The following is a 141,821-nucleotide window of genomic DNA, read 5'->3' on the forward strand; positions in this document are numbered from 1 at the left end:
ACCGATCCCTACAAGAACGAAACGTTCTACCCTATCGGACTCGGGGGTCTCACTAATGTAAGTCAGTTTGTTATCCACTACCATTCACTGACATTTTAGAATGGCAAGTTGATGATGTTTAAACTGGGCGAAATCTTGAGATACATGTATGGTGGATTGCTGGGTGACGTCTACAACGATGGAATAGTGTACGTGCGAAGCAGGTACGTCCCCAGAACACAAATGAGTGCCCTCTTGGTGCTGGCTGGCATGTGGCCACCGAATGTGGACCAAAAATGGCACCCGTCTCTGAACTGGCAACCGATTCCTGTCCAATACGAACGTGCTGAACACGAGCAGGTGGGAGCCTCTAATTGACACATCTAACTGTCAATTAGCACGAATTGGTCCCGGGTAATTAGCGTTGATTGGGTCAATTAGTACTGATTGACATTTATTTGTGTCATTTAGGAAATAAAAGTTTGCAGAACTTCAATAGACATAATTTTAGTTGTTGGATCCGGTTTGTAAGAATCTTCAAGGAGAGCTGAATGCATACTATGAAAAACCAGAAATAGAGGAAAAGTACATTAGGCCATATCGCGAGTTCTTCAACTTTATAGAGAATCATACGGGATTAAAAATTAACGACTTTAGAGACATAAGTCGATTCTACTTCACATTGAAGACAGAGGTAAGGTTTCAGGTTTTGATTTTTTTGCTCTCTTTCTACTTTCTCACCGACCACTCTGTCTAGACTCTCGTCGAATGAAAACCATTCTAAAAAATCCCACGAGCCCAATGAAGTCCAAGAAATGCCAGGAACTTTTTAAAATTTCTTCTCGTACATTTACGGTATCTGCCACAATGAAAAATCCCGATATTGACTTAAAATTTCAATTTTGAAAGCTCAGCAGCCTCGATTAACTTCCGAAAATTCCAAAGGATTAACTACACAAATTTTAGTTAGCACCTAACACAATTCTTGGACACGGGAAGAAAAATTTGACACGAAAACTCTATCCGGGTTCCATGATGGGTTCGAATAAACACTGAATTAATTTATTGACAATAACAAAAATTTAATCTAAAACACGTGATATGAAGAATAAAACAACATTTATGAAATAAAGAAAGCTTGTTTCCTTCTTTATATCCAAATGTTCTGGTCGGTTTTCCCTCTTAAATTAAAAAGTAAATCAAAATTACATCAATTGTGACCATGTGACGGTGACCGGAGGTATTATTTGAATGCCTGTTGGCATCCTGGAATTTTCTGGCTCTTTGCATTACTTTATAGGATCTCGAGTGTATTGAATTCTTCTTGATTATCACCTGTCTTAGCCATAGTCTTTTTCTAAACACGTCTAATTTTCAGGAGGATAATGGTCTTATCCTGCCAGAATGGACTAGGAGCATTTATCCGGAGCCGTTACATAAATTCGCCGCATTCCACTACGCCTACAAGAACTTGGAGAAGAAATACAGAGTGATCAATTCCGGATTTCTGGTGAAACAAATCTTGAAGGACTCTCTGGCCAAAGTCGACGGAACTCTGAAACCGGCCAACCGCAAGATCTTCTTATACTCCGCGCACGAGACTACGTTAGGGTACCTTTTGTTTAATTTGAGGGTATTTCCCATGGAGGTGCCCGATTACGGTAACGCAATACTCGTCGAGTTGCACAAACGGCACCGAGAGTATTTTCTGAAGGTGGGTATTTTGGACATGCTTTTACTTTTTTCTAAAGTGTAGATATGCAGATAAGGTATTTGAGGACACCTCTAGCGCCGACTGTTGAGGAGTTGACGATTCCCGACTGCAAAACGCTGTGCCCGATTGAGCGATTCGAAGAGCTGCAACGTGCGAGTGATTTTTTGCCGGGTGATACTTTTCACGAAGACTGTTACTAACTATACATTGTGTTGTAGGAGAAAATATAACTATACTATAGCTGAAAGACTTCATCTACTCTATGATCCCCTCTTAATTACCAACGCCGACAATTGCGAATTAACTTAAAAGATGGCGATGTCTAAATTTTCTATTGGTCAGTGTCCTTTTTCTCACCAATCCCAAACGGCAGTTAATTTCGAAATCAAAGCAATCAGCATTTTCCACGATGAGTTTATCTTTATGATGAGCTAACTCGTTTAAGGTAAATTGAAGGCTAATTGAACACTCCTGCGTAAAACGGACACATATTCCGTTGACTTGTCATCCGGCTAAATTCTTTACAGCATCATGAACAATATTTGTCTGGGAAGACACATAAGAACCTCGTTGACGTCCGGCTCCTGTGTCAATGAAAAGTCTCAAATTATAATTTGATCATTCGATTAACTTCCGAAAACTCCAAAGAATCAACTACACACATCTTTATTAACACCTGACGCGGGCACAAATAGAAAAATCTAACATGAAAACTTTATCTGGCTCGCACAGTGGATTCAAATGAACACACAATTAATTGATGGGCAATGAAAAATGCCCGAAACATAAAAAATTAAATGACAACACAACACAAAGCTTGTTTGGGCATATTACTCCGTAGGCAGACGGGGGATAATTAGAATAAGAAGTTTTAAAATTAGTTACATCTTTTTTAAATAATCTTTTGCGATACTGGGTGCAATTAACTCACACGCAAACGCTGATATCTTTCGAACATCACTTGATAACACTGGACTTGTGACAAACAAAACTGACTTGATGAATAAAATGACAAATTTTCGGTAGCTGTTCGGACGGTAGAAACTTTTAACTTTTAATAAAAAGAGAACCTTAGCAATTGGAAATAGGCTACTCCAAAATTCTTAACGATTTTTTATTATGTGATTTTATTCTGTGCAATATGAAAAGTTCTTAAGAACTAAAAATTATCCATGGATTTCTTGAAGATTTCTAAAGTGGTTTTTAAGAAAGACTTTTGGTTAGCACTAACAGCCATTCGCACATTTCCTCAAAATTTCTAACCAAACTTTTAAGAAAGACTTGGAAAGAGGATTTTACTGAAATTCTCGAGGATTTTTCAAGTGAGTTTTTAAAAAAAACCGTGGAAAGCTATTTTTTCAAAAATTCTCTAAGACGTTTTAATTAAACTAAAGTCTATAAAACTTCCAAAGTATTTTTCATTAACTGATTTTCGAGACCTTGTAAAAAGGTTTTAAAAAAATTCTCTAGGACTGTTTAATTAAATGATTTTTTTTAAATATTCCAAGAAAATTCCCTGTAAACTAAGAACCATCAAGTAAGTTCCTTAAGATTCCTAAGCAGGTTTTCAAGAAAGACTTGAAAAGAGGTATCTATTAAATATTCTCGAACATTTTTCATTAAAGGACCATTCAACAGGTTTTCAAAAAAGACTCGAAAAGATATTTTTGCAAACATTCTTTACGCTTTTTCATTAAATGATTTCGATTTCGAATATTTACAAGAAAATTTCTTAAAAACTAAGAATCTCGAACAGATTTCTTGAAACTTCCTAACAGGATTTCAAGTAAAGCTTAAAGTGAGGTTTCTACTAACACTTTGGGAGGGTAAATAATATCGATGACTTATTTGTTCAATGAATTTCTTGAAATATTCGATGAAAATTCCTTAAAAACTAAGAACCATCCACAAATTTCCGGAAAATTCCTAAACAAAATCCAAAAATTCAAAATACTTGGAAAGTTTCTTAAAGATTTTTCATTAAATGATTTTTCCTCTGAAAGATATCCAAGAAAAGTCCTTAAAACTTATTTATACGATTTCTGAACGGCTTTTCAAGAAAGACCTTGAAAAGGACTTTTTACAAAAATTCTCTAGGTTTTTGTTATTAAATTAAAATCTATTAAAATTTTCCAAGGATTTTTCATTAAGTGATTTTTTAGCAGGTTCTCAAGAAAACCTTGGATAGGGGTTTTTCCAAAATTCCAGGTTTTTTCAGATTTTTTGAAGAGGTTTAAACAGGATTCTTACTTGGAAAGAGGCTTCCACAAAAGATTTCTTACTAAATGAATTTATCTGTGCAATATTCTGAAGAAACATCCTTAAGAACTAAAAATTATTAACTGATTTATTGAAGATTCCTGGTTTTCAAGGAAAACTTAGAAAGAGGTTTCTATTAAATTTCTCGAGGATTTTTTATTAAGAGATTTTATTTTTTAAGGCCTGGATGATGTTTTACCAAATATTGTCGAGGATTGTTTAATGAAATGATTTTTTTTAATATTCGAAGAAAATTCCTTAAAAACTAAGAACCATCCACAAGTTTCCGTTCAGTGATTTTTAGAGGTTTTCAATTAACGACCGCTGAAAGAAGTTTTTACAAAAAATCTCTAGGATTTTTTATTAAAATTAAATTCTATTAAGATCAACGGATTTTTCTCTAGGTGATTTTTAGCAGGTTTTCAAGAAAACCTTGGAGAGAATTTTCTATAAAAATTCCAGTTTTTTCATAAGATATTTTAAGAATCTACAGAGTCTACAGAGGTTTTCCAAAAATACTTGGAAAGAGGTTTCGACAAAAGGTTTTTCACTAGAATTTTTCCGAAGAAAAGAACTAAAAATCATCCAACGATTTCACGAAAATTTCTAAAATGGTTTTCAAGAAATACTTGGAAAAAACTAAAACAACTAAAATTCTGGTGGAGTTTCATTAAGTGATTTTTTCCAGGTTTTCAAGACCTTGGAAAGATGTGTTTACAAAAATTCTCTAGGATTTTTTAATTAAATTAAATTCCATTAAAATTCACAAGGAATGTTCATTAAGTGATTTTTTAACAGGTTTTCAAGAAAGACCTTGGAAAAGCTCTAAGATTTTTTTGGAATATTCGAAGAAAAGGACCATCAAGGTTTTCAGGAAAGGCATCGCTGTACACTTCAACCTGCAGGCGGCTAATTAGCTGTAATAATTATAGTTATTCAATATAGCCACAGATTCTGATCAAGGCTACTGGACTGAGGTAAATATGGGAATTACAGGAAGCTTTTTCCTCGACCTAATTTCTATTCTACACAATATACTTAAACGGAATAGAACATTGCCTCTCTGGTTCCCAAATAAGGTTGGCAACGATTTACCTGGCGGCGGCCTTTAAGGAAACTTTTCAAACTCTTAAAAGTCAGTTGAATCGGACGGCAAGCACGGAGATGATGATATTGGGTTCAAATCGGACCTATCAATCGAATGCACGAACATAAGATACCAGCGACGGATTAACGACGGTAAAATAAAACTAGCTACCAAACTAATAGGTCTGGGCAACAATCGTGAAATAAAAAGGAAAGCTTTCTGTGAATGAAAACAAACGAAAATGAATTACATGGAATTCTGGGTTTCTAATTTGGAATATAATAGTGTGGAATCTGGTGGGTGAGAGGAGCAGAAATTAATTTCTCGAACACTTTTATAGGGAGACACAAGCAGAAGCACAACACAGGTGAGGGATTGAGAAGGGATTTAATTTTAAAGAATGAGGACAACAGGCGACATCTAACGGAGGAATTTTACAACACATGCTACAGGATGTTTCTAAATAAAATTTCTACCTTCTGCAAAAATAAATAATATATTATCAAAAATAGTTATTATGTTATGTGAAGTATACTTTTGGTGTGAGCAAGCTGTATTTCACTTGCACATATGGCAATAAGCAGTATGAGGTAGCCTACGTACGAGATGGCGTACAAGAATTCCCACAGTTTATTACAGAAGATGGCCAGAAGCAGCAAGTTGATAATACTTTGGAAGTTAAGCAAACGCCAAACCCACGTGGTGCTCAAGAAGAAGAATGATTTGATCACTCCCTCTTGAAGGACCATTTGCTCCTGGGAGGGATGTCCACCTTCCAATATATCCTGATAGGCAGCCACGTAGCGGTTCCACATGGCCGATGCGATAAGTACTTGCACACTAAACAACAGTAACACCTTGAAGACCTCCTTCAAGGGCGAGTTGATTCGGAACGGCTTATCATCACTCTCCTTGGTATCGATCTGTTGCAGAGGAAGTTGCAGGTACCCGCGGCGTGGAGGATTGTTCTGCAAAAACAGGAAGCACCCCACCAGCAGGGCAATGCAACCGAGGCCGTCGCACAAACCGTCGATGTAATAACCGGCGGTGCCGACTTCAGACTTTTCGCCTTTGATGTGCTTCCGTGCGCGCGCGACGTGCCCATCCAGGTCGTCCAGCATGGTCCGAAATTGGAACAGAAGGACGCCCACCCTTCGGTACCCCAAACTGTCACTCGACACACACTTCGCGCTGACAATCGCGACGAAGATGTGGAAAAAGCTTATCATGTTAGGCGTAATCCACAACGTTTCGGTGATGTTGAAGGTCTTATCGAATACTACGGCTAACGGCCCGAAGATGTACAGATCGAAATGATCCACCAGCATCCCCTTACAGGTCACCTCGCAGAAAGGCGATAGATCACATCCGATCCAGGTCGTGTTAAACTTCGCCGCCTCCTCGTAGCTTCTCGGGTACTTCAGGATGCGGTTGTAAAAGAACCCGTCCATCACGATGCAGTAAACCAGCAAGAAGACCAGAACGCAAACCACGATCCTCTGGAAGGTTAGGGAGGGCCTCAGCATCTTGGACACCTAGAAAAATTGGACGATTAATTTACTTACACCGAGCACTTACACGTTGTACCTATTCTAGCGTTCGGCGATTTCATTCCGTAAAACACATTACCGCATTGATAGCGCATAATCTAATCAGTTCGTGAGTCAATGTGCGCAACGAGCGAGCCCAAAATCGGACGATTCTAAAAAGGAGGAGCATCGAAAGTTGTGTTTTCGTGTTTGTATAATCTCAAACATGAGAGAATAGGCGCGAAGGTCGTCAAATAATCGTTACGCTGTCCTTTGGACCACGTACTCACCTACAATTACCTATTATAGTGTCATTACTTTGTTTGCACACGTTACACACGACATTCAATCACTGTATACGTAATCGCAAGGGAAAACACACCACGGGGGCTGTCGATAATTAACAGGGTTATCAAAGATTCGAGCCTATTAATAAAGTTCGCCTTGGTTCTGGTTCAATTAAACCACAGTAATTATATTCGAACGTACACCGAACTTTTGAATACTTATACAATGGTAATACTACTAAGACTAAGCATACGTGGAACGTTCCGAAGTTAATCTTGGAGGCTTCATAGAGACCCCCCGTGCTCTTTGAAGATGAATTTTACAAAATCCAATGATCCAAAATTCTACCTCTATCACTGTTGGGATAGTGGTAGAATTATACAAGAATGTTAATAAGAAGGATTAAATTAATATTTTTATTTTCCTTCAAAACATTAAATAGACAATACTTTTTCTTTATTATTGTTACTATGCCAACTAAAATTATAATCAGGTATAATGATTAGTAACATTCTCCCCCAGAAAAGATTCTCCCCCAGAAAAGATAATCAAACATTATACAATTTTAGAATTAAAATTAAAACTAAAATTATGTAACTAAATAAACTTATTCCGCATATCTAGGTAATGGGAGGTCGAGTAACTCTACCTTTACTTGCTACAACTAAACCATCTATTTTTGATGGTTCATTGTTCGTATTACGATTAAACTCGGGTTTTGGGTCATTTTTAGGAACATCTATATTTAATTCTAGAGGATATAGTTTTTGAACAGCCCTAATTATAAAACCGTTTTGGCATTTTAACTTTGCTGTACGAATCACACCATCCGAGGGGTAAACCGCGATGGGAAATCAGTGTACACGTTTGAGGAAATCTATGGGAAATCATAGGAATTCCGGAGGAACTCCTAGGAAAGCTAAGAATTCCAAGGAATTCCATGTGTATTCAGGAGGAATTCCAAGGAAATCACAGGAACTCCGAGGAAATCAAGGGAACTCTAAAGAAATCAAAGGAGTTCGTGCTGCATTTTATTATTTAATTTGGTCTTACTAATTTTTTTATTTGTTTATGGTATTTTTCTCATTTAATAATGAGTTTTTCTCATTGCAAATAGGTCTATTAAAATATAAAATAGTGTTTCGTCTAAGGTCGTGTCTTTATCCGTCCGTCCGTCCGTCCGTCCGTCCGTCCGTCCGCTAACTTTGCGACGCTACTAGTTCTTTATCTTAAGAGCTATTGTTCTACTTTTTTCGCTATTTGGTTCGTTAAGGTGTCGAGTCTTGTACCAAGGAAGGAATTTTTTCTGTACCGCTTACAAAAAAAGTTATTGTAAAAAAAACAAAAAAACCGTTTTTTACATGTTCCATAATTTTACACTTTTGCCGTTTATTAACGATCCTAGAGATAATTTTGCATTGCTATCTGTCGCCTGCCGGTTGGTCTGTCCGTCTGTTCCTTTGCCTGTCTGTCCATCTATCTGTCCGTGTGAACGATAACTTTGTTTAGAAATGTTCGATCGCTTTTACATCTCCGTTAGTTATGAACTGAATTGCATGAAATTAAATATGGGCATAGATTTAGCCATATAATACGCAATGCCAAAAGTTGGATCGAATCGATTCAAAATTCACAGTGCCCTTTTCGCATCTCGACCATTTATAAGCCGAATTGCAAACTTTTTTACTTATAAAAGTATTTGAATGAAATTTGATACATAGGCACTTGGAATAAAGGAAAATCAAACCCCAATTTCAAAATTTGGTTTTGCGCATGCGCAGTGCCAACTTTTTTATTTATGGAAGAATTTAAACGAAATTTGATACATAGGCACTTCGAATAAAGGAAAATCAAACGCCAATTTCAAAATTTGGTTTTGCGCATGCGCAGTGCCAACTTTTTTATTTTTGGAAGAATTTAAACGAAATTTGATACATAAGCACTTCGAATAAAGGAAAATCAAACGCCAATTTCAAAATTTGGTTTTGCGCATGCGCCGTGCCAACTTTTTTATCTATGGAACTATTTAAGTGAAATTTGATACTTAGGCGCTTGGAACAAAAGAAAATCTAACATTAGTTTTAAAATTTAGGTTTGCGCATGCGCAGTTCCAACTTTCTTATTTAGAAAAGCATTGAAATGAAATTCTTCTCATAAACTAAAATTGAAGTAGCACGTCAACCATGGATTGCCCATGTGCAACGCTATCTTTCATATTTGTGGCCGGATTTTTACGATTTTAACAGAAGTTGCATCTTAAATGGGAAATGGATGCAAGTGGAAATGCGCTTTATGTAAATCGTTTACGATTACTTTTTAACTCGACACTTGACACTTTTATATTTTTTTTATGGTTTTACCTCGGGTTTTACTTACCAGGAAATTGCTAAATCAACGGAATAACAATGAAATAATTAAAAAACTTTAAAAAATCAGAGGAACTCACAGGAACTCCAAAAGAAAATCGAGGGAACTCCAAGGAAATCAGAGGTATTTCGTGGAAGTCGGAGGAACTCGGAGGAAATCAGGGAAACTCCGAAGAAATCAAATGAACTCTGAGGAACTCGAAGGAACTCGGAGGAAATCTAATATTTATAGGAAATCAGTGTACAAAATTTGGGTTGCGGTTTACCCCTCGACACCATCTTTACTTGTAAATACTTCCACTATACGTGCGATAGGCCAATTCTGGCGTTTCTTATTCGAATCTTCACATAATACTAATTCACCTACTTGTAAAGGTCGTGTAGTTTTGCGACTCTTCTTTAATAGTAAAGTTAAATATTCTTCGGTGAAACGCTTCTTAAATTCCTGACGTAATTCACACAAATAAACCGCTCTCCCGGCCAAATTTTGAAATTCGGGAAGTTCCTGATTTCGTAATTCATGCAAAAATAAATCCGGTGTAATTGGACATAAATCATAAGGATCTTCGCTGATGTAAGTTAAAGGACGAGAGTTTACAAGTACTTCTACTTCACATAAAATGGTAGACAACTCATCTGTTGTAACTCTTGCCTTTCCCAGGGTTTTTCTTAAATTGTCTTTGCAACAACGAACCATTCGCTCGAAGAATCCACCGTATCAACTTGCTGCTGGTGGGTTCCGAATCCATTTAATTTTCGGAATTTTCTCTAAGTGATCTTCAAAAGCATTCAGTATATTGATAGTTCATCTAGGTAATGAAAGTTTCAGTAGACATGTCATGAACAAGTTCAAGATGTATTAAAACAGCACATGTAAATAATGTAACCCACACTTTACCATTGTATTTTGTATATAATGTTTGGCCGTATATCTGCGACAAATAATACATCTTTTGATGACCTTTTTGACATTTTGTAAAACTTTCGGAATCCAACATTTTTGTCTTAACAACGTCACAATTGTGGAAATGCCAACATGTAGATTTTTATCATGCTCATCCCAAATCAATTGACGAATAAGAAATTATCTCCAGGTAATAACAAGACTCGATTGACGGTGTTAAGATTTGGATTGTTTAGAACTCTGGTTTCGACGTACAATAAATCGTTCTTTTCAATAATACCCAAGTTCTTAATATGATCCGTAGTGAGACTTGTTTTTTGTATGTACCTGTATAAAATTTCTTCGACATTCCTCAATTCTGCGATACTCAATGGGCCTTTAATTCTGTTGTTTATATTCTTCTTTCTGGCATTATACGTGAATCGAAAAAACATTGCGATCATTCTTTTGCTTCGTACAAATGCAGTAAAATATTTCGTGCAGGTTTCATAAGGTACTCGATTTTCTAATGCAATAATTAAAAATATTAGTGATAGTTTGTTGATTTCTTTCAGAGTCCACTTCTAGCACATGTTCAATGTTGGATTTTGGCCATTGATCAATGGAACAACGTAACCAATCTGGTCCTTTCCACCACTGTGATTGAATCAATTGTCCAACATTGCATCCTCGACTTGGTAAATCAGCTGGATTCATTTCACTAGGAAGGTGTTGCCAGTTTTCAAGATTTGTGAGTTCTGCAATTTTACGCACTCGATTAGATACAAAATTTTTCCATAGTGTAGGTTGTTTTAACCAACATAAAACCACCATTGAATCAGAATAAAAATATGCCGGAAGATGTGCTCAAATTAAATCTCTAACAATATCATGATATTCGACTTCCAATTAATGCTGCCAATAATTCCATTCGCGGAATTGTATATACGATCTGTAGGTGTAATTCTATTCTTCGCTTGAATTAATTGTACTTCAACTGCACCTTGATATTCAGAACGTAGAAAAATACATGCTGCATAAATTGATTTTGATGCATCTACAAATATATGTAATGATCGTTTAGCTTCTTTAGGTAATGACCCACCCAAAGCCCTTGGGATACGACACCATATTAATTTTGGTAATTGTCGATGCCACTCTTGAAATTCAACAGTTAACTCAGACGGTAAAGGTTCGTCCCACGAAAGTTTGATTTTCCAAGCCTTTTGTGAGATTAATTTTATTATTACAAGTGTTGGACAGAGAAATCCAATTGGATCAAACACGCTTTGGGTTTTTGCAAGCAGTGTACGTTTTGTGTAACAAATATTGGGTTCAACTTCAATGTTTAGATACATATAAAAGATCATTTTTGGTATCCCATTGTAACCCTAAAATGGACGTAGGTTCACGTTCATCGCCCGTAGTCGCCCACGAATTAGGTTGGAATTTTGCGAATTCCATTATTTGCTGAGCTTCAATTTGGAATTTCTTTGCATCTTTAATATCATACATATAGAAACCGCCAGATCATCAGTGTAAAAGCTCTTTTTTGACAACGTAACAGTTGATTCGTTACCTTTAATTTCATTCAAGTGATGTTGAATTGTAGCAGTTAAATGGAAAGATGAAGACGTTAACCCGAATGGCACCCTTTGAAAGCGATATCCTGTTATGTTTCCACTGGTATCATACCATAAGAATCGTAATGCATCACGATCTTTATGATGTATTCCAACCATTAAAAATGCTTTGCGAATATCTGCTGTTATACCAAGGATATCCTTTTCGAAAACGAGTTAATACAGATTTCTTGAATACAGGTCGATGTGGTAGATAATGAAGAATTCCTTCGATCTCAGAGGGAGCGTTTTCGATGATGCCTTCTTTTTTCCAATCTACAAATACTTCATTGTAAAGATCAAAATTTTGTTGTTGATGTAATTGTGTGGTGATTCTGTGAAGACGAACTGTTGCCGCCTTTTTATTGTCCCCTAAAGGAGGATGACCTTTTCTCCAAGGTAACAACACATTATATCGACCGTCTTCTCCACGTGTAATTGATAATTCAAAGTTACGTTTCACATCTAATTGCCAAACGTCTGTGACATTGAGACATAAATGTACTTTTCGGAGTGACCGCTTGGTGCTCGATACTCGAGCGTTTACTTAAAGTGCTCGGCGCTCGAGCGCCTTATTTTCTGCCCATGAGCGGTTTTTCCGCTCATGAGCATTTTTTTCCGCTCGCAAGCTCTTTTTCCGCTTGCGAGTGCTTTTTCCGCTCCCTATCGCTTTTTCCGCTCCTGAGCGTTTTTTTCGCTCGTGAGCGCTTTTAACCGCCCTCAAGCGCTGAAGGATTAAGCGCCGCTCGCAAGCGTTTTTTCCGCTCCCGAGCGTTTTTTTCCGCTCCCGAGCGCTTTTTCCGCTCGAGATAAACCGCTCTAGCACTTTTAGGAGTGTTCGGAACTCGCAAGCGGTTTCGATTTGAAAAACAACTCGATGCTCGCGAGCATTTTTGAGACAATTAGAGCGCTCGTCGCTCGTCGCTCGAGCGGTTTTTTAGAACGCTTAACCTAGCTCTGATTGTACAGCCTGGGAAAGAAAGATTTTGTTGCGTACGATTCATGGTTAAGTAGAAAAATGATTTTTAGCGCGATATTGAAAATAAGCAGCGCTTAAACAGTGTTCTCAAGATAAGGCTGTTTATCATGCGAAACCATAGGAAATACGACGATGGTCAAATTAAAGGAAAGATGCGAATTATTATCATGTTTAAAGAAAACCTGAAAATTCCGATTACTTCCGAAGATATGTCAGAAAAACCGAAAATTGCCGATTTAACTTTTTCTGATGGTATCTGAACAGAAAAAAATTCTAACACTTTAATTGCCATTTTTTGAGCTCTACAAGACAGCGTTAACAGATTTTCAATACAATTTCCGAGAAATCATCATCAACTTTCTTTTTTTTTCAAAAGTTGGAAGATATTGGTTCCAACACGATGGTGCATCCGGGCACATCGCCCTAATTGTGCAAGAATACCTATCGGACATATTTTCCATTTTCCCGAAAATTGCCCGATAGGTATTCTCGCACGATTAGTCATTGAACCATTCTGTTGAAACCAAAAATTTCCAACTTTTGTTTTTTGTGTGCCCCGTAGGTACGTCGTTGTATTCGTAATAACAAATTCTACTCAATCAGTGGCGTAACTTCATTTTAGAGGCCCGTCTTCAAAAATATTTGGGGGCTCTTTCCTTATATCAGCAATTTTTAAATGATGTTAATATAATAATATTTAAATAATAATGTAATATGTAGAAAATAGGTCTTGATTTAGATTTACTGATTTTGCATTTTGTAATTCATTGGTTCACAGCCTCACAGGTCCATTGTAAAGTTTAGCGTCCCTGCTTTTTGCGTTCAGTCGATTTTGTTTTACTTTAATTGTAAAGATTTTTGCAATATTTGTGCCAAAATAAAAGGTAATAATTCATTTTTTAATTGTAACTCTTCGTTTTATTGTGACTTGTATTGACCTCAGGTATTTGTAACTAGGAGTAGGTAACCCTTGAATTTGTTGTTATTTAATTGTTTCACATTCTTATTTTGATGTGTTTAATATCAGCCAGTTCCTTCGATGTTTAAACTCGTTTAGTTTGATTAACGGCTTCAATTATTTGTGTAGGAATCTGCCCTTTTTAATGTCTGTAATCCGTGCAGAGGTAGAGTGTTAAAATTACTTAGCGGCATTCATCTCGAAGAAATAAAACTTCAGTCTAAGGTTACCGTATTCAGGGGCTCCTCTGGATTTGAGAATGTACCGCTAATTAACAAAGTAATTCATTTATTTTATGTAAGAAACTTCGGAATGTTATTTTTCACAAATAGGAAAGGAGTGAAGTTGCTTTTAAATCTATTTGAGTTGGCTACTTTTCAGCGTATCAAATTTTGTATCAAATTAAAGAAAGATTTAGATTATTCAAATCCAAGGGTTACGGATTGTTAATTTTTGTATATTGCAGATATTGCTCCATATTTTTCACCTATATTTAGCCTCCGTGAACAATGATTCAGAATTTTTTTTGGACTGTAATTTGTAAACCGTAAAAAAAGCAGGTTCGTAAATAAAACTACTAGTATTATCCAACATTTGCATTAAAATGCATCTGAACAAACATTAAGGTAGTCTTCCCCTCCAGCAGAGCAGTACCTTAATTGGTGCCCCAAAATTTGTCTCTTATAACTCCTAAACAACGTATCCTAGTGAAAACCTTATTTAGAGACAAATTAAGCAGTACTGAGCTTAACTTGTTCAATTTTCTTATGGTTGTCTCTGACTTTGCAGCAGAATAGAGGATTATACATTGCAGTTCATTCGTGGCATGCAATATGCCAATTGGCCCCTTTATACATGCGCATAGTCGCGAGAAAGAGAGAGAGAGTTCATTAGAGAGACCCTCTTTCTCGCATTGCTTACGCATTGTCCGATAGCGGATGATAAAAAAGAAACAGATACATAAAAAAATCGAACTGTATAAAGTTCTGTCTCCACGGTATAAATGGTTAATCAAAACATACAAGACAACATCATACGTGAACATATAAAAATAATAGTGTCTATTATCACAATATTTGGCGGCATAACCAATAACCATGTACACATCCAAACCAAGCTCAAAACATGACTCTTCTTACTGTACTAACACAACAATGACGTCAATCACCAGGTATAAAATCTAGAGCAAAATCGAGATCGTAACATATAAAATATAAAAATTGAATCTAATATCGCAGAAATAAAACACAAAATTAAAACGAGTGCTACCTTGATAACACTTGGAAAAATATCCATTCTCTTCCCGATTGTGTTTCACGTCGCAACACCAAGAAAGTACCGCCATAATAATGCAGGAGTCCTATCCAGTCCGAGCACACTGTTACCGAGATTGCAAGGCGGCGCGAAACATTCGACGTTTTGATGGAATTTGAAAACGGCTTGAGTGCAATTTGCAAACAATTCTTACAATACAATACAATACAAATTACAATAACTTGACAGGAAGATTGAGGTGTTTTTGCCAAAGAATTGAAGGATGTATGAATTCGAGCTTGAGGGAACCTGAGAAGAGAAATTCAGAAAACTTTACAAACACGTAAGAAGGTGTAACAAAATTCTGTAACGTAGAAATCTTATTTGTAAAAACAACTGTTGTAAAATTCCTCCGTTAGATGTCGCCTGCTGTCGTCCCTATCAGTTGAAGTCCGTTTTTAGTTTCACACTTGTTTGTGCTTCTCCTTACCCCTATAAAAGCTTGCATTTGTACTTCACGAAACCGACTTACCGACCAGAACCCATAACTTGATCAAAAACCGTATTCCCGTGAATTTCAGACCCGATTGTTAATTCATTATTCCCCGTATATTCCAGACCAGAAACCAGAATTTGTTTTTCATTGACCAGATAACTTTCCGTTTCCGACTTCCGTTACTGGAGTGATCTTTGGGTTCGTGCATTAAGTTGACAGATCTGACTCGAACACAATTGCCACCGTCTATTTTGGATCCAGAAGAACCAGAAGAGTCTCTGTTATACAAGCCTGCGTCGGGATTCGGTACCTTAAATTAGCCCACGTGGAAAGCAACTTTCACCTTCCATACCTCCGGACTGTACCTTTCGCTTTCCCAATAAAATCGGCTAGGTCTAACACTTACATCCCTTAAAAGGAATCTTCCGAGCGATTCAAACAACAGCCAGTCGAATCTATCGGCATTCACGGAGGACTATATTAACTTAATGCACGAGTCCAAAAGTAGATACTTAGTAGTAGATCTATACTGCTTTAGGCGTCAACTTTTGACTACTACTGAAATGTTCAAATTCTACGAAATTAGCTACCCCAGTTTTAAGCATCAACATTTGGGAACAACTGATGTATACATTAGCAGCCCCGCACACTCAAAAAATAAAGGCACATAAATAAATAAAATAAAATACATATCCGAACATTTAAAATGTACCTTGTATATCCACTATCTCTAAAATAGGCACGCGTAACTGCTTTTTTTATCTTTATTTTAGTAATAATCAATAAACCTTACGACCCTGTCATAATCGTTTGTATGTGTATTTCAAATGACGAGTCTCATTCTGAATCCGATGTTCTCCATCATGTCAGTATTTATAATTTTGCTTTGGTGGATATTGCGTAGTGACGGTGCGCGAATTTTGGCAATCATTCCAACGCCGTCGTTCAGCCACAACACTGCGCTTCAGCCACTATGGAGGGAGCTATCCTTGCGAGGGCATAGCGTGACCTTACTGACTGCGGAACCAATCGGCGACCCCCAGCTCGTGAACCTAACCGAGGTGGACTTGAGTTTCTCCTACAAAACCATGTTGAAGAATCTCCAAGAGAAGATTTACACAAACCGCTTGGAAATGTACAAGTTTGGATACCTACGGCACGCGGAGGTTTGCGACGAGCAACTGGGCCATCCCGCGCTGCAGGCGATTATCAGGAACGAGAGTGAATGGTTCGACTTGCTGATAACCGAATCATCTCGTCTGCCTGTTCTCGCCTTTGCGCATCGTTTCCGTTGTCCATCCATAGGGGTAACCGTTCTCGATGTTTACCCCACGATGCACTCACTACTAGGTGATCCCACCCATCCCCTAGTTTATCCCGATATCTGGTTGGGTTTGGGAGACTGCACGTCAATAGTCGGTCGAATTAGGTGCGTTCTCTACGATTTAGGAACCTCCCTCCTGCAAACGAGGGTCTTGTTCCCTCTCTATGACCAGATGATAGAAAAGCACTTCGGAGAAGGTTATCCTCCAATTGGAGAGTTGGTTAAAGGGATTAGTATTCAGTTTGTGAACACGGATCCCGTCCTTCACAAAGTTCGCCCGCTTGTTCCGGGTGTTATCCAAGTCGGTGGTACTCTGCATCGCCTATCCCGCGATCCGTTGCGTCAAGTAAGTACCTCATTCTTACCGCAACTCAGTGGGAAGCTTTCAGGATCTGCGATCGGTATTGGACAAAGCAACCAACGGTTTCATATATTTTAGTCTGGGTTCGTACGCCAAAAGCAGCTCGTTACCACCTAAGGTGCTGGAAGTTATCCTCGAAACCTTCGCCGAGATTCGCTACACTGTACTGTGGAAGTTTGAAGATGTGCTCAATAAAACCGAGAACGTCATAACGTTAAAATGGGTGCCGCAGGTGGATGTCTTAGGTGAGTCCTCACCCCCACAGTCGTGGCCTTTCACTTTATTTGCAAGGTCATCCGAACATCAAGCTCTTCATCACTCACGGAGGCTTGCAATCCATCAACGAGGCCATTCACTTCGGAGTGCCAATGGTCGGTATGCCAATTTTCGCCGACCAGCAGCAGAACGTCCATCTAATTGTATCTAGAGGCTGCGGCTTATCGGCGAACTACAGAAACTTAGACAGGGCCGGTTTCGAAAAGACCATCAACGAGGTCATAGACAACTCAAGGTAAAACACGCGACGGCAAACGCAAATCGTTCCAAATTCGCAGTTCAGGTACGCCACCGCAATCAAAACGCTGAGAGACCGTGTTAGGGATCAGCCAATGACAGGGTTGGAGCGAGCTGTTTGGTGGACGGAGTATGTGTTGAGACATAAGGGCGCGGGTCATCTGAAAAGTGGGGCCGTAGATGTCGCTTTCTATCAATATTATCTACTGGATGTTTTAACTATAGTAATTGCACTGTTTACATTGATTATTTTTGGTTTTTATTTTGTACTGGCGTCTTTTTTCAGGATTATTCGTTTATCGTGTTATTTTTTGTGTAAAAACTAACAATGATATCAGTGATTGTTGTGACGCTCGATCCAAAACTTGGTTTTACATGTCGATGCAAAACTTGTATTTTTTATTTTATTTTGTGGTCACTTACTAAATGCTCTAAGAGCATAGTTTTAGGTTCGTACAGTCACGAGTCAGTAGTGATCTTTACGAAATTTCACACGATTGCACAAAATTACGCAATCCGTCGGGAAACGAAAATGTGATTGGAAATAAGTTACCTGCGCACATATGGCCGCAGGCGTGCATCTGAATTTCGTGGTCTTTTTTAGTCCTCTCTCCTAAGCTCGAGGTCGAAGAGCTCGGTTTAACACGTACGTTATTCACGATTAGTATCTCACAGCGTATTGTCTCGAGGCTTCTGCGTAATTGCTCACGGTTTTCTTCGAACGAGCCCATTGCTACCACTTTAACTTTTTGAATCTACGCCCATCGACCATTTTAATCTGTTCAGTAGTAATCATTTCTTTTAGCCAATGATATTCCAGAAACCTAAAATGCCAGATACGTAGATTGGCGGTAAACGAGAACTATAGGAACGACAAGAACGAATCCACAAAGAAGAACGACACAAACCACATGGACGACACAGAAAAAAAGAAGGGCGAGACTGTAAGGAAACGAATGACAAGAACAACAACAAAGATTTCATTCTCTTAAACACGTCTTGAAAACGCTTTGTGTTGTTTTGTTAATATCCGAGGGGAAAAGGATACTTAAGATAGAGAATGGTATTTTGGATTTGTTATTTTTTGTACTTTGTACTGCTATATCTTTATAGTGTTTTGCCAAGTAAATATTTATAAAAAATGAATGGGAGGTATTACTGAACTTTTTGCAGTATTGCCACTTCTCATGAATTCAAACAAGGGGTGCTGAACGAAAGTTGAACCTGCTTTGTTCATTGTGAAGTGTTTAAAAATGGACCTTTCCGTGGGATACCTTTCCATCTACGAATTTTTTGACTCCTGGTTGAAGTTTTTTCGGACGTTAACTTTTAAAATGTTTAACTACCACAGAAGTGTAATACGAACTGTTCTTTGAAGGTTCTAAACTTCCGGTGTATTCAGTTTAGAGTTCCTTTCCCTTTTTTATTTGCACACATAATTCCTTTACGCTTAATTTCACTTTTAATTACCTGCCTACGGAGATTTTTCATTCGGCTAGACTCTGAACGGAGAACTCTCTTTTGCTTCCAATTGTTTTTATCCTTTTTTAAATGTAAGTCTCGCGAGACGCTAATTCACGAAGAAAATAGTAATCTACGCTGTAGCAAACTCGGAAGGTGGTTGCCTTTTGGTAATCTAGACCGAATGCTTTCAAAAACTTTCCGGACTAACCCCTTCCTATTTTTTCATTAATTAATTGACGCCTTTATCAAGATGACTTTGAGTGATTGATTGAAACACTTCTTCCCAAGAGTCAATTATGTTGGTGGTGCCCAAACTCTGCTTAACTACATCTTTAAAATAGGTACGATAGACTTGTATCTGATGACTTTTCTGGTCAGCTGTTTTTGCAGTAAAACCCGACTGACTTAAGATTACCCCTTATTATAAGAGACTTTCTGAAGTCTAGAATTTCCTAAAGATATGAGGAGGACAGCACGCTATAAAAATTAAATGATCATGATCATTAATTCCACCAACAGGTTTACGGATTGTTTCTGTTCCCCCAGTCGTTCTACTTATTAGAAAATTCAACTCTCTATTTTGACACCCTGTACAGTATGTACTGCACAAATTGTTCGAACCTTAATTCGGAACAATAGATCCAAATTAAAAGCTACCGTTACATTCGCTACCTTTGGCTGTACACGCCAAATATTGACCTCGAGCTCTTAAACAGAGTACCTTGATCCTCCACAATCATATATTACTATCATACCCATGTTCATCTGTAAACTTTGAAACTTATCGGCCAATATTGAACATAATGGCTTGAAACATCGACCTTAAGCTTTGTCCTTTAATCACTAAGCCTTAATTCAAAAAGCTTAGCTATTGAACCTTGAATACCGAATACTAAACTTGGACCATTGGACGAAAGTCGAATTACAGAAGTTTCGAATAATAACTGAGAGGTTCAATGTTGAACTTTGGATTTTTGTGCTAGAACATTGAACTTTGAACTGTAAATGAACTTCAAACTTAAAAATTCTGCTCAATTTGCAATACTGTATTTTGATATACATTACATCGCCATCTTTAAAGTTTGAACCTAAAACATTCAGTAACTGGAACACTAGTTGAGTAACCAAATTTAATGTCAGTTTCTTTGTTTATCACTTCGTAATATAAACACAAGACAGATTTGCAACAAAATTCCAAAGAAAATATTCATAAAGTAATTAGTCTAATTTAGTTTGCGTGTGTTTGGCGCACCCATGAAATAAAAAGTGAAGAATTGTTCTTGTAATACAAACAAGAACAAACATTGGCGCGACCAAAAATAATACTAAAAGAGAAAATACGTCTAAAAGATAATACTGATAGAAGGGCACGTTGGCCGCTGGACTTCTAAGGTGTTTCGCACCTCTGTGCCTCAAAACATACTCGATCCACCACACTGCACGTTCTAATCCAGTCATCGGCTGATCTTTCGCCAGTTCGGCTAATTCCGCGATCCTATCGCGATACTTTGAGTTTCCGATCACCTTCAAAATCGCCCTCTTAAACTCAGTCTTCTCCAGGCGTTCCCATTTGAGCGACAACGCGCAGCCGCGGGAAACCATCCGCTGCACGTTGTGGTGCTGGTCGGCGAAGATGGGCAGCCCGACCAATGGTACGTTGGCGTGGATCGCCTCGTTTACGGATTGCAATCCTCCGTGGCTTATAAACAGCTTCACGTTCCGATGACCTGAAACGGGCGGTTAGGGTGGCGGAAAGGCTGCCGGGAGACTTACTCAAAACGGATATCTGCGGCAGCCATTTCGCTATGACGACGTTGCTGGTTCTGTTCGGCAGCTGATCCGACTCGAACTTCCAGATGACGGTGTAGGGGAGCTCGGCGAACGTTTCCAAGATGATGCGCAGAGTCTTCGGGGCCAAGTGCTTGCTTTGGGCGTACGATCCCAGGCTGAAATAAATCACCCCTTGGTCCGCGACGTCTAATACCTCCTGAAGATCCTGAAAAGCGCCGTTACTGCGAGTGGTCTCGATGAGATCGTACTCACGTTTGGCAACGCTTGTTGTTGTAGGCGATGGAGGCCGTCTCCAATTTGAACCGTCGCAGGTCCCAGAGGACGAACTGTGTGGAAGATTGGGTCGGTGTGAGTCAACTGTATACTGATGTCCTTGGCCAGATCTGCAACTGGTGGGTAATCGTTTCCGAAGTGCTCTCGGACGATCGCGTCGTTAAATGGTAGTAGGGTTCGTGTTTGAAACCACGAGAGCTTCACGTCGGATAAAAACCACCACAGACGATCGAGTAGAGTTTGTGAACCCTCCAGGTTTACCCACGTGTCCGGATACAAGAGCGGATGAGTGGGGTTGCCCAGAAGCGAGTGCAAGGTAGGCGTAGCATCGACTACCGTTATTCCCACGGATGGGCACCTGAACCGGTGGGCGAAAGCTAAAGCGGCGTATCGACTGGATTCCACTATGACCAAGTCAAAGGTCTCGTTTTTGTTTTTGATGAGAGCTCTAACCGGAGGGTATCGCAGTTGCGCATTGAGCACGTTCGCCAGTAAGAGCTGTCCATTGTTGAATATTTCATCCTTGTCGACTGTGCGCACAATTTTAGACAGATATTTATAGGAGAAGCTCAAGTCTATCTCTGTCAGGTTGGTCAGCTGAGGATCGTTGATTGGATTCGACGTTAGCACGGTGATCTGATGGCCTCGCAACGATAATTCCTTCCAAATCGGCTGCACTACGATGTTGTGGCTGTACGATGGTGTCGGAATGAATCCCAAAATGCGTGCGCTCTCGCAACTTAGCACACACGCGAGCAAAACTGCTACTATCATAATAGTCACAAATAAACAACTATAAGTAAATACTTTTATAGATACTATTCCGATTAGATATATAGCGTATCTTTGGCCGATATATGATACTTGAAGAACGACAATGAACTGACTGGCTACGAAATGGGCTGAAGATGATGACGCGACTAATCGAAAGTAAGATCGAGTACAAGGTTCATCGGCGACAGGAACCAATTTCACGTAGCGAAATGCCATTCTGACACCACACTTAAAAATTTCCATTAGACATGGCTTTGTTCTAGGCCAAATACCTACACATCGTCAATCCAGACTGGGAAAACGTGGAAAAAAAGGCCGGCCAGTCGACCAAACAATTTTATTCTTCCCCAATTTTCTTGGTTCACTTTTGAGCATCTGAGTTTTTCGAGTTATGTAGCCCCCCCCCCCTCCCAGGAAGCTGGCTTAGTGGATAGAGTGTTTCATGGACAGCACGGACAGGAACTCGAGGGGCGACTTGCAAACAACTGATTTGAGTGTTTTAAATCAAGGAGCAGCCTCTATCGCAAAGGATGCGTTATCGATCTGAAGTTGGACTCCTTTTCAATAGCTCACCTGATCACGAGTTGGAGGGTGTTTGATGAGCCGCCCCTTTCGGACCACAGGCACGTAGATATATGTCTACCGTGGGTGAGGCTTTCATATGTTTCCTGGAATAGTTATTTACATATGAGTATGGTAAATCAAGGTTTACGTTAACGAGTGAGATGTTTACTGCCGAAGCGTAGCTGAGGCAGGAATTTCGAAACGAGTAACGTCAACTGATTTAACATACAAATAATGTAAAACATTTTATTTCATACTGCTCTTTTTTCTATTAAAATGCCATACAATTTTTGATTAGAACGTGTACGCGTTCAATTGAAAGCAAAAGTCGATCACTTGATTTGTTTGATCTGACAGTAGTTTGACACATTAATACATAGGTTTAGATGGATGTCAGTTGATGTTGCTAGGCAACATTTCCAGTCTGGTAAAAATTTTCAGTCTGGTAAAATACGATTTACCAGACTCAAATCAGTCTGGGAAAGCGGTGATTACTAGATAGTATGAAATAAACATACTTTCCAGGCTCTGGAGACTACGTAACTTCGGACCCAGCACAGGAACAACCCGGGTCGGTGTAAGGTCGATCGACTGGAAAGTAGCTACCCGGGTGGTTACCGAGGGATTTATAGGATGGGCGTTCTACAGGGGTGATCCTGGCTCAGTTCGCTCGCTCGCCAGCTGGTGGTGACCTTGGAAAGTAGGTCAAGGTCACGTGGCGCTTTAGGTCAATGTGAAAGTTGCGTGCCACGTGTGCGGTGACCTTGGAAATTAGGTCGCGGTCAAAAAAAGGGCGAACTGTAGTTATCATATTGCGTTTTTTTCGGGGTGTCGAATTACAATTACAAAGTCAATGAATGAGCTCAATTGATGTGGTTCTAATCCCACTTAAGAGTGTAGGATCGGACGGGATATTCCCTGCTCTTCTGGAGGGCCTGGATCCGCTGCTCCTACATTTGTTGCACCTCCTTAGAGCTTGGGTATGTCCCCGAAAGACGAGTCGTTCCAAATATAACATGGCGATATGACTCATCGTATCTTTTAAAAACGGTGGAGCAGATGGTGGATGCACACATAAGGACTGGGATACTGATCTTTAGACTACTACATCCATTCCAACATGCCTATAGGGCTGGACGCCTCTTCACAGTCTCGGGTGCAGGGAGAAGGAGCACAAAACTTAGTTCCTAGGCATCAAAGTAATATGTTCTGCAGTTCCCGGATGAAATTGGTCCTTAATTTTGCTCTGCCAGCTCGACGCAGACAGGAAGACTACAAGATCTAGTTCCTGTAATTCCAATGTGCTTTGCCATTGTCCCGACGAAATTAGTGCTCAATTAAAAAGTTTGTCTATATCTGGGCATCATCTCGAAGTGATTAAGCACAAAACCTGGGGGGCCTGTATCCATCAAAGGAGACAAACGAGCTTTCTAGGACTCAAGATCTCATCGGTCTCACTTGCGGGCGGACGAGAAACTCTCGTAATAGCGCATTTTATTTTTCGAAAAATGCTCTAAACACTCATGGAACTTTTTGCAATATGGTTCTTTTTTCTGCTAAATTGGTTTTGTATTGTTATTGTTACGCTTGCATTGTTAGTGGCGTCAATGAATTGGTACATAATAGAGGCAATCTTCCGAAGACCTCAAGAACTGCTCCGACTTTGATGATTTTTTTATTTTGTTTGTTTTTTGTTATTATATTACAAATCAGAAGCCTTGTCTGATGCTAGAAAGGGATTGGAGTAGTACGTTGAACGCTAAGTTTAAAAGCTTCATGAATTCCTCCCGATAAATACATTGCTGTTTCCCTATGGTGCGTCTTACCTGGGACACCCTGTATGTACAAAAAAGAAGGAAATTTAATTTTCATAGTTGCTTTGTGATTCCAAGATTCATTAACAGCCAACGTGTATTTATGTGTTAAATCCAACATATCTGTATAAATAAGAAAGATGACAATGCGTAGTGCATTAAACGTCAAGATTTTTCTTGGTACAGGTGCCCAAGCTATCGGCTCCAGAATACAAAAAAACGAACTAAATATATTGAAAACTGTAGGAGTAGTTAGGGCCTCGGACGGACAGGCGGACAGATGGAGAAAGTGACTGCAATAGCGCGCATAACTTCATTGGAAAATGCCCAAAAATTTACCGGTTGCACTTTTGTTTTAAAAAAATTAATAAAATAGTATGATGAGAAATTCGATACCAAAAAACTTTTATTTGAAACATTGTTCGATAAAATGGATATTTACTTACTTTTTGAACATCCTGTATACAATAAAATTTGTTAAAAAACTATAAGGCGCAAAGATATCTTTTACAGCGTATTTTACCGCATACCTAAGAGTACAATTTAGTATAGAAGCATGATAGAAAAAAGTAACGTTTCGGAACGATAAGTTGCCGCCCTCCCTCACCCGCTTTTTGAAAATTCATCATGACTGATTCGTGGTGGTGCTGGCTTTAAAGTGGCGTAATTAAGCGTATAACCAAGTGTACCGGATGGCATAGATACCAACTACAAAATACGTAGTGGGGGAGGGGGGCTACGGAAAGTTGCCCTTCTCCTCAAATGTATTTTCGGATTTCTGAAGGCGATAATGGCGCAAGAGTTATTATCGGTGACGCATGTGAGAGCATAACGAGCACATTACTTTCTAATAAAATAACTAACAAGTCTCATGATTGTGTGTGGGGGGGGGGGGGCAAGTTAACAGACCCTTAGCTTGTAATGTTTCCCATTTTTTATTGTGCCAGGTCGAAACACCTTACACTATTTGTGCTGATTTTGAGAACCTTCTATGTCTTTTTGTATATGAGGGAGAGATCTAGATAGTCTGAATACAGGGTGTTTTCATTTGAAAACTTCCCACCACGGATTTATCGAAAACCACTGATCAAAGGAAAAAACGCCGAGAAACGTCAAAAGATTTGTCAAGGGGGACAATTTTTTAACCAAAAACTACTTCACTCCTTTTCATCCTTTGCCCGCCAGGGTCATTCTCTTACCAATTTTAAATGACATGTGGTATCGAGAAATAATGGGAAATTACTTACCAAAAAACTTTTATAGGAAATATGTTTCGATAGAATGGATATTTACAAATTTAGCTACGACATTCCATACTTTTCGGACACCCTGTATACAATAAAGGGCTTGTTAAAAACCGACAAGGCGCAAAGATATCTTTTACAGCGCATTTTAGCGCATATGCAATTTAATATATAAACATGATAGAAAAAAGTGACTTTCCAAAACGTTAAGACGCATAACCAAGTGTACCGAGTGGCATAGATACCAGCTACAAAATACGTAGTGGGGGAGGGGGGCTATGGAAAGTTGCCCTTCTCCCCAAATGTATTTTCGGATTTATGAAAGGTGATAATGGCGCAAGAATTATTATCGGTGGCGCATGTGAGGCCATAACGACCACATTACTTTCTAATAAAATGACTAACAAATCTCAAGGTTGGGGGGGGGGGGGAGGCAACTTAACGGACCTTTAGCTTCTAGTTTTTCTCATTTTTATGGTGTTTGGTCGAAGCACCTTAAAGTCTTTGTATGGATTTTGAGAACCTTCTGTGCTTTTTTGTATATGCGGGAGAGATCTAGAAAGCCTGTATACAGGGTGTTCATTTGAAAACTTCCCACCACGGATTTCATCGAAAACCACCGATTTCAGGAGAAACGTCGCGACACGTCAAAAGATTTGTCAAGGGGTACAACTTTTTAACCAAAAACTACTTCACCCCTTTTCATCCTCTGCCCCCCAGGGTTATTCTCTTACCAATTTTAAATGACAAGTGGTATCGAGAAATGATGGGAAATTAAATACCAAAAAACTTTTATTGGAAACATTGTTCGATATAATGGATATTTGGATATTTACAAAGATATCTACGATATTCCAAACTTTTCGGACATCCCGTATACAATAAAGCGCTTGTTAAAAAACGATAATGCTCAAAAAGAGATCTTTGCAGCGCATCTTAACGCATATACAATTTAGTGAGCAATTTAGTATAGAAACATGATAGGAAAAAGGAACTTTTCAAAACGTTAAGGTGCCCCCCCTTCTCTTTTTTGAAAATCCATGATGCCCGAATCATGATGGTGCTAGCTTTAAATGAAGTGGCACAATTGAGGGCATAACCAAGTGTACCGGGTGGCATACCAGCTACAAAATACGTAGTGGGGGAGGGGGGCTACGGAAAGTTTCCCTTCTCCCCAAATGTATTTTCGGAATTCTGAAAGGCGATAATGGCGCAAGAGTTATTATCGGTGGCGCATGTGAGGCTATAACGACCACATTCAATTCTCAAGGTTGTTGGTGGGAGGGGGGGGGGGGGTTAACGGACCTTTAGCTTCTATTTTGTTCCATTTTCATTGTGTCTAGCCAAAACACCTTAGACTCTTTGTGCGGATTTTGAGAACCTTCTGTGCCTTTTTGTATATGCGGGGGAGATCTAGAAAGCCTGTATACAGGGTGTTAATTTGAAAAATTCCCACCATGGATTTATCGAAAACCACTGATTAAAGAAAAAAAACACCGAGACACGTCATAAGATTTGTCAAGGGGGTCAACTTTTTAACCAAAAACTCGTCATTCTCTTACCAATTTTAAAAGGCATGTGGTATCGAGGAATAATGGGAAATTAAATACCAAAAAACTTTTATTTGAAAGATGTTTTGGATATTTACAAAGATAACTAGGATATTCCCTACTTTTCGGACATCCTGTATACAATAAAGAGCTTGTTAAAAAAACGATAAGGCGCAAAGATATCTTTTACAGCGCATTTTAGCGCATATACAATTTAGTATAGCGACATGATAATAAAAGTGATAATGGCGCAAGAATTATTATCGATGGCGCATGTGAGGCCATAACGACCACATTACTTTCTAATAAAATGACTAACAAACCTCAAGGTTTTGAGGGGGGGGGGGGGGGCAACTTAACGGACCTTTACCTTCTAGTTTTTTCAATTTTTTATTGTCTTTGTACGGATTTTGAGAACCTTCTGTGCTTTTTTGTATATGCGGGAGAGATCTAGAAAACCTGTATACAGGGTGTAAATATGAAAACCTCCCATCACGGATTTATCGAAAACCATTGATTAAAGGAAAAAACGCCGAGACACGCCAAAAGATTTGTCAAGGGGTACAACTTTTTAACCAAAAACTACTTCACCCCCTTTCATCCTCTGCCCCCCAGGGTCATTCCCTTAAGACTTTTAAATGGTAAGTGGTATCGTGTAATAGCTCGTTTGAAAGGTCTTTCAAAGGGGCGCTTATTGCTTGGGCGGATTTCCAGAATTGGCGAGATGATCGATTTTACTTCCGGTCTCACTGCTTGCTTTAATTGCTATCGCTGTTGAAGGACGTCGACGTTCCAGTATGCAGATAAGGCAGTACCTCTCAAACAATTGTTATTAAAGCAGTCCGTGGAAATCTCGTGAATAATGAATACGAATCTCATAACTGCACTCAGTTAAGTTTCCCCAAAGGTTTCACGAAGAACTGCTGTTCGCCAGAGGTATGGGCCTTTTTCTATTTTTATCTAAAATTTACGGCATTATCTCAAATTTGTCCCTGATAAAAATGAATGCGTTGTCTAGCCTATCTGCAAAGTATTTCCTATCTTTTATATACGGGGTTAACCTTGCTCTTGATAATTTAAACATTAAAATGCAAGAAAACAATATTCTAATGCAGCCGCTTCGAATTAATTATTATTATTATGGTTGGAAACAGGTTAAAAATGTGTGAGGATTGTGTTAAATAATGTCAGATAGATTCTTATGCAGCCTTTTATTATAGTACAAGAAGAATAAATTATGACCTGGGAAATATGTCAAGTGATCCTTTCTGCATGTTCTGTGGGAAATCTCTATTCATATTCAAACTCCCCGTTAATCCCTGCCCAGGAAATTAGTCAAAATCCAAGATCGCAGCTACATTCTGTATATTTCATTTATAAAAGTTTGTTGTTTCATTGAAATTTCGCAAAGATTGTTCCGGAAATCCGTTTTCGAGATTAACGGGAAAATATCCGATCACGATAAGAGATCGAGGAGGGGGACTATGGTTGGTAGAAATTAATTCCTTTCATTAGAGTACCATGAAGGATAGAACCAGTTTCACTCCCCCACCCCGCCCCCCAACCCCCTCTTTTGATAAAGCGTCAGAAAGTTGGTAGAAAACGGTTCCTTTCGTCGAAACCTTTAATTAGAATACCATGAAAAACAATAGTATATTAAGATACAAGTGTATAATCAAGTCTTTAAAGCATGCGCAACGAGTTTAAAGGCACGACGCAAAGCGGAGTGCCTTTAACGTTGCAAGTGCTTTAAAGACCAATTATACACATGTATCTTATAGTATTTTTTATTATACCTGCAGTATAATTTAAAAATAGGAAATACAATGAAGTCATATTGACGTTATACTCGAATACATGTCTAATTAAGTGGGCTGGGTGTTCGTAATTTCACGATTGCCATGGAAATGTCACTTGACGTTTGCTTATAAAAATCATCGTCTTTGTGAAATAAACGATTTCCGTTGAAAAAGATAATACACCGTCCATTAAATCGATTGTTGTAAAATCTAAACAAACGTTGGTAGGTGTAAAATCCAACTCCAGTAAAGCCTATTATAAATAATATGAAAAGTTGTTTGCACGGATGAATAGGAAGTTACGAATACAGTCTTAAATGCATCCATAATGCTGGCATATATGAAGGAAATGTCAAAGGTATTTAAATCTTCTATATTTTGGTGCATTCATTCAAAACTTAAAGCAATGCTGCGATTAAAAAGTGGAACAGATTTGGAAGCATACCTTAAATTACGCGCGTTTGTGAAAGCTTCAACCAAAGGATAGGTACAAAAGCCAAAGAAATGTTCTGCATTTACAGAAAGCGACCTAAGATGATTTTTTATTTCATCCAGATGACAGTTTCAAATGTCATACTTGAAGTATCGTTACTTAGCAACTTTAAAGCACGTGTGTTTTAAAGGCCCTTTTTCGCACGCATTTGAGTGTTTAAAACGGAGATTGTGAATCAGGTATAATAAAAAATTAATTTCTGATTTCACGTTTTACATTCAAAAACAGCTTCTTAGGAAATAATTCATGCCCCCTCTAAGACAGCGAAATTTGATGGCCCTCTGCCACACCTTCGCGGTATAAGGTACCTATTCTAAAAAATTCCAGGACTGTTAGTAGGTATGTGTAGAGTGTATGAGACATAAGGGACAAGACGCCGTTGGGTTTCGAATTTTTCAAAAACAAGTAAAGTTAGTATTTTTGAGATTTCTTTAGTTTCGAACTGCTTTGGCATTACATATCATAGAGACGTCAAAATGTCAAGGTTAGAGGGTTGAATTTTCCAATAAACTTTATGTTCGGTGGAATTGTCTGTCTGTTCTGCGTCCTTTAAATTCTGTACGGTATTGCTTTCATAATGGGTTTCGGAAACCGTGGCGACTTCAAATCGGAAATAACAGGGTAAATCTTAATTAGGGTTTTCGTAACCAAAAGTGCTGAAATAAAATCACTCCACCGTGAGATTAATTCGCCTACATGGTAATAGCACGATTAAGCGCAATTCCCGTGCACGCGTTTTACTAAGCACAGACTAAAGCTCACGTATTCCGGGGGGTACCGCCAACCAAAATGGTTCATTTTATTTACGGGACGCCATGCTGAAAAGGATGTTAATTATTTAATAAACAATAAGAGGAATGCATCTGTGTGGTTCAAGTTCACACATCACAGTTTTGATTTTTACGGGTTAAGGCGCGAAAAAACCCGTGGCTAATTTACGGGCAGAAAGAAAATCGTAGGGATTTGATGAGCCCATCCCGAGAGGCACCTGTTATGGTATGGTATATTCCATGCACGAGAGGTCCATTGGTTGAACGTTTTAGTGAAGAACGTAGCAGCGGGGTGGCATACCACTCAGCAAAGGAGCACTTGATGACCTTATCCCGAGAGTAACTGTTATGGTAGTTTTCCGGAAAAGGCAGCCCCCCCCCCCAGACCTCCCGGTGCTACCCTTTTGCTCCAAATTATTACGATAATTAGTGTGGTTGTATTTGATTTGTAGGGAGTGTCACCAAAGTCTTCTTTTTTGAGACATTCCATACACGAGAGTTGTAAGGATTAAACGTTTCAGTGAAGAACGTAGCACTGGGGACTCTGGGAGTATGTTATGCGTTAATTACGTGGCGGCTATCGGCAATGGTGTCACGGATGGTTTTAAGTCCCTCTGTTCGTTGTTTGGATAACAGTAGACGCTTATTCTGGTAGAGATTCGTTAACAGTTGGCTTCACATACCGGTAGGTGGTGTTGGAGCAGTGAATTCATTAAATTCCACATCGCGTATCATTTACAATTTGAAAACTGAAAAGAAAACACTTGGACTCTCCGCGCCTTTTTCTATTTATATCAAACAAAAGGGAACCAACGCAATTTGGAGACTGGCGTCCTCTTTAAACCAATAGTAGGATCTTTTGTTTGTAGATACACTGAAACTTTAAGCGTTTGTTCTTCAGGTTGTGCATTTACATCAGACATTTGAGCTTAGGTTATATTACCTTGGACGCTAAGCGTTCATTGCATTATTTATCTTATAACAGGTAATGCTGAAAGACATTTAGGTCATTGTCAGGTACCTACCTAAAGCCTCAAAATACATCAACTTTTTTGAAATTTTAGGTCGTCAAAATGGAATACAATAATATCATAGTCAGCATTCCCAACGAGAGGTTTTCCTGCACTCATGGATTGGGAGAGGTCATTTACAAAGAAATGCTAGCCGCACCTTCCGACGCGATTATCCAGGTACATAAACCTTTAAGTTAGCTGTCGCTTTTTTTTTAGCTCTTTTCTAGGTGGATGATACAACTGATGAAGTGACACCTAGAGAGATCTCCTGAGACGCTGCATCCGAACGGCCAGAACCGAAAGTCTTACATTTTCAATCAAGCAGCAGACCTTGACATTTTGTCTACTAAACCCTGAATAATAGAGGAGCTGAAAACCTTGAACCTTGGGGTTTCAAAGTGGAGCCTTAAACTTTGAACGAGGTTGGATTTTAATTCCTACATCTTACGCCTTGAAAATGGGGTGTACAAGTATGAATCTTTAATCTCAGACTTCGGCCAGGGTGCAACCCTCACACATTAAGCAATTCATTAAACCATTGGAGTTTAAACATATTATTTGGAATATCTCCAAACTGGAGTTTTAGTTTACAATTTCAGGAGTCAAGGCCAATTACTCGATGCTCAGGGTTCAGGATGAGAATTGAAAACTCAGCATTAAAGGCTTATGATTTAAGGTCCAGATCTAGTGCCTCAGTATTCAAAAAACAAATGCGCGCGCACTAAGATTGAAGAACAGAAACAAGCAGCTGATAGTTAATGGGTTTTTAAAACGCGCGAGGTTTCTGGCAGCGGGTGTTAACATGGGATTGGTCAATTGGGTCCAAAGTTATAAGTTGAACGAGCAAATGTGGCCATTACAAATAATTAGCGACATTTTGAAGGCGTGTTTATAAAAATTGTAATAGTAGAGATGAAGCAGAGAAACATTTTTGTGGATTCGGCGATTCGTGGTCATTTTAGACAAAAGACATTCGGTTCCCTAGGGAGTAATTCATACCCATCAGATCCCCAGGTGTTAGATTCTCCCCAAAAACAATTAAATCCTTCCAAACTCTCGTGGTCATTTTTGACAAAGGACCATAATCTCTTCCTTATCTGGGTTACCCCAGACACCTCGGCCCTACATTCTCCCCAAAAACAACGAAAACCCTCCGAACTCTCTGTAACAAAAGACCTTCACTATTTTAATGTTTCTGAACGCTTTGAAACTTCCACAAAAGAAAAACTTTCACCAAGCAAAATCAGACAACCTACTTTTGTTGATATTTTGGCAAATGCAAGCGTTTAAACATTTTATTTGTAGCGAGTCAAGCCCTCTTTGTTCCGTTTCCCGCGTAAAAACAGTAAACTAATCCTTTGTGGCACGTTTATTTAATTTGTCCTTCACCGAAATTGCCTGTCTTAATTTATGCGACGGACCGCATGTATGACGTTCATTTTTTATTTTTGTCTTACTTGCACAATTTGACTTGAATACCTCCGACACGTTTAATTAATTTGTTCTCTGGTTTTGTGCTCCCGAGTGAACTTTTTTGTGTCGTTTCTTAGTCTCTTTGTGGCTAAAACTCGAATTTCGTTACCGCTTGTTTGATCGCAAAATAGTTGCGAGCTTTAACGCGGCTCGAGCCGTAGACCCTTCAGAAAATCTCTCCAGATTAATCCCTACCTATCCCCACGCTTGTATGCCGGCTACGTTTTTTTGGGTTAGGGCGTATACCTTTCTCGTTATAACACGACTCAGGTACATAACTTCCTTGCAGCAGAACTGACATTTGGTTCGATTGGCACGAAGTTCCTGGAGAGCCTTGAGGACAATCTCTACGGCTTTGATGTGTTCTTCAAGCTTTGGCGACAGTGGGATTAGATCGTCCAAGCAAACTACTAGGTGAATATTGCGCAGAACAAGTGTCGCCTGTCCATGTCTCTGGAAGTTTGCAGGCGCGTTGCTTAACCCGAAAGGCATCCGTGGAAACCGGTACATTCCAGAGGGGATAACGAATGATGTCTTGTCTTGATTTTTTTCGTGGACTTTGATCTGCCGGTATCGTCCATATTTTCCCAGAGACGGTCGAACTCGATTTGTTGGTACCGCTTAGATGCTCAGGAGGAGGTCGGGAGGCTGGTTTTCTTAGCTGATGCCAAACCTGCCCAGATTACTTCGGCTTCCTCAATGATTGGAGTCTTTTTGGTGGTGGAATGTGTTCGTTCTCTCCAAGTGGAGTGTAGCATGAGAAGCCGGTACTCATCGGGCGTGCAGTGCACCTCCTCGTTTGTTTTTCGTAGCTGTATCTAGCAAGCGGGTTGTGGTGAGTGAGGTTCTTGGAGACATTTTCTTTTTATATAAAAGAAATCCTTTGCGCCAGCCGGTCATGTTGGTGACGATTCCGGCCTCTTCAATGGCATCTACCGGCAGCATATTCTCATCAACCAGGGTAACGTCCGTGTCTGTATTGGTGCACTGTGGTGGCTGTGTTTTTCCAATAGCCGTTCTAGTTCGTGACTTCTGATACTGACTCTGGCGCCGGGGTCCTGAAACACTGTACTATTATGCCCTAATATGAATAGGAGGACGGCTGGGCGAGAGCGGGCCATACATTCCACATTCAGAGCGCAGAAACTGACATCTTTGCGCCTCGGAGTTTTTAATTCCAGCTCCTTCTTCTTTCGACATAGTTTGATATCGTGGCCTCGAAAATTGCAGAAGAAACATCGTTACTTCTTCTTGCCGTTTCCGAATTTCCTCTTGGTTCCGTTTGAGTCTGTGTACCCCATGGTCAATGCGGCGGTTCGGGTATCATCGAGGAGTTGTTTCCCCATCAGAACTTTTATTCTGGTCAAAAAAGGGCAAGGGTAGTAACAGCGCAATGTAATTAGAACACGTTCTTCTTATCCAGCGACATTTACAATGCAAACGGCTCTAGTACAAACTTTCGTGACTTTTGTTTAATTTATAACGTAGATAAATACGTGGAGCAAGTGTGTGCATCTCATTCGTGTTCAGTATGGCGCAAGCACATCTCGTTATTGCCTTCATCGTGGCCTTCTCCATTTTAAAGGTAATTTCGATCTTGACCTTCCGATGTAACCTTTTTTTTTGTAATTTAGATCCAATCCCTCGTCGATCAGAAAATCGCCGAGCGCGATTAGGGCGTAGAGCCTTTCATGACCGAATGCATCTGTGCCTCAAACGCAAATCCGGATGAGTCGTACAGCTGGTTCAGGAACCGAACGTTTTTCAAATCTTCGTGTTTCAAGTGTTTACTTCGGTGCGTAACCACAAAGATGGGCCATTTCAAAACGGACGGTACCGTGGACATTGATGGTACTGTTGCACAGTACCGTGGCGTGCTAACCAAGGATCAGGTCACCAAGTGCGTCACACCCCAGCAGAATAATCTGGATCTCTGCGACAAGGCCTACCAAATTTTGCTGTGTAACGAGAAAACGATACGTGGCACCGTGGTGGTCTATTAATGGCTATGCACAAGGATTTGTACTGAGTTGGTGTGAGTCCATTTGATGAAAATAAATGTAAATAATAATGTAAATGGAATGCAACCGAACCCTTTTCCAGTCTTCATCACAATCTTCTTGGTCATATGCAACGCCTCCTTTCCTTTTAGCAAAACCGCCAATCTCTAATTGCTGCAAGTTTCCACCAGACCCCATTTGCAACTTGCTTTGCAACCAAGGCCTTTTGTTTCATTGTTTAACTGTTACGATGCACATTACTCCAAGGTTCTGTAGTTTCTTTACTTCAGCACCAGAACGTTCCTAAAGAAAAAAATCCCAATTTTTCATCAAAACTCTTTTCGTGGCACCAGTCCCTTTTAAAACCACTATCTGGTGCGTCGCCTAGTGTTGAGTTTATTTAACCTTATCGGCAGAACGTCAGTACCTGTTGCCAAACTCTTCAATTTTGAGACATAGGTCGCTGGTTTTATTAGCCATTTTTTTCTACTAAGATTGTTTTATCAATCACATCGGTGGTTTAGTATCACCAGGGCTTTTTGTACTCACCATTTGTCGCTTAGCCACCCAGTTTAGTTTTAAATTTTGCTAAAGAAAGAAGCTTTTTGGTTTTATAGTCGGGCCCAATTTGGTGGCCCAGATTCCTCTTCTTTACCACCTAAAACCACTTCGGTTTGATAACTTATGTATTGCCGGGAACGCTTTTACTGTATTGTCGCCACAAGGATGGGTTTGTTGACTCGATGGGTGTCAACTTCAAAACCTTGAATAATGTTGTTTTTGTCTTTTTTGTACATCAGATTGCATTTGGAGTATTTCTTTGACTGTAAGCTTCTTTTTTTCGCTTAATTTCTCTAGCTCACCATGAGGGGAAGCCACTGTTGAATTCTGGTGTTCAATCTCTTCGAATTCATTGAATTCTTACGGAATTTCTTTCCCAAGTTATGGTTTAGGATTAGTAGTAGGATAGTTTCTTACAAAGCTCCCTAGGTCATCGTCCGCTTTTCAGGTCTCGTTTTATTGTGCCAGCAAATAGCACGTAGAGGCCGCTTCTGTCGCTAGCTTCTCTACTTTACCACTATCCTGCTGCCATCTGTCGTCCGTCTCTCATTTTTTGAATTTTTTTTAACTTCTTTCGGTTTCACTATCTTCCCACAAATGTTTTTTTTCCTTCTGCGATTGCTTAGTTAGTCTATTTCACCACCACAATCCTTTAACCCTCCAAATCCGCTTTTGCGCCATTGTATGTCTCTTATTTCGCCTTTATTGGAGTCTCCCTCACTCAGTTAGTCTCTGTATATTACCAGCAGTGGAAAAATTCTTCCTCTGTGCCACCAAAAACCCTTTTAGTACCATGACGGTACGGTAAGCTCTTTGCTGTCTACAGGAGCCATTTTACTTATTTGTCGGTATCTTGGCTCAAACTTTTTTGACAATACTTTCAATAGTCTTATTTTGGCACCAGATCGGTAGTTTTTTAATTGAAGGATTTTAGGCTGGCATGTATCAAACCTTAAACGTTAATAGTTCAGGAATTCTGGTTCCACGAAGATTTCCATTACAGAATTTATTGTACGATTTCCCAAAAAGGATTCATACCCGTTGCTCTACGTTTACGTTATTCTGGATACGTATAACTAGCAAAACTTAAGTACCATAGCAACGATTGTCTTAATAATCGTTGCCACAGATTTTAAGTTCGACTTAACTTTCAGCAAGGCTTACTTTTGTTGGTGCAACTGGGGCTCAATGTCATTTTCCGTGGTACCATTGTGGGATTCATTTAGTACCACAAAGGGTATTGGACGGTTGGTGTCCAAATCGTTTTGAGTTTTGGGAATGGGTGCGAGCTTGGAAAGATGAAAGATTCCATGTTCAACGTTCCAACCCGAAGGTTTAATTCAAACCCAATGTATGAGATTTTGCAACGGTTAAGGTTTAGTTGAAGATTAAACCCCCAGGGTTAATAGTCTTATGCTTAACGGTGTTAACGAAACGTTTTAACCTCAACGTTGGAAGCTCAAGGTTTAAATCTTGAGAAACGTTTAATAGTTCATAGAGTTCAAGGTTTGAAATTACAGTTTAAGGTTTTCCCTGAATAATTCCAGTTTTATGAGGGAAGGTTTTGATGCATTGATTTAAAAGCTTAAATTCTCAGTTGCAACAGTAAAGGCTTACAATTCCCAGATGAAAGGTTAAATTTTATTACCTTTAAACAGAAAGGTTTGATTTCAGGTTTAAATTGGAGCATAGGTTCTATACCTAACGGTTCGAATCCGAAGATCTGGCACTTGATGCTCAAGGTTCACGCTGTTAGTAATGAGAAGGCTTAATAGGAAACCCTCAGGGATTAAGTTCAATGGTGGTGAGTGTTGTTCATTTCCTGTGCTGTTGAATCCCCTTACGAAAGTGGACGAAACGTTGACTATTATGCGGATTCCTACCCGTTGCGTTAGGTGTATGATATTCTTGATAAGTAAGGCTTGATTACAATTCGATTACAACTAAGACATAAACGAATTTGATATTGTAATAAAGTAGTGCGTATAACTAAATTTGATTGAGAATTTTCCCGTAACCGTTACAGGTATTTTATTAATAAACCGAACACCCTCCCCTTAACTGTACACTATCCAGAACCTTGGAATCAAAGTACCGTCTAATGTCATTTTCCTTAGTGCCGTTGTAGGATTCATTGAGTTCCACCAATGCTATTGGATGGTTGGTGTCCAAATCGTGCGGCAGGTCGGTAATGATGGCATCTTTAACAGCCGGATGGGTTTTGAGAATGGGCTCGAGCTTGGACGGAAATATGGACACCTTCTTGTAATAGAAGACCTCTTTGATACGGTCGGTGATGTAGAAACAGAAGTGCTCGTCGTAGTAGCCGAGATCGCCCCCCATTCGTCCCATTTGGACGCGTTCTTCAGCATACTCGGTTGGAACACCGATCCGAAGCGTATCTCGCCGACTCTTCTCTCCGGTCTTCGGATGGACAACCTTATACGAGAAACCCACGTTAGGTCTTCTGTACGATGTGCCAATTTAATGACGTTCAAAGTTCCGAAGTCCCATCCCAACGTCACACCGCCGAACTCGGTTTGGCCGTAGAGTGGCAAAACGACCGTTATCAGTAGAATGTTTCGCAGCTAGTCATACGCAGTACGAACACGTGGCACCACACACGAAAAGAAAAGCCAAACTGTAATTACACGGTTGTGGGCTGTTGAGGAATTGCTGCACCAGAGAGGGCGCTAACAACATGATGGAAATCTAAACCGTAAGACTTAGCTTAATTCGGTTTTCTGACGTCAGCATACCTGATATTTCATCTGGAGTGAAATCGGAAATGAAGACGTCGAAGTGTGCAAAGTCGACAATCGGCACGTCTGCTCCATGTTCCATTACTGCTTTGTTTAGTTTGCTGCCACCGGAAGAGTCAGTGAAGATGATGAGCGGTTGGATTTTCTTTAGGAACTCCACCGTGTCGGTCAACGACAGATTGAAATCAATGCACGACGGAAGCGCCCCGATGAAATAGCTGGCGATTAACGGAACGACGGTGTTGATGTCGTTATGGATGTGCACCAGTACAGGATCAGTAGCGTCGACTTTGGAAGCCTCAAACGCCCTGGCCGTTCGGATGCAGCATCTCAGGAGATCTGTATAGGTGTCGACTTCGCCAGTTGTATCATCCATCTAGAGAAGAGCTAACCTGAGCGTACCTGAATAATCGAGGCGGAAAGTGCGGCTAGCATTTATTTGTAAATGACTTCTTATAATCCTTGAGTGTGTGGGTTTTATAGCGAATGCTAAAGAAATATTCGTATACCACTGAATGTTAAAATTAGAAAGGTTTTTATTTCAAACGTTACAAAATTACTGTTGTTTATTTTTCTTTCCATCTCCTTTGTACCTCATCACTAGGTTACTTCTCGACCACTTCGATATTTCGTTACCGCCGCAAGTGTAAGGAAACCTCCCGTTGGGAACACTGACTATATTGTTATTTTGACGGTTCTGAAAAAAACCTTCAACGAAACTGTAGCCACACAGGCAGTAAGCGTGCTTAGCAGTAGTAAGTTTCCTGTGTACGGCAGTAGTGTTTTGCAGAAGAGTGGCATAGTCACCCTATCGCAACCAACACCATTCTCTCGCTCATTTCCCTCCATGGAGGCAGAGGAGGGCCCCTCCAAGCGCTCCCGACACTTCTGCCGATAGGAGGTCGTTAGCCGGGCTCTCTAAACTTGCCTTTGATGAGTTTTGAAGTATATGCAGTCCTCCTTGGATGCATTGGTGTTCAAGGCGTCCTTTCCTACCACATCCAGCATCAGTTACTCCGCTGCTATCAAAACAGTAATTTGCGAACGTGTAAAAATTCCTTTGGGTAAGTTCATAAGCCCACTGTCATCGTGGTACCTAAAGCCTCCGACGTCATAAACACAGCCGACGAGACAAGGACAGCACTCACCCTAAAAGTGCAGGCTTATGTTCTGACAAGGTGTTCAAGATGGGCAAGAACGCCATTAAACTTGAATCGGAGAAGAGCAACCTCTCGAAAATCCCAGTAGGTAGACTTCCTCGAGAAATCCGGCCTCACTTACAAGTCGCAAGACGCCAGACACAAGTGAAACTCCAAAATTCTCGAGTTGCGACCTCTGAGGTTTTGAGGTTCTCTTCTGGCAACGAAATCGACATATTTACTGGTGCAAGATCCATATAAGTGTGTCCGAGCAGGTAGTCGGTATTTAACGATCTCGTAGCCCAAAAACGAATGCCTGCCGGGATAATCCCTACCTTTTCTTACTTAATTGAAACTCCTACAAAATGGATTCTTGTGCATGAAAGACAATCATCTTTAATCGTTGATTCATTTCTTTCGTTTCTACACTACGAACCAAACGAAAGATAGGGTAATAAATCAATCTGACGCATAAATCAAATATGGCACGTTGCCTTTTCCACGCTGCCGAAATGACATCATGTTTACTCTGTGATTTGATCAGTTACCGTAGCAAGACTTCTTGAAGCTATTAAGAAAACAATGCGCTATAGAAATCAAAAGACGCGGAAAAGACGATTGTTAATTCCACTGATTCCCTACAGACTGTTTATTACAAGCTACATGGCAACTGACGCCTTTTTGGTGTCGTCAGCGGTCACTTAGATTCTCTACTTTACTACCACAGCCTTGAGTTCTACAAAAGAACTCCCGGGCCGTTTTTGCATGTTCGTTCGTCCCTAATTTTTTTTTTAAATTTTGTAGTAAAATCGCATTTGTAGCCTCCTTCGTTAAGTTGATCTCTTCAGGTTCTCACTACTACTTTTGATGCTCTTTGCGACTCTATTTCACCAACACAAGCAGCTGGTGAAACTCTGTTGGCGCCTTTCTTGCCGGATACCTTCTCTACTTTGCGTCAAAACCCTGTTAGTTCCACCTTAGACCGCTTGGTTCCGCTATCTTCGAACCAAGATTCCTTCAAAATGATCTTAGTTTATCCCTTTTACTAACAGGGTCGCTGTGCAAACTTGGCTGCCGATTGAAAACAGTAGACTGAAGACATTTTTGAACAAAGCAACTGGAAACCAAATGCTAGGTAAAGGGCACTGGAAATGGAAACTTTCGCAACCTCGCAGTTTAAATATGTGCACATGTGCTCAAATTAAAGTGTTTTTCATTTATTCTTGTGTAACTTCTTCTTATCAGCCTCGATTATGCTAAAACACGATACCTTTGCGTTTACCAAGCAAACAAAAATTTCTCTGATAGCGTAGTGTTATCTTGCTCGTATATATTTTTTTAAGACCACTTAGCAAGTTTATTTTGGGTAATTTCTGACTTTAAAAGTGCTGAGAATGAAACATTATGCGTCATGAACCTTCCAGTTGTAAAGTGGACACGGAAAAATTGAGTTTCGAAAATCTCACACTCTTGTTTTCTGTATTTCAAGTATCGAATTTTAAATCTTCATTTTGGAATGTCACGGTTCTTTTAACTATCAGATTTAAAGGATTTGATCATTGAATCCAATCCAATTATGAACACAACTTTTTGACTTTTTTCTTAATCCGTAAATGATCAAATCCTGCAATTTAAACAATCTTAACACTGTTTTGAATCTTGGGCCTTAACCATGGATCACAACTTTTGCATTCCAAATTATCAAAACTTAAAATCTCAATCTTAAGTTTGAGTCTGAATCCAGCTTTTATTTCGGAAATTTCTAATATAAAAATCTCCCAATATCCTAAACCTTCAAGCTTGGATCTGAAACCACGAATCTTGATCCTTAAATATAAACTCTTGGGTTTTGAATGGGTTCAAAGAATACTGAAGTCCTCAGAGTAAAGAAGAGCTCTGTCAGTTTACGACGGCCACGTGTCCCAGCAGAAAGGAAGGAGCTAACAGACTCAAGACGTCAAAAAAGCCATCGATGAATCGAGTAGTCCGTTCCTCCGATGGTACTGGTAAAGCAAAAAGACAGTTCTATCAAATTGACGTTCACCAAACGCGCGGACTGTGTTGATGGGACATTTATTTCCGGACAATTAGACTACATGCAAGTTTTTGAATTATAAGGTTACGTGCAAATGATTATGTATTCAATTCAATTAATCAGTGTTAAGTGAAAAGAAATTACCCTGAAGTACTCCTAATGGTAAATTGGAACTTAAGTAACTCTTGCGTGGATCCGAAGTGACTGGCCTAATGTAGCATCCAAGATGGCGGGCTAACTGCAAAACCACTGTCAAAAACCTTGAAAAGTAGGTCAAAGAGCAAGCTTTGGTTACCGTATCTCGTTTTTTGTGGTGTCAAATTACATTCCGAAAGTTAATGATCCCAAAAAATGGTGTCATTGGTCTTGGGGATCAAGGAAATGTAATTTGACACCACAAACAATTTTGATGCCCTTAAATATGTAATTTAACATCGCAAAAAATGCGGTTATGGACAATGTGTGACCTTGAGAGGAATGCTATTCATGAAATACCAGGATCCCACAGCATTTTTGCGAGATTAATCCCGCACATAAATGGAGCGGGATCCCGCGGGATTTGCGGGACTGAGGAATTTGTCCACCAAGGGGACGACTCTGTTTACTTTGTTAATGAAACTGATAACGGCGAATTATTTTTTAAATAATTTATTGACTCTTTTCGTTAAAAATGTACTATGATTTTTGAGGCACTTTAGAAGACTTTTTGTGCTTTACAGGTAAGGTTTTTTTGAGTTCTAAGTCGAAGGTACTTTTTTGTTAAATATTGTGATAATTAGACATTTACTTTAATACAGAAGTTAACCGGACCGGATTGCTTATTTGCCAATTTGTTTAAAGTTTTGCGAGATCCCGCAAATTCCGGGATCCCGCGGGATTAACATCTAACAATCCCGCAAATACCGGGACTGAGATTTTCCTGCGGGATTGCATTCCCTACTAGAAACCAATTTCGAAAGAAAGTTCAAAGGACTGTAATTTTAGAACAAGTAGCCCAATATTGGAACTGTTAGAAATTATGGATTCTACAGGCCACATTCTATAAGAAAATTTTTTTTCCGGGTCGATCTGAGACAATTTTTTTTGAGGGCCTCAAAAAAATGCAGTGTATAACCTTCCTTTTATCTCAAAAATCGACTGGACCAAAATTTCTCGAGAAAACACTTTTTCTTATTAATTTTGGTGCGTATAATCCAAAACAATTCGTACTTTTTCGATCAGACTCCTCAATCAAAAGTTATAGACTAGAAACCAATTTCAAAAGAAAATTCAAAGGGCTGTAACTTTTGAACTAGTAACCCAATCTTGAAACTGTTTGAAATTATGGATTCTACAAGAAAAATTTTTTTCCGGGTCGATCTGAGACAATTTTTTTTGAGGGCTTCAAAAAAAGACAGTGTATAACCTTCCTTTTATCCCAAAAATCGACTGCACCAAAACTTCTCGAGAAAACACTTTCTCTTATTAATTTTGGTGAGTAGAATCCAAAACAATTCGTACTTTTTCGATCAGACTTCACAATCAAAAGTTATAGACTAGAAACCAATTTCGAAAAAAAATTCAAAGGTCTGTAACTTTTGAAGTAGTAGCCCAATCTTGGAACTGTTTGAAATTATGGATTCTACAGGCCACATTCTATAAGAAAAATTTTTTTCCGGGTCGATCTGAGACAATTTTTTTTGAGTGCCTCAAAAAAAGGCAGTGTATAACCTTCCTTTTTTACCAAAAATCGACTGCACAAAATTTCTCGGGAAAACACTTTTTCTTCTTAATTTTGGTGCGTAGAATCCAAATCTGGGAGAGGTCCACAAGGGATTTATGGAGGCGCCGTATGGAGTCGAGAACGATTCGACAGCTACTCGCCCAGCCACGGAATTTCACGTGACTATCACGTCTGTTTCGTAAGCTCTGAAGGAAAAACTACTTTTCAAAGGATTCGTCGAATAATGGACTGATTTTCTCCAAACCATCGGGATGATTAATTGATGGGTACAGAAAACAAATCAAACACTTTTAGAGATAATTGACTCTATTCTACAATCGACTCCGAAGAACCATTTGTCTCATTTCCATTCTCTTAACCTTCCCCAAGGATGTTGTGCGAATTTGTTCGACGAACCTAAGCCCACCCCTTAACCTTTCCCCATCGGCGACTCTTGCGTTGTAGTATTCCACAATGTCACCGTCCGAAACATCCCCAAAGCCATTTCTCCGAACGACCAAACCGAGTGGTAGACTTCCATCGTAGGCGTGCGGCAGTCCGACGATAACGGCATCCTCGACGGCGGGATGAGTTTTCAGTACCGCTTCCAGCTTGGACGGTACTATTTTGGTTGTCCTGTATTTGAAGACCTCCTTGATTCGATCGGTGACGTAGAAGCAGAAGTCGCGGTCGTAGTAACCCAAATCGCCGGTTTTGTAGAAACCTCCATCGTCCCACTCGGACATCTCGCACGAGTCGGGCGAAAAGCAGTCGGCCTTGATGCGAATTTCGCCGACCCGATTCGGACCCAAGACCTCTTCCGTGTCGGGATCCACAACCTAAATCCCGGATAAGCTTGGCAGTTCAATTTCCGACCCCTTACCTTGTATTGGTAGCCGGCGTGGGGGCGTCCGCAGGAGCTCACTCTCTGGTACGCGAACTTGAGATCTTCCGGATTGATGACGTTGAAACTAAGCGAGGCTCCACCAAGCTCGGTTTGGCCGTAAACTGGCAGTATTACAGTGTCGGGCAGATGGGCGCGTAACCGCATTGTTTCGTCGGGCGTGAGCGAACCGCCGCTTACCAAGAGCAGTGCCAAACTGGAGATTGGCCCCTCGAACAGTCTCGGAATGAGCGAAGGTACCAGGACCAGGACTGACACCTAGAACTTGAAGATGGTCTTGGTCGAAGTCACATTGACTTACCTCATATTTGCGAATCAGCAACCAGAGGTTGCTCGATTCGATCTGCGGCACTAAAACTCGACAGGCACCGTTTAGAACCGCATTGAGTAGCATGTTCGTTGTCGAAATCCAGAAGGTGTTCTGGGCGATTGTCGTGAAGCGAACCGATGTGCTTCTGAAATGTTGAGATTAGAGCGAACGGTGGCTTTCTGCCTCACTTACTGGAGATTAACGACGGAGCGCAGCAGCAGCCGATGACTGAGACCAATCTTTTTGGGCAAACCGGTCGTGCCACTAGTAAAAAATATGGCCGCCGTTTCGTCGGGGTTTTCGATGGTAATTGGCGCGAAGCCATCGTTCGCTGTAAATTTCGCGATGAGTTCGTCCAACTTGCCGAAGTCGATTATTGCGCTATTCATCCCTAGCTGGTGGGTTGCCGCCGATATTTTCTTGATCCCCTGGGAGTTGGTAAAGGTGATGCTTGGCGGTATCTTTTTGAGCAGTTGCTTGGTGCTGCTTAAAGGCAAGCTGTAGTCGATTACTGCTGGAATTGCCCCCAGAAAATAACTTGCAATTACCGGTACAATCGCGTTCTTGTGATTGTGGCTGTGGACGACTACGATATCGCCCGCGGATACGTTTTTTGACCTCATTGCTTTAGCGGTGCGGATGCAACGTTCGAGAAGTGTTCTGTAAGTGTCAACTTCTCCAGTTCGATCATCAACCTGAAACCAAACTTCCTCTATCGACTGCCCAAGTGAAATGGGCTAATACTTGCGCGATAGCTGATTGAGCTTCATGCATCTTCTCGTACAAGATTGAACCTACTCCTTTGGTGTAATCAAACTTGGTATGTGGTGCACAGCTGATGATGTTGTTACGAAATTCCATTCCTGGTGGGAACACACTCAACAAAAGTCAGAAATGCAAAAACTTACCGCGGAAGGAATTTGAAAGCAACTTATCTTTGAACGAGTGCGTGAGAAATAGTCGACATTGAAGAATGCAACTCGGCGTTTGTTTTTGTTAACATTTCTTCATCGACGTTAAGAAATTGCCAACAGTGTTTTTTTTATACGACACACTGAACTAGTTTAGTGTTTCAGTAACGAAATATGTTGGTTCTGTCTCATTCCTTTTACCTTCTGTATAATACTCGTTCTTTAGGAATGCATTTTTCACAATTTTTTGGTTGTGCAAAGCTCCCAGTACCATTTTGACATAAATCTAGATCTTGGTAGAAGAATACCGCGTGCATGGGACGGATTTGAGTATCCAACAAAATCGAAGACTCATCATGCTCGTAGAAATTCTTGGAGACCTAGGTGCCCGTAGGGTTTTTCAATTCCCTAACATTTATTTCGACAATTTTCAATATCCCCTGTCGTGGGTTAAATTCTTAAAGGGCTCTAAAAGATTTTTGGAAACTTTCAAGAGATCTTAGTAACTTTTAAAGGTTCAGAAAAATTCTCAAACCTTGAAGACTACAGTTAGAAACTAGGGAGTCCTTTTAATAAAGGATTCTAAAAGATTAAACTCTTGGTTTTTAATTTGCGACCCTTGAAAGAATCATTGCGACTTTTGAAGTCTGCGGAAGTCTCTTGAGGGCCCTTGAAGCGATTTAAAAATCCATAGATGCACTGATTTTGAGTTTTAGAAATTTCGAATGTTCACCTACTGCTTTTGAGATCTTTTAAAAACTCACAAAATACCTTAGAGTCTCGTTTCTTAAAGAAAAGAGAAAAACTCTTGGACGCACGGTTTTCGGAAAACTCTTGAAGACTTTTTGGGACTGTTCTTTGAAACCCTTTACAGGTGCTTAAGGTCCCATTCACATTTTTACAGAAAATTGTACGTCTTGCTCTTAAAATTTCTGAAAGCGGAACCGCCCTTGGAGGCTATTAAATGTTTTCGAAAGTTCTCGCTCTTTTTAAAAACACCTTGCTGTCCACGAAACCCCCCAAAGACACAAAAAACCGAAAAAGAAAGGATTTAAAGGGCCTAAAATGCTGTAGTCTTTGAGGATCAAGAAAGCGCTTTAAGACTGTTTGCGATTTTCAAAGGCTCTTGCAGGTTTTTAATTGCTTAACTTTTATAAATCAAGAATCAATATGAGTTCATACAAGGATCTGAATGCTTCGGCTTTTACACATTCAAAAACCCTTAAATTGTTAATTTAACAGAAACCTCCCTTAGACCGTATGCAATGAGAAGAGTCCCTTGGGAAATGATGCGATCCACCAAAGTGTTTTACCATATTTTCGTATCAACGAGGGACGAGTTATTTACATAAAAGTCAGGAAAATGACACATTACTGGGGAGGAAATATTGAAGTACGAGCTCCTTTGGGGTCGAGTACTTTAATTTCCGAGTCGGGTAATGTCATTTTACTGACGAGTTTTGTATTAAATTTTACCCGGAATCGTATTTTAATATAAAATTTCAATTTTATATACACGGTGTCCATTTTCCGAGTGCCACTATGGGAATCTCACTTATCTTAAGAGATAGAAAGTTGGTTGAATGGGGGCAAAGTTGCCAATTTTCATGCTGAATAAGAATCTGAAAAGAAATTTGAAATATCTTCAATAGTTTTGATTAATTTTTTTATGATAAACTAATAAAGTTAATAACTTTCAATATACCGGAGAAACACGTAGCAACTTTAGTTTTTCTTATGGGCGCAATTTTGAATTTTCACTTTGAGATTACGTCTTTTTTTCTCTTTACAACAATATATCACACACATGGTGGTTCAGTATCATATTTTTCCTAAAAATACAATTTTTCATTTTTTGAAAAGAGTGCTTCTCTGACAATGCTGCAATCAGACAGATGGATCAAACTGTCCAACTTTTGTTTACAACAAAAGAACGTTTTGTTTTTCCAAAGCACTCTTCTCAAAAAATTAAAAATTGTATTTTTGGAAAAATGCAGGAAAAAATGTGATACTGAACCGCCATGTGTGATATATCGTTGTAAAGAGAGAAAAAGACGTAATCCCAAAATGTCAAAATTCAATATGGCGCCCATAAGAAAAACTAAAGTTGCCACGTGTTTCTCCGTCATCTTGAAAGTAATTAAAAACAAGATGCCATATTTGAAATCTCCATTAAAAAATGTCCGAATAATGTGTCAATTAGAAATGTCTACTACTATTAGTTTATCAAAAAAAAATTAAAAACAAAAATCAAAAGTTTTCGTTTTTTTGCGATATCTCTTTTAAACTATTGACGATATTTCAAATTTCGTTTCAGATTTTTATTCAGCTCGGAAATTTGCAACTTTGCCCCAATTTAACCAACTTTCTATCTCTTAAGATAAGTGAGATACCCATAGTGGCACTCGAAAAATGGACACCGTGTATAACTCTCGCCAGGAATGATTGCCGGTCACAGCACACCTTGTGTCGATCTACAATCTCTGTTTTTCTTAAGATGCGAGCGACTTCCGGAATAGGATCGTGCCAATGTTGAACGAAAAGCCTTTTTGTTCAACATTGACACGATACTATCCCGGAAGTCGCTCACATCTTTGGAAAAACATAGATTGTAGACCGGGATCAAGTGTTTTGTGACCGGTTTAGAACTTTTGATTAATGTCAATCTGTCAGTGACGACAGGAGTCATTATAGACATTCACCAATGTCACAGATGCGCCCGGTAAAGTCATGGTACAGGTAAAGCGACAGGTACGGCTCTCTGTCATGGAAACTTTTAATTTCCTGATATAAAGTAGACATGAAAATGAAGGGTTCAGGACGATTTTGGGTAAAATCCTTTCTAAAGCTAAGTTGGAGACGTTTACTATACAGACGGTAGGAGTGGACTATCCAATGGAGCGTTTCATCATATCCTTTAGTATCCGGATGATATGTTCCCAATCCACCCCACCAGGACCAGCAGCAACATTGAATTTCCACGGAATTTTCTCTAAAACGGTATCCTTTCCAATAGCTTTCCAATCCAATGATTCGAAGAAGTTACTGGACCATTGGAAGGTAGTTGTGTTGCCACTCATCAAGTCTTGTCCTACAAATCTAATAAACTGTTGCAAAGCTCCAATGGAGGCTTCCGTAGACAATGAAGTGACCATAATCTACTAATCTGCTACAGGGTGCAAAACAAGTTTGCGAGCCCCTATAGGATGAATCTCATAAACGGACCATATATTATATTTGACGCAGTTTCGATCCTCTAAATTTTCGTAACTTGTACAAACAAAAATGCATGGGCTCTATTATAGTTTCAAAAAGTAATAAATGAACGAAATGGATATTTAACTTATAAATAAAGCGTTCAGTAGGTAGTCAAGCATACCCGTTGACAAAGGTGCAACTTATACGAGCAACTTTGTTAGTAGAAAGGACGTGGAATGTGAAATGTAATCTTGGGAATAAGGTAATAACTTTTCATTGATATTGAATAAATTGAATACGTAATTTAATATCACTTTTGTTTATAAGTCGCAAAACTAATTGCTCTAATTAATGGGGGCGCAAACGCCGATGTTGGGGGGCGGTCCGAAGACCGCCTTAATTACTTTGAAAGTTGTCAAAATGATTACTTAAAATTTAGCCTTTGTGACCGTCAATTATTTGTAATTGGAATTAAGTTTGCTAATTACATAAGCTGGTAGTAAATTCTATTAACTTAACTGAAATGAATAATTAATTCCTCCCATATTTTAATTGTATCACTTCATGAAGACGAATTGAAACGTGTCACAGAAAGTTCTACTGGTTTCGGTGGGTTTTGAAATGTTTACTGCGGCTGACAGACTATAGGACATTTCGACCCTAACACTATAGTCCGCGGTTGCGTGGCCAAACGGTGCCGAGTAGTGCCATTTATGCGGTGGCTCTATCGGTAAAATGCCATTTGACTATTGTGGAACGCCCGCATGCTTTCTAATTGTCGAGGGAGATTTCTTCCATGACGCATTTATTGTGAAACGTTTGTGTGGATTGCAAGTGAAAAAGAGTTTACTTCCAAAAAGATTAATTAAGTAGTAAACCTAATTAACAGTTACCTACGATGTCTTTGATTTACCTTGTCTTTGTGCTACTTCATCATCTTGAAGGGCAGAGTCTGGGAGGGGAGTGGTATAATAAACAAATGTAATTATCGCTGTACAGTACAGTACAGTAATTACCTACAGTGTTGTAATGATTAGAGATTAATGGTAATTGAACATAAATAATACGTAATCTTGATACGTAGATTATGCCTAATTTTTATTCGTAATTTTGAGGAAGTAAATATATCAATATTCCAGCATGGTATATCAAAGTGGTATTATATACGTTTATTAAATTATTGCTAAAAGAACGTTTATTTATATACATGTTATCAACGTAGAACGTGAACTCTATAGCTTATACGAGTATATACGAACAAAAATCGTATTTTAAACGTAGAGTATAAAATTGGTCTACAAAGAAACGTTTACCATACTACCAATACCGAATTTATCCTTTCAAAACGCTTTAAAAGCGTTTATTAAACCGGCTGGGGTTGAGGTAGGCTGAAATAATTTGTTTCTAACTTTTTTTTTGGTTTGACCTCCATTCCAAATCCTCTTTGAGTCTTTGGGCCAAACAATTCTTTACTTTCATCATAGGCAGCCAAAGAACTACGCCATCATGTCATTGAATATAATAATGAAACTTATCACTGCCGTGTAGGTAAAGAACCATCCTGGTCAATTTTCTCAAATTGAGCCCAATATCCTAGCCAAGCCTTGAAATCTCCTGAAAATTTCTTCATCTCGATCTTGGACGGTCGAAATCCTCTGGTCCACCTTCAGAGCTAAGTGGAATACTGGATGGGGGCAATACCACTGGTAACAAAGTTCCTACGATTTCTTCAGTCGTTATTTTCTGTCGCATTTCTATAATAGCTTCATATTCCGTGTCTTGATCCGTTTTGTCAACTCCATCATCCATCATGTGACCTAGTCAAACTCTGCCAAGGTAATCCGTTTCTCATTCAGCATCCTCAGGACAAGTTGAATGCTCTCCTTCGGAAATTTGCTCAGCTATCCTCTTTATCTCCATTCTGAACTGGGCGTCTGGCTCTCTGAAGGGCATCCATGGTAGGTACGTTTCAAAAATGAAGGGTTACCAAATGTTATTTTAGAATGGAAGGGTTTAACCAACCGCAACGCTTTCTTTACTCTTATCTTTGCGTAACTGATTGCAAATAGTGTGGACGAGACTGAAGCTTAATTTTTTATTGGCATATCTCGGTTCTCGGCAGCTTAATGCAACCATCAAATCTCAATCCCAAAATTCCAAAAAAAATTTTTTAAAAATGTACCCAAGCTAACCGCTGCCAGCGTCTCAACGACAACACTATTCTGATAATTTATTAGCAAACATAATACGGTTTACTCATCAAAATAAAGTTTAGTTTCATCTCTACATTCTTGATTTCTGCGATTTTACTAGACAAATGCCCTTAGAAGTTCATGCAAGTATGCTCAGTTGTGTAAGAAATTCACGTAATCACTCTACAAACAGCTTTTGAGATTCATAGAACTGAAATTATACGCGTTTCAACATGTTTGCCCGAAAAATGTTTTGACAACGCTGTTGACTCTGATTTCAACACATTTCTCAGAGTCTCCTTCGAGGTTGTCAAAAGCGCGCAATTGCAAAACTGTCACGGTTCCATATCCGATATTAAAGGTTCCTGCCAATAGTGTAGCAAAGGTATTGGACCAAGTGACTTTTGCGGTGTGCATTTCACCAGTTACTCAAACAAAATTTAAATTGAGAAAAATAGGGGAATATTTCATCTTTATTTGTGGAGTGTCAGCGACGGAGATAAGCCGCTTGAAATACGATACGATTTCGGAATAAGCGACGTTTAAAGAAACACACATTTTGCAATGGGCCGCAGATCTTTGCGAGCGGTTAGCAATGAAACTTGAATTGATCGCGTTGGTCGTTGGTCTTCACCTTGTGGTAAGTGCGAGAAAAGCAGTTTTGGCGTTTCATCAACTTTAGTTACCAGGTTTCCCAGACCACGGAACAAGAGCTCACGTCGAAATGGCCGACGATTTCCACGTGCATCTGCAACACAACTGTGAAGGCGGATCAAGTCTACCAGTGGATCAATAAGAAGACCTTGTTCAACAATGCAGAGTTTAAGTGTTACCTGAGATGCGAGGCGCAACGCACAGAAGTCATGAGCAGCACCACTGGCGTCGTTAGCGTCACGGGTTTGGTGAAGGCCTATCCGGCAACAACGCAGGCAAAAGCTCAGGCGTGCATTAATCTATCCGCGAGTGTGACGAATCGTTGCCAGAAGATGTACGATATCTTGACTTGCATTCTCGTATACCCTGCATGTGACGATATTTTCTGGTAAAGTGTCGATAGATTACGAACCTACATGTTGTTTCTGCAAAGGGCACGAATTATTGGTCAAAATCTTTGTTTAATAGCTCTATGAATAAAATTGTTAATAAATTCTGTTCAGTACCACCCATCAGCAAATATCCAAATTACTTAGAAAGGTTCCAGTAAATTCAGTAAGTCGGTAGTAAAACCTTTGGCGTGCAAAGGGTGGAGGAAGTGGTCTCAGGTAGGCACAATCCACTAATCGGGAACAAACATCACGTGTCGCATGCTCATTTGTCACATCCAAATTTAGAGGAAAGGGCCAATCAGAACGTATTGCAAAAATAACCCCTCTGACAAGCCTATGACCATCAAACTTTTTCGACAGTCGATAATGTCTAATTAAATTAGAGACGCAGGTAAGGAGTGTGAAATGTACCAATCAAAATACTCCAGGTTGCTTGGAAGCAACCAATCCACCACAAACATGTAGGTCAGCTTGGAAACGCGAGACTCTTCACTTCATTGGATCGTAGTAGACCAATAGCAGTTCTTCTCAGTAGCTCATGATTACGAACGCGAGGATGTCGCGATCCACATGCGCATGCTCGCAACAGAAACTGTAAAACCTTCCGAGGAATGAAGCGAACACCTTGGCGAAACTCGGACCACAAAAAGGAAAGAAGTGTGCAGGCCATGCGAGCTAAACGGCCACGGACTCGCTCAGCGTAATCTAGGCTCTTTTGGGACAGGAGTCTTTGTACTTAGCATTCAATGACTTAGCTGAAAGGGCTCGGGTTCGAAAGATTTCCATATGGCTAAACGATTGGGGTGGATCTGGGATGAATCCCTCAAATTCGATCCCCTCGTCTGAAGGAGGGATGTGGCCCGGGCTCTATCACTAGGACCAAAAAGTTATAAAGTCACTGTCCCGGACAGGGAGCAGTGGAAGAAGGAGAACCGTGGACACCAGTCTCAGTGACTTTCCCAGCTCGATTGGCCCTCTAGGCTGTTACGACGTTGCTTATATTTCTGATGGGCGGCTTTGATTGGGCGAGCCACGCTGACCAATCGCAGGCTCGATTCGTTTTCGGGCTCGTCCGTAACAGCTGGCGTAGGTGCTCGCAGGTCATGGATGTGGACCTTAGTGAGCTCGTCGTTCGCGCTCCGGACCCAGTAGGCGTTGGTTCCAGTCAGAGCTTCGATGGTGTGTGGTCCCGTCGATTTAGGGTGTAGGTTCCCGGATTTCTGGTCGCGGCTCCTCTCAATAACCCGCGCCCTTACTTGGTACTGGGTGATCGCGGGTCCGTAAGTGTTGGTTTCGATGTACCAGCCTGGCGGTCTTCACCTGTGGGTGGAGGTTCTCGTTCGCCACTTTCCCGGTCGGGTCAGATCGTAGCTCAAAAGGGCTTTGCTTGGGATGACGCGTTCCTTCTGGTTTGGAGGTTGAAGGTGACGAGAGACGAGAGCACCCTGTTTACCTCTTGGTTCCTTCGTTCAACTGGGTTTTCTTGGGAGTGCCAGATAGGTGTGGTACAGTGCTTACAGCCCCATTTGTGTAACGTCGCGTCCAAGGTGATGGTGGTGAATTGCGTGCCGTTCTCGGAAATGATTGACTTCGGGAACCCAAATCGTGCGAAGACATGTTGGTGACATCCGAGGTCGACGTCGACGTCACCATGCTGAACAAATCTGTTATGGCAAAGATCTGGCGGTACCCGGTGGGTGTGGTGGCGTACGGTCCCATTAATTCCAACGATCCGGACCCCAAAGGAGGTGGGTCGTGTCCTGAAATGGGCCCCTCTTTACGGTGGTGCAGATCGTCGATGGTTTGAGTCACCGTGGCCGGAATCGTTGTTGGCTCTGAGGTCGATCTGGTGATAGCGGTGGTCATGGTGGCAGAGGTAGTGGTACTGGAGGCACTGATATCTGAAGATGCATTGGCGATGGTGTATTTCATGCTCCTCGTGTTGACCATGACTGAGTCGCTCATTGGCGGATTCCAATGCGTCTTGCACTCGACTGTGTTCTACGTTGGGCGCCAATTGTTACCGGGTGGAGGTTGGTGGGAGACACAGTCAACAAGCGTCCAACAAAGTCCACGGGAAGGAGTCGGTGTGGCAGCGCTGCTGAGCGGCAGTGGCTGGAGTGCGCTGGGGAACGGCGCGGTTGACTCGGCGTGGCGGCTAGATGGTGCGTAAGGGCGGAGGGTGCTGGAGTGCCTCGGACTGGCAGTGGAAGAAGGAGAACCGTAGCCACCAGTCTCAGTGGTCGCTTTAAGGGTGACTTTCCCAGCTCGACTGACCCCCCTGGCTGTTTCGACGCTGCTTGTATTCCGCGGCTGCGCGATAGCAGGCTCGCTTCGTTTTCGGGTTCGTCCGTAACAAGGGTAAGCTTCATATCGGAGCCATCGCACTGTCTTTGTCGGATGAGAACCCGGTCTGGTATTTATCCCATCCGTTGGCAGGGCTTAGATTAAGGGCCGGATGACCAGTCAATTCCAGGCTCAGTCGCAACGAAATTTGAATCTTTTAGGCTTCTAAAACTGAGACCAGATTAGGAGGATCATCAGGGTCCTCGAGAGGCGCTGGATGGTCCACTGTCATCTGCAGAACATTTGGTTTGTAGGAGATCCCACGTGCAAGCTTTTTGACGTTTCAGCTGTGATGTCACCGTGACACCTGAATCAGAGACAGAGAACTGTTATCTGGAACCGAAGAGGGTGAGGTCTAATTTCTTCTCTTATCTTTCCTTGTCCAGCTCCTTCTTATGTCGCTCCATTCTTCTAAAGTTGAGGGGCGAAGAGGAAGTGTAATAGGCGTCGAAAACGAAGGACGAAGAAAGAATGAAGTAAACGTGAAGAATTTGCGAAAGTAATACATGTTATAAAAAGGAAGACAAGCGCAAAGTAATCCTGACATATGCGTGTGGGTGGAAGTATAGAGGAGTGGAAATCGCTAGAGAAGAAGAGAAATTGAGCTGTCTGAAAATTCGTCTTGTTTTTGTATTGTTCTGCCTCTCACTTCTTTATCCTTTTTCCATATCAATTCTAACTTCGTCCTTCTTATCCTCATCACCCTCAATCTTTCCTTCCTTTTTCCATATCAATTCTAACTTCGTCCTTCTCATCCTCATCACCCTCAACCTTTCCTTCCTTTTTCCTTATCACAATCTTCGTCGTCTTCTTTCTCTTCTTCCTCTGAAGAATTAAATGCGCGGCTCGTTACCTCATTATATCGTACTAGACCAATCGAAAATAACTAAATAATCATTCAGCTAATGCCTTTTCGGAATGCACCAAATAGTCCAAACGTGAAAAGTAAAGGACACGTGAAGAAAACATGAAGAACGTGTGATGGGAGCGCAAAGAAAAGAGCAATAGATAAAGGCTGAAGGAGGCACGCACAAATGGTACGTTGACAGGACCAGACAGGTAACGTGAAATGGGACTGAAGCAATCCCGTAGAGAGTACCTAAGGGAGGCAGAATACTTTGAAAAAGTATTTGAATACTAAATACTTTTACGTCCAGCACAAGCGAATATTAGATACAGATATATTGAAAGGTATTCAAATACTTTAGAATGTATTCGAATACTTTCAAAAGTATTCTAATGTAATCAAAGGTATTCGAATACTATAAAAAGTATTCGAATACTTTGAAAAGTATTCGAATACAGTAAAAAGTATTCAAATACTTGTCACTCAAATACATTAAAAATTTAAAATAGTATACTAGATAAAAGGCTTAATACTACTTAATATCTCAAGTTATACTTTGTATGGGGTTAGCTTTTTTTATATTTCTATTGTTATATCACTTATATACACATTTAAGGGGAGTAAAAGCGTATTATTATTATTATATTATTATATAGGAGGTACCTACCAGGACCTTTCTGATACCAGTTATATCCTTAAGAATACGTGTACCAGTTTTTAAAGCGTCGTGCACATCATACGTGAGCCTTTCTGAAATTAATCCTAGCGATTTTGGAACAGATCCATTTTTGACCATCCGTTAGTCCGTGTGCATGATAGTTTGTTTAGAAACGTGCGATCGCTTTGAAAATTGAAATTTTTTTCTAGTCTATTTTTTTCTAGTCTATAACTTTTGATTAAGACGTCTAATCGAAAAAGTACGAATTGCTTTGGATTCTACGCCACATAATTAATAAGAAAACGTGTTTTCCCGAGAAATTTTGGTGTAATCAATTTTTGGTAAAAAAGCAGGTTATACACTGCCTTCTGTTGGGGCCGGAAAAAAAATTGTCTCAGATCGACCCGGAAAAAAATGTTATATAATGGGGCCTGTAGAATCCATAATTTGAAACAGTTCTAAGATTGGGTTACTAGTTCGAAAGTTACAGCCCTTTGAATTTTCTTTGGAAATTCTTTCTAGTCTATAACTTGATTGAGAAGTCTAATCGAAAAAGTACGAATTGTTTTGAATTCTACGCCTTAAAATTAATAAGAAAAAGTGTTTTCCCGAGAAATTTTGGTGTAGTCGATTTTTGGTAAAAAAAGAAGGTTATACAATGCCTTTTTTTGAGGCTGGAAAAAAATTGTCTCAGATCAACCCGGAAAAAAACATTTTCTTATCGAATGGGGCCTTTAGAATCCATAATTTCAAACAGTTCCAAGATTACTACTAGTTCAAAAGTTACAGCCCTTTGAATTTTCTTTCGAATTCTTTTTCTAGTCTATAACTTTTGATTGAGAAGTCTAATCCAAAAAGTACGAATTGTTTTGGATTCTACGCCCCAAAATTAATAAGAAAAAGTGTTTTCCTGAGAAATTTTGGTGTAGTCAATTTTTGGTAAAAAAGGAAGGTTATACACTGCCTTTTTTTGAGGCCCGAAAAAAAAATGTCTCAGATCGAGCCGGAAAAAAAATGTTCTTATAGAATGGTGCCTGTAGAACCCATAATTTCAAACATTTCCAAGATTGGGGTGCTAGTTCAAAAGTTACAGCCCTTTGAATTTTCTTTCGAATTTTTTTTCTAGTCTATAATAGTCGGGTCTAGTTTTGTGAAAATCGCAATGCAAGAAGCATTTCATGTAACAATTGAGTTAACACCGGTTCCCCCCTATTTCGACCCCGCCGAATCCGAATATGCCATTTGCCAACTCGAAATTTCAACCGGAAGTGAGATATTCAAGATGGCGTCCAAAATAGCGCCAAATTTAAGTGTTTTTTTTGCTTTTGGTCATATGTGTGCGATCCAAGTGTCTATCCCTAGGTTTTTTGGGGCGTAGAACACGATTAAATACTTAAAAATAAATTTGGTTAAGAAAATCACCATTAAAAAGTCATATTTTAACAAAATTTCACCAATATTAACCAAAAAAATCATTTTTTTATCGAAATGTGTAGAAAATTATGTGCTGTGTCTGAGGGGATTTAGAGCATGTTTAAATGCTCAAAATTATTTTAAACAAGTGTTAAAGGACTTTTATTTTCTGAATTCAATTGACATTAATACTCGTCATTCATCGTCATCGTCACCTGCCCCATTCAAGCACTTTACTCTGCACTTACACAGTTTTGTGCAAGGGACCCAGGGCTCCTTTCTACACCCACACTGCTTTGTGTTACACAGTCCTTTGCAGCCACAAACACTAAACTCCGGGCATGACTTTGGGATAGATGGCAGAGTCATGAGAATAGGCACATATCGCCCGCCTTCCACCTTCCACCCACAATTTTTAGGGTCAGGTAGTTCGGGGAAGGCCACGTGGGAGTTTTTCCACACAAAAACCTAAATAAAATAAATTAATATGAAAATACCTGCGACAGTTAATGTACAAACGCCACTTAAAATATTAATTTTACCTGATAGTGGCACCGAAGGATATGCAAGCGCAGTGCGTCACTGGTAGGCGGCAAGAATTCCAGCACCTTTACAGCTCCAAAAAGAGAAACGCGCGCTGCATTTGACATTGTAATGTCTGGCCCAACCTAAAATAAAAGTGACATAATTGTAAAAAAATAAATATTTTAACAGCAAATAATTTGTGGTGAATAAGGGGACGCAACAAACCTTGTACAAAGCTTGCACCACGAATTGCTCGATATTGTCGAGTACATCGCTGGCCAGGTCAGAGGTAGCTCCAAGTCCACTAAGGAGTGCTGAATTTTCTTCTGTGTAATGTTTCCATGCGCCAGTTTTAGTTACTGATGCCAACTTTGATGTGGTATCACACCCAGTAACTGCATGGAAAGCCAGTAAATGTTTCATCTGGTTGGGTTTAAGCTTTTGACAAACTTCGTGAATAGGAATGTACTTTCTCTCACGGTAAGTCCCGCACATTATCCAACATTTCTTGCAAATCATTTGTTCAAAGTGGTAGATAAATAATAGTAATACATCGGTGTCCCTTACAGAAACAACAACAGACTCACAGTCGCTGTGGACGGCGTGGAGCACCATCCTTGTGTCAGCCTCTTCGTGGTTTGCAACGAAGTGCGTGAGGTCTCTTGCTTCGTTTGTTGACTGGACATGTGTAGCTTCTACAAAACCACCAGCCACAAGCACTTCTAAGCCGCCAAAGTCATGCTTCATAGCTTCTTCACTCAAGAAGCGCGTGAGGTCGGCCTTATTTTCTGACATGGCAAGGAAGCTTGTCCAATCTTTGGGCAGGGGAACTCCACCGTTCTTGATAACTCTCCGTACAGGGACAAAACCTTTCGACCTGTGTTTTCTTGTGCCGGCTTTGACAGAAAGATCACGATACCTATCAAACACGACGTGAACTTGGTGATTTTCTTAACCAAATTTATTTTTAAGTATTTAATCGTGTTCTACGCCCCAAAAAACCTAGGGATAGACACTTGGATCGCACACATATGACCAAAAGCAAAAAAACACTTAAATTTGGCGCTATTTTGGACGCCATCTTGAATATCTCACTTCCGGTTGAAATTTCGAGTTGGCAAATGGCATATTCGGATTCAACGGGGTCTAAATAGGGGAGAACCGGTGTTAACTCAATTGTTACATGAAATGCTTCTTGCATTGAAACGGAGAGCTTTTCTGAGATTTTAGCCCCGACTATAACTTTTGATTGAGAAGTCTAATCGAAAAGTACGAACTGTTTTGGATTCTACGCAATAAAATTAATATGAAAAAGTGTTTTCCCGAGAAATTTTGGTGTACTCGATTTTTGGGATAAAAGGAAGGTTATACACTACCTTCTTTTGAGGCCCTCAAAAAAAATTGTCTCAGATCGACCCGGAAAAAAATTTTTCTTATAGAATGTGGCCTGTAGAATCCATATTTTCAAACAGTACCAAGATTGGGCTACTAGTTCAAAAGTTACAGCCCTTTGAATTTTCTTTCGAAATTTTTTTCGTCTATAACTTTTGATTGAGAAGTCTAATCGAAAAAGTACGAATTGTTTTGGATTCTACGCCTCAAAATTAATAAAAAAAAGTGTTTTCCCGAGAAATTTTGGTGTGGTCGGTTTTTGGTAAAAAAGGAAGGTTATACACCGCCTTCTTTTGAGGCCCTAAAAAAAATTGTCTCAGATCGACCCTGAAAAAAAATTTTCTTATAGAATGGGGCCTGTAGAATCCATAATTTCAAACAGTTCCCAGATTGGGCTACTAGTTCAAAAGTTACAGCCCTTTGAATTTTCTTTCGAAATTGGTTTCTAGTCTATAACTTTTGATTGAGAAGTCTAATCCAATGAGTACGATTTGTTTTGGATTCTACGCCCCAAAATTAATAAGGAAAAGTGTTTTCTCCCTCTCCTTCATAATGTCGCGTAATTTCAACATATACTGTAGACATGCAGACATTAATTTTTCTCCTCTATCTGAAATTTTGAAATTTGTTTAAATTTGTTTTCTTTTATGTATTTGTTTTCTTTTATGTAATGTCATGGTTTAATTTAGTTACTTAATTACATTGTAATAGGTTTACTCTTATTTTTATTGTATCTTGCATATTATCTTTTTGTCTATAGTGCCGCTTGCGCAAACGTAACAAACTTTAATTTTGTTCTGTTATTGGATACTTTGTATCTGTAGAACAATAAACATTATTATTATTATTATTATTATTCTCGAGAAATTTTGGTGCAGTCGATTTTTGGGATAAAAGGAAGGTAACACTGCCTTTTTTTGAGGCCCTCAAAAAAATTGTCTCAGATCGACCCGGAAAAAAATTTTTCTTATAGAATGGGGCCTGTAGAATCCATATTTTCAAACAGTTCCAAGATTGGGCTACTAGTTCAAAGGTTACAGCCCTTTGAATTTTCTTTCGAAATTCTTTCTAGTCTATAACTTGACTGAGAAGTCTAATCGAAAAAGTACGAATTGTTTTGGATTCTACGGCCTAAAATTAATAAGAAAAAGTGTTTTCCCGAGAAATTTTGGTGTAGTCGATTATGCGAAGTATTCCAATACTAAATATTTGTGAAAGTATTTGAGTTACAAATACAAATACTGCTTCCATAAAAGTATTTAATTACAAAGTATTTGAATACTTTAAAGGATTTGAATACTAAAAAGTATTTACAAAATCGAATACTGCCCAGCTCTGGCAATGGATACAATTATATTGCCACAGTTGTGTCCGGTGATATAACCTTGGCTTCCAGAGGTTAATTTCAATCCATCCCGTCTGTTTGCTCAATATGGGGGATCTCCCAACTACCATCGTATGGTCTCTATGGAGTCGCTGTTGGAGTTCATCCCTCAGATTTTGAGAAGTTACTAAAACAGTGCTTTAAGATCTCACTCAAAATCCCTCAAACTCTTCATGTTTCTAAATTTGTTGGCTTCCTTAGTGTTCTTGAATTTATTGGAATTTCCGAGGTTCGTAAGGGAACCGAATTTTAGAAACTTCCTCAAGTTTCTAAAATTCCTGTTGAGGTTCTTAAAACCACTTACAGCCTCTAGTAAACTCTGCAGTTTTGGGAAGAATGCAGTTGCCGAACATTGTTTGTGCGAAAACGGTGCACCAAAGAGGAGTGAATTCAGGAAATCTTGATAGAAGTCATTTCTCAAAGTATTTCTTTATTCATTCTATTGGTAAAATAAATAACTAGTTCTTAGCAATCAGCCTATCTACAATGTATATACAAATCTACCACAAAGCCTAAGCGTATAAATAATCTTCGCAGATGCCTAAATTACTTAGTGAGATTAGGACCAATCGGGTGAGCAGTCGGAATTCGCCGCAGTTAGTATGGACCGGATCCACCGCTTGGCCCGCTGCTCGGGTAACCATCCGAGCCTCCGCTTGGGTAACCCCCCTGCCTCCCGCTAGGACCGCCGCTCGGGTAACCGCCGCCGCTACTCGCATCGCCTGAAACACACGAGGTTAGTGCGTACGCGCCTTTTGCGCGCGTCCAAGAGACGTGAACGGAACCAAAGCGTCTACCTTCGTAACTAATCTTTGGTTTATATCCTTCAGTATCTGCTTGGTACTGCACAATCTGTTTTCTACCGTCAGGAAGAAGTACATCGTACTCGCCTGTTGCTACGTCGCCGTCGCGTTGCTCTTGGTGGCTGAACTGCGTGCCAAACTGTTCGTCGTTCACCTGGTATTCGAATTCGTACTTTGCCGGCTCCTGCGAGGGAAGATTTCATTAATGGTCAGAAACGAGGGCTAGAGAAAATGTACCGATGACTCCTCAGCATTGCTTCCGTAACCGTTTCCGGCGCCGTGTCCGCTTTGTGGCGGTAGGTACCCTTGGCCTTGGTTTGAGGGATATCCTTGTCCTTGTGCTCCGCCGCCGAAACCGGTATCTTGTCCTGGTGCTCCGTATGACGAACTCGGCCGTCCGTTACCTTGACCTGGTGCTCCGAACGCTGAGCCATGGCGTCCATTGGAACTGTGCCCGTTGCCGTTACCCCGACCTGGCGCACCATAGGTGGAGCTGGGGCGGCCTCCAGATCCGTGACCATTGCCGTTTCCTTGACCCGGAGCTCCGTAAGTTGAGCTGGGTCTTCCACCTCCAAACCCATTGCCTGAGGCACCGCTGGGGCGACCGCCTGAACCGTGTCCATTACCACTTCCTTGTCCAGGAGCTCCATAAGTTGAGCTGGGACCGTGTCCGTTACCATTACCTTGTCCAGGAGCTCCGTAAGTTGAGCTGGGGCCGTGTCCGTTACCATTACCTTGTCCAGGAGCTCCGTAAGTTGAGCTGGGGCCGTGTCCGTTACCATTACCTTGTCCAGGAGCTCCGTAAGTTGAGCTGGGGCCGTGTCCGTTACCATTCCCTTGTCCAGGAGCTCCGTAATTTGAACTGGGGCGACCACCTGAACCATGCCCGTTGCCATTTCCTTGCCCAGGTGCTCCGTACGTCGAGCTAGGGCGACCACCTGTGCCGTGTCCATTACCGCCGCCTTGTCCCGGTCGTCCACCACCAAATCCATTACCACTCGAAGGTGCACCATACGATGACCCGGGTCTTCCCTGGCCCGGTGGCAGGTAACTGGATCCCGGCCTTTGGTCGCTATCAACCCCGTGACCGTTACCAGAACCAATCGGCGAGCCAGGCTCGAACCCGGGGGGACCGTAGGTGGCCCCCGGCGTTTGACCTGATTCTTAGTTTAAATTTCGTTCCTGCAACACAAAGATACTTACCCCGTGCCGGTGGGTAGGGTTCGACTGGTGGTTCCGCTAAAATGGCCCCCAAAATACACAAAACCACCAACGAAATCTGCGGGAAAAAAGGCACTGATGCGCTGGTTTCCACGAGAGAACTCACCTTATGCGGCATGTTTACTGATCGAAGCAAAGCACTGAGATGAATCGAATGATGATCTTCCAAAAGCGTACCCCTTTATATACTTCTTTAATCGTGATTCAAGTTACACGCTACTGCCACATACGGTGCAACTTTTCTGCATTTGTCGCGCGCATCCTTTCTTCATTTTCTACAAGTACGATCGAGTATTGTCCCAGTAAAATAAATCGCTCACCTTTCACACGTACGGAGATGCTTTATTTATTTCGTTAGCTCATTTAAAGCGCGCGTTTTTTTCCTCTTCCTCTTCGACGTACGCTCAAGGGTTGATGTAATAATTCGAATCGACAACGACATGGGTAAGGAATTTCGATCGTGCAACGCTACTTCGTTAGATAATCTGCATTGGGAAATTGGCAAAATGGATTCTTCAGTCTTCCGATTGAATTAATGTGCGGGTAATGGGAGCAAGGACGATTTTTTTTTCAAATCTCTTAGAGCGAATTTAATTCTGCACATGACAGAGCAGTTCGTAATGTTGCTCATGTCGTATGTCAAGAAATTAGTGTGTCCGAAAAGTATGAGAGCATCAGCCAAAGAACCCCCCCAACTTAAAAACCCTAATTGGGACACCCTATATTTTATTCGATTTTTTGATTCTACGTTAAATGTTAAGACGAATGATCTATGGAGGATAGATCTATACTTTTTAGTGCATTTCCAACTAAATTGCAGCTACTTTCTCTGTTCATCCGCCTGTCTGTACTCCCTCGCATTAAATTAATTGTAACACAAGAAATTTGAGACCTACCTAACGTGTCGATTATCTGGTTGTCAAGTTTCTTCCAATCCTAATCCTTTTTGTCAAGAATTTACAAATACAGTTGACACAGTGGGGAATTTGTATGAAGATGTTAATAAACTCTCCCTCCTCCCCATCTGCCAATCTGGTTGTTTCTCGACTATCCTGTGGAAGCTACCGATGTTTTACTACAAAAAGTAGTAACAGCTAACCCCATCCTTTCTTTAGGTACCATACATAATTTGATTGATTTGCAAGTGATTTAATTACGCCCTTCCCTGATGTCTTAAAAATACGGGACCGGTGTCAAAATACAAGTTTTTTTAGAGTACACCTAACGAATGTAATCTCGACTGAATCGGATTGTAATTGATGCAATTAATTATACTCGTATCCAAATAGTCGGAATGAAATCTCCAAATTCGGCAGTCCACGAATGCCCTTCTGTTCCTTGGAATTTTAGGTGGAATCTTTTATCACATGGACATTTCTGTAAACTGCACGACCTTTTCGGTTTTGTAATGCTGGATTTTCGTATAGGTAAGGTACCATTAGAAAACTATAATCAATTAATGGGTAATTCACAAGCTTAAAAGGTAATGAGATTGATTCTCTCCCTTCTGCCCTGGTAAGACAGCTTTCGGTGGTTGTAAAAAACAATTTAAATATTCCTACGGGAACGGTTGCAAACTGCGGATTAACTGCAGATTTATTTACGGTAGCGGCGGCTGAAGCACAACTCTCGAAATTAAATCAGTTACCTTCAACACCTAAATACTTTTGGAGCGACATTGTTCGTACAGAGTGATCACTAAACCTGGGTCTTTCGTTACACTGCATTCGATGTCCTTATTGAATGAGCATCCACGGTCGTGTAGCGCAATAAATTGAAAGCTGGACTGCGTTACTCAGGGTCCACGGTTCAAATTCGGGTTCGGGAATGAATGGACTCGAATCCAGGTCGGGGCATGGATATTTGAAAATGTATAGTGGGTTGGGTTGGTAGAGCAGCCTTGGCTGTAACCCCGCCCACTCGAAAATAAAGGCAAAAATAAAATAAAATAAAACTGGCAACTGCCTTAACACGATCCCTTGCACTCATCTGTGCAGAATCGCGCGTAATTGACCAGTTAGCTTGCCACATTTATCAATAGGGGTTGCATTCACATGTTACTTTTAAGATCCACCATAAACATCGTTCTTACAGTACTCAATAAGAACAAATAATTCAATTTACGTTTTTTTTATCGACAACGAATCGTCCGTATAAATCGATGAGGTATAGAGCAAACACGGAGTGACAAAAACAATGCAAGTAACATAGATAAGGGGTACTGCGTCACGTGATTAGTTGGCATTCTTGTGCAATAATGGAAAATCCAAAATTCTGCGTAGGTTTCCACAAAGGATGTCGATGTAGATGGCAATAATTAGGTAGATAATAAAGAAGAAATTAATAGCTAGAAGTAAAGACCTAAACATCATTATTCAAGGTTAAAGTTAACACGCAATTCTAGGTACAAACTGTAAACGGCTTTAGAACTTAAAATATATCCGCAAAAAAACGTCAGTGAAGCGTCTAAAGCAAATCACAAGAGAAGAACTTTACCAAAATGTCATACAGTCCCTTTTAAATAGGCACGTCGAAGAAAAGATATGTATCTACTTTACAAGTAATGATCGAATCTGTTTTTTTTTTATAGGGAATAGTTGTAGTAGTAGCAAATTACAGAAAAGGTACACTCGGATGGCCTCTAGGGGAAAAATAAAGAACTATTGTAATACCAACTCTACGACAGAAGTAACTTGCATCTAAACTAAACGGGGTTTGCAGAGGAAATACATAGATGGCGTAAGAACGGAATATAAATTTGTCATTTTAAGTTGTTAAGAAAGGAACGTTACAAACTGTAGGATAATGTTAATATTAATGCGTCTGCAGACGGTAGAATACTAACAGGAATTAGAAGGTCCGTGCTACGTGATTCTTCAAAGGCATTCGAAAGACAAATGAACCTTGCAAAATGAAATGACCTTGTAAATATCAATAACAAAAAATTTTCAAACTAGTTAACCTTGCAAAAATCAAATGACCGTGCAAATACCTATAACCTTGTAATTTAATCATGTTGCGAGATATTGGCGAGTATCGATCACGTGGTTAACGATGAAAAGTTCTAGATACTGCTCATAATTAAACATTTCAAAAATACAGAATAAGGACTTTTTCCGCAGTTCGATCGGAAAATGCATTTTGGTATACACAATTAAAAAAATTGCAAGCATTGTCAGGTTTTGACCTCTGGGAAAGGAAGTTACTGCCGAAATTAAACTAACGGTAAACTCTCCCTGCTGCGGTAGGGGGAACGGAAAATGGTCGCAGATCGAATGAGAAAAAGTTATTAATGGTCCATCGAAAAAAAGCGCTGCTAATATGTCCGATTTTGTAGAATCCAAAATGGCGGAAGAAGGCTTAAAGAAAGTAAACCATAAAAAAAACGACTCTCGCCTCTAAAATGTAATGTAAGCTAAACCATAGAAACCAGAGAAACCACAGAAATCACAGCAACCATAGAAACCATAGAAACCATAGAAACCATAGCAACCATAGAAACCATACAAAAGATAGAAACTATAGAAACCAAAGCAACCACAGCAACCATAGAAACCATAGAAACCATAGAAACCATAGAAACCATAGAAACCATAGAAACCATAGAAACCATACAGAAACCACAGAAACCACAGAAACCACAGAAACCACAGAAACCACAGAAACCACAGAAACCACAGAAACCACAGAAACCAGAGAAACCACAGAAACCACAGAAACCACAGAAACCACAGAAACCACAGAAACCCCAGAAACCACAGAAACCACAGAAACCACACAAACCACACAAACCACAGAAACCACAGAAACCACACAAACCACACAAACCACAGAAACCACAGAAACCACACAAACCACAGAAACCACACAAACCACACAAACCACAGAAACCATAGAAACCACAAAAACCACAGCAATCATAGAAACCAGAGAAACCACAGCAACCACACAAACCATAGAAAGCACAGAAACCACAACAACCATTCAAACCATAGAAACCAGAGAAATCACAGAAACCACAGAAACCATAGTAACCAGAGAAACCACTGAAACCACAGCAACCATACAAACAGAAACCACAAAAACCATAGAAACAATAGAAACTATAGAAACCACATAAACCATAGAAAGATAGAAACCATAGAAAATTGTGGGCTAGTCAGCTAAATTTGTCAACAAAAACTTCCAATTCTATAGGCTTGAGAAAATGTGCATCCGAATCACACCACAATTCATCTTAGACCAACAGACTCCTTTGTAACACACAGAAAGAAGAGAAATTATAACAATGAGTTACGTAATATTTTATAATACAAAAGAATGCATTATCGCCATTAACACCAATTTGTCCGCGTAAGAAGACATATTTTATTGCTAATGGTGTTAACACCGTTTGCCGTATATAATTTATAAACGTTAATCACGATCTTCTTCGTGCGCTTCTCTGAATGACTTGTTTATCTTAAATCTTATCATTGCAGATTTCGTCCGATTGAACTGTTTTTTTAAACAGAAGGCGCCGTTTTATTGCAATGTTCGATTGAAACTCTCGGAGGCGGTCACGATTCCATTTAAATTTCTGCAATTTTGTCGAAATAATTGCTAAGCGAGAAAGGGAATTTTATGATATAAATCAAAACAGGAAGCGTTACCGTTCAAACGTTTCTGCACGATTCAGTACATGTTAAATATATTGCTACACATACGTGTTTGTCCTTCTTACTATTGTTATTGCGAATTCTGCCAAAATCGACATTTGCACACTAGCTCAGTTGGGAAATCTATTTTGTTTCCTGACGTCGAATAAGTTACTTGAGTCGCATAAATAATTATCGCAATTAACGTCATTACATGGTGTGATGAAAATTGAAATGGGGTTGTGTGGAATAAAGTCGTTAAATTAAACACAAAACCCAAAACCTTCCCCATACTAATTTAATTAAAAAACCTATTCGAAAAAAACAGGCAGTGAGAGGCATAGATCGACGGTGGTTGATTTTTGGCGGAGGGTCCTAGTCAGAGGACAGAGGCAGGTTGTGTATCCTAAATAATACACGTGCGCGGGGCGCAAGCCTATCTCAAATAGGTATGAGTTCCATCGGATGTCATTTCCATAGACGCATTCATCCCCAATCGCCAATCAGAGTGTTCAGAGGTCCAGGAGAGCTCAGCGCTCACCGTGTGTATATGACCCTTGAGCGCGAAAAACGACTAGTCACACTGAAGGCTGCCATGTCACCTCTTATGACTGTAAGTGCAAATTACAGAGGGCCGTTTCTAATTAAAATCGAAACTAATCCCTTCAGACCAGCATTAATGACGGTTTTAGTATATGAGTACCAGCGTGTCAAACGTTAGAAATTGCTATTGCAATACTCACGTGCCGCGCTATTCACTATTCCTTTAATTTTTTGTGTTTTTGTCTATTACGGATAAGGCAGAAGGGAGTCTTTCTGAGCTCAAGCAGCCGTAATGACCAGAGTTCTTATTTTCAACCAACGACTGCTTGATATACCGTTACCAGAACAAGGAGCTCTTCTTGGTCCCTCTTCCGGTAAGTATTCTCACTTCTCTATTGAAATTGACTAATGGCTATGTGCCGCCTATCCGGTTTACTATATTTCCTTTCTTTTCGATTTGGTTTGCAATATGCCATCTCTCTCTCTCTCTCTTTTCCTCTACAGTTTCCTATTCACGCGGATCGCTTAACTTATATTATATGCAACTCATGCTTTTATTCTGAACTATTCAATACGTCACCAGTTCTTGCAATAATAATAGTAACAAATTAACTTAATTCCCATCAGTTTTGCGAATTCAATAGATTCGATTGTTTGTATAGCTTTAAGGACGCCAATGTATCCCCCTATCCACGTGCACCAAGCCGGGGGCGGGAGCAGGGGAGAAGGCAAAGGTGTCATGTCAAGAGTGGGGGGGCGTGCATAACCAGTATTAGATGATGTACAGGTTGGTTGGTAGGTTTCTTACCTCAAACTTCTTTCGCTGTATGATTTTTGGGTCAATGGCTTCCAGATACGGCATTGGCCGAATAATTACATAAGAAAAGTTAGTACCGCTAGTCTGTCGCGTTATAAAGACAAACTGAGCGAGTCGTACGTGACCAAAATGGTCGATTGAAGTCTGCTAGTGTTGAGGTCGTTTAAGTCGCTGCGTTTTTGATAACAAAAGCTTCTGGCTAACCGTTGCAAGGCATGGGTTAATTAAGTAAAGAACAAAGAGATTAGCGGCCATTTTGGGACGTTTTCTTGAAAAGAAGGGGGGGGGGTGCGACCATGGAAAGGGACGCACTCAACTTCGACTCACCAAGGCGCAAAGTTGGTGGCACGACAAGAAAAAAATAATTCGGCGTGCACATGCACCCAGAGCCTACCCCGCGTTGTGCGCTTAAAAAGTAACATAAAATCAACCGACCGCCAAGATACAACAGGGTAGTAGTATTTTGATCGTGTTTTCTGTGTGTTTTTATCAAGTATGACGTAATTTAGCCGCAGAACTCACTTTTTTGTTCACAGTTAATTGAGTTCCTGCCCCACGTACTAAATTTTCCGTTAATTGAGTTCTCCACGTTAACAACCAGTAACAAATACGCTCGCAAAATCGAGCCGAATGCGCAGGGAATTTCGATGTCCGCAAAACTGAAAAATTCCATATTTTTTGTGTCTGTGTTGAATCTATTACCGTGCCTTTACGGGCAAAAAATTAAATTATCTTTTTAAATAGTAGAAATGGTACCTTCATGTTTAAATTTGTTCATATTATAATCATTTAAATCTACCCAGAGGTGTTATGCTAATTTTTAGGCAGTGAGTACCTTGTAGTTGAGTCCATAAATGCTGATTTTAAGAAAATTGTGGGTAGAGGGGTATTGGTATTGGGGGTGGCCACCTAGTTCGGTTATTTAGGAATTGATAACGGGATCGGGAGTTTAAAAAGTTTAACAACTGAAACAATAAATTAGTTTTTTTTCGATTAAGTACAGAGTGAATTTGGGATTTCTTTTCATTGAGGACTTTATTTCTCGTGAACACGCATCTTCCGTAATAAGTACTTAATTTCGTAAATCTCACCTTAACCTTAAACTCAATATGCCAAAACTGCAACAGAAGATCAATAAATTGTTCTTCAAAAATAGAACAGCGGCAAATATGGGCGAACTTATTTACGTCTATTTCCAGTAATTGGAAGAAATGCTCATCCGATACAGATTAATTGAAACAAGCCGATATTGCCTATTACGGCTTAGAAGACGAGTGTCGACAATTCATTCTCTTTCGCGGATGTAGAGGATGATCCGAGGCTGCAGCGTGTGAGTTACGTAACCGCGACGTACGGTGGTAAAACTAGGTCTAAAACTTCGTGAAATATGGATCTTCTACGTTCATCGGGAACGCTCTCACTTAAATAAAGCAGAACGGGTCTCATCATCATCTCGACGTCCTCGCATTAAAATTTAATGACTTTATTCCTAGCGAAGATTTGCATTCGCTTATGGAGGAAATTATGAGTTTCGCCCTTTTTGGCGAGGATTTATCGGAGATAATTTTCAATTATTGATGTACTGTTCGCGTAATTTCCTCGTCGATTTCAATCTGTCTTGTACGCGGAAGCTGAGTGCCGCGTACCAATCTTAGATTTACAGATATGGAGTGCTTTCGCAACGAGCTCGAGGGCAAAGAATTTATTGTGCGTGGGAGTTTACATTCCGGATTTGTTTTAGATGAAATACCTACAATTTATTTGCTTTCTGCCCTTGCGAAACGACCTATGTCGCACAATACAACTTGCCTTTGGAAAATAGTATCCCAGCCATGGATGGAGGTATCTACAGGTTCTCAAATGCCCGAATTCTTTCCCTTCAAGTTCTTCTAAAATTCTTCTCTAATTCACCCAAAGGCTTTTCTCAATTTCCTAAGTCGATCTTCGCAGGTTTCCCTAAAATTCCTCTTAAGCTTCCCATAAGTTTCTACCAGATCCTTACCAAGTTCTCCTAACACTCCCTTTTTCTTCCTCTCAAACTTCTTCTTACGAGCCTCGCAAAATTGAGCTCAAGTTACCCTCAAGTGTCACATCGCCCTCGGACTTCTCTGACCAAGAATGGCGCGGATCTATCGCTAATTTACGAAATTTGTACATATAAAAGGCGTTAAACGTTATTTTTATCAAGAGATCGTATTAAGTTAAAAGACGCACGTGGTAAAGGTGAGAAGTGGAATTGATTTGCGGAAAGACGTAACTCTCAGTTTCTGCCTCCCCTCTACTTGATTTTGCGTCTTCGAAAGTGAACACCTGTGTTTTCTTATCCGCAAAATCTGCTTATCTTGAAACGAATTAGCTTACGCAGCGATAATAAATTTGTTATAGTACAACCGGATTTAAATGAGACAACTCTAACAAAGCATCATTTCCAAATGTCCTAATCCTTCCAAATGTAGATATAAAATACTGCGCGATTATTTAAACAAAATTACACATCGTGAAATAAATAATTATAAATAAAATCAATAATGACTGCAAATTCATATGATATGATCAGGATGGTATTCAATCTCAAATTAGTAACCAAATTTGACGTTACAAATAATTGAAATTAGGCACATACAGGGTGACCCTTCATCATGACGTAGTTTAAACAAGAAACTATAACGAGTTCATTTAACATTATGCAATATCAACAGCTCAAATTTGCATAGAGATGACCATCTTTAATAACATTCAAATCAAAATTTTACTCAATAATTTTTTAAAGTTTTAATTTTACCTAAATAAAGGAAATGCATTCCTTTGTAGCAAAAAAAAAACATTTTTCAATGAAAGGTTTTTACTTTCGGACTACATACTGCTGGATTTCGTATGTCATACCCGAATCAACTGTCTTTAAACTAAATTGCGACCTACAGTTCCGTGGCCCACTAACGAATGCCTGCACAACTACTCCAGAATAACGCCTACCAATTTTTAATTAATTAACGCCTTCTTCAAGATGGCGTCTAGTGATTACGTGACCATTTTTTCTTAGAAACAATGAAGAATCACCCCCCCCCCCCCTGAAGTGCACAAAAAACTGTTCCTTTGCTTCCTAGATATTAAATTTTTTTTGCTCAGTTGCAATTTTACAGTGTGGACAGCTGTCCTTGCAACTAAAACCCTACTTACTCTTATTATCTACGACTTTCTGGAGCCGACGACTTCTGAGTACAGCACTATAGAATTTAAATACGCAGAAAAAAAAATAATTGCTAACCTTTGATTGAAGCTCAGAATTTTTAATAACAAATCTTCAAAGTCATCCACAAATCTTTAAGGGTTTTGAGAGTCTTTAAAGATCAATAGATGATTTCAGAACCTTTAATAGAATGCATTAGAGCCTTTAAAACCATTTATTAGTTTTTAAAGGCTTAGCTTTGAACCGACTCTTTAATGATTCTTACAAATTCTTATATTCTTCTAGGCGTATATCTCCAAAATTATTATTAGCCTTTTGCGAACATGAATTACTTTTTCAAAATTGTAAGGCCTTTCTGAACTTTTAGGACCTTTAGTCCGTTGCAAACTGCTTTTGCAAGAGAAGTTTCTAATGGTGTGTAACTAGCTTCAAGAGTCCTTACATAGGTACATTTGCGTTCTTCCTTTTTTATCGTAAGTACCGCCATGGCGCCATGTTGCATTTCGCTATTTAGGGTGTACCTTCTTTACTTTCGGCTGTAATTGCCATCGACAATTGCTGCTTCATCTACAATTAGCCCTTTTCCTCTTATTAAATACCGTACCTGGTACAGAAGCAGAATACGAGTAGAGCGAGGCCCTTCAGGCATTAATCAACTAATTGTATTGACCGAGCCCTGCGGCTTTGGAGGTGTTTCTCTTTAATTGATTTCAGGTTTGGATGCGTGAACTGAGCTCAATTCATGGCGTCAAGGTCTAACTTTATTCAAGGTAAAGGTTGTTTTACTTGTACTTGGCCATATACGTGCGAATTTTTGCCTGGAATATCAATTTATATCTATTTTTTTGATGATATTATGCCTACTTTTTTAACTGAGGTTCAGTGAAAGAACAAAAATATTTTGTACTGCGCTTCAAGATTGTCTTTAATTGCTGTTTTGTTTGTTTAATCTATTTTATGTATCTGTTACATCTTGCGCGACAGGAAAAGACAATAAAGACCTTTATTATTATTATTATTATTATTATTAGATATTATTATTATTATTATGGTCGGTGTTTCTTGTCAGAACTCAGGTCTAGCCTGGTTAACTAATCGCACGGATTAAAATTAAGTAACGATTAGTGTTTTAATTTCTAAGTTTTAATTTTTGAGCGTATCACCCGAGTACGCCGCTCGATTAGAAAATCCTAGTTCCATTTTCACATTTTTTGTCAGGGTGACCTCTTGGTGGCACTCGAGGTTTCCGTACCATTCCGCCGACTGCCGCCGCTGGTATCAACAATTTTAAAAAGTTTGTTGGCAATATTCGTATTTTAAATGTGTGGTCAGCGGCGTGCATACTTTTGCATCATGGTCAACTACTAGATTTCATTTTACATACCTATATTTCACTTTAATTATGTAATGGAAAATAGTGATATGAAAAGATATGACACCCTATAGCGATATATATAACAGTCTTAAAATTAGTTAATTTATAACAGTAATAATTATTTATCACTTACAATTTATAACATAACTCAAGCGCGTCGATGTTGGAACTAAACTCGAAACACAATTCGAATTGCTTATACAGCAAACAACATTCTTTCTAGAATGTTCTCAAGTGTTCAAGAGCGCTTCAGAATGTTCTCGAACAAACACGTCAAATTTCTCGGAAAGTTTACGGCACATTTGCTATCGTTGTTTATCACCGGCGACTAATATTTCATGGCGACTCACTTCTTTCCCCTCCAACTCCAATTATCTATGAAAGTACATGTCGTCTTGACGAATAACTTCGAAGGGTAGCGATGATATCATTGTCATGGCATGTGGTTCGGTAAACATGTAATTAATCCAAAACTAATGCTAGAACCCTGAAAAGAATTACATTTGTTCCCTTCGAACACCAAATTTAACCCACCTCCAATTAATAAGGGGGTTATTTAAAAATCAATGACAATAATACGGCAAAGGTTTAAAACTAGGTTTAAAGTCCAAATAAACCGAATATTCTACAAAAACCGCATAAAGTGACAGGTGGCTATGCAAATGGCGGCTAGTTACGTATTCAACAAATCCAACTTTATATCCTCCAAAATGAGAGAAACTCGATCCAACATAACTCGAGAATTACACAAAATCCAGTTAATAGTCACAAAACAACTACGCTTAATGTGAGGCCAACCAAAAGTGTTTTTAAGGAAAAAGGAAACAAAATGATAATAATTCACCACGAATCAAATAAGACATAATTAAAAATTACAGTGACCCTCAGACAAATTATACATGAGAAAATCAAAATGTTACATCTAATTGTGAAGACGATCACAACCATACGGTAATGAGATTATTGTCGAAAAAATATTGGTGACTGGAATAATATCGTCGCCGGATGATTGCTACAATTGCCAGGCAGACCCCCATGCTAGGAGGCTTTGTAAAATTAATGGCCCTTGACAATTTTCCTCTCCGGCATTGGAAGGTATACACGATTAGATTCTGCAAACATTTTTTATGGTTTTAAGTAGATTCTTAATAGAATTGGCGATTTGTAATTTTAAGGGGCTCTGGTTTCCGTGTGCATCGTGACTAGTGTTGGCTTAGGGAAGTTACTGGTGACAGTCTGTCTGGCGTTAGCGGGCGATAATACAATTTTAAAGGGGTTCACGTGCTCAGAATAGCCCATACGAGTCCATTGCAAGCATCAAACTTGCAACACTAACCAGCCGTGGGATTCGAGCGTTTTTGATTGGGGCTGAACGAATCCGTCTCGTTTATGGTTAAAGATGGCCGCGTTAACTAATTATCGTCATTTTGAGGCTAAAAAATAATGGTAGGGTTTAGTTCAGAAAGTACAGAATTAGAGCATTCGGTTTGAGACCGTTAAAGAGCTCACGTCGAGATTCCGTCATGTAACACGGAAAATTTACCGTTTTATTTTTTTGTACGCCAGTATTTCGCAAAGGCACGGTCCAACCGAACCTAAGCAAAGAAGGCATTTCGTTGAGCAAGTTTCTGAAAGCCTTAAAATCGTTTCCAGAGAATACTACATATAATATGGTGCTGTACTTTTTTTTTTATTTGTATAAAAATAATGATTGGTGCCCTTTAAGAAAATATTTATTTAACCGTATTAATTTAAAAATATTTCTTAATGTTATCGATCTATATGAACGGGCTGATTGGATTCACCTCGTGTAGTAGATACCGTTTATAAAAACTCTTCGACACTAACCTATTAAAGAGTCATAAAGCACAGAGTTAAGTAAACAGGCCATTAAGGCATAAAAAACACTTGTTAGAGGCTATAATGGACACTAAAGGGTTGTAGTGACCATTGCAAACTAACGGAGAGGAAGATACAATGACTCACAAATACTCCTAAACTCAAAGACTCCTACTGTGCGATCAAAAATGAGTTGCTGTCGAGTCACCTTGGAACTTTTGTTTACATGGAAAATCGTATTTAACTTGAACTTCCAAAGGCGACTCGACAGCAACTCATTTTTGATCGCCCGTTAAATGCTCTTATATGTTTTTAAATACTGGTAAGGTATTGTCTTTCTTTCTTTTTCTATGTATTTTTTGAGTGGAGTCGGTTGCAACGTGTCCCCCCCCCCTCCACCACAATTGTAATTCACCTAACTCCCACCCCGCTCTACTTTTACTCAGCGTTCGTAGTGCTACCTCTTTATGCATGACAAATTGTCCTTGTAAAAGTAGATACACCGAAATTACCAATCTACCTAAATAGTGCGACCTCATTTATACACTTACTTTGTCTTTATTTGGCACACACGACCAGATTTAAGCAAATATCGTTATCTCACTTGGCGTCAGTCAGACCATATCAGTATTCAAACTACTGTGGATACACTAAAACGTTATATTTTTTGTGTAGTGATCTTTTCAGATTGGCCTACAAGGAAAATAATGAAAAGAAATATGGTTCGTGTTTTCTTTGGTTGTATCGTGCTCCAGTGAGCGAATACTGGCAGTGACACCGTCCCATGAAAACCAAGCTGCATTCCAACCGCTATGGAAGGAGCTGTTATCGAAAGGACACCACATACCTATTTATAAATCTTGAAAGTCTACAAAACTATCCAGAAGTCTATAGAAGTTATATTGGGATTTTAAATTTAAGAATTCCGGAGTCACAAACAGTTTTAAAGAGTTTTCTGTGGACTTGAGTTTCCATATGTTGTTCAGAAGCTTCTCCGAGTATTTTGTAAGCTTTAGGAGCATTGATAAACTTCTAAGACTTCTAAGAGCCGAGGTTTTTAATAATCCTTGTGAACCTTTAAACCTTTAAGGATCTTTGGAATTCTTCAAGACTAGTAGATTTTTAAGTGGAGGACCAATAGCAAAGAATCCTACAGAATTAGATCCCACGCACCTGCTATTTCCCCTTGTGCTCCTGGCCCTTTCCTCCCGAGCAGTCTGGACCTTTCTGAAGTCAATTTAAATTACCTATCTCCCTACACTTTTCAATTATTGAAGGCGATCATTATGAGTCAGCGTCCACGTTTTGGGGTCTAGGGCACCGCATGGAAGGTATTGTTTCGACGAGGTCGAACTAATCTGTTTAAACAAAGCGAAGGTCGTCGCAATTAACAATGCAATTTTGGGTGAACCAAATACGAAAATTAATGGGAATTCACGTGCAAACGACGATCCAAGTTTCCACGCGACGCGTTCCAAATTTCGATTGAGAGAGACGATTAAGTGGTAGAGTATAAGTGCTAATTAGGTAGGTAATCTAGGGCGACGTCCTTAGCATTGACTATCGATCAATTATGCAGATATTGTTATCGGAATGGAAACAATGGCGACCTTAAAATGAAACTTCAATATCAATGGGCAGTTGGTGGAGTGGGGCTAATTTTAAAAAAACGTATATAAGCTAATTACGCCCAATTACGATATTGTACTGATTTTTGAACGCGTCAAAATGGAAATTGCTCTCTTACTGGTTATATCCACGTTTGTAGCCGGATTTTGGGCGATGAATAATTGTAAGTGTGGGTCACCTCATTTCTTTACTAATCAGCCTTTAGTCGCAGACGTACCGTGTGGTAGACGCAAGTTGGGCCGCGCCGCGAAGGTGGTCGGGGGTGAGAATGCCACAGAGGGCGAGTTCCCTTGGCTCGTCTCGCTGACGCGAAGAGGTGGGCATTTCTGTGGAGGATCACTGATAACCAAGACCCATGTGCTGACCGCCGGGCATTGTTTGTGCAGGTAAGTCCCTTGGCAGAAGTTCTGGAAGCCCACCATGGAATTCCTTAGTTCTTCTTGCATCTTCGAAGGAGTTCTGATAGTTAAAATTGGAGGTCTTAAACTCTTTTAAATTTAGATCTTGAGAAGATCCTCTAGAGATCTTCAGGACCCTAGCGATTTTCCAGGTGTTCTAGGCTTTTTCCAGATCCGTTCTGGATCTTCTAGGTGTCCGGTATCTCTAGGTAGGTAGTCTTTTTTCTGTGTCCCGTACCGTTTAGGACCGTACTGATTTTTCTAGATCATTTTAAACCTCTAAATCCTTTAGACCAGCTAGTGCTTCTTCAGATCCAGATGTATTAGGTGCTCTAGTTTTTCAAAATCAAACCTGTACTGTATAATCTTTGTTATTATTCTCAAAAGGAGTCGTCTCTTACCAGATCCTACTCAGACCGCGGCCTTATGGTTTATTGTACACCCCCTAGTATTACTCTTTTCCCTTAGGATATCAAAACTATTGAAGAATCCCTGAGAACCCAATCCTTGTGCCTTGACGGTTATATACCTCACGGGGTGGCACTGGGGGGTCAGGTGCGGATCGGCAAATGCGAGGTATGAGGATCCGTACACTAGCTCGTTCCTGCTCCTTCCCACAGACAGCCCTAGGACAACCCATTTTCGTTTACTCGCTCTTGCCTACTTACTTGTCATCTTCACCCGTTTTCGGGTTCCCTATGGCTTTGGAGATGACCCTGGTGATGCTCATAGACCTCCTCCAGCGTAGCCCAGCAAGTCTGGTCCATCCGTTCACCTAACTGGTGCCCTTTCCAGTGAACTACTAACTCTACTCCAGTGGTAACGCCGGGTTTGGGATAACCACGCGCTTAAGTATCTGTTCCGGTTTTTTTATGGGACGGCTCGAGGATCCGAAACCAAGCCCCTTCCGGAAGTGACCCTATCACTGTACGCGCTCATCCACTCTAATGTAGCCTTGCCGAACCAGGTGATATCCAAAGCCCCTCCGGATCAGTGCTGACGCCCAATGAAGAGGGGTACAACCATTCCCTCCTGGACCTGATCGATTTCCTTGAGGGTCCAGGTCTCAGTACGCCCTGCCAAGCACAACTTCCTGGTTTTGATGGATAAACGTCATCCGGAAGCTTGTAACAGCCGCATCGATAAAAATCTTGGCTTTTTAGTCTTTTAACCCTCCGGCGTAGCGATCTTACACGTCTCCACTGAGATGAGCTTTTTGGTTGGTGTATAACAGGGATTACATTTCAGGGGGGGCCACTCCAATCTAAAAATCATGAAACTCCCACTATTCAAATTTTTTATTACTGATTATTGGACTTGCAATGGAAAAGTCCTTTTAAACGTTTCTATACAAAATGTTTGGCTCGCGTTTGTTAAGAATGTTTCTAGTTGTTTAAACTTCGAGATTCTACTCATCAAATTTTTTTAAGAACGCGGTCCGTATTGAATACAAATACAAAAATACAATTTACCTTACTCATATGGCATCTAAATCTACCCTTTGAGCAGTTCAACCTTAGAAAACTGGATCCCCCTCGATGTAGGGTTCGTAGAATGGAACCAAAAATAGCCAACGTTAACCTCTGAGTCATAGAGGGAGGTGGGTCCATTGCTGTGAAATCCAAAGGAATGTCGATATGGCGTAATCCAATGACCGAGTTAATTTGAAACGTATTAATTGCACCCAAAAGTGCGCTTGCGAACTTTACTCTTATTCAAACTACTCGCGTAAAATCTCTCGAGAACCAAACGAACGCGACGATATATAGTCGCAAAATACCTTTTAATTTCTTCCTCCCATGAGCATCCCTACTTTTTCCAATTTGGAAAAACCACTCACAACTGGCGCTAATTAGGAAAATCGTTAATTATTATTGAATTGAATTCGTTTAGACCAACGAATTACGCGCACCAACAGCCGTTTGCAAATTGAGCCCCCCTCTCCATGGTCTCATTCCGCATCATCTTGACTTAGCGATATTGAGTACGTAAAACCTATTAATATTGTATTATCGCTAGCTAACGCCCGACCGACTGTCGCTAGTTCTTCTCTACGCCATTAATTGGTCATGATGCATACGGAAACCAAGGACTCATAAAATTATTGATTGCCAATTTTATAAAAACCCAAAAAACTCTAAAGGACCCCCCGTTGCAGGGACTGGCTTGACATTGCCCTTCCCACCTGTTTGCTTGTTGAGCAGCTTTTTTTTCTTAAAGTTCAATATAGAAGGTTTTCTCGGTCCCGGAGCACGCAGTCGTTCAGCCGAGTTCATCTTCGAGCCCTCCCTGTAAACTTTAGATCATTTACTTCTAGACCTAGATACGCTATATCTAGTAGATCATTGAGTTCTTCTAGATGGTCTAACGGGGTTGAAATTTTCCAAATTCATAGATCCTTCGCGTGCCCGGTTTGTGTTTGCAATTCTGGCACACTCGCACCACCATACGTTCTTTAATAGCAGCATACTCTGTTCAACTAAATGAGGAGGCCAAAATAAACAATTAATCCAAAACTCCATTTGCAGCGGATCGTCTCCCATACCGACAAACCAAATTAGAGTGACTGTAGCCCAGCACGACTTGGTCCTTCCATCGCCTTACAAGTACGAACGGTCGGTACATTCGGCAATCCTACACCCAGAATACATCTGCAATAAGGTAAAGAATGACTTAGCCATCTTGGAACTGGAAAAGGAGCTGGAATGGTCAGACCGTGTTCTTCCCGCTTGTTTACCCGAAACAACTGGCGGTAAGCAACTGGACGACGTTTTGGCGACCGTCGCAGGCTGGGGATGGACGAATGAGAACAACCAGTTGGGTGGTAGAGCGGACACGCTGCAAAAGGCGACGGTGAACATACTCAAAATGGAAACGTGTCGTGCGTGGTACAAGTCACAGGGCAAAAAGACCAAAATCCATGACACGCAAATATGCGCCGGCTACGAACAGGGAGGAATTGACTCCTGTTGGGTGAGTGATTTGAAAATATTACGCGGTTATCAAGTTTTTTGTAGGCCGATAGCGGGGGTCCACTAATGGTGACTACTAACTCCGGGGAGCAAATGGTCGTCGGTGTAGTATCTACCGGTATTGGATGCGCAAGACCTCTTTTACCAGGATTATACACGCGCGTCTCCGACTTTATCCCATGGATCGAGTCGGTGGTTAAGAAATGATTATCCATCTCTGGAGGTGAAGATCTGTGATATGATGGTGTAGGTACCTACCTCAACATTTGTTCTAGTCATATTTATTATTAATTTATTTATGGTTAGAGATAGGGGATTGAGTAAAGATTTGACGAAATGCAAGTGTAAGTTTCACCTTATCTGGTTTGCACAAACAGAATACAATAAGCATCGACACGATCAGGTAGCTAACCATACATAAAAATGAGCTCTTGACCATGATGTTCATGATCCTTAATCTTAAAATTAAACTTTTACTCGAAATACTACGCATAATACCTCCGCAGCTCACTACTTTATCAATGATCCGGAATGACCCGTCGTCCTCACGTAATTTCTTACTAATTAATGAACGCTTACAAAATGGCTTCTTATTAACAAAATCGGACATCTTTAATTTTGATTCGTTTGCTTCATTCCCTAATTAAGATAACTGAATATTATGATCCAAAGTCCCGACATCTCGTCACCAGACATCCGGAAAACATTAAGAAAACAATGCTCTACAGAAATTCAAACATGGAAAAGGGGCAACTTTGCATTTCACTAAATGCTTACATATTTATTCTTACAATCCAATAATTTATTGGCCCTCTAAATTTCGACACCCCGTAATTTTTTATGATATATAATACCTAACCTGCTCTAACCCTGGAAATTAAAAAAAAACATCAACTTATCAAACCTATCTCTATAGAATTCGAAGAAAAATTAGGTACAAATTGTGAAGCTACCGTTACACCTGTGGGTATCCTTTAGAGCTCCATTGGTATTCCTTTAAAAAGTTCTAAGCCGTTTTATAGAATTGTTGCAGAAATTCTTGAACCACCCCAAAATCGAAAAAAAAACTTTCATATGGTTGCAGCATAGATCACACCACACATTGTTGGTCGCAGATTTACAGAGGAAAAATCATTTTCCATTAGATTCTGAGTAAGCAGTCAATTCCGGGCTCAGTGGCAAAAAGCAACGAAAGTCCAGGGTCTTTTTAACAGGGTCCCTTGGCAAAGCTACAAAAACTGAATAGAAGCCAGATTATTAAGATCCTTACGGGGCCCTGGATGGTCATCAGCTATCATCTGCATGGCATTGGGTCTGTGAAAGAGCCCACGTGCAGATTCTGTGGCGAGTTAGATGAAACTACCGAGCATCTGGTCTGTTAGTGTGACGGGGTTCTCTAATCTAATGTTTCTCTATACGAGTGGTTTAACTGTTTCCGTAGAGCAAGTAGCTCATACAGGGCCATTCTTCGCTGTATCTGTTGCCTGCTCGGATCGCAACTCTTGGCATCTTTGCAATACTAGAAGGAGGTCCTCTAATTAACCTCAATGTGCAATAATAGACTTTAAGACGAATACTCACTACCTGGCGTTCTCGCATGTACGTTTTGTGTTAAATTATGGTAGCCGAGGCTGTAGGAATAGAGCTCCTCTATCGGAGCTGGGTACTGCTCGCGAGCGTTTCGCTCGAAAAAGCGCTTGCGAGCGGAGCACTTTTCGAAGCGGCCTCTTGGTGCTTGATACTCGAGCGTTTACTTAAAGTGCTCGGCGTTCGAGCGCTTTTTTTCTGCCCGCGAGCGGTTATTCCGCTCATGAGCGTTTTTTTTCCGATCACAAGCGCTTTTTTCGCTCGCTCGCTCTTATTCCGTTCGGAACTCGCAAGTGGTTTCGCTTTGCAAAACGACTCGATGCTCGCGAGCAATTTTGAGAAAATTAGAGCGCTCGTCGTTCGTCGATCGAGCGGTTTTTTAGAACGCTCGACTCAGCTCTGCCCTCTATTTTGATGTTTTTATTTAACTACATGCAATTTACCATTTTAAGAGTTGTTTGCGAATTGTGTCAATTGAACCGTACGTGTGTTTTGTACTTGATCTCATTTATCGTGTTTTTTACTTGGTTTATGATGTCTCTTGTGTTTCGTTCTTGTTGATTTAACCGCATTTTACTCGATAGCAGATGTTTTTTGTAGATTTTGAGACATTTCCTTTGTGTAATTCTCTTTTGCATTTTGTTGTATAGTTGATTTATTTCGTGTATTGGTGTGAGTTGTGCCAGGTTTTTTGTCTATAAAAGGTTTTCCCGTAATATATTCTATATTTGTTTAATTTCATTTATTTGTTTACTTAATTTATTACCTATCCCTCTCTTGTTCTGGGCACAAAAAATTCTGCAATTCCCTTCCCAAGTACGTCACCGGCGTGAAGTTACCCCCCCCCCCCACATTTTCATTGCAATCGTTTGTTGGCGTTTGTTAGCTATATTTTTACAGTTGTTGGTTGATCGTTACTGAATTATTGAAAATTCACAAATTTGGGCGTATAGTTAACCCCCCACTTTTTGAATTTTCAAAATATTTTTATTGCAATCGATTGTTTCTTTATTGTTTGTTTAATTATTCAAATTTCAAGAATTTACGCATATAATTAGCCCCACTTTTTAAATTTTTCAATTATTTTTATCAATCGTTTGTTGCCCGTTTGATGGTGTTGTTTAGTTAGGTACATTTTTACGTTTGTTGGTTGATCGTTATTAAATTATTCAAAATTCAACAAATTGGGGGTATAGTTAGCCACGCCACCTTTGAATTTTAGAATTATCTGCATTGCAATCGTTTGTTGAGGGTTGGTTGTTGGTAGTTCGTACAATTAAAGATTAAGGATAGCCCCTATACTTCCTAATCCCTAATGATTTATGTGAATTATCTAAAATAAATCCCAAAGTCCTATATTGTACAGATACAGACAGAAATACTTCATTTTCTTCTTCTTTGGTCACATCTAGGGAATAAGGGAATGCTATACCGGGATCGCTTGGGACCCGCAGCAATTTTGCGGGATTAATCCCGTACGGAAATGGAGCCGGATCCCGCGGGATTGTCAAATTAATCAACCAAGCTTACCACGGGCAAGAAGTTGTTTAAAATTCATTAATAAAACGCGTAACGGAGAAGTGAAGATATGTACAGGTCATTTCGTACTTTTTTGGTGTTGCGGTTCATGCAATAATTACGCACTAACTTGTATATATGTTATTAACTTTGTTAAACAGCTAAGAGTGCGCAAATCTGTCTTATTTTGCAACTGTTTTAAACGTAGGTGCCGTTATTCCTATAGACAACATGTTTAACTCGTCGATTGTTTATAAAGACTTTAGCAGTAAAAGTGGCTGTACAGAAATATTGTAGTGAATATTCTAGAAATCCAGAGGAACATGGAGACACTATTACAGATTAGTCACCAACGATATGAAGCGAAGACGACTGTGACGCATTCTTTCCGGGATATACGACGTGTTTTGTTCGAGAATACATTTAAGATTTTGGGGGGTCGAAATTTTGCTGCGGGATTGCAATGTCGCACCCATTCACTTAAGGGTCTAGGACACTTCGCCGAATGGATTTTTTGATGGTCCATATCGCCAACTAGGAACACTACGCCGACGGACACTATCCCGATTGTGCCCACATCTTTGCAATAAAAATATTTTGAAAATTCAAAAATTATACCTACGCCCAAATTTTGAAATTTGAACAATTTAATAACATTGTTTATCACCATCTTATCATAAATAATTATCGCATTAGCTCATAGGCAGCAGGAGTCTTACGCAATGAAACAACGTTAAAGTATGTGAGCATTTAATTGTCATAAGACTTAACAATATACAAGTACGAGATGAACTGACATACATGCTATATTGACTGGATAAACCAATAATAATGCACATTCAGCATTCATACTCTTACAACAAAAGGAAATTCGTTCGCCCTCCTCCCCCCCTAACAAATAGAATGAATGCATTATCTAGGAAATCTGACACACATTATAATAATCACGGTTATGAAAAATGGAGCGTAATTAAGAACAAAATCAATTATATAAACTCTAGACTATTTTAAATACAATGGCAGATTGTATGAATTAAAAGGCACTTTACACATCTAATAATTATTATTATTATTACATTGGCAAAACTGGAAGGTTTGAGTTTCATAATTATTTATGTTACATATGTACATTAATTTATTTATCTTCGTTAACTTAACATTAAATGTATATAAGCTCGGGTTGTTCGACAAATACAACTAGAAGGATCTAAAGATGATTGTTTCTTTATCTACACTTAGCTACAACTTGAAAATTGTTTACCGCACGCGCGAGGCTTTTTTTTCAAATTCTCGTAGTACCCTATTGTTCCGTTAAAACTCTGGAAAATGGAGCGGTAAAGAAAAATGAGAAAAATAAATCAAAATTTATTATTTAAAAAAAAAATTAAAATACACTTTATGTACATAAAGAAAACGAAACCTATATACAAAAAAAGAAACTAAGAAAGCAAATACAGCGAAAATTAACTTTGGTTGTCATTTGGACTAGTAAGATATACAAACATTAATCATATTAATAACTTAAGTGAACTTAAACAATAATAGGTCCCTAAGTTTGTAATCGGAGGTTCTTATAATTAGGTACAAAAAACTGTAACAGTAACAAAGAACGCGCGAAAATTATATCTACAAGATCACAAATTCGTGGAAAATCCGATCGCTCACTCGCACTAAACAATCTGCAAAAGTATAAAAATAAAAACGGAAAAATTACAAAAATATTCTCTAAAATGTACCCTCAATAATTTAGTGGTGGGAGCCAAATTCGTAAAGCGGCCCGACAACTTAACAACTATATAACGACATTTAACAACTGTCAACATTATTTAAATATTAAAATAGTCTCAATCTTGTATAATTTCACAGTGATGCACTGTTTTAATTCAGTCCGTCCGTACGTATTGCATCTGTCTAAGTTTAAATCACAATAACAACGAGTATTTTTGATTCGTTAATGAAACACAAAAAGGAAAAATATCACGTTCGATGTTTGCACTTCTACACTTATAAGACGTAGAGGATGTCCTCCATGTCTCAGACAAGATGTCCCTCCTGCTCGCTCACACCGTAACCGTTACCGAAACTGCTCAGCTCCTTCTTTTGATTTAACGTTTGAGCTTGGAGTATCTGCATGTTTTGATTTGTGTTGTGAAGAACGTCGGGCGGGACGGCTACGCGCTGGTGGCGGACGAGGGAGCCGTTCGCCGGCAAGGGCGGCGGGGACGGCGTGTGGGTGTGCGTCAGGTGAGGGTGCATCGGTATCGGTGGCGGATTTTGGAAGTCCAAAGGCGGAGGGTACGAAAGGTAGCGATCCGACATGTTGTAATAGGAACCGTCGGCAGGCGGCGCTGGTGATGGCGCGCTGATGTACGATGATTTCGCTATAAACGAAACTCACCCTCAGATTTGGTTAGTATGGGGTTAGTGGTGCGTACCTGACATGCTTCCCGGTGGGTAGGCCAGACTTTGATCATCTCTAGCGCGCGGCCTCTCGTGCATGTGTTGGTGATGGTGAGGATGCGGAAGCGTGTGGGTTTTGTGGACCATGTTCGGCTGCAACTGCATTTCGAACCTGGTGAAACCAGTGTAAGGGGAGGGTTGGTCCTGTACATCCATTAGGTAGGTGCTAGCGGCTTGCTTGCGGCCCTCATCCTTAAAAATGAAAACAATAACGGCCATTCGGCGACGCCACAATCAAACTTACCACATAATCAACGTTACTGCCTTCGTTACTGTAAGTCTCACTCCTCTCACTAACGGACGATAAAGTCTCACCGGTCACAGTGTCATTGTAGCTATTCGGGGCGTACATTTCAATGGTAGCAGATTTACTCGTCTGGTTCGCTTGTTCTAAAAAGGTTTTACATTTGAAACAGTGTAAATTGAGAGAATTGGAGAAGTTGGCAAAAACTTGTGCTTCAAGCAACATAATTCTAATACTCTTTGTACTTCTGTAATGAAGAACCCGTTTCAGCCGTCGCTACCATATAATAACGCTGCAGTTCATTCGCCGTTTGTAACCGTTCCCGTCTACACACTTCGATTATCTTTGTTGCATTCGAAAGTTCGTGTCATTTGGAAGACGACAAATTAATATTTTAAAATTTTCTTATGGTAATTTAAAACGAGGTTGATGCCGTTATCAGGTTGATAAGCGTCCTTTATGCCGACCTGAGAAATTCCAATTAACAATAAGTGTTAGTTGGACTACCGATTTTACAAATTTGAATCCGGTCAATTAAATAAGTGAAATTAATAGTAGCTAAATAAATGTGTTTCAACGTCATTCCACCTAGTCGTGTGGGGTATCAAAAGAAGCGCTCTTAAATGATTTGAATTTTGGGCCCAATTACCGATTTTCAGGACGTGAGCAGGCCGCTCAATGAATTAACAAAGTTTGATAGTATTAACCGAATACCACGGCGACAGCCTTTTGCACTTACGCAAACTCGGTTTTGTAAGTATCATAATTTTCTGCTTTTCCGTAGATTTGTTTAATTTATGCTTTTACATTAAGTTTAGCGCACCGTTTGCTTTTTATTGGACAGTAATTTCTACCGCTCCACTTAATTCCATTAAGGGAGGGATATTGTTTCGCTCTCCCGAATTTGCTTTCCCGTAGATACCGCTACCGAATCCCGCCACACAGAGCATTAAAATTACGTTTCGTAGCTCTAATTAAACTTTTGCCAACTTCAACTTTGCTAGATGGAACAGAACAAACCTCTGGATCGTCTAGCCTTAATGTACAGGCATCCGACAATGATGCCGACATTAATGAGAACGAGAAGGATTAACACCGACGAAATCATGACGTAATTTTGATTAGCGTCCTGTTTGTTTAAAAATCCATCGGGCGAAACCTTTTCGGACGACTCGAACGGTAACGCTAAGAGAAGAGAACACAAACATTTAATTACCTGCAATTCTCTTTTTTGATCTTCTATGCAAGCAACAGCCGATTACTAAGACATTCGATACAATTAAAGCGGTCGCTACAATAGTCCCAATTATTATAAGCAGTCCGGGGAAGTCTTTGAAGCCGCGCTCGTCGGAACTTGGAGAGGTGTAATGCGGAGGTATTTGATCTAATTTAAGGAAGAAGAGTTAGTAACTACTGGCGGTGCAAAAGGTATGTAAACTGAGGCGTAGATAATTTTTTTTTACCACTGCGCCTCGACCAATCGAAGCGCGGTGGTAAATACTACTTTCAATTACAAAAAAGTAATGCCATCCGGGTCTACATACTTTTGCGACGAGTACCCATCCCCATAAGTAAGTGAGCCCATAACCAGCAAGAAAACCTAACGTACTTGTAGTGCGCGCCATCGTAATGTCTGGAAGATACTTGCTGCTCCCCAGCTTGTTGGAGGCCATGATGGAGAAGACGTATGCCGTGTCCGGCTCCAGCTTGCCGATGGTAAACTGGGTCGAGTTCGACAGGATGTCTTCGTACTTATAACGGTCGGTATCCAGAGTCCGGTAGCGTATCTGGTAGCTAGCCTTCATGCCACCGTCAAAACCGGGCACCCAAGAAACCACGACGGAGTTGTGGGTGACGTTCACGATCGAGAGAATGCTGGGAGCGTCCGGTGCCGAGGTCACTTCCAGCCTGGGCGACACCGTCGCGAAACCCAGCTCGTTCTTCGCGACGCATTCGTAGTTCCCATAATCTGCCGAAGTCACGTGGGTTATCAGGAGGACCGATTCGGAGACCATGCTGTCTATCTGCCGATACGTGACGTAGTATTTCCCTGTCGTGTTCGTGCGTAGCGGGCTACCGGAACGCGCCCAGGAGTAGCGGGCCAACGGTGACGATTGACTTCTGCAAGTCAAGCGGCCGGTATCGCCGGCGTCGCTCGCGAACTTCATAAGGGACGGTGATTGATCTATTTCCGGTTTATCTGAAAAATAATTCGTTTAATATCGCGCTAAAACTTCAATTTGCGTATTTCCTATCCGCAAAACTTGCTTATCTTGAAACTAATTAGCCTATACGCAGCGATCACAAATTTCTTACAGCAACGACCGGCTTTAAATGATAAAACTCTAATAAAACAACATTTCCAAATGTCTCCAATACAAATCAAACTACTACGCAATTATTTAAACAAAATTACACATCGTTGGCCACAACCCGAACTTCTCAAAGATAAACTTTCTGGCAGAACTGGGCAGAATACTTTAAAAAAGTATTTGAATACTAAATAGTAAATACTTTACACAAATCAAAGGTATTTGAATACTAAATACTTTTACGTCCAGCACAAGCGAATACTAGATACAGATACATTGAAAAGTATTCAAATACTTAAAAAAATAAGTATTCAAATACTTTAGATTTTTAGAATGTATTCGAATACTTTCAAAGGTATTCGAATACTTTCAAAAGTATTCTAATACTATCAAAGGTATTCGAATACTATCAAAGGTATTCGAATACTATAAAAAGTATTCGAATTTCTTATAGAATGTGGCCTGTAGAATCCATAATTTCAAACAGTTCCAAGATTGGGCTACTGATTCAAAAGTTACAGCCCTTTGAATTTTCTTTCGAAATTGGTTTCTAGTCTATAACTTTTGATTGAGAAGTCTGATCGAAAAAGTACGAATTGTTTTGAATTCTACGCACCAAAATTAATAAGAAAAAGTGTTTTCCCGAGAAATTTTGGTGCAGTCGATTTTTGGTAAAAAAGGAAGGTTATACACTGCCTGTTTTTGAGCCCCGAAAAAAAAATGTCGCAGATCGACCCGGAAAAAAATTGTCTTATAGAATGTGGCCTGTAGAATCCATAATTTCAAACAGTTCCAAGATTGGGCTACTAGTTCAAAAGTTAAAGCCCTTTGAATTTTCTTTCGAAATTGGTTTCTAGTCTATAACTTTTGATTGAGAAGTCTGATCGAAAAAGTACGAATTGTTTTGGATTCTATACATACCAAAATTAGTAAGAAAAAGTGTTTTCCCGAGAAATTTTGGTGCAGTCGCTTTGGTAAAAAGGCAGGTAATACACTGCCTTTTTTTGAGTCCCGAAAAAAAAATTGTCTCAGATCGACCCGAAAAAAAAATTTTCTTATAGAATGTGGCCTGTAGAATCCACAATTTCAAACAGTTCCAAGATTGGGCTACTAGTTCATAAGTTACAGCCCTTTGAATCTTTTTTCGAAATTAGTTTCTAGTCTATAACTTTTGATTGAGAAGTCTGATCGAAAAAGTACGAATTGTTTTGGATTCTACGCACCAAAATTAGTAAGAAAAAGTGTTTTCCCGAGAAATTTTGGTATAGTCGATTTTTGAGGCCCGAAAAAAAAATTGTCTCAGATCGACCCGAAAAAAAAAATTTTTCTTATAGAATGTGGCCTGTAGAATCCACAAATTCAAACAGTTCCAAGATTGGGTTACTAGTTCAAAAGTTACAGCCCTTTGAATTTTCTTTCGAAATTGGTTTCTAGTCTATAACTTTTGATTGAGAAGTCTGATCGAAAAAGCACGAATTGTTTTGGATTCTACGCACCAAAATTAATAAGAAAAAGTGTTTTCCCGAGAAATTTTGGTGCAGTCGATTTTTGGTAAAAAAGGAAGGTTATACATGCCTTTTTTTGAGGCTCGAAAAAAAAATTGTCTCAGATCGACCCGGAAAAAAAATTTTCTTATAGAATGTGGCCTGTAGAATCCATAATTTCAAACAGTTCCAAGATTGGGCTACTAGTCCAAAAGTTACAGCCCTTTGAATTTTCTTTCGAAATTGGTTTCTAGTCCATAACTTTTGATTGAGAAGTCTGATCGAAAAAGTACGACTTGTTTTGGATTCTACGCACCAAAATTAATATAAAAAAGAGTTTTCCCGAGAAATTTTGGTGTAGTCAATTTTCTGTAAAAAAGGAATGTTATACACTGTCTTTTTTTGAGGCCCGAAAAAAAAATTGTCTCAGATCGATCCGGAAAAAAATTTTCTTATAGAATGTGGCCTGTAGGATCAATAATTTCAAACAGTTCCAAAATTGGGCTACTGCTCAATTGTAATCTTACAATTTGGACAATGGACTGTGCAGTTTTATGTCGGCTGTCTAAAAAAACCCTACTGAGATAAGATTACCTACTCTTATTATCTATGACTTTCTGAAACCCACGTCTTCCGGAAGGCATTATTAGAACAACACTATAGAATTTAAATACGCAGAATAAAAACTAAGTAGCTTTAATCCAAGCGCTCGTTAGCTTTTATATTGAAGACTGTACTTACGTTTAACAATCAGCAGGACGTCACGAACAGTCGCATTTCCAATGCCATTATTAGCAACGCACTGAAAGTGACCCAAATCCTCTCGAGTAACCGCCGTTATCCTCAGGTACGAAGTGCCATTTTTGTCGTACATAATCGACGTGCGGGCGTCGAAATCGGGAAAGTCGCTCCGTCGCCACACGATCGAATCGTCGCGCAATGGGTTCCCGTCGACCGAACAGGAGAGGGTCGCGTCCTCCTGCGAGTTCGCGATGACGTTTTCGCTGATCGAGGTGATCGTGGCGGAATCTACGAGCGAAACGTCAGTGAGGGGTGCTTGCGCCGTCGAGTGCCACTTACATTCGACGCTAATGTTGAGGTTCATCACTGAGCTGCCTTGCGAATTTAAAGCCTCGCAGGTGTACGTTCCTCCGTCGTGGCGACTCAGCTTGGTGATATTGAGGACGGAGCCGTCGGAAATAATCCGCTCCAGTCCCGTACCGGTCGAGGCCTGGGCGATGGGTAAACCATCCTTGGTCCAGGTGTACGCGATGTTCCCGGGATTGCCGTCGGCTTTGAGCGAGATGATCAGAGGCTCGTTTTCGATGCCGGTCACGGACTCCTCGTTAGTCTTATCAAACATGGGCTTATCTAAAGCAAGGCGTTACGCTAGAAACACTCGGGAGTGAGTACTTACAAAGAACTTTGAGGGTGATGGCGTCGTGCACGGACTGCTGTAGCGCTTCGTTGGTGGCCTGGCACGTGTAGACGATGCCGTTGAGCTGCTCGCTTACGTTCAGCTTCATCTCGATCGTGGAGACTTTTCCTCCGTGCAAACCCGCCTTGGAGGTGTTGTAAAGGCCGTCGACTGGAATTCCCTCTCGCCACCAAGAAAGCCGCGCCGGAGGGTTGCTCGAGCTCGAATCGCAGATTAGGGTCGCCTCGATTCCCGGTTTCAACTCGGGCGGCTCCCTGCGGATCTTAACATGTTCGGGTGGAACTACGGAGGGGCGAAGTTAGAGCGGTTCGATTTGGGGGTGCACTTACAGTAGACGCTCATTGTGATTGTTTCGAAAAGCGGTATTTCTGTCGCGGAATTCGCAGCCTCGCATCGGTAACGGGCGTCGTTGTCGGTGACGTTGGTGAGGATCTCGACCTCGGCCGTAACTGATTTGTCCGTCGTCTTCACTTTGGAGTTTATCTTTTTGTCGTTTTTGTACCACGTTATCGTCGCCAGAGGGTTGCCGCCGGATGACGTGCAGGAGATCTTTTGGGTGGTGCCGGCTGGAATGTTCGTTCCCTTGGTGTACCCGTGTATGAAGGGTTGGCTCGGTGGATCTACAGCGAGATGGGTGGGTAAGGTGGTGGGGGGTGAGGAGTGCCTTCACTTACATAAGACGTTAATCGTGTGAGTAGACACCACGTTCTCGGTCAGTTGCATGTTTAGACCGTGACAGATGACGACCAGGCTTTTCCTGTTGGGTTCGACTATTGCAGTGATGTTCGAGGTGGTGATCCACCCGCCTTCGGGCGAAACCATGGTACGTGAGGTGGCATTTCTGACCTGTCGACCGGCGACCATCCACTTGATGTCGGCTGCAGGATTGCTATTGGCTGTCGAGCAAGTTAGCGGTACCGGATCTCCCACTCTTGCTTCGGTAGGACCGGATATGGTGACGTGAGCCGGCGAGACTGCGTACAACCGAATTATATGCGACTCAACTACGCTTTTTTATACTTACAGTAAACCGTTAAATCGACCTGAGCTTTGAGCGGCTTGGAAGACATCACGTTACTAGCCTCACATTTGTATCTGTAACAAGTATGCTTTTTACAAACACCCTGTATACACTTTATCGGCTGTTAGGAGTCCTTTTAAAACTTTTATTGTCGCAAATGGTTTCTAAGAGCTCTAAAAGCCTTCAAAAATTGATGAGCCTTTAAGGCCATTAAGAAGCACTTGAGTTTTAAAAGTCTTTAAGAGCTCTAAGGGTCGCCTTCAGTTTCGTTGAGTCGCTGGCTTCGACCTTTGAAACGCTATGGTGCCTAATGAGGGTAGTTTAGAGAACACCTCATGTCCCTTACCTCGCCTTGTCATCGCTTGCATCCGCTGTAAATGTGTAAACGTTCTCAGATACTCGACCGGCCGTTCGGTACGCCATTCGTATTTGCTCGCCGTTCTTGTACCAAATCAGCTGCGCCGGAGGATTTCCCCCTCTACTCTTACAGACGAGCTCAACCGTCTGCCCTCGCCTAATCGTCTCGCCCTCCGTGTAGCCCTCGATATACGGCGGACCGGGCGGATCTGCGAACACAAGCGATCAGCTCTACTTTCGCATTGACCGATCATACTCACATAAAACGCTCAGATGTACCGTCGTACGCATCGGCAGATCGAGCGAAAGTCCCTCGTGCCGCGCCTCGCACGTGTACTCGGCGTAATCGTCTTCGGCCGTCGGCTTCAGCGATATTCGCGAGTTGGTATCGAATCTGACCGCCTTTTTATTACCGGACTTCGAGACCACCTCGATCGTTTGATCTTCGCGATTAGCTGCAAACGAAAGGACTGAAAATGGGTAGAGCGGGCGGATACTTACGGATATTGAGCTCGATATTTCCGCGGTACCAGACGATTTTGGCGGCCGGTTTCGCGTTTTTAACTCGACACTCCAGGTGGAATTCTTGGTTCTCCCTTATCTCAATTTTGGAATTTGCTGGATGGTCCAGTATTTCTATCGAAGAAGGAGGTGCTGAAATGAAAACAAGCATTAGTAATGGAAATTATGCAAATGGTTTCCATATTAGCCGCTATTAACAGAAATTAGAAATAATAGGTACGGAAGAAGATAAACTGAAAATTGGAAATTAGAAACCTGACCCACTATGGGTGCTTGTAACTAGAAAACAGGACCCGGTAACTGGGAAAACGGGACATAAAGCTTGGGCTTTACTTGAAATAAAGCTAGAAATTGAAAAGCTGCAATTGGGTTGAACAAAATTACCTGGAAACATGAAACTGTGGTCTAGAACTGGAAACTGAAACGGGAAACTGCGGAGGTGGACAGAGGAAATGCTAAGAAGAAACCTGAAATAAACCTCGCGTTACCTGAAGCAGACCATAATACCAAGAGACTTCAAATCATTTCGTGAGCAAGAAACTGCAACGATATCCTAAGGAAACCTCACAAAAATCTTAGAAAGTTCAAGATATTGGTCCTTCCGACATGCTTCAGCTTTCTTTTAGGTCCTTCGAATACTTTACCTGCTGCGGATTCTTCAGCTTCTTCAGAATCGTTGGACTTTGATTAGCATCGACTTTCATTGTTTAATGAAAAACAACGTGGTACAGTTTGGGTCGAAAACTACCCCTTACATTGTATTGCGTAGGTAAAGCCGGGTATAATCAGTTCATTAAAAGCATTACGCGCCCGCAATAGTCGCGGTCATCCCCCATTTAACGCTAAGAAGACAAACAATGGAGGAAACGTAATGCCGAAGGCGCTTATTTGATTAATCAGGTATTTTAGGACGAGGGAAAATTTATTAAAGGACGAGGCGCGCGTGTTAATTTTGCGACTGCCCGATGTTTTGAGCCAATATTTATCTTTTGCCGCTTCTGTCGATATGGCATAACCGCGGCCAGATGCTATACGTGCCCGAAATCTAAAATCGCCCGCTGTATTAGTTTAGATAAACTCTACGCCGCAATATCGTCCTTACAAAACGCATGGCCCGCCGAGGGCACTAATTGAATTAGACCTGGTGCAGGTCCTTTGGACGTGATGAAACTTGCAACGATAATGTAGGTTATCAGTGCCTTGGTGATAGGCTAACAATTCGGGAACGTCCATGTATTTGAAGCTGAATTAATAATTGTTCCTGTCGCGTCGGGATGTATTAAAGGGTTGGCGGTGGTCCAGACGTTAGTCTAGGCACGTTTTCGGTCATCTGCGATGTCACTTTATTAGCTCCAGATTCTGTCCGAATCTATTCCAGATGTGCTCAATCGACGATTCTTCTGGCAGGGACAATGGTCATTAATCAAGGCGTCGTGCTGAACGCCACCCCCCGCGAGAAGAAGAATTTACGTTACGAGGGCGTTTTAACGTAACGCGCATTACAATGTTTATGTTTTTTTGTTTATGGCATCATACGCACCGGAATGGGGCAGTTAAGGGAGAAATTTTGTAAACGGCTCTATAATACAGACTCCGCCTTTACGAGGTTAGCGCCTGTCTCGTTATATAAAGGATCATAACGAGATATAATAACCGGAAGTCGTTGAAAAATTAATTAACAGGCAGGTACAATGCTGTTTTAAACAGGGCCGGAGTGGACGGAAATTTCGGTGGGCCATTCTTGTCTATTAAAGGTTAAAGCGTCTCTGAAAACTATTGGGACTCTAGAAGTCCCGGGATGCGACTCCTGGAGACTGTGAAGACCATGCCAATAACAGCAATTAAACTCTTAAAGACTTTAGTGCGCTCACTGAAAACCATTACAAATTTCTTGAAGGCTCTCTGGTTTTTTTACACATTTAGAGACCCTTGAGCTCATAAAGGCCCTTCAAGTCTTGAAATCACTCGTAAACGCTATTTAAAGGCTGTAGCAATCATTGACTTTACACCTGAAATGACCGTTGCCTTTGGGAAAAATGTAATCAGTTCCTCCTGAGCTGGGGGGTTTTCCATACCTCCCAGACCCCCCGGTGCTACATTCTCCTCTAAAATATTTAGAACGACCAGTGTGGTTATGCATATTTTCTAGGGAAGGCCGTTAGGTTTCTCTTTTCTGAGATATATTGTGTACACGAGAGTTTTGGGGGGAACGTAGAACCGGGGAGTCTGGGGAGTATGGAATACCACCCAGCACAAGAGGCATCGATTACCTCTTTCAAAAACGACCATGATCATTGGCTTTGGGAGGGGAGGGAGGTATTCCATACCCCCACGCCCCTTACTGCTACATTCCCTTCAAAAATGGTTAGAACGATAAGTGTGATTATGAGGAGGCATCGATTACCTCTTCTCGAAAGAGCTACCATGACCGTTCCGTTTGGGACAAAGGTAATCAGCTCCTGACGGGCTGGAAAAGAGGGGAACACTCCCCGGTGCTTCATTCCCTCCCAACATATTTAGAACGATCAGTGTGACTATAATAATTTTCTAGAGAATGCCGTTAGGTTTCTTTTTTCTGAGATACCTATATTCTATACACGAGAGTTTTAGGGGGAACGTAGAACAGGAGAGTCTGGGGAGTATGGAATACCACCCACCACAAGAGGCATCGATTACCTTTTCTCGAAAGCTACCATGACCATTGGCTTTGGGAAATGGTAATCAGTTTCTCCTGCGCAGAGGGAGGGGGGGGGGTATTCCAAACCCCCATGCCCCTTGTTGCTACATTCCCCTCAAAAATGGTTAGAACGATAAGTGTAATTATGGAGAGGCGTCGATTACCTTTTCTTGAAAGAGCTACAATTACCGTTGCGTTTGGGCAAAAATAATCAGCTCCTCCTGTGCTAGAAGGGAGGGGACACTCGCCGGTGCTTCATTCTCCCCCAAAATATTTAGCACGATGACTATATGATAATTTTGTAGGGAATACCATTAGGTTTCCCTTTTCTGAGATAAAATCCATCCACGAGAATTCCAAGGGCCGACCGGTTTGGGGAGTAACGTAGAACCGAGGGGTCTGGGGTCAGTTCTCCGCAATATTGCATTTTCCTTTTTTTTCACGTCGACGGTAGATATATTTCGCCTAGACGTTCCAATCGCCCTTTGAGAGTATCTTCCTTCGGCACTTCATTTTACAGTTATCATTCATGTGTAGAAACCATTCCTTTCGATAAGACCATTAATTTGAATGTCATGCCCCCCCCCCCATTTTCAATAGATTTACTTGGGGCCACTACAGACAGCATGCAAAATCTGCGACGATTTGGTTGTCACGTGCAAAAGTTCTACACGTTTCGCTGTCAGACACTCGGGCTCGGAAAATAATTCATTAGGGAGGAGGGGGGGGGGGGTTAAGAAAGCACTCAAAGACACGTCTGTCTCCTAAAGACAAGTATGTTAAAGACCCTCAGTCTTTTGGGCTTCAAGATTCGGACATTAAGTACCCTCAACGATTATTAACAGCGTTTAAGGAGCTCTTAAAGGCCCATAAAGGCGGTAAAGCCTCAGTAAAACTTAAAAAAATCCTCTTGTGACTTTAAAACGTGTAACGGTTGATCTCGATTCAGATGAGGAACGAGATACATATTTTCTCTCATATGGAGGCTATAAATTGAATTCTAGTGGATACATACGTAAGTATTAAGTTTTCTGTTACTGAGCCAAATTAATTATTGTCTAATTATTCCGGAATTGTTTTTCATTTCTAGATTATGGAAATAAGATCGGTAGCGTCAAATCGTTTGGATACCTTGAACAAATTTCGATTTTTTTAAATCCACGTCATAGAAGAGACCCAAGAGATAATAAGATTCCAAATATGTAAGAGATCCAACACAATAGATGGAGATGGGGAGCGGCGAGACCAAAGGAATCGCAGTAAACCAAGAAATTTATTCAACAAGTTCGAAAGGTTCAAAAGCCACCTGAAACTGCAAAAATTTGATAGGTTCAAGGCACAAGAAATCCAAAAGATGCAATAAGTGTTGTAAAATTCCTCCGTTAGATGTCGCCTATCGCCCATTTTAAAATGAAATCTCTTCTTCTGCTTCTTCTCGTCTCCACAAAAGCAGGATGTAATTTATCGAAGACTTTTCCCCAAGATATTTACGCCTAACCAAGCAGATCAAAATCCAGAACCGTGTATTCCATTTATTCATTGTTTCTGTACATTCTCGACGGATGCCAAAATTACTTTTCCGTTTATTTTCCACTTCCAGTCAATTCATTATTCATTTCTTTTAATATGTATTTAGTTTTTATTCGTTACCCATCTTAATTGCCTTGCTAGCCATAACGATAGTTCCTGTAGGGCATAGCCTGTGGACTTCCGTTACCTAGTACTGCAGTGATCTTTTTTTTGGGTTCGTGCTTTAGGTCGATTGGCACAGTCCTCCGTGATAGTCGAAAGATTTAATAAGGGCTTCTAATAAGGGTTGTTCGAATCGTTCGGAAGAGTCCTTTAAGGAACGTACTCCAGGTAAGTCCTGGGCGATCATATTTAGAAATCACAGGGCATTCCGTTTTAAGGAGAGTAAGTGTCGTACAAACCTGGGTAGGGGTTCAGTACCTAAAATAAGACAACCCATACTTTAGTCCAGCAAAATAGGGACCTGAATGCGGCCTGGGGAAAGTCAGAAGGCGTTCTAAAACCTTGAAAAAGAGTAATGTGAGTTTGTATCCCTTCAGAGGTTGAGCAAACCCCAAACATTTTCGGACTTTCTTCAGTTTTTCGCTTATAACTCCTAAACAACGCAGTCCAGCGAAACCTTGCCCAGAGACAAATTACAGAGCATTCAATTCTGCGTGGATTGACCCAGGTCACTTTGAGGTGCCCCCAGTTTCAGATCTAATGGTCAAATGATATAAAGATCTAAGATATCAAACGTTTTACAGAGAACCTAGAGCTCAAAAGAACCTTGGCCTTTTACTGTTACCTTCATAGTGGATAAAGATAGTCTCGAGATGTTTTAGAAAACCATTGAAAAGTTTAAGAATTTCATTTCAAGTTCAAAGGCTCGAAACCCTCTTCGTGACTCTTGAAATAACTTGAGGGTCGTTGAAATCTCTTGAAACCTCTTGAAGTATCTTAAAAACTGGGGACCCATCATCATTTCCAGATAGGCCAACTAACAGCAGTCCGGCTCTGGCTCTATTCGAATGATCTAAGAGCTTTTTTGTATTTTTGTCCAGAAAAAGGAGATTCAATTCACCACCTTTCAATCTCCGCACGTAATGAAAAATTAGACGCACAACAATTACCTTCGCAATTACTTCGTAATTTTAATAACTTTTCGCCCCTTTGATCTGTCTACCGGAAAAAATGTCGCAATTACACTTTTACTTTGCGCTCGAATTTTTTCCGCTCTCGAAGACTTTGTAATATCGATGGAGTTACCCCCGAACGGAATTTAATTAAAACTACCTTCCGTGAGGATTTCAAAATAAAATGAACTAAAATTTCTGGTCGGTTGTTGGTTTTCCTTAAACTAATTTCAAGTTTGTTGGTTTAGGTTTGTAATTAGTTCGTAAATTTACCTTCACTATCTGCTAGGACTAAATTACCATCCCGTAAGAATGAATTACGCGCCGAATAGATTCATCATCCTTTATCAATTTTGCAGTTTTAAACGTGGAAACCTTCGCGACCCGATGAAAATTTCCGTTGTTGAGACGCGAAAGTTCGAAATAAATAAATTACTTTGAAGTTCGAATCTTATTCGAGTTTAGCTTAATGCCATCATGGCGCAACTTTCTTACCCGGTGGCAATTTCCGCAAAGATGACGTGCTTTGTTGGTACAATAAGCGCATTCCCTTAACCGAATTTTAGTTTAGTTGCTGCCATTTGAATTTGTTGCATTTATAAAGTAAGCACACTGGTAATGATGTGGGTGATCCATATTCTTATATTTGGGATGAAGTATTAATAAGAATCACTATCTTTCTCTTTATTTTCCACTTATCCATTCTAAATCTGTATCATCCAAATTTGGCTCGAGTCTCCTGCAAAGTGCTCCACTACTATTTTGCCATGCACGTGATCTGCACCCAATTTAATGTTAGCGTCTTCATCAAGATTTGAGATTAATAAGTTTGAATCCGTACCCCTATAACGACAGCGAAGAAGGTGCAAACAGGGGGCGCAATAATACACGAGAGCAGCGCAACTCTTGAGACGCACTTCATTTTCGTCCGAACACAAAAGGCGTCACGGGTTTACAATTAAAAAAACGTCCTAAAATTGCCACTTTAAACCTTGTCGCGTATATAATGAGATACGTCGAGCTTTGGCAAGGATTTATGATTATTATGGTAACGAGAAGTGTGACGGGATCTTTCAGAGAAGGGAATTTAATAAAGAAGCCCAGAAATGTGTGGGACACGTCTCGGTAACAGCTTCATTTGTTGTGCCTCTAATTGTTTGCTCTCTTAATAGATTTTTACGATTCCTTTGCATTCATTATTGAAGAAAATGTACACTTTTCGCTTATATCTCGGATATGCGGTTTTGAAAGTCTCTAATTTTGGAAAAAATACTCTTTTTGACCGGATAACTCTTCAAAGATGCACTCAAAAAATAAACACTTAGCGTTTTGTTTTGTTTGTCAGTGCGATGTTTTTGTGTCACATTTTCCCGATTTCGTGAGTGTTGCGTCGTTAAAATGAACAGGAAGTGTTTTGTTTCTTGACATCATCGAGTCTAAAGTGGATGAAAAAGAGATAGTATCCAAATAAAGAGAGGGGTGACGTCAAAACCGGCCAACTAGCTAATGTGACTTCACTTCTCGTCCACACGTAAAAAAATACACTTTGGGCATGGAGGCACTTCTGGGACTTAGAGCCTTTACAGGCAGAGGCTCAGAAAGGCTTCTATACGGGTAAATGACTGGGACGAGTGGAAACATCGAGATAGCCTTGGGCACGGGCGGACCTGGGAGAAAACCCTCACGATCCCGTCCTCGCAAGAAGGGAAGCCGGGCTGTCTTACTAAAATCAAAATGTTATACAGACACTATCCTTTACAGGGAAAAGCTTTCCATAAGATTATCTTAGAGAACATTGTTGGAGACTTATTGAGACTTTAAGGGTCTTGAATACCTTTAAACTCTCGAAAGCGGCCATAAACTCGTAGTTCTTTAAAAGCCAGATGTCTATTGAACGTTATAAAAGCTTCTTGGACCTTTGAAATGCCCCCAATGCCGAAATATCCATTGAAGATTCTGAAAGCCTTTTGAAATCTTTTAGACACTGAGTGTCCGGAACATTAGTCAATATTTTTAAAGGCTTCTTAAAGATTCCTGAACGTTTTTAAAAGCACTAACATCTGTTGAGATTTTAAAACTCCTTTTAAGGCTCTTAAAAGTACACAAAGGTTCACAAAAATTGTAAAAGGTTCGGCTCCTCAAGACAGGAGTGAATCTTAATAAGGGAGACTCATTTAGGTTCTCTTAAACACTACGAAACCGCACGTGGGAGTCTCGAGGACTAAATCTCTGTTAAAAGTTCTTGGAAACTTTTGGAAAGAATTGGGGCTTTCTAAAGGCTCTTAAACACACTATATCTATTATAGATCCTGAACACGTTGACCTTTTTTTTACTCTGAACGAGGACGGAGCGTAACACAGAGATACGTGGACTAGAGCCTTGACACTTAGCTGTGGATGCTGAACTATTGGAACGGTTAGAAGTATCGATACAGCTTTGGGCACGGGCGGAGCGAGGAGGAAACTTTCAGATCCGATCCCTTCCTCACAAGAAGGGACGTGATCCGGACCGTCTTACTAAGATCGAAGGGTTATAAGGACACTCTTCCGGGCAGAGAGCATGTGGCTGAACTCGAATTGCCCGTTCTTCAAACCTGAGGAGTTCGCGTGGTTTACAGACAGGTCCCTAACGGAAAGGGGAACGGAGATGGGTATGAATGGTGATCGACCGGGAGCTGACGTCTGATTCTCCCTTGGTCAGCATAGCACCATGTTTCAGGCAGAGATGTTTGCCAACATGACAGGTTCCGATTGGCTAACGGCACTTAATTTTTTATTTTTTTTTATGTATTTTTTTACTTTTTTTATTTTTTTATATTTTTTTTATTTTTTTTTATTTTGCCTTTGAGCGGGCGGGGTTTCAGCTAAGGCTCAGGCGAACTCTAGAAAGATTAGGTGAGTCTAACATGGTAAGCTTCTAAAACTTCTAAAATCACCGGTGCCCTCACGGCTTACAGGGCACTCGATGGTTGACTATGATCTGCATAACATTGGGTTTGTGGAGAAGCCCACGTGCAGGTTCTGTAACGAGGTAGATAAAACTACCGAGCAGGTGGTCTGCCACTGTGGCGCCATGATCAGAGACACACATCAACTCCTTGGCAACGGTTATCTGAAACCTGGGAGTGTGAAGCCACTTACACAGCTACACAGGCTCCTAACCTTTATTGAGAGGAACGGGCGCCGATCCTGCTTGCGAAGGCACAATGGACCTTAGATATACGTAAATGTGCCTGGTCGGCCTCCCCTTGTGATCCTGCTGGTTAATTAGTATCAAAATCCGTTAGGGAGACCCATGATCCCGTATTTCCATGCGGTGGGACACTTCCCATATGCAGTCTTGCCATCTCTACATGCTAGGCATGGAGAAGATAAACAGATAAACGAAAATCCCAAGAGTAGTACAAATTTGTTAACGGCATCTCAAGATGTGCCGATCATACCGATTTTGGGCTGTTTTTGCACGCTTTTAGTGGATGGGACACACTTCCGCATTTCGAAAAAGTCATAGTTCCAGAAAGCAGCAGCGGTGTATTCACAACTTTTCTGTACCATCACCAAAGTACAAAATGCATTTTGGGGTGGCTATGGGGATCAAGCGAAAGAGATCTCCCTCAATGCCCACAGGTACACCCTTGAAATAAGTGTTCCCTCCGAACATTCCACCAAGTTCAGCAGTGGCTGGAAAGTATCATGCCTCCTCAGATGTATGGGTGGAAGATTGAGAACAACTGCCAGGTCCCAGTGCGCAATGAGTTAAGAGTTATAAACGAAAAACTGAAAAGTGGGTCCTTCAAAGGGACAAAATCGCCAACGGCTTGGCATTTTATGGGCACTCAAACAAAACCAGACAATGATATAAGTGCGTTTAGCCATTCTCCTAACGAAATTAGTACTAGTATAAACACAAATAACCTGAAACGCCCTATTTCATAATTTAAGCTCCCCCCTTTAATTAGACCGGCACTGGATTTCCAGAGCGCATCCGTACCGTTTGTTTCGGCCCATGCCTATGCAGTTCTCAATACGTTATTTGTATACATTCGTAAAAAGCATTTTAGTAATAACATTCCGAATTCAAAGGCCTTTCATGTTTTCAGGGGGGTGGGCGCCACGAGCGCACCTGGAAATGATTTGTAATCATTTTAAGAGCGTTCCGTTCGCATTGTAAGCCGAGTTTCCGCACTGCAATCGGGTCGACGGGGACTCGTCCCCCTTTTCGTGTGAAAATTAACTCCCCCCGAAGGAGGGCCGCATTACGACGACTGGGGGAAAAAAAGAGTATTACGATAAAGTTGAAAGTTAATATCTTCCTTGTAGATTCAACAGGTATTAAGGGGTTTCGCGCGACGATGATAAATTATAGAAAAATTAGCGGAATAACGAAAATTATTTTATTTCATTCGAGCACTCCTGTTCTTGCCAGAATGCTTTTTATCCTCTTTCAGTCATAAATTCTGCGGAAAAAATGCTTTTTTTTAAGGCATTAATCTTTTTTACTTTATTTATCTACAACTCCTCGGGCTCGAGAAGTGGATTACTTTCCGTATTTTTTGAGCCGGACTCGGGAGTGTGTGCCACTTATACGCGATACGATGGCACGAAAATGAAAAATTGTTTATATTATATAAAGGAACGTGCGCGGTTATAAACCTATACTCTCAAAGGAACCGTAATTTACACGATTTCTCGCAATAATAAGCTTTCGTAAAGTGCTTGTTTGTTTCGCACTCGAAACGAGATGCTGTGACAAGGCCTTATCTTCAAGTCTCAAGCTTCGGTGTGCTTTTCAATATTATGAAGTATTGAAGCTTAAGAAGCACACTTCAGTTTTACGTTTGGGGTTTTAGCTGAAGCTCAAGTTGCATCTTGGCTTTATATGAACAAAGAATTTCGTTGTGGGACAAATTAAAGATTAAAAATAGCAATTGAAAAGCAATTTGCAGTTTTCACCGCGGATATGAGGACTGGTGACTAACACATCGCCGAGCCATACGAATTCGTTAGGTCAGAAATCGAACCGAACTAACATCTTGCCACCAGTGCTCGGAATGGAAATTTTCCCGAACCGGAACGCAAGCATCGGCCCATCAGGAGAGGGGGGGGGGGCATAGAAAACATGTAGTACGTACATAAAAACAACGATACAACTTAACAAAACTTAAATGTTTCATTTTTATTCTTTCCCTTGGTGTGGAGACCAGTGGATACTATTGGGTTCCGTGTGCTGGTATGAGCTGGGGCGGCGTATAATTGTCTCCATGTGATTTTTACCGCATTCAGAAAAAATAATCCAACAATATGTAGGGTTCTGTAAAATTTCTTTGTGTACGGGCGGAGAGGATCTGACGCTGCGGACCCTTTACGAAAAGGAACGGCGTACAAATATTTTCGACGAAACGGAACGATATTGTAATATTTTTTACCAACCGGAACGGCGTTCCGGCTCGTTCCGGTCCATTCCGAGCCCTGATTGCCACCCAACACATGGTTCCAGCTACATTCTGCAGACGGGCCGTTTCCTGGTAGTCAATATTGGTGCCCTATCAATTCTAAAACTTCCCTACTTTCAAGAAGGTCCAAGAAGATTTTAGAATCTTCAATAGACATTTGGCTACGATTTCTTTAAAGTCTACGAATGATTTCGAGAGTTTTTAAAGGCATTCAAGATCCGTAAAGTCTCCAAAAGTTTTAATAAGTCTCCAACGATCTCCCCTAAGGTTTAATACTAACCGTCGAGCGTTTGATAACGTTTGTAAGACATGGAAAGCTTTTGAGAGCATTGAAAGATTTTTAAGAACCTTCAAAATCTTATATTATCAAAAACATTCAAGTATCTTTAAAGGCCGCGCTTTAGAGATATTTTTCAAAAGTTCATCAAGAAACACTTTCTCTATAATTTTAAGAGCCTTTGAAGCGCCTTTTGCAGCTTTTATGAGCCTTTAAAGGTATTTATGAACCTATTTGAACTTTTCTACTCCTAGGGCAATTTTTCGTATCAGGAGAACATCTGTTAATAATTCTCGCACCTGCTTGATTTTTTCTTACATTGACACGACGATTTCTAAATAATATAATAATACACGAGAAGGTGGCCATCAAAATTCATTTATGTGTATCAGAAAAACATAACGTATTATGTTTTCTATGCCTTTCTGTAACCCCGCTCTAATTCCTTAATGACGAATGTCGAAACGCATCTACCATAGACATTATGCCCCTTTCTACAGCAAGGAGATATTCGTACCAGGAAAACATATTGAATAATTTTATTTCCTGGCATTATACGTTCTTACGAATTAAAACAATCTAAAAACCAATTTCGATATTTATGCTCCCCTAACACAAATTAAAGAATCAAAGGATGCCTTAGTATAACGGAAACCTTTCACGCATTCTCCTCGTAACCACTTCATGTTTACCTGGTACAAACCAATCTTTTTTTAATAATCGTCAAAGTATCCGAAACTAAAAATATGCAAAAATTATTTACAGACGCTCTCCTATGTATATGTTTGCCTAACATTAACTTTTTATCTGGAGAAAGTCCTCTTAGTGGATCAAGCTGTGCTCAGGTCATTTCCTGCATTTTTCACTTCTATGCGCCTGATACGATTTTATTCATTCAGGAGACATTTATCTTTGTGCTTCTGTTACTACAGATCACGTGTTGTTTAAACATGGAACTCTTTATTGGGCCGTAATATTTTACCAGGTTACTATTTTTCACTACTTCTACGCGCCTAATACAATTTGTTGTTACAAAGCTACTAGGTAACCCGCAAAAAATTTTAATCCCTTTTTTTCTACTAACTATGTGTCCGATACGACTTTTTTTCATAGTAAGACATTCGCCTTTGTACTACTGCTACCAACAGCCATTGCCAGAGCTAATGTTCTCTTTCGCCCGGAGAAAGTGCACTTTCTGGGAGAGGAACATAAGTTTCCGGAAGTTATTTCTTTCTTTCTTCTCTCTTATGCCCCTAACACAATTTCTTCCATCAGCAAAATTTCATCTCTGAACTCCTGTTACTAATAGTCATTTGCATGATACAATTTTGGGTTCTGATGAGACTTTCCCCTATATGCTCCTGTTAGTAACAGCTGTTGAAAAGAACATGATTTGTTTCATCTAGAGAAGGTGTCCCATTTTGGAAAGAAACATAACCCGCGGGAATAATTACCTCTTTCACTTCTATGCACCTTATACAATTTTCAATCACCGGTACGCTTTCACCACTGTGCATCTATTACCAACAGTTACTAGGACAGTATGTTTTGTTAGGAACATAATTTGCGTAAAGGTCTTATTTTGTCACTTTTTTGCGCCTGACACCATTTTTCTATCAGGAAACGTTTGTGCTTCTGTAGCTAACAGCTATTATAATTGTGTGTTTTGTTTCATTTGAATAAAGTGATCTTTATTCGATCTGCGGAACGATTCTATACTTTTTTTTACAATTCTGTGCGCCTGATATAAAATTCTGTCAGCAGTAGGCTTTCGCCTATAGAAACGTTGCTCTTTATTTGAACGGAACTGCGGAATAATATTACGAGTCATTTTATATTTTTTCATTTCTGTACGCCTGATACATTTTTGTCATCAAGAAGCTTTCACCTCTATTTCTTATAAACGTTAAATAAACTGCGGAAAAATTTTACGCGTCATCCATAAGAGGCATTCATGGTTGTGCTCCTGCTACAATACGTTTCGTTTCCGCTGGAGAACGTGAACTTCTTTGGTTGGGAAGACGATTTATTTTATACCACTTCACTTATACGCGCATCAAGCAATTTTTAGTCATCGAAAGGCTTTCACCTCTGTGATCCTGTTACAGATGTTGGGAGAGTATGCTTTCCGTCATCTGAAGAAGGGGCTCTTTAGTGTGTTCTTTTATGTGCTCAGACAATTTTCTGTCGACAGGAGGTTTTCAATTCTGTACTCCTGTTATTAACAGCTTTTACGAGTCATGTATTTTGTGTCCCTGTTACTAACCGCAATTAGGTGAGTATGTTTTGTTTCACTTGGAGAGGAATATAAACCGTGGAAAATGTTAACATCTATTTTCACCTCTACGCGTCTGATATGATTTTTTTCCATCAGGAGACCTTCACTTCTGTGCTCCTGTACTAGAGAGAATGTTTGGCCTGGAGCAGGTGCTCTTTATTAGACCACAATGTAAGCTGCGGAAAGATTTTACGGGGCATTTGATCTTCTCTCACTACTTGTACGCACCTAATATAATGTTTTGCCACCAGGAGGTATTAACCGCTGTGCTCTTGTTACGAATGCGAGTAGGAGAGAATGTTTTGTCTCATAATTAGCGCTTAATTTCTGCAGAAGAAAAAGATAGAAAAAATAGAAACATTGGTTGTTGCGTACAGTTGGCCAAGACAGTTAATGGTTTTTACCCTAACCCATTTTCCCTAACGCAAAATTTTATACCAAGAGGCTCAATTCCGCGTAATAAAAAATCATCTATGAAAAGGTTCGCGACCCGATGAAGTTGAACGGGCAAAAACTTTTGTGTCCTGCTCTGAGGATCGGACTAACAAATTTTGAAATAATTTTTGTTTTATAAGGTGCACAGTTTCATTTAAACGGCGCGGAATTTTGGATTCGATTAAACCAAACTAATCGCAAATGCCCCGGCTATCTTCACACCTGATTTTTATATCCCCTTTGTAGCGAAGCACCTGTTTTCCGCCTAGAAATTACCAATTTTAGTGAGCACCCTGTAGATGAACACTCGGTATCTAGAAGCGTTACGAAGATTGTCGCTCAGAAAATGTTTATTTCCCTTTGGGAGTTAGAAATATAAGGTAGTGGGTTATTTGTAGTCAACCGTCAAGGGAAATATGAAGCCGTATTTAATTCGCCGTTTGTAACCGTTCCCGTCAAAATACTTCGAAAGCTCTTGTCATTTAGAACACGAGGTAAATTAATATTTTAATATTTCAGCTCCATTAAGCAATTATTGGCAGGATTTTGGTTTCCTATGTTAACTAACGAGCAATAAGCAAGGCCATGCACCAATATCAGCGACCTTTGTGCCGACCTGAAAAATTCCAATTAACGATAGGTGTTAAGTGGACTACTTAGACTATTCAATCCGGTCAATTAAGTAAGTGAAATTAACAGTAGCTAAATAAGTGTGTTGGAGTAACCGTCATTTCACATAGTCGTGTGGGATATCAAAAGAAGCGCTTCTAATTAATTTGAATTTTAAGACTAATTACGGAATTAGAGAAGTTGTAATTTTTGGACAGTATTGACCGAATACGCCGGCCGGCCCAGAATTTCCTAAGTTCCCTATCCGTATGAGAAGTTTACGTAAGGTAAACGCTTAATTTATAGAGGATGTTTTGGCCTTTGGTGGTTGTAACTTTTTGCACTTTTATAGCTTTCCCATACATTTATTTTCCATTCATACCCTTTAATTTGTGCTTTTACATTAAGTTTACCGCACCGTTTCTATAGCTTTTGCTTTTTCTTGCACAGTAATTTCTACCGCTCCGTTTCATTGCAGGGTGAGCTTTTTGAAAGTTTCCGTTTTATTAATTATAAAGAGGGAATATTGTTTTTCTTTCCTGCATTTGCTTTCTCGTAGATACCGCTACCAAATCCAATTATTTACTGTTCCCGCTTAGGAAAGTTTCTGTGCGCTTTAATTTTGTGGTCACCGCCGACCTTGACCAAGGGCGTGGCAGTACCCTTGGTGGCGCTCGAGTCTGTCCGTCCGTTCCGTCGAACCTTGTGTAAAATTCTATAAGCCAAAATAAACCCTAACGCAATCTAGCACAAGAAATTAAATTCTGATAGATAATTCTATTTTCTGTTTCTCGAATTATTCTTTCTAACTGATGTTTGAATAATCGCAAGACTTACGGAGTCTTCAATAGAATGCGAAAGGAATTCCAAATTGGCAGCATTCGTCGCGAACTCATTTAAACCCGCATCATCATCAGAATGTAACATTACAGAATGAACAAGAGGAAAATTTTCAATTAGAAGCAGCGGAGCTTTTCCAACTATATAAATGTACTTGTTCCGCACGTAAAACAAATATTGCCGGTACGCCGTCGTATATTTATCAACTAACTTGCAGCAGACAGCGAAGTTAAACCTGAGCACAAAAGAACAACCCCATGCAATTGCAGTTAAGCTTAATTTATACATCTCTCTCCTCACGTAACCCCGCTTAACGCGCGCGTTCGGGGGGATGAAGCAGAAGAAGAGGGGAAAAAACGAAACGAGGGTAATCGAAATTCAATATTTCATGAAGGTGCCCTTATGTTTATTTGGGACACGTTCCCCGTTTATATTAAATATTTACTTACATATAACAATGAGACGGGCGTTCGCCCTGATGGCTTTATGAAAGCGAGAAGGTCCCACTTGGCACTGATACTCGGCGTCGTCATCGAGGGACGCGTTGTTAACCCTTAGGTTGTAGACGCCGTGACGTCGGTCGCCGATAACGGAATACCTTGGGAATCCCGCTATAACCGATGAGAAGCCTGCAAAACGAAAACGGGAGTAAATTAAAATCGGTCCAGTGGATCTCCACAGATAGTTTTCTACGCTAGATTACCCATCTGTTGATTGCATTTAGGCGTAGTGCTTACCCTAACTCGGGCGTGTAATTAGAATTTCATTGTGTACAATCTACAAGTGTAATATCCACATATCCATAATGTTAGAATAATCGCATACTAACAGGCGTCCGTAACCGACGCGTCCACCAGGAAATGGCCGAAGAAGTAAATAGGTACCCTTCGTTATAGAATTCCACCTGCTGGCAGGTTGGCCGTGTTGCAGCTGGTATTAAATAACACCTTGAATTTTAAACATTCGTTGTAAGAACGGAATTTAAAACGCCTCATTTGAATATTTTAATGCGTCACGCTCGATATTGGCTGTTCATCGGTGAAATGGGTTGCTCGCCGATAAGGGGCGAGTATAATATTTATTCAGATAACAAAGTGAAATTTGTAACTGTTTGTTTTAGATGTGCGTATTTATGGATGCCATTCGGCCGGAATGGCTGCACATACATTATTACTACGTACACATGTGATATCTGCGACATGACCACCCCTGCCTAGCTTTTAAAGGGTCCTTTGACAGCACTTTAACTGCAACTGCTGATCTTCCAGTTTCCTTTGCTGCATCAGATTCCACATCCCAGCAACAATTTAGAAGTAAAATAATCCGACACTTCTTGTTACTTACTTGCGCCCTAGCACTTTTAAGATTTGCCAATTTACCAGCTTGTGTCAAAGTATCTACCTAAAACGTGAATTTTTAGGACTATTGTTGCTGACGCCACAACCACAGCAAGTTGGGGATCCCGTTACGTACAATTTTGGTCCCCCTAGAAAACATTTTTAGGATCTTCTTAGAAACATTTTTTCAAATGAGGTTTTGGATTCCTACACAGTACACAGGTTTTCCAAAGGGACTTGGAAAAAGTATCTTCCAGTATTTTTCATTAAATGGTTTCTTTTTAGAATATTTCGAACAAAATTTCTTAAGAACCGAGAATTAGCAAAAGATTTCTTGAAGATTGCTAAACACATTTTCAAGAAAGACTTTGCTAAAATTTTTGCTAAAATTCTCTAATATTTTTTAAATGAATGATTTTTGAATCTTAAAAACTAAGAACCATCAAATAATTTCCTGAAGATTCCTAAACATGTTCCTAAGAAAAGCTTTGAAAGAGGTTTCTACTAAAAATCTCGAAGATTTTTCATTACATGATTTTAACAAGTTTCAAGAAACACATGTGGGGGTAAGAAAGACTTGAAAAAGGGTTCTACTAAAATTCTGGAGGATTTTCCATTAATTGATTTTTAAGAAAGACTTAGAAGGGGTTTTCATAAATATTCTGCAGGATTAAATGGTTTTTTTGAAATATTTTAACCAAATTCCTTAAGAAGAATCATCAAAAGATTTCTTGAAGATTCCCAAACAGGTTTTCCAAAAATACTTGAAGATTCTTAAAAATTTGTATTACATGATTTTGCCCATGAAACAGTTCCAGAAAAGTACTAAAAATAATCAAAAGATCTCTTGAAGATCCCTGAACAAGTTTTCAAGGTGGATTTGAAAAGAGGTTCCTGTTAAAATGCTCGAGGGTTTTTCATTAAATTAAGTTCTTGAAGATTCCTAAACAGGTTTTCAAGAGAGATTTGAAAAAAGAATTCTACCTTAAGAACTACGTATCACAGACATTCTCGGGGATTTTTCATTAAATGATTTTGTAACAGGTTTTCAAGAAAGTCTTTAAAGATGGTTTTTCCAAAAATTCTCTAGTATTTTTTAATTAAACGATTTTTTGGAATATTCGACGGAAATTCCTTAACAACTAAGAACCATCCTGAACTTTCCTAGAAATTCCTAAACCGGTTTTCCAAAAATAAAGGGTTTCTACAAAAATTATTAAGTTGATTTTTTTATTTGCAATATGCCGAAGAAGAGTCCTCAAGACCTAAAAGTCTTCAACAGATTTCTCGAAGATTCCTGAACTGGTTTTCACGAAAGAGTTTTCCATTGAAATTCTGGCAGATTTTTGATCAGGATTTCAAGAAAAACTTGAAAAGAGGCTTCTACTAACAATCTCGCCGATTTTAATTAAATAATTTTTTGACAGATTTTCAAGAAACGCGTGGAAATTGGTTTTTACTATCATCCTCGAGGATTTTTCATTAAATGATTTCTTTTTGGAATATTTCGAACAAAATTCTTTGACTGGTTTTCAAAAAAGGCTTAAAAAGAGGTTTCTACTAAAATTCTCGAAGATCTTTCATTAAGTGGTTTTTTAACGCTTTCAAAAACGACCGTTGAAACAATTTTTTACTTTAATTAAATTAAATTCTAGTAAGATTCTCAAGGATTGCCCCTTATCCGATTTTACCAGGTTTTCAAGAAAGATTTTTTGGAGAGTTTTTTACAAAAATTCTCTAGGATTTTTCATTAAATGGTTTTTATCTCGGTTTTTATTTCGAATATTTCGAACAAATTTCCTAAAGAGCTACGAATCATCAACAGATATCTTAAAAATTCTTAAACAGGTTTTTAAGAAACGTAAACACTAACACCCATTCACAAATTTACTAAAGATTCCTAAACAGGTTTTCAAGAAATCCTACAATAATTGCAGGATTTTTCTTAAAATGATATCTTTGAATATTGAAAAATTCTTTATGCGCTGCATATCGACATACTTCTTGCAGATACCTAAACAGGTTTTCCAAAATTACTTAGAAGGAGGCTTCTCCAAATTTCTTAACGATTTTTCATTACGTGATTTTTCTATGCAATATGAAAAGTTCTTAAAAATGATCCACGGATTTCTTGAAGATTCCTAAAGTGGTTTTTAAGAAAGACTTGCGAAAAGGTTTTTACAAACATTCTCGAGGATTTGTAAATTAAATGTGTCTTTCTGGAAATTCAAATAAAATTCCTTAAGAATTAACAACCATTCACACATTTCCTCAAAATTCCTAAGCAGACCAAGAAAGACTTGGAAAAAGGTTTTTACTACAATTCTCGAGGATTTTTCAAGTGATTTTTTAAATAAAAAAAAGCTTCCCAAGTATTTTTGATTAACTGATTTGCAAGACCTTGGGAAAAAGGTTTAAAAAAATTCTCTAAGATTTTAATTAAATGATATCTTTCGACGAATAAAATTCCCTGTAAACTAAGAACCATCAGGTGAGTTCCTGAAGATTCCCAAGCAGGTTTTCAAGAAAGACCTGAAAAAAGGTATCTACTGAATATTCTCGAAGATTCGTCATTAAATGACCATTTAACAGGTTTTCAAAGAAGACTTTTGCAAAAATTCTTGACGCTTTTTCATTAAATGATCTCGATTTGGAATATTTCGAAGTAAATACCTACCTTAAAAACTAAGAATCATGAACAAATTTCTTGAAACTTCCTAAACAAGTTTTCAAGAAGAGTGAGGTTCCTACCAAAATTTCAGGAGGGTAAATGATATTTCAACAAAATGTCAAGCATCAATTGGAAAGAGATTTTTACAAACATTCGCGAGGACTTTTTTGTTGATTGAATTTTTTTAAATATTCGAAGAAAATTCCTTAAAAACTAAGAACCATCCACAAATTTCCGGAAGATTCGCAAACAAACTCCAAAAATTCAAAAAGACTTGGAAAGATTCTTAAAGATTTTTTGTGAAATGAATTTTCCCCCTGAAAGATATCCAAGAAAAGTCCTCATGGCCTAAAAATAATTATACGATTTCTTGAAGATTTCTAAACAGGTTATCAAGAAAGACGTTAAAAAGAACTTTTTACAAAAATTCTTTAGGTTTTTGTTATTAAATTAAAATCTATTCACATGCTCAAGAATTTTTGACAAATACTATTATATCAAGGATTCTGTAAAGAATATTCGAAGAAAATTCGTTAAAAACTAAGATCTGTCCACAAATTTCGAAAAATTTCGAGAAAACCTTGGAAAGGGGTTTCTACAAAATTCCAAGTTTTTTCAGATGTCTTGAAGAGGTTTAAACAGGTTTTTTTACTTGCTTCCACAAAAGATTCTTACTAAATGATTTTTTCTGTGCAATATTCTGAAGAAACATCCTTGAGAACTAAAAATTATCAACCGATTTCTTGAAGATTCCTAAACTCGTTTTCAAGAAAGATTAAAAAAAGGTTTCTATTACAATTCTCAAGGATTTTTCATTAAAAGATTTTACCTGGATGATTTACCAAATATTGTCGAGGATTGTTTATTGAAATGCTTTTTTTTTAATATTAGAAGAAAATTCCTTAAAAACTAAGAACCATCCACAGATTTGCTCAAAACTCCTAAAGAGACTCACGAAAAACTTGGAAAAATGTTTCTACTAAAATTTTCGAGGAGGTGATTTTTAACAGGTTTTCACAAACGACCGTTGAAAGAAGTTTTTACAAAAATTATCTAGCATTTTTTAATTAAATTAAATTTTATTGAGATTCAAGGATTTTTCTCTAGGTGATTTTTTAGCAGGTTTTCAAGAAAACCTTGGAAAAAAGCGAGGAAAAAAGTTTCTAATTCCAGGTTTTTTATAAAATATTTTAAGAATTGCATATGACAGATTTCTTGAAGAGGTCTACACAGATTTTCCAAAAATACTTGAAAAGATGCTTCTACAAAAGGTTTTTCACTAGATGAATTTTTCTGAAGAAAAGTCCTTGAGAACTAAAAATTATCAACCGATTTCTCGAAGATTCCTAAATTGGTTTTCGAGAATTACTTGGAGTTTCATTAAGCGATTTTTCCCAGGTTTTCAAGAAAGACCTTGGAAAGATGTTTTTACAAAAATTCTCGGGAATTTTTTAATTGAATTGAATTTTATTAAAATTTACAAGGAATTTCCATTAAGTGATTTTTAACAGGTTTTCAAGGAAGATCTTGGAAAGAGGTTTCTACTAAATATTTTCTTTTCAAATGATTTTTTAACAAGTTTTCAACAAAGACTTGAAATAGAGGTTTTTACAAACATTCTCGGGAATTTTTCATTAATTGATTTCTATTTAGAATATTTGGAAGAAAATTCCATAAGAACTAAGAATCATGAACAGATTTCTTGAAAATGACTTAATAAGTTTTCAAGAAAGGCTTAGAAAGAGGTTCCTACTAAAGTAGGTTTCCAAGAAACACAAGTTTTTAAAAATGGTTTTTGGAATATTTGCAATAAAGTTACAAGAACAGAATCGCCAACAGATTTCTTAAAAATTCCTAAACAGATTTTCAAGAAGGACCTTGTGATAGAGGTCTTTACAACTATTATTGTCAAGATTCTGTAATTTAATGAATTTTTTGGAATATTCGCAGACAATTCCAAAACTAGTAAGACCCATCCACAAATTCAAAAAATAATAACCTCCAACGCCACTCCTAATGAATGGAATTTTTAATCCAACTTTTCCAAAATATTTAAGTGTCCAAAACTAGGCAAGCCCTAGACCTTCAAATCAATTTCTAAAATTGTTGAGATTTTTGAGAATTTTAATATTTCTTCAAGATTTTTGAGAATATTAAAAAAATTTAGAAAATATCACCATAAAGATTTCAAAGGCTTCCCAGACGACTTTTACTTCCAATATTACTAGAATTCTTCATGAACTACATCTTCGGAATTTTCCTAGCAACCTTATAAGAAAACCTTTGAAATCTACTACTCCCTGCTTCTGCGAGATATGAATTTGTACTTGTTGCTGAATTGCATCCTCAGCAACACTTTGCTAGTAAACCACAATATAAAAAAAGGTGCATACAAATATATCTTGAGATCCAGGCGAGGTTGTCTTTCAACTCGAGAAATAGTCGCATTCGGTATTGATTTCCCCACAAAACGCAAACAAAACAATACGGACGCGTCCAATTAGGCGTTGAGTGACATTTCGCAAATTTAAATTCCGGACCCGGTATCGAGAAACACAATAATTTACATACCCAAAGCGAATCCATCTTTGGTCCACTGAACTTGTCCACCTAAGTTTCCAACTTCGCATTCCAGCATCGCCTCACCGCCCTCCTGCACCTTCACGTCCCTCGGCTGGACGCGGAAGTACTGCTGTTGGGCGAAACTTCCGTTCGCTAGCAGGGCGAGTACGAGCAGGCAATCTGTAACAATAATCCGCATATTATTAAGGGGGTAATTTGCAGCTTTGCAATACGTTCCGTTTAAATGCAGTCGAAACGGTCCATTACGATTAAATGAGCCCAGAGGCAGGTCCGTTAATATTGCACCAGTTTCCCACCGTTGTGCTTGTTTTACGTCCGAGATTTATAAGGTCAGGTACACAGGGGATTAATAGTAAATAACAACGTGCACCGCCATTTATACTTATGCTAAGATAGCCACTTGACGCTGGCAAGCTGAGTTATTGCGGTATTTGCTTTTAATGGTCGTTTTTATGCGCGCCCCAGCTTTAAAAATTCAAACCGAGAGCTCCACTTTCACCGGCTCGAAGGACCAAAGCTTTGGTCACTCAATTTCAAAACCAAGCGATTGATAATCAACGGACTAAAGCCGAAAAAATTAAGGAACCGTATTTAATTAAACAGGTATGTTTTTTTCCGCGAAACTAACGTAATTTTTAAGGCAAATAAAAAAGATTGCCAAACAAATTTATGCAAATAGATGAAGTGTTTAACAAACGAGTCCCGGAGATAATTATCAAAGCGTTTTGAATTTGAATTGGAGAGATCTAAATATTTATGAACTACTGGCGTTGCATAAACTTCGGGTTTGTTTGTACAAAAAGTTCGTGACCTCCTTAACGAGACGCTCTTAAGGTGATAAAATCTTGTTTGTCAGTCCTGATTGTGGGGTGCGCTTAAGACGGATTACGTAATTTTCTATAGCCGTATAATGTAGGGACGTGGTTGCGCGTATGAATACTCACCCCCACCCCCCACCCCGCAATAGTTGTTCCTATCACTAGGTAGAATCGTCAATTATTCCTCTCTTAAATTCTAGCACGTTAGTAGTGAATAAGTATGGGCACTATCCAGTTGGACATCCTAAAATTCGAGTGGGAAAGGTTACCTGTATAAGTATATGGTGGGGGTTGATAAGCGGCATAGATACCAACCCGTTTTAAGTTTGCCTACACTGTATCTTCCCGTCTTGGATCAGTATATGAAACCTAACTAAGGAATTTGTGGATAAGTGCTAATAAGGTCTAAAGGAATGGAGGAAAATTTTGCTTTCAAGAGGCTCCAAATTCACACTTTAACAATCCAGAGTCCGGAGTCCGGAGAGTTCCCAGCCTTTAGGGTTAAAATCTTCGCTTCCCAGGCGAGTTTCTGACCCCAGTTTCAAGACGGCGGAGGAGAGCGATCAAGATTTGAAGAAGAAGAGACGCAAAGAAGGCTCGAAGGACGAGCGAAAAAGCTATTCAGGGGACGTGAAGAAAGCTTTGTAGGAGACGAGAGGAACTTGTGATGGACAAATGATCCGGAGGTTTCAAACGAGGCGTAGAGAAGGTTAGAAAGAGGTGCCGTGGATGTGATGGCGAAATCGAACAGGCTCAGAGGGGCTGTAGAGAATGTGCATAGCAGTTGATAGGATTTGAAAAAGACCTCGAAAAGAGAAGTCGAAAACGCAAAACGGAAGATTCAAGGAGGCATGAAGAATAAAGCTATGAAGGTGCGTAGAAGATTATTAAGAGAACGTCTAAATGCTTGGGAGTATGCGTCGTCGCGTCAAAAACACTCAAAAAGGGCGTCGAGAGATCGAAGGGGATAGAAGGATAAGTGCAGTGACTCAAAAGACGCATGGAGGTTGAGGTAAGAGTGTACAGGGGCCAAAAAGAGATGACAAAACTAGAACAACGCGCCAAGATAGCTGGACGGGGAGACGAAGGCTTGAACAAGATGCAAAGGGACGAAGTAGGCATATAAAAAGACTTGAAAGAGGAGCAAAGGAGTCGAAGAAGGCGTAAAGAAAGCCCGAAGCGAGCGTAAAGAAGGTTCGTAAGGGATATGATGATTGATGAAGGTAAATGTATCGAAAAGAAGAGACTTAAAGGATGCGTCGAGAGAGCTGAAAGAAGACGCCGAGACAGTACAAAGAGCGTGTATGGGTCTCGAAGGAAGTGTACAGTGGGAAAGAGTGGAGAAAGAGTAAATAAGGAGAGGACGCGGAAGAGCTATAGGAATGCTGAAAGGAGGAATGAAAACTTCATTAATTTGGGTGCGTAGAATCCAAATCAAGTCGTACTTTTTCGATCAGACTTCTCAATCAACGGCCGATTGCAGGAAAGCGAATTATAATCAAAATCCTAGATTATTTGCCAAATCTGAATTTAAACGAGAATTTTGACATTTGATTGGCTGCCTACTGAAATATAAAGCCAATCAAATGTCTTAATACCGGATTAAACAATAATCCTGGATTATTTTTTTTGTGCAACCGGCCGCAAAAGTTATAAACTAGAAATCAGTTTCGAAAAAAAATTCAAAGGGCTGTAACTTTTGAACTAGTAGCCCAATCGTGGAACTGTTTGAAATTATGGATTCTACAGGCCACATTCTATAAGAAAATTTTTTTTCCGGGTCGATCTGAGACAATTTTTTTTTTCGGGGCTCAAAAAAAGGCAGTGTATAACCTTACTTTTTTACCAAAAATCGACTGCACCAAAATTTCTCGGGAAAACACTTTTTCTTATTAATTTTGGTGCGTAGAATCCCAAACAATTCGTACTTTTTCGATCAGACTTCTCAATCAAAAGTTATAGACTAGAAACCAATTTCGAAAAAAAATTCAAAGGGCTGTAACTTTTGAACTAGTAGCCCAATCTTGGAAATGTTTGAAACTATGGATTCTACAGGCCACATTCTATAAGAAATTTTTTTCCAGGTCGATCTGAGACAATTTTTTTTTCGGGGCCCAAAAAAAGGCAGTGTATAATCTTCTTTTTTTACCAAAAATCGACTACACCAAAATTTCTCGGGAAACCACTTTTTCTTATTAATTTGGGTGCGTAGAATCCAAATCAATTCGTACTTTTTCGATTAGACTTCTTAATCAAAAGTTATAGACTAGAAACCAATTTCGAAAAAAAATTCAAAGGGCTAGTAGTGGAACTTTTGAATTCTACAGGCCACATTCTATAAGCCGGGTCGATCTGAGACAATTTTTTTTCGGGCCTCAAAAAAAGGCAGTGTATAACCTTCCTTTTTTACCAAAAATCGACTACACCAAAATTTCTCGGGAAAACACTTTTTCTTATTAATTTTGGTGCGTAGAATCCAAAACAATTCGTACTTTTTCGATCAGACTTCTCAATCAAAAGTTATAGACTAGAAACCAATTTCGAAAGAAAATTCAAAGGGCTGTAACTTTTGAACTAGTAGCCCAATCTTGGAACTGTTTGAAATTATGGATTCTACAGGCCACATTCTATAAGAAATTCTATAAGAAAATTTTTTTCCGGGTCGATCTGAGACAATTTTTTTTTCGGGGCTCAAAAAAAGGCAGTGTATAACCTTCCTTTTTTACCAAAAATCGACTACACCAAAATTTCTCGGGAAAACACTTTTTCTTATTAATTTGGGTGCGTAGAATCCAAATCAATTCGTACTTTTTCGATCAGACTTCTCAATCAAAAATTAGAGACTAGAAACCAATTTCGAAAAAAAATTCAAAGGGCTGTAACTTTTGAACTAGTAGCCCAATCTTGGAGCTGTTTGAAATTATCGATTCTACAGGCCACATTCTATAAGAAAATTTTTTCCCGGGTCAATCTGAGCCAACTTTTTTTTCCAGGCTCAAAAAAAGGCAGTGTATAACCTTCCTTTTTAACCAAAAATCGACTACACCAAAATTTCTCGGGAAAACACTTTTTCTTATTAATTTGGTGCGTAGAATCCAAATCAATTCGTACTTTTTCGATCAGACTTCTCAATCAAAAGTTATAGACTAGAAACCAATTTCGAAAAAAAAATTCAAAGGGCTGTAACTTTTGAACTAGTAGCCCAATCTTGGAACTGTTTGAAATTATGGATTCTACAGGCCACATTCTATAAGAAAATTTTTTTTCCGGGTCGATCTGAGACAATTTTTTTTTCGGGCTCAAAAAAAGGCAGTGTATAACCTTCCTTTTTTACCAAAAATCGACTACACCAAAATTTCTCGGGAAAACACTTTTTCTTATTAATTTGGGTGCGTAGAATCCAAATCAATTCGTACTTTTTCGATCAGACTTCTCAATCAAAAGTTATAGACTAGAAACCAATTTCGAAAAAAAATTCAAAGGGCTGTAACTTTGAACTAGTAGCCCAATCTTGGAACTGTTTGAAATTATGGATTCTACAGGCCACATTCTATAAGAAATTTTTTTTCCCGGGTGAATCTGAGCCAACTTTTTTTCGGGGCTCAAAAAAAGGCAGTGTATAACCTTCCTTTTTTTACCAAAAATCGACTACACCAAAATTTCTCGGGAAACACTTTTTCTTATTAATTTGGGTGCGTAGAATGATTCACTATTTATTTCAGGAGATGGTTATATTTTACAGAGAGTACACAGGACTCAAGATACATTATCCAAGGTTTAAGATTCGGAGTACAAGATACAGGATTCAAGGTTTAAGTTTCAGGATCCATAACTCAGGATTCAAGAATTTTAGGAATATTAAGACTCAAATTAAGGATCCAAGGCAATTTACCCTTTACTCAAAATTCAAGACCCAAGAGAATTGAAAGATTAGAATTCAGGGTTCACAATTCAAGATCCGGGTTTCACGATTCTTAAGGCACGCTACCAGATTTAGAATCCAGGTTAAACATTCGGCGCTCAAGAAATTCAGTCGCCAGGCTTTATTATAAAGGACTCAGGATTCAAGACTCTGGATATTATCATTCAGAGTTCATGAGACGATATGCAGAATTCCGGTTTCAGAATTTCGGTATCCAGGCTTTAAACTAGGACTAGGAATTTCGATTTTGGGATTAAAAATTCGGGGTCGAGGTTTATAATTCATATTTCAGGATGCAGTATCAGAGACTTGGAATTCATAAACCAAGGCTCAAAACCCAAAACACAATTTCAGGATTAAAACTCGGGGATTGGGACTTAAAACTTCGAGCTAAGGGGATTAAGGACTGATGCGCTATGGTTGGTAGAAATTAATTCCTTTCGTTGAGACCTTTCATTAGAATATCATGAAGGATAAAACAAGTTCCCCCCCCCCCCCCACCTCCTGTAAGAAGGGCGATGATAGGTTGTAGAAAATAGTTCCTTTTGTTGAGCTACCTTTAATTAGAATAATACAAACCAATTCATTTCGATGAGACCTTTCATAAAAATACCATGAAAGGTAGAACGTGTATTCACCCCTTGCTCCCATCATTTTCAAAACTTTTACTTGGCATCACTAAAAACAGGCGTATGCAAAATCAAATTGGTTGTCGCACGTAAAACTAATGCACGTTTTACTTTCAAAACGAGCATCTCAGGAAATTATTCATGAGGGGGAGGGGGGGCTTAAGACGGCAAAATTTGGTTGTCGTCTGGCACACCTTCAACCTTGAAGGTATAGGCTACCTATTGCAAAAAGTCCAGGACTAAAGGACCATTCCCCTAAATGTAGTGGGCCCAGAACTCCGGACGGACGGATGGACAAAACGCAATTGATTTTTATCCTAAAAAGATTCCCTAAAAATGTGCTATTGTTTCCGTTTTGTTCGTCCGTCCATCCTTCCGTCCGAATCCACTTCTGTAGTGTTTAATTACTTTTTAGGGGAATGATCACAGAGCCTTTGGTTTAAATTTCAAATTTAAAACTCAAATTCGCACCTTGAATTTGGAATTCCGATCTGGAATTAAAATTACAGCGTAACTACTACGAGTTTTTGGTCTAAAATTCACCTTTAAGCTTGAAATTCTTACTTTGATCCCATAATTTCGACTTTTAATTAAAAAAGTGTAAAAATGATTACTTTCCACTTGAAATTCCGATTTTTAACCCGGAATTCCACCCACGAACTAAGTTATTGCTTCTTTCTGGAAGTTCTTGGTCGGAATTCTAATTTCAAACAGTTCATCCGGACCCTGAGTTTGCAATTCCGACTTGGAATTACCTTTGCAGCTGTTACGGAGGTGAGTTTTGTGTCCAAACTCTGTCTTCCAACTTCAAATTTCAACTCTAAATGCGGAATTCCGACAGTAGACCTTGATAATGATTTTGCACTGGGAATTAAGGGCTTGCATAAGGCTCACGCCCAATTTGTAGGTTCTTTTGGTTTAAATTTTTTTTACACCTCAAATTCGGAGCTTTAAATTGGAATTCCGGTCTGGAATTACTATTACTGTGTAGCTAATGAGAGTTTTTGCTCTAAACTCCAGCCTTGAACTTGAAATAAGTTTTGACTTTCACTTTTTTATTTTCTTCATGGGAAAGAATTTTTAAAATTCCGACCTTGCACCCGGAATTCCACCCACGAACTAAGAGTTTGTGGGAATTTGAGTTTTAAATTCTGGGATTAAACGTCTAATTCGGAACGTGAGTTTGTAGTTTCGAATTGAAATTACCTTTGCAGTGAGGGGAGGGAGGTCTTTTGGTTCAAATTTCGACTTTAAACCTCAAATTCGGACCTTGAATTTGAAATTCAGAATTGGCATTACTTTTACTGTGTAACTGGTGCGAGTTTTTGGTGTAAACCTCAACTTTAAACTTGAAATTCCAACTTTGATCTCATAATTACGACTTTCACTTTTTTATTTTTTTAATGGGTAAGAATTCTTGAAATTCTGAACTTGAACCCAGAATTACACCCACGAACTAAGTGTATGCTAGTTTGTGAGAATTCTAGATCTAAATTCTGGGCTTAAACGTCTAATTCGGAACTTGAGTTTGTATTTTCGACTTGAAATTACCTTTGCGGTAGGGGGAGTTGTTTGAATTCTAACTTCAAATTTGTAATTTGAATTTCGAACTCGGAATTCCGACCGTCGGCCTTGATATAACTTTTGAACTGGGAATTAAGGGTATTGCACAACACTCAATTTCAACTTGTAGGTACTTTGGGATTAAATTTCGACTTTAAACCCCAAATTCGGAACTTGAATTTGAAATTCAGAATTGGCATTACTTTTACAGTGTAACTGGTGCGAGTTTTTGGTGTAAACCTCAACTTTAAACTTGAAATTCCAGCTTTGATCCCATAATTCCGACTTTCACTTTTTTTTAATGGGTAAGCATTCTTGAAATTCTCACCTTGACCCGGAATTCATCCACAAACAAAGTTTATGCTAGTTTTTGAGAGTCCTTGGTCTGAATTCTAACTTAAAACAGTTCATTCGGATCTTGAGATTGCAATTCCGATTTGGAATTACCCTTGTAGTGTAACCTGGCGGAAAAGTTTGTCTCAGCTCTAACTCCAACTTGTAATTTCAACTTTTGATTCGGAATTCCGACCGTCGACCTCGATATTGACTTTGAACTGGAAATTTGAGGCTTTGCACAACGCTCAAGTCCAATCTGTAAGAACCTTTGGTCAAAATTTCGACTTCAAACCTAAAATTTGGACCTGGAATTTGAAATTGCGATCTGGAATTACTGTTCCAGTGTAACTAGTGCTTTAAATTTGCGATTCCTACTTTGATCCCATAATTCCGACTTTCACTTTTTTATTTTTTTAATGGGTAGGAATTCTCGAAATTCCGAACTTGAGCCCCGGAATTCGACCCACGAACTAAGTTTATGCTAGCTTGTGGGAATTTTCGATCTAAATTCTGGGTTTTATATATCTAATTTGGACCTTGAGTTTGTAACCAGGTTTGTAGTTCCGGCTTGGAATTACTTTTGAAGTGTAACTAGGGGGAGTTTTGGTCTAAACTGTAACTGCTAAGTTGTAATTTTAACTTTGAACTGGGAATTCCCACCGTGGACCTTGATATTGATTTTGAACTGGGATTAAAGCCAAGCACAAGTCCATCTTGTAAGAGCTTTTGGTTTAAATTTCGACTTAAAACTCAATTTCGGAATTTAAATTTAAAATTTTCAACCGGAATTACTATTACAGTGTAACTAGAGCAAGTTTTTGTTCTAAACTTCAACTTTAAGCTTGAAATTTCAACTTTAATCCCGTAATTCCGAATTTTTTGTCTGAACTCTGACTTTAAACATCTAATTCGGACCTTGAGTTTGCAATTCTGACTTGGGATTACTTTTGCAGTTTAACGAATGGGAGTTGTTTGTCTGAACTCTAATTTCCAACTTGTAATTTTAACTTGGAATTCGGAATTCCGACCGTAGACCTTCATATTGATTTTGAACTGGGAATTAAAGCCTTGCACAGCGCTTAAGTCCTTCTTGTAGGAGCTTTTGGTTTAAATTTCGACTTTAAACCTCAATTTCGGACTTTAAATTAAAAATTTTGAACTGGAATTACTATTACAGTGTAACTGGAGCAAGTTTTTGGTCTAAACTTCAACTTTAAGCTTGAAATTCCAACTTTAATCTCATAATTCCGAATTTTTGTCTGAATTCTGACTTTAAACATCTAATTCGGACCTTGAGTATGCAATTCTGACTTGGGAATCTTGGGATTACTTTTGCAGTTTAACGAAGGGGAGTTGTTTGTCGGAACTCTAATTTCCAACTTGTAATTTTAACTTTGAATTCGTAATTCCGACCGTAGACCTTGATATTGATTTTGAACTGGAAATTTGAGGCTTTGTACAACGCTCAAGTCCAACTTTTGGTTTAAATTTCGACTTAAAACTCAATTTCGGACTGAAAATTAAAAATTTTGAACTGGAATTACTATTACAGTGTAACTAGGGCAAGTTTTTGTTCTAAACTTCAACTTTAAGCTTGAAATTTCAACTTTACTCCCATAATTCCGAATTTGTTGACTGAATTCTGACTTTAAACATGTAATTCGGACCTTGAGTTTGCAATTCTGATTTGGGATTACTTTTGCAGTTTAACGAATGGGAGTTGTTTGTCTGAACTCTAATTTCCAACTTGTAATTTTAACTTGGAATTCGGAATTCCGACCGTAGACCTTCATATTGATTTTGAACTGGGAATTAAAGCCTTGCACAGCGCTTAAGTCCTTCTTGTAGGAGCTTTTGGTTTAAATTTCGACTTTAAACCTCAATTTCGGACTTTAAATTAAAAATTTTGAACTGGAATTACTATTACAGTGTAACTGGAGCAAGTTTTTGGTCTAAACTTCAACTTTAAGCTTGAAATTCCAACTTTAATCTCATAATTCCGAATTTTTGTCTGAATTCTGACTTTAAACATCTAATTCGGACCTTGAGTATGCAATTCTGACTTGGGAATCTTGGGATTACTTTTGCAGTTTAACGAAGGGGAGTTGTTTGTCGGAACTCTAATTTCCAACTTGTAATTTTAACTTTGAATTCGTAATTCCGACCGTAGACCTTGATATTGATTTTGAACTGAAAATTTGAGGCTTTGTACAACGCTCAAGTCCAACTTTTGGTTTAAATTTCGACTTAAAACTCAATTTCGGACTGAAAATTAAAAATTTTGAACTGGAATTACTATTACAGTGTAACTAGGGCAAGTTTTTGTTCTAAACTTCAACTTTAAGCTTGAAATTTCAACTTTACTCCCATAATTCCGAATTTGTTGACTGAATTCTGACTTTAAACATGTAATTCGGACCTTGAGTTTGCAATTCTGATTTGGGATTACTTTTGCAGTTTAACGAATGGGAGTTGTTTGTCTGAACTCTAATTTCCAACTTGTAATTTTAACTTGGAATTCGGAATTCCGACCGTAGACCTTCATATTGATTTTGAACTGGGAATTAAAGCCTTGCACAGCGCTTAAGTCCTTCTTGTAGGAGCTTTTGGTTTAAATTTCGACTTTAAACCTCAATTTCGGACTTTAAATTAAAAATTTTGAACTGGAATTACTATTACAGTGTAACTGGAGCAAGTTTTTGTTCTAAACTTCAACTTTAAGCTTGAAATTTCAACTTTAATCCCATAATTCCGAATTTTTTGACTGAATTCTGACTTTAAACATGTAATTCGGTCCTTGACTTTGCAATTCTGACTTGGGATTACTTTTGCAGTTTAACGAAGGGGAGTTGTTTGTCGGAACTCTAATTTCCGACTTGTAATTTTAACTTTGAATTCGTAATTCCGACCGTAGACCTTGATATTGATTTTGAACTGGAAATTTGAGGCTTTGTACAACGCTCAAGTCCAACTTTTGGTTTAAATTTCGACTTAAAACTCAATTTCGGACTGAAAATTAAAAATTTTGAACTGGAATTACTATTACAGTGTAACTAGGGCAAGTTTTTGTTCTAAACTTCAACTTTAAGCTTGAAATTTCAACTTTACTCCCATAATTCCGAATTTGTTGACTGAATTCTGACTTTAAACATGTAATTCGGACCTTGAGTTTGCAATTCTGATTTGGGATTACTTTTGCAGTTTAACGAATGGGAGTTGTTTGTCTGAACTCTAATTTCCAACTTGTAATTTTAACTTGGAATTCGGAATTCCGACCGTAGACCTTCATATTGATTTTGAACTGGGAATTAAAGCCTTGCACAGCGCTTAAGTCCTTCTTGTAGGAGCTTTTGGTTTAAATTTCGACTTTAAACCTCAATTTCGGACTTTAAATTAAAAATTTTGAAAATACTGGTATTTAGAGCATTATAATTGGGGGGTTTCCTGGATCTGCATGTTTTAAGCTTTAATGGCAGTTTAAAGTTGTTATTCAATTAGATGAAAATATTGTGTTTTTTATTGCGCCAACGTTTTGTGCCAATTATTCGACTCGGTAGACAGTAAAGGAATCCATACCGTCTCCAAACGTTTTTAATTTTCCGAACCTGGTAGGTAATCTCGAAAATGAGATTAAATATTTCCAAATCGGTAGGCACTTTTGCCAAATGGGAAACAATCAAGTAAACTACCGACAAAAGCGTCCGTACCTCAAACTCTCATTCTCCCATTACTAATATTTAGGTCACTTGAAACCGATTCGACAATAGCGACGGAGATGACGACGACGTCCCTTTTTCTCCTATTGCCGAGCTCTAAAAAGACACGACCTCCCACTTTTACCCATTTAGTGCGTAGTTTAAGATAATTGCGTCCCTAACAACGCTTCGGCGAAAATAAAGCCAGTCAACCTCACTCTTGAGAGATGAGACGAGCTGATTATCCTAAAATTATCTTGTTAGATGTTGTGTATTAAAAATGGGAGAACTAGCTACCTGTCTTATCGGTCAAATCCGGCATAGGGACGCGAAATTATTAATTTGCCGAACTGAAATTGATACAAGGGCAATTCGAAAAGGAATGATTAATTTCTTTAATTTGTAGGGCACGTCTAGCTCCGCCACGAAAAAGTCTCGTTATTGACGTAAATTTTATTAGTTTCAGAAATTCAGCAGCTTTAACCGTCTCCAAAAGACCAAAGAATTAATTAACAAATTTAAAATTAGCACTTAACGTAATTCTTTATAAATAATTTTACACAAACACTCTCCTGGGTCGTAATTTGGGCTCGATTAAAAACAAAACTAACCATTTACAGAAGAATCAAAATTTACTCAACATCAGTAAGTGAATCTCCAGAATCTCAAGATCTCAAAGTCTCAAAGATCTTAAGGATCTCAGAAATCTCAAAAGTTTTAAGGATATAACCATCGCCAAGAACGTAAGGGCTGTCGTTAAGTCAAGGAAGAATGACCTGGAACTTTGACAGAATCAAAACTGCAATTACATGTTGAATCCTGAATTTTGTTCTTCGAATCCTGGATCTTGAATCATTAACTTTTCGAATCTGAATCATAGGTATCTTAACATTCTTAAGGATCCCAAGAACTTCAAGGATCTCAAGAATCTGAGGCAGATTCTAAGAAAATCTTAGGAGTATCAAGAATCCCAAGAATTTTAAGAATTTCGAGAACTTCAACAATTTCAAAAATATTGAAGATTTCAAGAATTTCAGAAATTTCAGGAGTGAAGAATTTTAAGAATTTCAAGAACTTCCATAATTTCCAGAATATCAAAAATCTCAGAAATAAGAATCTCTAGAATCTGAAGTATCTCAAAAACCTCAAGAATCTCAAGGACTTTAAAAATTTCAAGGGTCTAAACATCGTCAAGAACGTAAAGACTTCATGTCGTTCTGGCAAGGAAATATTACAAGAAGCTTTGATAGATTCAAAAAATATCATAAACTGCAGTTCCAGAAGAATAATCTTCAAGAATGTTCGATAAAAAGACCTGGTTCTACAGTTTTGAACTTCTTGATTTCTTTAAACTTAAATTTGGAACGCCTTGAAAGTATCTTGAATGCTAAATTTTGAACAATTCGATTTTTACGTGTTGAATCTTTAATCATAAATCCTGAATGTTGAACCTTGAATCATGGACTTCGACTTAGAATCATACAATCAAAAATCTCAAGAATCTCAAGGATCTCAAGAATTTCAAAAGCTCAAAAATCTTTAGAATCTCAAGAATCTCCAAAATATTTAGAATCTCAAGGGTCCCATGAATCTCAAGGATCTCGAGAATGTCAAGAATCTCTAAGAATTTCCAGAATCCCCAGAATCTCAAGAGTCCCCAGTATCTCATGAATTCCCAGAATCTCAAGAATATCAAAAATCTTTAGGATCTCAAGGTTTTCAAGGATCTCATGATTTTCAAGGATGTCAAGGTTATCGCGGATAAGAGTCTATTGTGGATCATTCAATCTTGATTATGCCGCTTTTAATTTTGATTTTGAATATTAAATCCTGAATATGGAATCATGATCTTCGAATATAGCGAATCATAAGGATTTTAAAAACCATAAATATCCCGAAAGCTTCAAGGTACTCAAGATTCTGAAGAATATCGTGTACCTTAAGAGTCTCCAAGGTATCAAGAGCATTTTAAGAATCGTAAGAAACTCAAGAATCTCAAAAATATTTAGAATCTCAAGGGCCCCATGAATCTCAAGGATCTCAAGAATGTCAAGAATCTCAAGAATTTCCAGAATCCCCAGAATCTCAAGAATTCACAGTATCTCAAGAATTCCCCGACTCTCAAAAATCTCAAAAATATTTAGAATCTCAAGGGTCCCATGAATCTCAAGAGTCTCAAGAATGCCAAGAATCTCAAAAATTTTCAAAATCCCCAGAATCCCAAGAATCTCAAACCTTTAGGATCTCAAGGTTTTCAAGGATCTCTCGAGGATCTCTAGGATCTCAAGGAATTCAAAAATCAAGGATCTCAAGAAACTCAAGAAACTCAAAAATCTTTAGAATCTCAAGAAATCCAAGAATCTCAAAAATATTTAGAATCTCATGGGTCCCATTAATCTCAAGAACCGTAAGAGTTTCTTGAATCCCCAGAATCTCAAGAATCTTAAGAATTTCAAAAATCTTTAGGATCGCAAGGTTTTGAAGGATCGTAAGGATCTCTAGCATTTCAAAGATCTCAAGGAACTCAAGGATCTCACGATTTTCAAAGATGTCAAGATTATCAAGGATACGAATCCGAAAAATACAAAGAATCTCAAGAATTTCAAGAATGTCAAGGATCTCAAAAGTCCCACGAATCTCAAGAATCTCAAAACTCACAAGTATCTCAAGGATCTCAAGAAACTCAAGAAACTCAAAAATCTTTAGAATCTCAAGCGTCCCATGAATCTCAAGAGTCTCAAGAATCTCAAAAATTTTCAAAATCCCCAGAATCCCAAGAATCTCAAAAACCTTTAGGATCTCAAGGTTTTCAAGGATCTCTAGGATCTCAAGGAACTCAAAAATCTCAAGAATCTCAAGGATCTCAAGAAACTAAAGAAACTCAAAAATCTTTAGAATCTCAAGAATTCACAGTATCTCAAGAATTCCCTGAATCTCAAGAATCTCAAAAATATTTAGAATCTCGAAGGTCCCATGAATCTCAAGTATCTTAAGAATGTCAAAAATTTTCAAAATCCCCAGAATCCCAAGAATCTCAAAAACCTTTAGGATCTCAAGGTTTTCAAGGATCTCTAGGATTTCAAGAATGTCAAGGATCTCAAAAGTCCCACGAATCTCAAGAATCTCAAAACTCACAAGTATCTCAAGGATCTCAAGAAACTCAAGAAACTCAAAAATCTTTAGAATCTCAAGCGTCCCATGAATCTCAAGAGTCTCAAGAATCTCAAAAATTTTCAAAATCCCCAGAATCCCAAGAATCTCAAAAACCTTTAGGATCTCAAGGTTTTCAAGGATCTCTAGGATCTCAAGGAACTCAAAAATCTCAAGAATCTCAAGGATCTCAAGAAACTAAAGAAATCTTTAGAATCTCAAGAAACCCAAGAATCTCAAATATATTTAGAATCTCATGGATCCCATTAATCTCAAGAACCGTAAGAGTTTCTTGAATCCGTAGAATCTCAAGAATCTTAAGAATTTCAAGGTTTTCAAGGATTTTAAGGATCTCTAGCATTTCAAAGATCTCAAGGATCTCACGATTTTCAAGGATATCAATGTTATCAAGGATACGAATCGGAAAAATACAAAGAATCTCAAGAATTTCAAGAATGTCAAGGATCTCAAAAAGTCCCACGAATCTCAAAACTCACAAAAATCTCAAGGATCTCAAGAAACTCAAGAAACTCAAAAATCTTCTAGATCTCAAGGATCTCACGATTTTCAAGGATATCAATGTTATCAAGGATACGAATCGGAAAAATACAAAGAATCTCAAGAATTTCAAGAATGTCAAGGATCTCAAAAGTCCCACGAATCTCAAAACTCACAAAAATCTCAAGGATCTCAAAAACTCAAGAAACTCAAAAATCTTTAGAAACTCAAGCGTCCCAAGAATCTCAAAGTCTCAAGGAATCCCCAGAATCTCAAGAATCCCCAGAATCTCAAGAATCTCAAAAACCTTTAAGATCTCAAGGTTTTTAAGGATCTCCAGGATCTCAAGGATCTCACGATTTTTAATGATGTCGATGTTACCAAGGATACGAAACGGAAAAATACATAGAATCATTGGGAATCTGACAGATCCGAAGAATTTCAAAAAATTATTATGAAGGAGCCAAATTTTACATCAGTAATTACAAGAATCGTAGGAATAACAAGAATGTCAAAAATTTCAAGGGTCCCATGTTTCTCAAGAATTTCAAGAATCTCAAGAGTCCCACGAATCTCAAGAATCTAAAAAATCTCAAGAATCTTAAGGATCTCAAGAATCTCAAGGAACTAAAAAATCGATAGAATCTCAAGAAATTCAAGAATCTAAAATATATTTGAAACATCAAGGGTCCCATGAATCTCAAGAATCTCAAGGTTTTTAAGGATCTCTAGGATTACAAAGATCTTAAGGAACTCAAGGATCTCACGATTTTCAAGGATGTCAAGGTTATCAAGGATACAAAACAGAAAAATACAAAGAATCATTGGGAGTCTGACAGATCCGAAAAATGATTATGGAGCCAAATTTTACATCAGCAATTCTTACAAGAATCGCAGGAATATCAAGAATGTCAAGAATCTCAAGAGTCCCATGAATCTCAAAAATCTCAAGAATCTCAAGGATCTCAAGAAACTCAAAAATCTAAAAAATATTTACAATCTCAAGGGTCCCATGAATCTAAAGAATCTCAAGAGTCCCCAGAATCTCAAGAATCTCAAAAACTTTTAGGATCTCAAGGTTTTCAAGGATCTCTAGGATTTCGAGGAACTCAAGGATCTTAGGATTTTCAAAGATGACACGGTTATCCAGGATCCGAATCGGAAAAATACAAAGCATCATTGGGAATCTGACAGATCCGAAGAATTTGGAAAAATGATCATGAAGGAACCAAATTTTGCATCAGTAATTACAATGAACCCAGTGGCGACTAAATCAGGATTCAACTGCAATAAGAAGTGAAGTTCTCAAAAGTAAGGAAAATGGCAATTGACCGGATGTAAGGATTATTAACACTCTAATTGCGTTGCGTGGTATTTTCTGACCCTGAGTGCCTATATTTTTTTTAGCTTATTTGATGTTGAATAAATTGTTTCATCTGTAAATGGTTAGTTTTGTGTTTTATCGAGCCCAAAGTACGACCCAAGAGAGTTTTCATGTTAAATTTGTATATTTTGTGCCCAGAATTATATCAGGTGTTCATTAAAAATTTCTGAATTAACTTTTTGACTTGTTGAAGGCCGATAAGGCTGCTGAATTTGTTATATTAATCAAATTTACCTCAAAATCGAGATTTTCGTCATGACGAAGGCTGGATGTGCCGTAGAAAAATTATAATTACTTCTTTTGAGGGTTGTGTTCTGTGTTTAATTGAGCTAGTTGGGTGTGGGTGGTTTAGTGACCGTTTGCACATAGCAAGATGAGGATAGAAAAGGACGATTAATGGATAACGAAGGACGAAGAAGAATATTGGACGTGAGAAGTTTCATTTTCGGTTGCAGACTCCTGAATCAGACTACCCATGTGTTCGTAATAAGATTTGTTGCCCCTTGAATAATTTTAAAAAAAATCGATTACCTACAAAAGCGAGAAAATGAAAACGCCTAAAAAAACTGATAAATAACTTCCTCGTTTCACCAGCCGAGCCTATCCTATCATTACGTCGCGTTTTTCCACATATGTTTTGTACTCATCACGCGAGACAGTCATACAAAAAAATAAATGTATAACAAAATTGTATGTTATTAACATTTTGCGCTTGGCGAGTTTAAATTGATAATAAATGACAATAATGAAAAGTGGGCGTTCGAATAGCGTACGCAGCGCCGGAAGCTGCCCCAACGGCGGCTTCGACTTATACCGTTTTTGCACGTCAGCGACACTTTCCCATCATCGCATTTTTCCAGGTACCGCTCGTTTTCGCCGTACGAAGCCAAAAAAAAACTACAAGAGACCCTCCCCCGTTTAGACGAACTGCTGGCGCACATTAAAACATCCTGTTATTAAGGGCATTATCCAATTAATGCTTAATGAAATCATCTGATCGTAAAAGAAGTGGGCTGTCAGATTCACAATTAAATGCCCATTACTGGCCCACATTTAATCAACTTCCGCCACCCTCATTAGGATACCAACATATCCCTTATTGCTTGTATCAAAACACTAACAAACAAATCTAAATACTCACATTCTAATTTTCATGCTGGTCAACGTCTTTTGTGACACCTTGTATAAAGAAGACAATGAAAGTGCAGAAGACTTCTACTTCTATACATTTTTTTTTCCATTTCCATCGGTAGAATGCAAATTTTGACTGGTAGAGAAAGTATCTAGTTGTCCTTCTTCCTTCGACTTTCATCCTTTACTTTCCGATCTTCGATCTCTATTTTTCGTTCCTAATCCTCAGTCTTTCATTCTTGAACCTCGCTTCTTTATTCTCCACCTTTCTTCGTCCTTTACCTATTATTTTCATTGTTTGTTGTTTGTTGTTTGCTCTTCCTTTCTTATTTCTTAGTGGTTTGTTGTCCTCCTTTCTCATCCTCTGTAGAACGTGCTGGTGGAGTATTAACTTAAAAAAATTGCCATTTCTGCACTTCAGTTTTTGTTTCTTTCTTTTCTTTCGTTCCTATATTTCGATCTTCGGTTTATTCAACCTTCATTTTTCATTCCTCACTTTCAGTTTCTCACCATTTCGTCCGGCGCACTTTCATATTTTCCTTGCGTTTTATCTTTTACGATCTACCTTATTCTTCTCTTTCTTTTTTTTGTAAATTTTTGCTATTCTTTTTCATTCTTTGTTCTTCACAATTACTGGTTTGTTCTGCTCCGCTCAACGTTTTTTCTGATACAGCCCTTCCATTTTCGTTTGTCATCCTCTGTCTTTCGTCACTCATGCATTTTCTTGAAATCAGGATTACTAAATATCTTAAGCTTGATTCAAGATAACGTGAAGGTTAGGATTCCAGATTTAACAAACCTTAGGAATCTTGAGAAAGAGCCAGGAGTGAATTTGGAGAAGACCTGGTAGGTAGGTAAACTCAAGAATACTTCAGATGACTCAAAACCTAAGATGACCAAAGATAACACGAAGGTTCAGAAAGGTCACGACGATTAAAAGACCAGATAGAGCAAGTAGACTCCAAAAGCCTCAGTAAAAAAAGAATCAAAAAGACCTGAGGTAATTCATTGAAACGTCACACCACCTAAGATGCAATGAAGGTCGAGATTCAAGATTCAAGAAACTATAACGATTAAGAATACATAATCAAGAACATTAATATGAATCGATGAAACAGAACTCGAGAACATTTCAAACGATTCAAAAAGGAAATGTTTAGGATTTTAGGTAACGAAGAGAGATCAAGAAACCACTGATCGTTTTTGAAGAAGAGTGATGGACCAGGGTATCTGAGGGGTATGGAATACCCCCCACCCAGTAGAGTGTGCCCTCCGCAAAGTAGAACTCGACTATTTCTTTTCATTTGCTCCATGGTAGTCTTGGGGAACAGATAATCACATCCTCGTTTGTAGGGGGACATTCCATACCCCTCCAGACCACCGGCACCAAATGTTTGGGAAAGGACATTTGTACCGGGGGGTTTGGGGGGTATGGAATGGGAAAACACTTTTTCTTATTAATTTTGGGGCGTAGAATCCAAAACAATTCGTACTTTTTCGATTAGACTTCTCAATCAAAAGTTATAGACTAGAAACCAAATTCGAAAGAAAATTCAAAGGGCTGTAATTTTTGAACTGGTAGCCCAATCTTCAAACTGTTTGAAATTATGGATTCTACAGGGCACATTCTTTTTCGATCTGAGATTCTACCCCTCCAGACCACCGGCACCAAATGTTTGGGAAAGGACATTTGTACCGGGGGGTTTGGGGGGTATGGAATGGGAAAACACTTTTTCTTATTAATTTTGGGGCGTAGAATCCAAAACAATTCGTACTTTTTCGATTAGACTTCTCAATCAAAAGTTATAGACTAGAAACCAAATTTGAAAGAAAATTCAAAGGGCTGTAATTTTTGAACTGGTAGCCCAATCTTCAAACTGTTTGAAATTATGGATTCTACAGGGCACATTCTATAAGAAAATATTTTTTTCCGCCGATCTGAGACAAGGCAGTGTATAACCTTCCTTTTTTACCAAAAATCACTACACCAAAATTTCTCGGGAAAACACTTTTTCTTATTAATTTTGGGTGCGTAGAATCCAAAACAATTCGTACTTTTTCGATCAGACTTCTCAATCAAAAGTTATAGACTAGAAACCAAATTCGAAAGAAAATTCAAAGGGCTGTAACTTTTGAACTGGTAGCCCAATCTTCAAACTGTTTGAAATTATGGATTCTACAGGGCACATTCTATAAGAAAATATTTTTTTCCGGCCGATCTGAGACAATTTTTCCTTTCGGGGCTCAAAAAAAGGCAGTGTATAACCTTCCTTTTTTACCAAAAATCGACTACACCAAAATTTCTCGGGAAAACACTTTTTCTTATTAATTTTGGTGCGTAGAATCCAAAACAATTCGTACTTTTTCGATTAGACTTCTCAATCAAAAGTTATAGACTAGAAACCAATTTCGAAAAAAATTCAAAGGGCTGTAACTTTTGAACTAGTAGCCCAATCTTGGAACTGTTTGAAATTATGGATTCTACAGGCCACATTCTATAAGAAAATATTTTTTTCCGGCCGATCTGAGACAATTTTTCTTTCGGGACTCGATTACATCTTCGTTTGCTTTTTTTCTGGTTTTAAGTTGTTCTATACTACTCCGGTATTTACCTTACGAATTAGGAAAACTGCAGGAAAACCTAATTCGGAGTAGCCGGTAGAATGCTCGGAACTGGTCTAAGGTAATTTCCATCTCTGCCACAGATGAAAAATTCACCTCAACCCAGGTTCGAACACCCGACCTCCGGATTAATAGCCCAACGCTCCACCACTGAACCATAAAGCCGTTTTCTGAGCTTCCACTCGAAATTTTGCCCTCAATTGCCGTTTTCAAGTCAATTTCGTTTAAAAAATTTCCTTGGCAATCGACGTCACAATAAAATAAAGCGAAACGCAGCGAAAGAATGAAGGAAGGGCAAAATAATCGTCCAGTACCGCATTTTTCTCATAGTTTATTAGAAAATCAATTCGATTTAATGACCGCTTAAAAAGGAACGCTAATGGAAATCGCATATTAATTGAAAGTGCTCGCTGTAAATAAAAACACTTTAATTAAACGCACAAACTGCTTCTTCATAAATAGAAAACAAATCGATTGATACATTAAATATTCCAGCGAAGAATTAAAAACTGGAGCAATTAAGGTACTTAATTTACGGTTGATTGGTTAATTGTCGCAATTAGCTTCAATTCGAGGCGAAATTTCCTGTTCAATTTTCCGCCTAAGAAAAATACTTTCAAACGGCACACTGGAAACGCGCGAGGCGAGTTCGGCATAAACGCTGGTGCGCTACTAAAATCGCAATTGCAAATTATTGGAAGTTGCAATTATTCATCGAGCCCGTCAGAAAGGATAAGAAGCAGAGGAAGAGCAGCAGGTGCGATCGCTGCACGATCTCCTGATGAAGCGCGCGTGCAAAGTCCGTTGAAGTACCTGCCAATTGGCGCGTATTCAATATTATCGTGTGCATAATCTTATCTTTTAATTACTTTTTCATTAAATAAATTTACGCGCGTATGAAGTTGTCAGAAGATGTCATGCTTGAATGTGCCTGAAATAGAAATTGTAATTAACAACGCGCCCGCTGTACGCTCGTAATTAGCTGAAACAATTTTCCGGGCTGCGAGCTGTGCCAAAAAAGCGTCATTACGTTTTCAAAAAAAAAGGAAAAGATTTTCGGGACGATACGCTTTTGTTTCTTTGGTTTTCAATCGCGAAGCGCCTCTGAAGTTAAACGGACTTTGTGACATGTGCCAACCGCGAATTTTCGATATTCAATGGAAAGAGGCCAAGAATATTGAGCTCTAAAAATCTCTCAAGAGATCTACCAATTGTTTCATTCCAGGATCAAAAGTTATGGACCAAATACAAATTTCGAGAAAAAGTTCAAAGGGCTGTAACTTTTGATCCAGTGGTCCAATCTTGGAACTGTTTGAAATTATGGATTCTACGGGCCAAACTCTATAAGAAAATCTTTTTTCCCGGTCGATTTCAGACAATTTCTTTCTACGGCCTCAAAAAAAGGCAGTGTATTACCTTCCTCTTTTACCAAAAATCGACTGCTCCAAAATTTCGCGGGAAAACACTTTTTCTCACTAATTTTGGTGCGTAGAATCCAAATAAAATCGTACTTTTTCCATTTTTTAGAGTCTCGTTCTGATCCTTAGGATTCCATTTCGGTTTGCGGAATTTATTAAATTTGTCAATTTTAGGATGTTCATTCAGATTCTTCCTTTGTTTTTCATTCCCCTCTTGGAAGTCTTTATATGGCCTAGACTTCCATTTCTTCAATTTCTTAGAATTCTTCTGGGATTTTTTTTAATTCTTTCGATTTTTAGAATTCTTCCGTTTTTTTTTAAATATTTTCTATTGTTCTTACTGAGTTCATCGAATTCTTCAGATCCTTCGAATTCTTCGAATTAATCAAATCTACTTGCATTCTTATGACTCTTCCATTTCTTCGAATTCTTCCCAGCTTCCTGTGATTTTTCAGATTCCCCGAATTCAACAAATTCTTCAATTATTGAAGATTTTTCTGTTCGTTCAAATGTGTTTCATTCCTCTCTTGGGAATTCTTCATAAGACTCTTCGGAATGTTCGTACTCTTCATATTTTTGGAGCTCTTCGTAACCCTTTGGATTCTTCCCTTTCTTTGCCATCGTCCAATTGAACTCTTCCATTTCTTTTAATGTTCCAAGCGCATCGATTTTTATCTGTCCTTTAAGGCTTCCCCTTTTGGTCCCAATCCCATTTTTACAACCCCTTTATAACCATTTCCAACTCTCGGCCCCTTAACCCCCGACTGCCCCCGTGCTTTGATCTATAATATCCTCGTTCTTCGCTTTTCATTCCCGTCCTTTTTCATTAAAGCTTCGTTCATTGTCTATCAATCGTCATTCGTGCTTTTATTTTCGTTCTTTGTTTCCTTGTACTTCCAGTCATCAATTTCCGTTACTATTTTTTTTCTTCCTCGTTTTTCTTAATTCTCCCACTTCATTTTTCATCCTTAATGCTTCGTTCTTTGTCCATCGTCCACTCTTCTACCATCGCTTCGATACTCCTCATCTGACCGTCCTTCGTTCCTTGATGTTTCATTTTTCTTTCTGCTCTTTCTTCGTCGCTATTCGCTGATCTTCTTCACTTCGAATTCGTGTATATCCAACTACAGCACGTCGTCTTTGTTTATCATTCTGCATTTTTTGTTGATTTGTCCCTTTTCCTTCCATTTACTTTCCGATCTTCGCTCTTCATCTATATTTCCTCGTCCTTAGTGTTCTATTCTTGATAATCGCTTCTTTATATCCCGTTTTCCAACCGCTTTTCTCCGTTCTTCGCTTTTATTTTCATCGTTTGTTTGGTCCTCGCTCTTCATTTCATGCTTCTTAGTTGCTTGGTCCTCCTTTCATACTCTCTTCGCCCTTAGTGTTTTTCCCCACCCCACGTGTCTCGCTATTTCGCCTTATGATCTTCCATATTGTTATGTAAACTACGCCATGCATTGGCACCAGCACGAACGATGGGACACCCTATATGTCGCATTTCAATTATTTTTGAGCGTAAATGGCATTGTCAATTTTTAGATAAAACGCAAATGCGATAAGTTTTTTTGGGTTTCAGGTCAATTTCGTTTTGTATCGGAATTATTAATTAATTTTGTCGATTTTGTTTAAATAGTCGCTTGGTTTATTTGCGATATTAGTCCGTATCGCTGCGTAAGCTAATTAGTTTCAAGATAAGCAAGTTGTATTATTTATTAATTCCTTTTTTCGAGATCTTTCATTAGAGTGACATGAAGGATACCTCCCCCCCCCCTCCCGAATTCAATCCCTCGATGTAAGGGGTCGAGAAGCACTTATATTTCCCCGTCCTTAGTGTTCTACTCTTGATACTCGCTTCTTTATTCTTCGTTTTCTAACCGCTCTTCTTCGTCCTTCGCTCTTTGACTTTTTACCTTTTATTTTCATCGTTTGTTTGGTCCTCGCTCTTCATTTCTTGCTTTTTAGTTACTTGGTACTCCTTTCTTACCCTCTTCGCCCTTAGTGTTTCGTTCTCACCCCCACGTGCCTCGCTATTTCGCCTTATGAACTTCCATATTGTTGTGTAAATTTTGTTGGGCATTGGCACCAGCACGAACGATGGGACAGCCTGTATATCGCATTTAAATTATTTTTGAGGGTAAATGGCATCATTAATTTTTAGAGTAAACGCAAATGCAATCAATTTGTTTGAATTTCCGGTCAATTTCGTTTTGTATCGGAATTATTAATTAATTTTAGCGAATTTGTTTAAATAGTCGCTTGGTTTAAATAGTTTACTTTATTGTAAAGTTTGAATTACGTGTTGAAAGATTTAATTTATTGTTATGGTAAAAGTTCTCCGGCCGTTTGCGATATGAGTCCGTATCGCTGCTTAAGCTAATTAGTTTCAAGATAAGCAAGTTTTATTGTTTATTAATTCTTTTTTTTAAACCTTTCATTAGAGTGCCATGAAAGATAACCCCCCCCCCACCCCCCACTCCAATCCCTCGAAGTAAGGGGTCGAGAAGCATTTATATTTCCTCGTCCTTAGTGTTTCCATTCTTGATACCCGCTTCTTTATTTTCGCGTTTTCCAACCGTCTTCTTCGTCTTCGCTCTTTGATTTTTTTTACTTTTTTTTTAAATCGTTTGTTTTGGTCCTCGCTCTTCATTCCTTGCTTCTTTGTTGCTTGGCTCTCCTTCCTTACCCTCCTCCTCCGTCCTAGTGTTAGTTACTTGGCCTCCTTTCTTACCCTCTTTTCGCCCTTTGGGTTTGTTCTCACCCCACGTGTCCTCGCTATTTCGCCTTATAAACTTCCATATTGTTTTGTAAACTACGCCATTCGGGCGTTTTGCTGGGCATTCGCACCAGCACGAACGATGGGACACCCTGTATGTCGTATTTCAATAATTTTTGAGCGTAAATCGCATTGTCCAATTTTTAGATTAAACGCAAATGCGTTTCATTTTTTTGGGTTTTCAGGTTAATTTCGTTTTGTATTGGAATATTAATTAATTTTGTTTAATTGGTCGCTTGGTTTATTTGCGATATGAGTCCGTATCGCTGCTTAAGCTAATTAGTTTCAAGATAAGCAAGTTTTATTGTTTATTAATTCTTTTTTTTAAACCTTTCATTAGAGTGCCATGAAAGATAACCCCCCCCCCACCCCCCACTCCAATCCCTCGAAGTAAGGGGTCGAGAAGCATTTATATTTCCTCGTCCTTAGTGTTCCATTCTTGATACCCGCTTCTTTATTTTCCGTTTTCCAACCGCTCTTCTTCGTCCTTCGCTCTTTGATTTTTTTTACTTTTTTTTTAAATCGTTTGTTTGGTCCTCGCTCTTCATTCCTTGCTTCTTTGTTGCTTGGCTCTCCTTCCTTACCCTCCTCCTCGTCCTTAGTGTTAGTTACTTGGCCCTCCTTTCTTACCCTCTTCGCCCTTTGTGTTTTGTTCTCACCCCACGTGTCTCGCTATTTCGCCTTATAAACTTCCATATTGTTTTGTAAACTACGCCATTCGGGCGTTTTGCTGGGCATTCGCACCAGCACGAACGATGGGACACCCTGTATGTCGTATTTCAATAATTTTTGAGCGTAAATCGCATTGTCAATTTTTAGATTAAACGCAAATGCGTTTCATTTTTTGGGTTTTCAGGTTAATTTCGTTTTGTATTGGAATTATTAATTAATTTTGTTTAATGGTCGCTTGGTTTATTTGCGATATGAGTCACCATCGCTGCGTAAGCTAATTAGTTTCAAGATAAGCAAATTGTATTATTTATTAATTCTTTTTTTTGAGACCTTTCATTAGAGTGCCATGAAGGATAAAACCAACCCCCTCTACAATTCCTCGATGTAAGGGGCCGAGAAGCAAACCATGACTGTGGTTGGTGGAAAACAGTTCCTTTAGGTGAGACCATTAATTATAACACCATGAAAGATAAAACTAGTCGCGGAGAAAAATTATAGTTTGTAGAAAACTCCTTTCACAGATTTTCCCTGCACTTCCTCGAGGAAAAGACTGGTTACGGCACTGCAGTGGCGTCCTCCTGCCTGGTTAAGCGGGGCATATTTTTTCTCACGTTCCCCTGTAAGTCTCCATCGCCTCCGTTTGTTTAGGATTCGATAATCTGGTCTGGACTAGTATTTACGACTGTCTAATTAATGATAAAAGTTACAGCGTAAGGCCATTGAGTCACGCAAATTATGGATGAATTAGTGCGAAATTGTTCTTAGAGAAACCCCAAAATATCTTAAGGTCAATCGATAAACTTCGAAATTATCCCGGATCCGACCATTGAAAATAGGTAAACAGACGAGCGCTGATATCCGGCGTATTAACACGCCGGAAGTGAGTTTGGTGGCGCCGCGTCGGAGGCGCCCTCTACACAAACGTTCCTTGTGCGAAATAATTTCAGCGTGAAGTAGCACTCGACTTATCGTCATCTGAGCGTTACGCGAGCCTGCTCCAGATAGCTAATTGAAAGGGGGGAAAGAAGCGGGAAAAAAATTCGGCCGCACACACACGCCGAAAAAAAAACCGTCGTAATTGCTAATATTCGAAAGGCCGATGAAAGGTCGGCAACTGCAAGTCCGTAACACAGACTCTAAACAAGGCGCTGGTGGCGTCTGAACAGCATGCGGTGAAATCAAGCATGTAACTTTCCGTCTTTGACACTGCCGAAATATGTGAAGGCCCAGCGACGGCCTGCGATGCGCAGCCAGATAGTCCTTCCAACTAAATGATCGTAATGTGTGGGAATATTTAATTTAAATACATAACTTTTGCTATTAACGTTCGATTATTAAAGCGTTAAGACACTCGTCTTCGTATTAATTAAACCTTTTTTTCTACCTGCTTACAATGTATCAGTATCATCGGTTTCATCGTAAAATGTAAATTTCGGATCGAATTAAAAAATTATCATAGAATGGATCATGGGAATACACACAATCAATTGTAACGGTTGTCACCACATGCATATTGGACAATTAACAATAACATTCGCCACATTTACTGTGTCGTTTTTTCATGCGCTTCGGGAATATTCCATCTTAGAAGATTCGCCCCCGGAATATTCACCCTCCTTCAAAATTTTCGGCCCCAAGGAAACTCGCCCCCATTCTCAAAACTTTAAGAGCCGAAATTTATTTAGGGTCTTTAACAATTTTTTAGAAAGCGGTCGGCAATGCCAAAGAGTCTTCAAAAGTTTACAAGAGCCTTCGAGGGTCTCCTGGAGTCATCTAAAGTGAACCTTCAGCAACTCCAAGAGCCTTGTACAATTGTTTAAAGCCGTTAAGAGACTTTTAAATCAAAAGCCATTTAGTAATTTTTAAAGATTCCTAAGAAACTAAAGCTTTAACAATTTTTGAGAACATTGTTGCATCTCCAAAAACTTTCAAGGTTGCCTTTAAAATCTTTAAGAACACTATGCTTTAAAAAAATGTATAAGCCCTAAGCAGACTCCTAAGGACTTCCAATAACAAATTTTAGGGACTCTTAAGAGCGTTGATCAAGCTGTACAAGATCCTTTTTTAAAATTTCCCTATAATTGCTTAAAAGATTTGTTTTCTTTTAGTTCCCTTGGAGGTCCTTTAAGATTTGATCTTATTTTTAAACCCTGTTCAAACCTCTTCCCATAACTTTCGTGAAATTTTTATAACTCATCTTGAAACTCGCCGTGGAGGTTTCTTCCTTAAAAATGTTTATATTCTTTTTTAAACTTTACAAGAACTTTCGAGACTTGCGCAAAGCTCTTTTGAAACTTTTTTCAAAATATCTTGATGTTTTCTTTTGCATTTCAACACATTTTGGCACTCTCCGTGAAAGTTTTCTTGTTTAAATTGTCTTAAAATTCTTCATATTCTTCTTGGAACTTTAGAAGCACTCAATTTCGAAACAAGGGCTGTAACTTTTGAACCAGTAGTCCAATCTTGGAACTGTTTGAAATTATGGATTCTACAGGCCACATTCCGACCACATTCTATAAGAAAAATTTTTTCCCGGGTCGATCTGAGACAATTTTTTTTTCGGGCCTCAAAAAAAAGGCAGTGTTTAACCTTCCTTTTTTACCAAAAATCGACTACACCAAAATTTCTCGGGAATACACTTTTTCTTATTAATTTTGGTGCGCAGAATCCAAAACAATTCGTACTTTTTCGATCAGACTTCTCAATCAAAAGTTATAGGCTAGAAACCAATTTCCAAAGAAAATTCAAAGGGCTGTAACTTTTGAACTAGTAGCCCAATCTTGGAACTGTTTGAAATTATGGATTCTACAGGCCACATTCTATAAGAGAATTCTTTTCCGGGTCGATCTGAGACAATTTTTTTTTCGGGCCTCAAAAACAGGCAGTGTATAACTTTCCTTTTTTACCAAAAATCGACTACACCAAAATTTCTGGGGAAAACACTTTTCCTTATTAATTTTGGTGCGTAGAATCCAAAACAATTCGTACTTTTTCGATCAGACTTCTCAATCGCTTGACGCTTCCTATACAATATCGATAATTGTCAAAAGGAATTATAAATAAATCTAAATCTAAATCT

The 141,821-nt window shown here is 39.2% G+C and overlaps 11 protein-coding genes and 1 long non-coding RNA gene across 18 annotated transcripts in view; 6 read left to right on the forward strand and 6 right to left on the reverse strand.

Annotated features, from left to right (window-relative positions):
- Nucleotides 1-1,933, forward strand: part of LOC116180596 (venom acid phosphatase Acph-1-like) — a 2,525-nt gene extending 592 nt beyond the window's left edge. For 2 of the 3 annotated variants that reach the window (XM_031500674.1, XM_031500673.1), the window contains 5 exons: nucleotides 1-57; nucleotides 100-339; nucleotides 491-673; nucleotides 1,358-1,693; nucleotides 1,744-1,933. The exon at nucleotides 1-57 is cut by the window's left edge and continues 42 nt beyond it. In XM_031500674.1, coding sequence (XP_031356534.1) covers nucleotides 1-57; nucleotides 100-339; nucleotides 491-673; nucleotides 1,358-1,693; nucleotides 1,744-1,893 — 966 coding nt within the window. In that variant the 3' untranslated portion in view covers nucleotides 1,894-1,933. The remainder of the gene's footprint in view (nucleotides 58-99; nucleotides 340-490; nucleotides 674-1,357; nucleotides 1,694-1,743) is intronic. The other variant, XM_031500675.1, reaches the window with a different exon arrangement.
- A 3,583-nt stretch (nucleotides 1,934-5,516) lies between these two features.
- On the reverse strand, nucleotides 5,517-6,997 carry LOC116180598 (ceramide phosphoethanolamine synthase). Of its 2 annotated transcripts, XM_031500677.1 has the most exons (3): nucleotides 6,859-6,992; nucleotides 6,627-6,741; nucleotides 5,517-6,574 (listed from the first exon to the last, which is right to left on the reverse strand). In XM_031500677.1, exon 3 carries the CDS (start codon nucleotides 6,563-6,565, stop codon nucleotides 5,555-5,557), a length of 1,011 nt encoding a protein of 336 aa, XP_031356537.1. In that variant the 5' UTR covers nucleotides 6,566-6,574; nucleotides 6,627-6,741; nucleotides 6,859-6,992; the 3' UTR covers nucleotides 5,517-5,554. The 2 variants fall into 2 exon arrangements, with proteins under 2 accessions (XP_031356537.1, XP_031356536.1); XM_031500676.1 differs by having other exon boundaries at nucleotides 6,627-6,997.
- A 9,205-nt stretch (nucleotides 6,998-16,202) lies between these two features.
- LOC116181111 (UDP-glucuronosyltransferase 3A2-like) lies at nucleotides 16,203-18,758 on the forward strand. The gene is made up of 4 exons (XM_031501385.1): nucleotides 16,203-17,084; nucleotides 17,128-17,344; nucleotides 17,391-17,610; nucleotides 17,659-18,758. The coding sequence occupies exons 1-4, from the start codon at nucleotides 16,242-16,244 to the stop codon at nucleotides 17,936-17,938; spliced, it is 1,560 nt and encodes a 519-aa protein (XP_031357245.1). The 5' UTR covers nucleotides 16,203-16,241; the 3' UTR covers nucleotides 17,939-18,758.
- Nucleotides 18,759-20,294: 1,536 nt separating this feature from the next.
- Nucleotides 20,295-21,914, reverse strand: LOC116180065 (UDP-glucuronosyltransferase 2B16-like). The gene is made up of 3 exons (XM_031499894.1): nucleotides 21,120-21,914; nucleotides 20,850-21,072; nucleotides 20,295-20,803 (listed from the first exon to the last, which is right to left on the reverse strand). The coding sequence occupies exons 1-3, from the start codon at nucleotides 21,912-21,914 to the stop codon at nucleotides 20,295-20,297; spliced, it is 1,527 nt and encodes a 508-aa protein (XP_031355754.1).
- Nucleotides 21,915-27,907: 5,993 nt separating this feature from the next.
- On the forward strand, nucleotides 27,908-38,451 carry LOC116180418. 2 transcript variants are annotated; one of them, XR_004147116.1, is made up of 5 exons: nucleotides 27,908-28,022; nucleotides 31,213-31,338; nucleotides 31,389-34,219; nucleotides 34,269-36,999; nucleotides 37,313-38,451. It is a non-coding gene; the product is annotated as an uncharacterized LOC116180418 (long non-coding RNA). The 2 variants fall into 2 exon arrangements; XR_004147115.1 differs by having other exon boundaries at nucleotides 31,389-36,999.
- Nucleotides 38,452-43,165: 4,714 nt separating this feature from the next.
- On the reverse strand, nucleotides 43,166-45,050 carry LOC116180066 (4-coumarate--CoA ligase 1-like). The gene is made up of 6 exons (XM_031499896.1): nucleotides 44,956-45,050; nucleotides 44,792-44,910; nucleotides 44,240-44,742; nucleotides 44,039-44,192; nucleotides 43,717-43,995; nucleotides 43,166-43,672 (listed from the first exon to the last, which is right to left on the reverse strand). Exons 2-6 carry the CDS (start codon nucleotides 44,906-44,908, stop codon nucleotides 43,166-43,168), a joined length of 1,560 nt encoding a protein of 519 aa, XP_031355756.1. The 5' UTR covers nucleotides 44,909-44,910; nucleotides 44,956-45,050.
- Nucleotides 45,051-50,844: 5,794 nt separating this feature from the next.
- Nucleotides 50,845-51,512, forward strand: LOC116180417. Its single transcript, XM_031500390.1, has 2 exons — nucleotides 50,845-50,988; nucleotides 51,038-51,512. The coding sequence occupies exons 1-2, from the start codon at nucleotides 50,944-50,946 to the stop codon at nucleotides 51,392-51,394; spliced, it is 402 nt and encodes a 133-aa protein (XP_031356250.1). The 5' UTR covers nucleotides 50,845-50,943; the 3' UTR covers nucleotides 51,395-51,512.
- Nucleotides 51,513-56,853: 5,341 nt separating this feature from the next.
- Nucleotides 56,854-57,978, reverse strand: LOC116180067. Its single transcript, XM_031499897.1, has 3 exons — nucleotides 57,409-57,978; nucleotides 57,201-57,326; nucleotides 56,854-57,126 (listed from the first exon to the last, which is right to left on the reverse strand). The coding sequence occupies exons 1-3, from the start codon at nucleotides 57,976-57,978 to the stop codon at nucleotides 56,854-56,856; spliced, it is 969 nt and encodes a 322-aa protein (XP_031355757.1).
- A 2,578-nt stretch (nucleotides 57,979-60,556) lies between these two features.
- LOC116180068 (pro-resilin-like) lies at nucleotides 60,557-62,101 on the reverse strand. Its single transcript, XM_031499898.1, has 5 exons — nucleotides 62,090-62,101; nucleotides 61,966-62,041; nucleotides 61,000-61,919; nucleotides 60,757-60,946; nucleotides 60,557-60,681 (listed from the first exon to the last, which is right to left on the reverse strand). Exons 1-5 carry the CDS (start codon nucleotides 62,099-62,101, stop codon nucleotides 60,557-60,559), a joined length of 1,323 nt encoding a protein of 440 aa, XP_031355758.1.
- A 322-nt stretch (nucleotides 62,102-62,423) lies between these two features.
- Nucleotides 62,424-65,879, forward strand: LOC116180069 (neurofilament medium polypeptide-like). The gene is made up of 2 exons (XM_031499899.1): nucleotides 62,424-62,427; nucleotides 65,410-65,879. Exons 1-2 carry the CDS (start codon nucleotides 62,424-62,426, stop codon nucleotides 65,877-65,879), a joined length of 474 nt encoding a protein of 157 aa, XP_031355759.1.
- Nucleotides 65,880-75,791: 9,912 nt separating this feature from the next.
- On the forward strand, nucleotides 75,792-79,587 carry LOC116180416 (serine proteinase stubble-like). Of its 2 annotated transcripts, none has more exons than XM_031500388.1 (5): nucleotides 75,792-75,908; nucleotides 75,961-76,173; nucleotides 76,216-76,396; nucleotides 78,937-79,381; nucleotides 79,426-79,587. In XM_031500388.1, the coding sequence occupies exons 2-5, from the start codon at nucleotides 76,110-76,112 to the stop codon at nucleotides 79,585-79,587; spliced, it is 852 nt and encodes a 283-aa protein (XP_031356248.1). In that variant the 5' UTR covers nucleotides 75,792-75,908; nucleotides 75,961-76,109. The 2 variants fall into 2 exon arrangements, with proteins under 2 accessions (XP_031356248.1, XP_031356249.1); XM_031500389.1 differs by having other exon boundaries at nucleotides 76,222-76,396.
- A 3,631-nt stretch (nucleotides 79,588-83,218) lies between these two features.
- Nucleotides 83,219-114,294, reverse strand: LOC116180415 (nephrin). Of its 2 annotated transcripts, none has more exons than XM_031500387.1 (16): nucleotides 114,117-114,294; nucleotides 107,987-108,166; nucleotides 92,303-92,455; nucleotides 92,062-92,256; nucleotides 91,791-92,010; nucleotides 91,448-91,518; nucleotides 91,098-91,397; nucleotides 90,753-91,043; nucleotides 90,403-90,705; nucleotides 90,066-90,356; nucleotides 89,727-90,014; nucleotides 86,799-87,389; nucleotides 86,210-86,374; nucleotides 85,190-85,335; nucleotides 84,921-85,137; nucleotides 83,219-84,866 (listed from the first exon to the last, which is right to left on the reverse strand). In XM_031500387.1, the coding sequence occupies exons 1-16, from the start codon at nucleotides 114,181-114,183 to the stop codon at nucleotides 84,520-84,522; spliced, it is 3,825 nt and encodes a 1,274-aa protein (XP_031356247.1). In that variant the 5' UTR covers nucleotides 114,184-114,294; the 3' UTR covers nucleotides 83,219-84,519. The 2 variants fall into 2 exon arrangements, with proteins under 2 accessions (XP_031356247.1, XP_031356245.1); XM_031500385.1 differs by lacking the exon at nucleotides 86,210-86,374 and adding an exon at nucleotides 86,406-86,573.
- Nucleotides 114,295-141,821: the final 27,527 nt, after the last annotated feature.

Source organism: Photinus pyralis, unplaced genomic scaffold, assembly GCF_008802855.1.
Source record: "Photinus pyralis isolate 1611_PpyrPB1 unplaced genomic scaffold, Ppyr1.3 Ppyr1.4_LG9, whole genome shotgun sequence".
In the NCBI taxonomy this organism is placed as follows: Eukaryota; Metazoa; Arthropoda; class Insecta; order Coleoptera; family Lampyridae; genus Photinus; species Photinus pyralis.

Bases quoted from the DNA above. Each gene is read 5' to 3' on its own strand.
- LOC116180598 (XM_031500676.1), bottom strand. From the start codon at position 6,565: ATGCTGAGGCCCTCCCTAACCTTCCAGAGGATCGTGGTTTGCGTTCTG.
- LOC116181111 (XM_031501385.1), top strand. From the start codon at position 16,242: ATGACGAGTCTCATTCTGAATCCGATGTTCTCCATCATGTCAGTATTT. The intron at 17,085-17,127 runs GTAAGTACCTCA...GGAAGCTTTCAG, and splicing joins CCCGCGATCCGTTGCGTCAA to GATCTGCGATCGGTATTGGA. The intron at 17,345-17,390 runs GTGAGTCCTCAC...TTTATTTGCAAG, and splicing joins GCCGCAGGTGGATGTCTTAG to GTCATCCGAACATCAAGCTC.
- LOC116180065 (XM_031499894.1), bottom strand. From the start codon at position 21,914: ATGATAGTAGCAGTTTTGCTCGCGTGTGTGCTAAGTTGCGAGAGCGCA. The intron at 21,073-21,119 runs GTGAGTACGATC...GGCGCTTTTCAG, and splicing joins AACAACAAGCGTTGCCAAAC to GATCTTCAGGAGGTATTAGA. The intron at 20,804-20,849 runs GTAAGTCTCCCG...CGCCCGTTTCAG, and splicing joins GCCGCAGATATCCGTTTTGA to GTCATCGGAACGTGAAGCTG.
- LOC116180415 (XM_031500385.1), bottom strand. From the start codon at position 114,183: ATGCTGGAATGCGAAGTTGGAAACTTAGGTGGACAAGTTCAGTGGACC. The intron at 92,456-107,986 runs GTAAGTAAATAT...TTTTCATTTCAG, and splicing joins CGCCCGTCTCATTGTTATAT to CACCTCCTTCTTCGATAGAA. The intron at 91,044-91,097 runs GTAAGTGAAGGC...ATCTCGCTGTAG, and splicing joins TCACACGATTAACGTCTTAT to ATCCACCGAGCCAACCCTTC.
- LOC116180068 (XM_031499898.1), bottom strand. The intron at 61,920-61,965 runs GTAAGTATCTTT...ACTAAGAATCAG, and splicing joins ACCCTACCCACCGGCACGGG to GTCAAACGCCGGGGGCCACC. The intron at 60,947-60,999 runs GTACATTTTCTC...CTTCCCTCGCAG, and splicing joins GCAATGCTGAGGAGTCATCG to GAGCCGGCAAAGTACGAATT.
- LOC116180066 (XM_031499896.1), bottom strand. From the start codon at position 44,908: ATGGAATTTCGTAACAACATCATCAGCTGTGCACCACATACCAAGTTT. The intron at 44,743-44,791 runs GTATTAGCCCAT...GTTTGGTTTCAG, and splicing joins CTCAATCAGCTATCGCGCAA to GTTGATGATCGAACTGGAGA. The intron at 44,193-44,239 runs GTAAGTGAGGCA...TCAACATTTCAG, and splicing joins CGCTCCGTCGTTAATCTCCA to AAGCACATCGGTTCGCTTCA.
- LOC116180416 (XM_031500388.1), top strand. From the start codon at position 76,110: ATGGAAATTGCTCTCTTACTGGTTATATCCACGTTTGTAGCCGGATTT. The intron at 76,174-76,215 runs GTAAGTGTGGGT...ATCAGCCTTTAG, and splicing joins ATTTTGGGCGATGAATAATT to TCGCAGACGTACCGTGTGGT. The intron at 76,397-78,936 runs GTAAGTCCCTTG...CTCCATTTGCAG, and splicing joins GCCGGGCATTGTTTGTGCAG to CGGATCGTCTCCCATACCGA.
- LOC116180067 (XM_031499897.1), bottom strand. From the start codon at position 57,978: ATGTCAGAAAATAAGGCCGACCTCACGCGCTTCTTGAGTGAAGAAGCT. The intron at 57,327-57,408 runs GTTTGTTGCGTC...CTTTTATTTTAG, and splicing joins TGGTGCAAGCTTTGTACAAG to GTTGGGCCAGACATTACAAT. The intron at 57,127-57,200 runs GTAAAATTAATA...TATTTTATTTAG, and splicing joins TCCTTCGGTGCCACTATCAG to GTTTTTGTGTGGAAAAACTC.
- LOC116180417 (XM_031500390.1), top strand. From the start codon at position 50,944: ATGAAACTTGAATTGATCGCGTTGGTCGTTGGTCTTCACCTTGTG. The intron at 50,989-51,037 runs GTAAGTGCGAGA...TTTAGTTACCAG, and splicing joins TCGTTGGTCTTCACCTTGTG to GTTTCCCAGACCACGGAACA.